This window comes from Ursus arctos, unplaced genomic scaffold (genome assembly GCF_023065955.2).
Source record: "Ursus arctos isolate Adak ecotype North America unplaced genomic scaffold, UrsArc2.0 scaffold_11, whole genome shotgun sequence".
NCBI lineage: Eukaryota > Metazoa > Chordata > Mammalia > Carnivora > Ursidae > Ursus > Ursus arctos.
The window spans coordinates 21,957,929-22,102,107 of NW_026622775.1; positions in this window are offsets into that span (position 1 = coordinate 21,957,929).

Here is a 144,179-nt window from a genome sequence, read left to right on the forward strand (position 1 = left end):
TACCATATGATTTCACTTATATATGGAATCCAAAAAACAAAACAAATGAACAAACAAGACAGACACAGACTCATGAATATAGGGAAAAAACTATTGGCTGCCAGTGGAGGGAGGATGGGTGAAATAGGTGAAGGGGATTAAGACGTACAAACTTTTAGTTACAAATAAGTCACAGAGATGAAGTGTGCAGTGGGGGGAATATAGTTAATAATATTGTAACAACCTTGTATGGTGACAGATGGTGATAGACTTATTGTGGTGATCATTTCAGAATGTATATAAATGTTGAATCACTATGTTTACACCTGAAACTAACATAACATTGTAGGTCAACTATACTTCAATTGAAAGAACCGTTAGGCTACAGAGTTCTGAAGCAGGGTTCTGGGCTTAAATCCTGTCTATGCCCCTCACTAGTGTGACTTTAGGTAAACTGTGTAACCTTTATGTCTCAGGCTCCTCAACTTGAAATTGGAGATAGTATTAGTACCTTCTTATAAGATTGTTGTAAGGATTAAATGACTCACTGTATAGTACTTACAGTAATTTCTGGTCTTTAGTAGGCAATATAAATATTTGGTGTTATCATCATAATCAAGTTTATTATTATTATATTGACCTGAAATCTGACCACCTAGTACTTCCACCCACCATTCTCATTCTGTTTCTAGAGACTCAAAACCAATATTTCCCACATAACAGCCATTCAACTACCTAAGTTGGCTGTATTTCCTCCTCCTTAAGCTGAATATCCTCATTGCTTCAGTATTCCTCAAAAAATTGTTTTCTCTCTCCTTATTAGTGTAGTCACCTGAGTCTGAATGCTTGACCATAATTTGACTTCTCCAAATTCAGTGTCAAGCACTGAATGCTATGCCCTAGGCATAGTCAAACCAGCCTAGAATGGGGCTATTCCCTCTGAGCCAAACATGTTTCGTCCATCACTAAATTTGGGGTTTACATTATCTATTTTGGTAGACAGATCTCATTGTTGAGTTTACTGAAGTTGCAGTTATATAACATTTTTTGCATTATTTTTCCTTCTTGCATGGCTTCCAAGATGTATATATTCCACATTCTAAACTCTCAGAGTTTTAATTTTGGGTAGGTTATTTTACATCAAATAATAAAAATTGCATATATATACATACACAATATATATATATAGCTTAAATTTTAATTTTTTTTAACCTAGATTATCTTTTTTAATTATCAAAACAAACTTGTATGGTAGAAATTTTTGAGGGAACCAGGATAAAGAAAGGCCAGGCAACATTCCCAGGATAAAACAACCAAGAAATGACAGAACCGTCACTATTAACAAAAATCTTATTCTTTACCGTATGACATATCATCTTTCTATAAATAGTTATTATTATGATTCATATGATTAGATATACTTTGGCTAGATTTACTATCCCTTCTGGCTTTATCTCATCAACTTGCCATCAGTGTCCTCATTTTGCATATTATTAAAATGTTGAACTAATTAAGACAGGGTCAATGAGGATTGTCTAGTGGACATTCTTTTAAACATCTCCTTCCAAAGGGGCATGTTCCCATTAATCCTTAGCCTTTGTGATGACCACTGAAGTTGTCTACCTAAAGGTTCTATTCCCTAGCCCTTTTGCTTCATCTTGCCTGCAGAAATATTTTGTGAAATTTTGTGAAATATCTATTGAAATCCAGAAACACTATGTCTTAAAAATTTCTCTGACCTTTGAGAATGGCAACACTGTCAAAAAATAAAATAAAACAAAATAAATCAGTAAGTCTATTCTTACTGAATCTAGCCAGCTTCTTATAATTAAATGTTACAATTTTTAGCCCTCAAAAATATTTTAGTGGTTATCTCAAGAATCATTTCTAGTATTAACCTTAATCTCATCAGTTTATAATGTATAAATCACCTTCTTCACTTTCTTTATGATCTAAACTCATTTTGTCCTTTTCTAGCCATTGAGTTCCTTCCTCATACTCTGTTCGAGTCTTTTAGGATTAACCCCCAAACATCCTGCCAGGCCATCAGCCAGACCAGAAACTATAGAGTTATGTAGGTATCTGACTTAAAGTTTCTTTGACAATGGTTTTTAAAAGTGATTTAGACTCTGAGGTTATTTTGTATGCTGGAGGAGTCAAGAGTAAAATACAACATGAACATTTCATTAACAAAAAAGTGTCTGATTTGTGTTCAGGGTTGTCCTTATTTAGACAAATAAGACTTATTTCTGGATCTCTATGAGTTCCCAATCTGTGGAATCATCAGCTAATATTTGTACTTTCCATTGTACCAAACATGTTAGCATACCTTTCCTCAATTAATTCTGCTTCCTGTGTCATTTTTCCTCTTCTTCCTCCCCCTCTTCCTCCTCCTCTTCTGTCTTTTTTTTTTTTTTTGGCATTACATCTTCCTTTTGTTTTTTCATACTCGACACACCTGAAATTTTCCTTTTTTTTTGTTTTTAGAATTTTCCTTAAATCTAAGTTCATTTCATTATAGTCTATATTAGTTTTTTTTATTGCTTCTGTAACAAAGTATCACAGACTTTTTGGCTTGAAGTAACATCTTATGGTTCTGTAGTTTAGAAGTTCAACACTGACCCCATTGGACTTAGATCAAGGTGTAGACAGCCCTACATTTCTTTTTGGAAGTACTCGTGAAGAATCTTTGTCTTTTCCAGCTTCTTGAAGACACCCATATTCTTTGGCTCCCTTATTTCATCTTCACCATCAACAATGGCAGATTAGTTACTATTCATATTACAACTCTTTGACCTTTCTTCTGTAGCCACATAACATTGTGATGAGAGCTGCGAAAAGTTCTCTGTCTTCATGTGATCAGATTGGGTTCACCTTGATAATCCAGGATAACCCCATCTCAATTTAATGACATCTGCAAAGTTCCTTTTGCCATAAAAGTTTAACCTAATCATGGGTTCCAGGGATTAGGATGTGGACATCTTTGGAAACCATTGATTCATTTTGCCTACTACACAGTTTAACTAGCAGGTCTGCATTCTTGTCTTAGTTATACCATACTTCCTTTAATGTATTTTAAAAATATCTGGTCATATTGAAGAATACCAATTGGGAAGATTTAGTGGTTTATTAAGGTGCTTTCAACTTTTCTTCATAATTAAGCTAACATGTTCTGGCTTAACTGAAATCTTGGTTTTGAGTCTTTTCAACTTTTTTGAAATATCTTTTCATTTAGTATCTCAGGCCATTGTTCTAATATTTTTGAACTATTTGTAGTCTCAGTTGCAGAATTCTCAGAAATTTGTAGCAATAGTAGTTCCCCTATTTCCTATACCTAAAGTTGATCAATCTTGAAAAACAAATTCTCATAGATTCACTCAGATTTTGCTTAAACTAATTGTGGATGCACCATTGCATTTATACATGGTATTCTGAACAGGTATGTGGAATGGTAATATGTGCAGTGGTAAGAAATATGTGTATAATGGAGATACTGTTTGAGTCTCTGTCTTTGCATGCAGTGAAGTCTTGTGAATAGACATTAGGCTATGTGGACAGATTTCTTTTTTTTTTTTTTTAAGATTTTATTTATTTATTTGACAGAGAGAGAGAGACAGCCAGTGAGAGAGAGAACACAAGCAGGGAGAGTGGGAGAGAAAGAAGCAGGCTCCCAGCAGAGCAGGAAGCCCAATGCGGGGCTCAATCCCAGGACCCTGGGATCACGCCCTGAGCCAAAGGCAGACGCTCAACGACTGAGCCCATGTGGGCAGATTTCTAACAGCTCTTGTATCAACCTCAATTAGTTGTCTGCTTATTAAAGGAAATTATGCTATAGGCTTTTTTGTTTCTGTGGAGCCAAATGTTATGTTCACTCTTTTTGTGCAAATGTTGTCGAATTCAATGTCCCCAAATATAATGTGTACATTATTATCTTTTTAAATATACATTGTGATATCTCATATTTCAAAGAAATTTTTCTCTCGAGTCCATTTCCATTTTACCCATCCCTTTATTCTCATTTTCTATACTATCTTGTCATATACCTTAAATTAGCTAGTATCTTTTTATATATTCACATCACATTTTTGCAAGGTAGATAAAAGAAATTGCTCTCAAGTGATGGGATTTTTACTTGCTGTGTTTCAGCTTAAAACATACTTTTCCCCCACAAAAACTAGTTTTTATAAACATTTGCAAAGCTAGCTGCATAAAGGAAATTGCTGACACAACTTAACTGCATCTATAATCGTGCAAATGATATGACTGCATGGGGAGAGCGAAGAAGATAGAAGCAAAAATTGGACTATATTTTCAAGTTAAGCCTCAGTATGAAAAAGGGGACTGATGCCATTTAGTTATAATTTGAAATATTTGGAATATCTCTACTTTGTAGACACTTGGCCAGAGTGCTGCTCCAAATAGAGATAGGTATCTTATGGACCAAATGGAGCTGTGTGTTGTATGCCAGTAGATTAAAGGTCTCTAATGATTTGGAAAGAGACAGAACATGCTGTGGTCTGGAAAAATTCACCTCACTTTCTGTTTCTTTCTTTCTTTCTTTTTTTTTTTTTTTTTAACACAGAGGGAATATTATAGTGCCTTTCTCTATGGTGCCAAAAGAGCTCATTAAAATGTCTGCAAATTATATATATATTTTAGACTGTTGTACAGACTAGTATATCTGCTTTTGTCAGACCTCTTTTCCTCTGTCTTTAGCATAAAATCTGTGAGCATGAACAATTTCTGCAGCTCCAGATATTTATATCTATTTTTGCAATTTCCTTAAGTTAGGATCGTAGTTCATTTGATTAGCTGTTTAAATCGGATATTTTTGTTTACTAAATAAATGCTCCAGTGTATCATATTCCTTTTTCCCCCTATCAGTATATAAGGAAGGCTTTTGTGTTTTGTTGGATCTGTAGTTCTGATCAAACAGAACACCGATTTAAGCCATCTTGCCTGTTTCCACTTGCCACCACTGTGACTTTGAACAAGTCATTTACTGTTTTCAAGCCTCAGTTTTTACGTCTCCAAAATAACGAGGTGAAACCCAAATATCTCTGACCCAACCTAAATTCCAATATCAATATGCTGAGTTTCTGAGATCCTGATAATACGAGTGTAGCTAATACTTACTGATTTTTATTGTGTGCCAAGGTGAGGAAAGTGAGGCACAAGAAAGTTAAGGAACTATTCGTAGGTCACAAAACTTGGAAGTAGCAGAGCTGGGATTTGAATGCAAGAACCTGGCTCCTGAGCTCACTTGCTTAAAATCTGTATCAGGTTCTTGTTTTTGGTAGATGGGCGCACTTCCTGTTGGAGCCATCCTTGGACAAATCATGAAGTACCATCTTGCTTCTACTCCAGGGAACATTTGCCTTTGTATTACTCTGGGTTTCTAAAGCACCTCATGCTGTTTCCTCCTATCCAGAGCTTACCACCCTACTCTGGAACTTTTCCATGTATGGAGGATGTATCCACTTCTTATGTTCCCAGCCTCCACTACTGTGTTCCTTTGGGATTCTGCTTATGTTGAAGAACTAACAAGCAGATTCAAGCAAAGGCAAAACATGTTTAAGGGAGAGATATTTTGGAAGGAAGTATTTTTCTCTAAATCTAAAATTTGAGTAGATGAATGGCTACTTATGTGATTAAGTCCATGACTGACCCACTTCTGGGTACTTTTGACACATGTCAGTAATTTTGAAAAAATTTTCATGTCCTTTTCTGCTGTCCATTAAAATCAGAAATGGATACCAAATGTCTGCCTCTTTTAAAACACCCTGAGATTTCCTGGACTGTTTTAAATTTCTTTTGGGTCTTTGGTGCTGCATTAATATGTCCCTTGAAAACAGAACAGTATGACTTAAACTCATTTCTTAGAATCATAATTAGAAATAAAGCTAAAAACTTAAGACATTTCAATTTGAAGTGACAATGTCTTTGTAAAAAAACAAGAAGGAAATTTTTATTAAAGTGAATTTACTGAACTAAGACTTGAGAGGGGTTATGGTTTTTTTTTTTTAAGTTTTGACGCACTTTGAGTCTCTGAGCCTTGCAAGCTCATTAAAATACAGTATTAATTTTTAAAATCTTGCAAAAGTGTTTGATTTACACCATTCTTGTTTTGCCACATTTATGGCTAGATCATCCTTTAGAGACAATTTTGAACTATTTGAATAAGCCTACTTTGAGATCATGTGTAAACAATTTATTTTTGTGTGATTAGACCATCCAAACTGTTTTCTGTTCCTTTGCTCTTTATTTTTCTAGAGGATTATAGCAGATGCTTTAGACTTCGTGAAAAAGGTCAGGTTGTTCTCTTCTCTCTAATGCCACTAGGAAGAATACAAATGGAAAGCTATTTGTTATACAGTAGACCCCCACTTATCCACAGGGGATATGTTCCAAGAACCCCAGTGGATGCCCGTCACTGTGGATAGTACTAAACCTATATTATATACTATGTTTTTTTCCTATAAGTACATACCTATAGTAAAGTTTTATTTATAAATTAGGCACAGTAAGAGGTTAACAACCACAATAATAAAATAGAAACAATTATAACAATATACTGTAATAGAAGTTATGTGAATGTGCTCTATCTTTTTCAAAATATTTTACTGTTCTCACCCTACTTCTTATGAGATGATAAAATGCCTACATGATGAGATGAAGTGAGGTAAATGATGTAGGTGTTGTGATGTAGTGTTGGGCTACTCTTGCCTTTCTGATAATAGATCAGAGGATCATCTATTTCCTCACTGCAGTTGACTGTGGGTAACTGAAACTGCGGAAAATGAACCTGTGCATAAGGGGGGGGGGATCTACTGCATTATATTTAGACAGCTATGTTTATTAAACACACAAAAATCCAGTTTACTTTGGGGCAGTTATGGATGAAGTAATGATGGTATTACTTAAGCTGTGAAGAGAAAAAGCTCTTGGTCCATAGTAGAAATAAAAAAATGAAGTGCTTCTTTAGTATCTTGTGCTTAACTTTAATCTTGGCACTATTTGCACTACTCACATTGTCCATCTCCTTGTCTATTCCCCCATTACGCCGGGAGGTCTCAAAGACAGGCATGTGTTTACATATGAGAGCATCTACTGCTCTAAGCACAGAGCTTAGGACAACATGAGGTACTCATTCAATGTTTTTTGAATGAATGAGTGAATGAATGGATGAATGAATGCATTTTTGGCCTTTCCAGTTAGTAAGTCACATTTTTGTAACAAACCACAGTTACTACACCATAGGTGGGAAGGTCAAGATATATTCACAGTCTGTGTGTGTATGGGTATAGAAGTAAAGCATGACATCGAGGAAGATGGTGGTATTATAAATGTAATATAATAATATAATAAAAGTATATTATAGACAGGTGGAGAGAACATCTATTTAGGTTGTAATTTTCTAAGAAATCAGAAAATGAAGACATGATTTTATAAATATACTAATGAAGGATTGGTTTAGTTTTTTTTTTTAAAATGACTTTTGAGTATTTTTAGCAATTAAAAAAAAAATCAGTGTTTGAGGACCTATTGTGTCCTTGAGTGGTATAGGTAAGAAATCAATACCAATTAACCCTAAAGATGTGGTTCCAGTGCTTCAGTTGTAGTAAAGATGCTTAGGAAGAAAGGCATCCTGAGTTAGTTGAGAGACTGATACCTCACTAACATCTACATCTTGGAATGTCTATGTCTTTGATTTAACCTAATTTAGTCTCATTGGAGTAAGCCTAACTTAGTCATCTTGGATGACCTTTATACTTCCTAGCAGGAAGTCATTTGTTACAAAGAGAAGGGACAGTTTAGGTAATTTCTGATGTGCTTAATTTATTTTTCTTTCAGAGAAAAGGCATGAAAGACTCATGCCATAAATTTATTTACAAACATATCTAGTATGCTGAGTTCAAGAGTTTGATCTATTTTTCAGAAATATTGCACCTTTTAAAATGCTTTCTTACTATGAAGAAAGGCGCAGTCAATCCAGATCCCAAGTACATAGTCATCATAATTGGTAATGCCACTTGTTTTCCACTGTAAGTGGCAAATTCTTCCCTGGGCCTTCCTCATGGTGGCTGCTGCAGACACAGGGATTGTGCACGTCCACGTGCTCTGTCCCAATAAGCATTGCTAGGAGCTTTGCAAAAGACACAGAGACTGAGGTTGGAAGAAATGACAGTGCCACACCAAGTCCTCTTTTTTTCATGATCTTGTTCCCCTGTGTGCAGAAGACATTCAGTTTATTTTACAAATTTTTATTTAGTTTTTTTTTTTTTTTTTTTTTAATAGAGATAGTCCTTGTTAGTACTAAAAATTCAACGGGACTGACTGCTCTTGTGGAACAAGGAATGGCATGATGATTAATGGGAAACATAATAAATCTTGACAATTCTCTAACAATTTCATGGCAACTTCTGTAGCACGTGCCATCCTTAAAACTTAGTTTGTACTTGTTTAGTTTTGATATGTGTCTTTCTCCACTGCTAAACAATGACCTCTTTGAAGTCAGGGGCCATTTTATCTCTGTATCAGTAGTACTTAGCACAGTGCCCAAAACAATGCCCAATTGATTGAAAGGAGGCCTGAGCTATGATCGGACATGGATATAGTTCCTATTGGCAAATTGCTGAAAATTAAACTTGATTTTTTCTAACACAGTTATCTTTGATTATCTGATTATTGGTGCTAATTGGTATGCAGGGCTGGCAATGATGGATGTTGCACTTTCTGATACAATTTAGATCCCTTTAGGTCATTTTAAAGTGAGGTCTACAAAAATTAAGTTCTTAGCCTGAGCTAGTTCAGACAAACCATTGATTATTGACCAATGATTCTTGGTTACTTTCATGGAAATGTAATTCAGTTTGAGGGGTTTTGCCAAGTAATCTGGCATGTGCTACTCTTTTTCATCTTAATCAATATAGTAAATTCTAGCCCATAGATCATGGCTTCAAGTCTACTTGTTTTCATGCAAGTAAATTCTCTAAGTACTGTGTTTATCCCAATTCTTATAAAATAACCACTGACAACCAGTACAATTCCAACACAAATCTCTCGGCTATTTATCACCTGAATTTTTTAAAGTAGATACTGAACTCTTACTGAGTTTTTCGTAAAGGACAACTTGGATCTCATGCATTTCTTTTGGAGAAAGAAGTATTCATGAAAAAGTGGGTGTAGGAAGATTTCTGCCATTAAAACTTTTAGTAGAAATGACTCAAAATCAGGACACTGAAATATAATACTGTATGAGTTAATTATTCATCTATGGTTTCTCAACACTACTCCTGCTAAACTGTTCTGTTTGTATTAGCGTGGCTCAGATTTTGAATCTACATTTTCTGTGTTCCCATGTCAGCTGACTTGCTGCTATGTTCTATCAATAGGGGATACTGTTTGAAAATCAGAAGGCTAGAAATTGGAGAACTTCCTGCTTTGGACTTCAATGCCATTGCAGTTATTGGCAGTCCCTGGAATTTTCTGGGAGTTTCTGTAGCAGCAGAAGAGGTGAGGTGATTCTGGATAGAAAAAAACCCTTTTTAGCAATTCCTACTCAGGTCCAGGTGGCACATATTTGACAGGCGTGGAACTGACTGCAACAGTATCTCTGAAGTGGAGTAGCAGGTTCAAGCCTAGAAGTGTTAGTGGGTCCTGATTTTCCCTCTCCTTCTCCTTTTTGTCTTCCAACCCTTCCAACTTAACTGATTCCCTCTATTTACTTCCTTCAGTTGGAGACACCTAGAGTGAATTATGTTTTCTTGAGCAAATGCTGTCCTTTAGATTTCTAGTCATTGAACAAAAATTACCAAGTGTCGATGTGTGTAAGTGTGTGCAAAGATGTATCTAATAGCATGACTAAATTTGTGTTTGTTTTTGAGAGTAAATTCCCAAACATACTTTGAATCATATATATTGTAAAAGTAAAGCCCAATGCAATTGTAGTATTTCTTGGTTTTCCCAATGTATGATAATACCTAACTTTTGTCATTGGATTGTGAGCTTTGGGGGATTTGGGAACTGTAGTTTGCTTATTTTTGTATTCCCAGAAATTAACTTAGTGACACAGTGGTATTCTTCTCTCATTTAATGCATTCTCAGACTATGGTCATTTCTTGTATATAAAGAGTAAATCTCCTCTTTACTGAAAATTATTCAGTGTGTCCTCATTGCCCTTAGGATAAAATCCAAGTTCTTTAATGTGGCTCACTTGGAACTTTAAATTTTGATCGTTGTTTACCTTTCCAACTTTATCTCTTGCATCTTGATCAGATTCTCCAATCTTTTTGTTTCCTCTGGACTTAATGACTCACAGCTCTGCTCTAGTCCCACACTGTGTCTCACCTCTGAATGCTGGCATGTAGATGACCTCTTAATTCTGAACACTCCCTTCTATTGTTTCATTCCTATTTTCTGATGTCTTTTCCATATGCATGTTTCTGTTCTCAGCTTAATTATTGTTTTTTCTTCATATTTTCCCAAATCCTCTAGGCTGACTTAGAAACCTTTGTAAATACTTCCAGTGCATCCTCCCCTACCTTTATCATAGTATTTAACATTTTGTGTTACAATTGCCTGCTTGATTGCATCACAGCTTGTTTAATTGGACTTCTTTATGCAGGGATATGGCTAAATTTCTAAACTTGAAGCGAATAGTCATACTTGCTTTGTAAAGGTGCCAGGAATCTGTTTCCACATTTATCATGCTTTCCAAACTTTCTTGTAATCCTCACTCTCATCCCCCACTCTCCCTTCACCAAACTATATCAAGAAGAGTGTAGAAATTCCAGAGGTATTGGATAGAACAGAAAAGTCAATGAGAGATAGTGTGACATAGACTCAGAGGAAATGCTTTGGATTTTTATCTCTTCTTTGGGAGAGAAGTAAAAAAGCAGTCTTGTTCTCTTTAAGCCAATTAAGAGGGTGTGGTGGTTGATTTCATGTGTCAGTTTGGCTGGCTACAGTGCCAGATATGTGTTCAAACGTTATTCTGGGTATATTTGTGAGTTTTGTTTGTTTTTTTGGTTTTGGATGAGATTAACATTTGAATCAGTGGACTTGAATAAAGCAGATTATCCTCTATAATGTGGTGGGCCACACTCTATCAGTTGAAGGCCTGACTAGAAGAAAAGGCTGACCTCCCTGAAGCAAGAGGAAATTCTGTCATCAGACAGCCTTTAGACTTGAACTACAGCATCAACTTTTCTGGGTCTCTAGCCTGTAGGCCTTTTGGAATGGAATTGCAGCATCAGCATTGCTGGCTCTCCAGCCTGCTGGTCTACCCTGCATATTTTTAAACTTGCCAGCCTCCATAATCACCTGAAGCAATTAATGAAGCTATCTGTCTATTGACTGATCTATCAATCAATCAGTCTCCTGTTGGTTCTGGGGAAGCCTAATACAGAGGGATATCAAGGGTTTGAGTGTATTTGTGAGTATGGAAGATTGACATTTCATTTGCTGTCTAAATATTTGCTGAGTTTTACATGTAAACTCACCCCAAAAGCAACAGAGTGGAGCACAGTGAGAGAGTGCTTAGATGAGGATGTCATATAGTTCTTGGAGATTTGGACCATTTATGAACAAAATAACAATGCCTACTGCTTGCCTGGAGCACTGTGAAGGCAGGATATTGTTTGGAGCAACCCACTAAGGCAAGAGGAGGAGGCAGGGCAGCAGTGTTGCAGGGTGAAGTCCTTCCATTTGGTGTGACAAGGATGCATGAGGTTCCTATGGCCCTGTATGCACTGTGAAGAGCCAGGTTTGAGAGCTGTCTTGAAGGTACCCTTCTCAAGCGAGTGAACTGATGGGATAAGGGGATTTAAATGGTAAGAGATGATGTGACATATTGTCAGGGCACAGATTCTCTTGTGGTCCCTCAATCTACACTTGTACAACCAGAATGTCTACCACACAGGATGCCTGTCACACATGAGTAAATTGCAACAGTGTCACATAAGACATTTGTCTTTTCCCCTTTTTACTCTCACAAACTGAATGAGCCAGAAGCACCATGAAGAGAGGGGGAGGAAAATACCTTCCACCCCCATGGTAGGTCCCTTTGCCAAGGTCAAGTCTCTCCCAGTTGTAGGATAGGAGGACAATTGTTTCATATTGAATGCCATGAGTTACCCAACTGTGAAATTAAGGGACACAGTCCACACAAGACTACCCTTGCTTTTGGTACCATTTGCAAATTTTAGTGTTTCTGCAAACCACCCTCAGGTTCAATAATTTGTTGGAGGGACTCACAGAAATATCACTGAAAGATGATATAGTCACAGTTATAGTTTTTCAAAGCTAAGGAATACAGATTAGAATCAGCCAAGAGAAGAGGAAAAGTACCAAAAGTGGAGCTTTTATTGCCCTCTCCCTATGAAGTCATGGATGGTACTACTTATGTGGCATCAGTATGTGACACCAACTTTGGAGGGTCACCTGAGCCTGGTTCAGAATGTTAATTGGGCTCCCATGGATTACCGCTCACATGAATGACCTTTAGTCTCTATCCCTTCTGGAGGCAGAATGGTTATTTTGTGGCCCAAAGCCCCCATCATAAATCACATTGTTGGATGTTCTGGTGATCAAGGCCCCCAGGTAAACAAAGATACTCTTCTTAGAGATCACTTCTCAAACGAGGCAAAGATCACACCTCCCTTTGGTAAGGTTATATTCTTGGCTTCACAGATGTAAATTTGGATTAAGAATTTCTGGTCACCAAACGGGACATGCAGATAAAACATGTTTGAAAGAAGGCATTCTTTGAAAGCAGTTTTTAACATCTACTGAATTCACACCTAATAATCTAGTTATGTATGTATGTGTTCTCAAGTGTAGGTGAGCTCTGTGAAAATGGTGATCTCTTTTTTGTCTCCCCATCCCAGCACAGAGATTATTAGCATAGGCTCTAAAGAAATATTTGTCTAATGAATGAATGAAAATTTATCACAAAACACTAGACCACCACTACAGAGCTATAGTGGTATGATATATGTAGTCCTGATGATCATGATAGAGTTATAAATGGTCAGAGCTTCAGTGATAAAGTCATCAACTTCAGTCTAAACAGAAGGAAGAATTTAATATTCTATTCATTACCTCATTGACCTTATGGAAGTAGCAAAAATATCTAGGAGTTACTCTAGAGAGAGAATGATTTCTTCTAAGTTTCAAATGCAGACTTTGTTTCTCCCATAAAATAATTTATGACCAGAGCCAAGCCAAGCAGTTAATAATAAAGGGTTCATTTCCTGAAAGCTTCAAAGAATGGGTAATAAGGCTATGGAAGGATTCTTTCAGAGTGGTTATAAGCCAGTATATGTGTAGGTGTGGCATGACAAATACATTCCAAAAGTGTATAAAGAGTTCATCATTAGTTTTAATACTGACATATAGGACAACTGTTTGTAAAGTTTAAGCAAATGAGACATTTTATGACTAAGATTCATGAATAATGCCTTTTCTTTTAAGCGAACTTTTGATTTTAGAATAGTTTCAAATTTATAGAAAAGTTGTGAAGATTGTACAGAGAGGTCCTATATACCACACATCCAATTTCCCTTACTATTAAGATCTTAGATCAGTATGGTGCATTGTCACAATTAATGAAGCACTATTGATATATTAGTAATAATTAAAGTCCATACTTTATTCAGATTCCCTTACTTTTTACCTAGTGTCCTTTTTGGGGGCTCCAGGCTATCACATTACGTCTAACCATCATGTCTCCAAAGGCTCTTGTTTCTCAGACTTTCCTTTTTTTTTTTCCTTGATAGTTCTGAAGAGTATAGTTCATTTATTTTGTAGAATGTCCCTCAATTGAGATTTGTCTGATATTTTCTAGGGATTAAACTTGGATATCCACTTTTGGGAGGAAGACCACAGAGCTAAAGTGCATTTTTATCATATCATATAAAGGGTACATGCTATCAACATAGCCAATCACTGTTGACCTTGAACACCTGGCTGAGTTAGTGCTTGTCAGTTTCTCCAGTGTAAAGATACTCTTCTCCCCACCTGCATTTCCATGCTGTACATTTTGGGAGAAAGTCACCATGTGCTGTGTCCACTTAAGGAGTAGGGAATTATGCTTTACCTCTTGAGGGTGAAGTATCTATATTCATGCTATTTTGAATTCATTGAGGCTCTTGGATCTGTGGGCTTCTGGTTTTTATTACATTGTCTCTCCATGACATTAGTTTATCTTTTGATTTATCAATTTCTCTGCACTTCTAAATTATGTTCTATATCCCCTTTGGGAAGTCAGAGAGATTTAATGCCATGCGTTATGGCTCTTCAATTGAGCCCAGAAATGAGGTAAGTAAGTAAATCCTACTTGAATTTATTCAGATTGAACCTGGGCACTGCAGCTGCTCTGCTTCCTGCCAAGAGGGGCAATGATTAGGCCAGGCCAGAACCCAGTTTTAGTTACTCCAGTCTCTATCTTCTGATGTGGTAGTAGAGAGGACTTTCCACTGAACAAGTACCAGAGGGTATAGATTTCAGGTGCGAAGGAGGAAATCTCTGGGCACACATAAATTAGATCTCCTTCAATATTGAGATAGAAAATGATGGAGAAAATCAATCAATGTAAAAACTGTAATAACAAGAAATTTTGTTTCTTTTCCATCTCTTTTAATACCAAGTCTTTCCTAAACTATGGCATTTGTTAGTTATTACATACTTACTGTGTGCCAGGTATAATGTTAAACCTTTTATACATACTATCTCATTTTACTTTTATAACACTGTAACATTATTGCCCCCTTTCTGAAGAGAACGAAATGAAGAATTAGAGGAATAAAGGAATTTGCCCAGAGTTTTATTACAGGGAAGTAATGGAACTAAGAAAAAATTCCAACCTAGCTAGTGGGCCTCCAGGTAGTCTCTATGTCAGAGATCTGAGCAGTGCGTAGTGGTTCTTACAGATGTTGTTCACTTTTTGCAGTTTTCACCTTTGTCCTGGTCCTAGAAGAACCTACCTAGAATGCCTTAAAATAATGTACAGTAAGGTGAAGTTAAGATAATAATATTACTTTACATCATAAGATTGTGATAATTAAATAAACTAATCCAAGAGAAAAGCTTAGTTTATTTCTGGCACATAGTAAGAGCTTAATACCAGTTTGCTATTACAACTATTATTATTATTGACATTATTGTTACTATTAAAGTTGGCCATTCCTTTTATAAAAAAATTCTAACCACAGTATATTGAATGGAAGATAAATAAAGACCATTCAGAAGGATTGATGCTTCTTGCACTCAGTGATGGATATGAGCAAGTTATAGATATTCTAATCCTAATAGAGGACATCATCGTTCCCTCCCTGGTCATTCCTAACTTGCATCAATTTTTTTTCTTGGATTCTGAACCTTTTTGTCTCTGTTTCACAGATTCCTGCCCTCTGACCTTGAGCTTTGTGTCCGTTTTCATCTTAGGACATGGTTTCCGGGCTCTTATTGCTTGAATGAACTTGGTGTGACTCAATCCTTACCCATTTAGCCCATCAGAACTTAACCCTAGTTTCTATTGGGTCTTGCCTTGGGCTTCTTCTCTTGAGGTTTTCTCCTATGCATTCAGTGCACTTAATAATTATGTTTTCCCCTCTGCAATCCTGATACTGGCTCAGGAAGGATCCCTCAGTCACTCCCCAGGCATTTATTATATACCTACCTTTTGACGAGCAGCTTCTAGACTCTGAGACTTGTGCTAAGCTCTTCAGAGGGTCCCTCCTATTTTGCCAAGTGATTAAACCAGTTTTAGGAAAAAATGTAGTTCTTGCAACTAATCTTGAGTTTAAAGCTACAGGAGCCCTGCTGGGTAATCTCTGTAAGCACAAAATTTTTCTAGGAACACAGACCTTGGGCCTCCAGTAGGGCTGTCAAATTTAGCAAATAAAAATTCAAGACTCACAATTAAATTTGAATTTCAGGTAAATGAGAATTTTTAAGTGTAAAATATATCCCAAATATTGCTTGAGACATACAATATTGCTTGAGACATAATTATAAGAAATTATTTGCTGATTATTGGAAATTCAGATTTAACTGGAGTTCTATATATTTTCTGGCAACCTTACTACAGAATGTCATCTCCTGTCACATTTACCACTAGAGACCATTATTTAGGTCTCTGTTACCTGATAGCAGTTTAGAAATACTCATTTGTCCTATAACATTCTTATCTTGATCTTGACTTTCTATCTCCTTAGGGTAAAACTACCCTAGGGTGACCTTACATCTTGTTTTGTGTGGGACAGGCTCACTTTATTTCTGTTGTCGTGACATAATTGCCAACAGTCCTCTTTCATTTTCAGAAGTGTCTTGGTTTGAATGATAAATTATATGATCACCAACAACTCATTCCACTTTTGATTTCCTGCTGACCTATTAGTAAGTAAAATTGCAGCTTTTTTTCCCTCAAAGCTGCACTCGAATTTCTGGAAGTTGCCACCATTTTGATTAACCCTTACTTCACTTCCACAAAGCACCAGGTCACACCATGTTGCTTAAGAAACAGAGACAAATAAGTGACTTCTGAACAACCATTATTACGGTAACTTTCTGTACTTGTTACCATGTGTACAAAGAATGGGAGAACTGAACAAATATTTGACGAATTCCATAAATGTGAGTGATTAACACAGAAAGTCAGGTGAAGAATATGCACGTGCCATTTGTTTGAAATTGTTTAGGTAATTTATGTGTTACTTTGTAAATACATGATGAAGATGATGTCTATATATAGCAACCATTGATCAGGCTACATTTTTAGAGTGTTCAGAAGTAAAATAATTTTCTTGATATTGCCTCAGGTCACTATTTCCATTTCACAATGTCTACTAAACACAATTCTTGTATCAAGCAGTAAAATAGTTAGAGAATAAAGTTACAATTTTATTCCTATTAAGTGTCAAATAACTTGAATGATTTGTTTTCACCCTTGATTTATCCACTTATGTTTTGTATTTAGGTGTATGTATGTTTGAAAGGAGTCTTATAGACTTCCATGCACACTCGTAACAATGTGCTGCTGAGTCTGAATCATCCTTATCTTTCATAAGTGTCATATAAATAGAGTCACAGCCTGTCAGAAACCAAAATAACTAGCTTTATCTTTTAACAATATAATGCATCACAAATGCTACTATTAGTTAACCAAATTTTTTTACATATATTGATTTCATATGAGCCAAAACATGAGTTGTTCAAAGCAGAAAGGAAAAGAGTATCTCTCAGTAAGAATTCATATTATGAGAATATTTATTTCTAAATGTGTCTTTCACTTAAACATTAAAAAGTTATTTAGAACCTACTAGGGGAAAACAAATATGTCATTATATTTCCTTTATGTTAATTCATCCAATATAAATAAACAAAATGCATTATTTTATCTTAGCAACCATGATTGGATTCTATTTTTGGATAGTAAAATAATAGCTGTCCTATTAAATTTAAATCAAAGTTTCTTTTGGGAAGCTTAATTTGAAATATCACTGCTAATTTAATCAGTATTTTAATGACCTCCAAGGAAAACTGTGAATGTATTATGAATATTTAGAAATAATGTAGGTATCTCAAGAAGAAAAATGAAAATAACTAGAAAAAAGCGTAATGTCATAGTTACTTCATTAGTGTGGAGAAGGCATCAGTAAGAAAATTCCAGGTGAACTTAAAATACACATTAAGATCACCTGTCTGGTGACTATTGCATGGAGGATGGATAGGAAGGTTTCAAAGGTAGGAACAGATAGATTAAATTATAAACATTAAATTTGCCCAATATTTTTGTGTATCAGTTATACTTGATAAAACTGCTTGAAAATATTAAAAAACAAGGTTATCACAGTAATTCTAGTGAGACATGATTTTGTCTTGATCCAGAATGATTGTGGAAATGAAGACAGAGGGAATGAATGGTTTAAGAAATATTTTAGAGGTAGAATATGTAAGTGTTGTTGAGTGTTACATAAGGTGGGGAAATGTAGGGAATGCTAAGGAAACAAGAATGACTTCTAGATTTCTGGAATAAGCAACAAAAGGATGCTTATACCATTTGTATAGAAGAGGAGCCTAGAGGAGGAACCCATTTCTGGGAGAAGGAATCAAGAATTTGCTTTTGGACACGGTAAGTTTGCCATATTTCTGATACAGTCAACAGGCTTGTTGGTTGGCCTAAAGATACACATTTGGAAATAATCAGCATACTTATGGTCCTTTACTTCATGAGAATTAACAAGATCACCTCAGGGGACAATACAGAGAGAAGAAAGAGGAAAGAAGAGAGCCAGAGCCAAATTCTGAGGAGGGCAGTATTTATATGTTGTTAGGAACAGAGAGCTGGAGAGAAGAGAAAAAAGTCAGGTGGTTTCCTAGGGAGTACTGTGAGAAGAAAGAAGTCAGGAGGTTGGAGGGTTTCAAAACTTAGAAATCCCTCTGGGAGGTCCTGTGGGGTAAGGATGGGATATGTGAATCCATTGGATTCAGCAATTTGTAGAAACTGATGAGCTTACCGATACCAGAGTTGGTGGACAGGTTTGGCTAGAAGGTAGATTGGAGGGGATGGAGGGTGGATCTGAGGAGAGGAGAAAGGCATTGTGCATGTATAAAACATGGGAATTGCTGTCATGACCGTGCGGCAGAAGCACAGAGAAGGTCGGACAATTCATGGAAGGCTGCACAGCACAGGAGGTGACAGAAGCGCTCCGTGTCAATAAGGTGGACTAGCTTACTGCTTTATGTTCTGAAATATATTCATTTAAAACTCATTTGTATGGAGTTCCAAAATGTGTACTCATTCCGATGTCTTCTTACACTGAAGATACAGAATGTAATGCAACTTTGGGTCACCAAGACCACCTCTTTTTTTTCTTTGGCATGTTTGGGGTCTTAAGAGTGAATGAAGGACACCTAACTCTATCCTAAATGGCTTCAGATGTCTATGCTTTAGGTTTCCTGGGTGTGTATATGTGTGCACACACTCGTGTGTGTGTGTGTGCGCACGCGTATGAGAAAGATGGAGGGGGAATGTAAGCTAGTATTCAAATCTAGGTTTTTCAGCCTCCAAAACCCATACCCTTTTAGGATGCCAGTCCATTTTTTAACTAGTAACTAGATTCATTTACTCAATAAATATTTTTGATTGCCTTCTAAAATAAAACAATCATGACAGCTAACCTCAATAAAATGCTTCCTTATGTGGACAAGTAATATTTTAAGTACTTTACATGTATTATCTCATTTTACCCTCACAGCAATCATAGGAGATTCCATCGTACGAGGGGCAAACTGTGACCCTGGAATGTTTCTATGAGTGTTTAGAGGTTCCACGTGTAGGGAGTGGTAAAATGAAGTTTTCAACCAGGCAAGTTGGCTCTAGGGCTCTTAATTCTGCTCTAGGATATTTCTGAAAAGAAAAATGTGAGAGGCAGAGGGAAAGAGAAACAGAAAGAAAGTTGTTATTTCTGGAGTTTTGTAAGCCGGGAGACATAAACAAAGAGGCTGCAGGGGAGGCAAGTGCCATTTCATCCTTGGCTCTTTAAGCTCTGTCCAGGAGTTTGGATTTTAATCCAAGCAATGGCAGTGCCTTGATGAATTCTGTGCAGTTAGCAATGAGATTTGCCTCTATAATCTGTAGACGGCATTGAGCATAAAAAGTGAGCAGGCTCTGTAGAAGTATAAGGTGCATAAGCTTGTAACAACACTTAGAGATGTAGAGGCTTTTCTTACCCTCATCTTGTTTCTTAGAGTCTTACTGCACAATGTCTTGGTTAAAATGTTAATTATGATTGTAGCCATATTAAGTAAAGCTACAAATTCAAAAGCAGTTCATAAAGATAATCAAGAACTTGGAGTAAAGTAAAAGAAATCCCCACACAGTCAGTTGGAAGTCATATTTTACAAAGTTAAAAAAATTCCTACAGGGTTCTAAATAAATGTTTTATGTGTGTGTTCAAATGCAACTTCTTTGGTGAAATCTTCTTACCTCCCCATTCAGCACTAGTTGCTACGTCCTCTATTTCCCCATAACAATATTTGACCTCTATTTAACCAGTTATTATGCTGTATTATCATTGATATGTTTACATGTGTATCACAGTTTGTTTCAATTTTGTCTAGTGAAGATTTATGTCGCCATTTCAGTGAAGTGGTCACTGCTCCAAGCATCCCCACATCATATGCTAAGTGACTTAGAGGCCTATAATAAACATTGAGTTATTGTAGAGGAGAGACTAAAATATTTTAAGTTTGTTATCTAGCAAGACCCAACTAGAGTATATATGAGAAAACCAAACTCTTTATTAACTTGACTTGATGTACACTTAATATATATATATATATAATGCAGTATTTTAACTTCCTCTTATTTATTGGTCGAATTTTGAAGAATTTCAGAACAAAGGTTCATAAAGACCATATGGTTATAAATAAATGCATATTGAACAGGGAAAATATGTCTTGACCTTTGAAAGAACAAGTCCTTGAATTTTTTTGAAAAGGAGGACAAGCTTTAACATATTTTATCAGATAGATATAGTTGCCGTAAATGGATTGCCAAGTAAGCCCTTCTACCATTAAAAAATTGGCAAGGAAGAAAAATGTGTCTGTACTGTTGATTGTCTTCTACTGGAAGGTGCAATTATATCTCTGACTGTAGGCGAGATGGAAGTTATGACTATCTGCTTATAATGCTCTGTTAGGAAAGGGCTTGTCTACTTATAAAATTAAATCGAAGCATACTTAGTCTTTAGTTCCAAGTCTTGGCATTTCTTTTCAAATGCAGGCCTAGAAAATGTTTATGGTTATGTTACCTGAAGATGGGGATATCTAAATAAGGGGATGATAATTACAGAGTAAATAGAAAAATGGTTTACCGAACAATCTGCCAGTGCTTCTCAAGAGTGATCAGAAAGTAATCCTGAAGACAGACTCAACTTAAGATGTTGTAGAGCAATTATGCCATTGCCACATTTAGTCAGAAACAATTGTACAGACATAAGAAGCTAAGCAGTCAAAATTCCAATTTTTAAATTTCAGTTGTCAGTTGCCTCATAAAGGTATGATTTGTGGGTGCCTGGGTGGCTCAGTAGGTTAAGTGTCTGCCTTCGGCTCAGGTCATGATCTCAGGGTCCTGGGATTGAGTCCTGCATCAGGCTCCCTGCTCAGCAGGCTCCCTCTCTCTCTGCCTCTCCCTGCTGTTCGGGACTCTCTGTCTCTCTCACACAAATAAATATATAAATAATTTTTAAAAAGGTATGGTTTGTGTAAAGTACATATGAACCATCTTTTGTGAATTGGAACTTTGTTTTATATCATGGGTAGGGGAGTTTTTATTTTAGGCAGAATCCTTGAGATTGGAATTTTGGACTTTTATTCAGTCTACATGGCTTTGAATTATAGACATTAATGATATAATTGATTATTTTATGTAATTAATACAAGAGTGACTTTTGATATTATACCCTTAATGCACACTTTTTACATAAATGAGTAAATTTTACTGGTAGCTGGAGCTTAACCTTTAAATTCCCCCGAGTTTATAAATTTTAACAATATTGATGGAAATAAAGTTTACATTAAAACAATTTGTTTTTTCATTTTTAAATAGAGGTCTTGAATATAACAGCTTTATAAATTTTTGGGGGATATTGTTATGAGCATTTACTATTATATGGGGTTATAATACTCAGCAAGATCCATAATATCTTTTTCAACTTTTCAGTCTCCTCATTTGCTGAAATATCATGGGTTAGCCATATTCCCTTGTATCATTGTTTTCCTCTAGGATAATACCATTCCCTTTCTGTCTTAATTTCCTATGTCCACTGAAGTCTAGATACCAGGGACCCAACAATGTGAGAATTTTGTCTTAGGAGAAAAATAGCAATGATGACAGGACTTTTGTCACTCTAGGACTTGATACACTTAGTGTCTCTAGATCCTTTCCCCACTTTCTTCCAGAGGTTCAGGATCTGGAAGTCAGTTTTCTGGATAATCAGAATATTATTAAATAATTAATAATAATTAGATAGGTAAGATTATTGTAAGAACTGTTCTACCCGTCTCATAATTTAAAAAGGCAAGTTACACTTGTGGCTTTACAAGACTGTGGTTTTCACTTTAACATTTCTAGGATATTGATCAGATGCTTGAAAAAGACTGGGAAAAATAATACAGGTTTGGCAAATTGCTATGTGCAGTTTCATAAGCAATGAACAAAAAACATAGGCATTTCACCCATCTTTGGGCAGATGGTGAATGGCAACAGCAGAGATTTCAAATATAGATGTAGCACATATATATTGCAAACAGCTGTAATAGCTAAAATACATGCCAGAAGACTTAATCATTCTGGATTTTTTTCCAATACATGCTAGAGTTCAAAAATAGACTTCTCTTTCCTACAATTGCTATAGAATTCTTTGAAATAGGCAAGTGCATCTATGATATAGGAACTTTGCTGTGTGCTGATTAGGCTGTATTTTCAAGGCTCCTTGACAATTGGTTGATTAGCAAAATTCTCATTAGTTATTTCATGTGCATATTCATGACCGATGTGACTTCTTATTTTTGCTACTGAGTTGGCTGAATCAACTGTTTTGTTATATGTAGACCTTGCCAATACCAAGTATCTGGATGAAAACTAAAAAGCTGAATTAACTGCAAAAACTGAATTAACATACATATTTGTATATCTTTCATTAAGTAGAAAGGGCAGTTAAGATTTTAGGAATATATCTTTTTTTTTTTTTTCACTGATGGAGTTCTTACATTATAGTTTGAAGGTGTTTTTTTTTGTTTTTTAAGTTCTGATTATGTGTGTCTTAGTTGAAATAATTCTTACTTTGTTTGGAATGAAGGGAATAGCAGAGTTCCTCAGCAGAAAAAGTAGTTTATATTACTTAACATATTCTACAAAAAAATGAGCAACAAGCCAAGTCAGTTACCACTTAAGTTCTTAGCCTTCAGATATTGTTTGCTTTCCTGGAGTCTCCTTTGTGACTCATAATGGAAGAGGATTCCTAGTCAGTCAACTGATATCCATCTGATAGTATAGCATGGGAAGGCACATGGGTTGGAGTCCATGGATGTGGGTTAGTCCTGTTTGACATGTGATCTGTGTGAACTTCGCCAAGTATCCTCATCACTGAATTGGGGATGATGACTATTATCTAATTAAGGAAGAATTTTAGCAGATGATGGGTGGCCAAATGAACTTTGTAAACTCTAACATGATATTCACACACTAGCTTATAGATTACTTAGATGATGGGTGTCACCATTGTTTCCCATTTCTCCCAGTTTGCTAATACTTCAAGTAAATAACAAGTCTGGCTAGATAGCACTGACAATCTCTTTTCTTACTGTTGCAGATACTTTTTTTCTTATTCTTCTTCTCACTCCATGACTATTGCTTTTCCCTCCACATGCTTCTTGCCTATTTTACATCCCCTCTCCATACCACAGGTATTGCATGATTAAGTCCAATTTTCATTGTCTCAACAACCTCAAGACTTTAGGAAGTGTTTATGTGGTTCTTCATCATCAAGAACTTAGGGACTCATTTCAGAGTAGATACAAAGATAAAGGGACAAAGATTAGTAAGAATAGATTCTCAATGTTCTACACCCAGCATTTAAAAAAAAAAAGCTTTTATTTATTTATTTATGAGAGAGAGGGAGGGACAGAGGTGGGGAGAGTCAGAGGGGGAGGGGCAGAGGGGGAGGGAAAGGTACAGCCAGACCCGGCTCTGAGCGCTGAGGGCAGAGCCCAATTAGGGGCTGGATCTCATGACCCTGAGATCATGACCTGAGCCAAAACCGAGGGTGGGACACTTAACCGACTGACACCCATGGAACCCTCTACAGCCAGCATTTTGAGGCCTATATTCCGTGTGTCCTATTGACACAAACTGAGTTTTCTGAGGTAATTGTTATTTAAACAACACAGCTTTACTGTGCAGTATTACCTTAGACTGACAAATGACTTAATAATCCAACAGGACAGAACTAAAGGGAATAGTCTGAAAAAATGGAAATCATTAAAAATATATTGGAATTTTAAATATAGAGTCATTTTCCCCATAATGTAGTATGTGTATTATTTAACTATATTATAGAATTTCATGCTATAAACATAGCATTGGGGTAGAACGCAAATCCTATTTAGTTTTATAGGAAATAGACTTGAAAAAACATAAAATCCTACCACATTTTACTCACTTTCAGCTTAAAAAACATAAAATCCAAACCACATCTTACTTAGATTCCAAATAAATACAATAATATTACAGTAAATACAGCTAAGCCTTGCAATTCGTTAAAAAAAACACATTGTTTGCTTAGTATGAATGAATGTGGTGAAATGTGGTATTTGAGGTGTCCTAAAGAAATGGAAGAAAGGACATAATTATGAAGGCAAGATCATGTCACTACAGTTGATACAGATGACTGTTGCTTGTGCCTGCAAATGAGACTAGATGCTGGGTCGTCCCTTTCTGTGGATTATGGTCTATACCCTCAATCTTTTGCAAGCACACTTCAGTCCCCTGTAGAAAAAATGATAACTGTGGTGTATCCATCTCTCATTTCAGTTATGATCACTCTTGTTTTTTATTGTGCACACCATGGATTCCCTTAGGCCTGTTCCTTTGGAGCTGTCATATGCTCTCTCATTTCTTTCAAAAGGTTTTATTAATTTAATTTCTCCTCAATATCTAAGGATTTCCCATATTTATTTATCATATTTGGATTGCTTTATTTAATATTTTTAATTGGAAAAGTGCATAAACTCAAGAGTACAGCATAATATGCCCTCATAGGCCAATGCATAGGGGAAATAGATTAAGAAAGAAGATGAAATGTATGGATGTTTGTGTATTCCTTTAATGCAGGTCACTATATTCAATTGAGCAGTGTTTTTCTCTTTCATTCACTGTTACTTGGAGCAGAAAGCATTGCCACCTTGTGAAAAATCAGTATGAACTAACATGGTTTTCTGTTTTGCTGATTTTATTGTCTTATTTATCCTCAGTATATTAACAAATTCAATCATTGCAAATAAGCATTAAATAAGAAAGAAAAACAGTATGATTTTCTAAAGCATAAGATTCTCCAAGCTAAATGTGAGTGGTTGTATAGGAAGTTTATGCATCATTTAAAGAAGTTTGAAATATTTCATTCGATAATTCACTTATCAATAATTCCCCGTATCATCCTCTGTGGAAGATGAGATACAAATCTTCACTAGGTGAGATGGGGAAGCAAGAAATTACATATGGTTGAGGTTTCTAAGAATATCTGTGCCCTGGTACTCCCTCCCTTTCTGGTAAACTCATGAGAAGGGAGAAAGATATGACCCCAACTACATCTGTGGATACACAAATAATAATGAATCTGTATCCCAGTTTCCACTTAGAAACCTAGGGCCATCATGATATGTGAACAAGGGGGTAGAGTTGTCACAAGACAACTCAAGTGCCCTATCATATCCTGTGACCTTAAATAGTCATGAAAGGACACCTAACTATACATGTGCTCCTGGGAAGGTGGAACGGAGTGAGAGGCAGTAGACCTAAAGTGGATGCCTAGCTGTCATAGGGTTTTAGTGGTGGATGGTAACATGGACCTTATGGCCAGGGAGTAGACAGAGATGCATGTGTTTCAGTGGATGCCCACGTGGGAGAGAGGGATGACAACAGAAGACATCCAGATGAGATAATGTTTATGTTTCACTGGATGCTCTGAAGATAGGCAATGATAGGGGATGAGCTGCCTCCCCCTATTGTTATTTATTCATTCAAAAAACATTTATTTAGTGCCTACTATATTCCAGGCACTGTCCTAGGCACTGTCAGAAAGTGCCTGGATGTACATAAGCCTTCTGATGACATCCTAGAGAGAAAGAATTAACTTTCTGTCATACAGCATACTATATATTACACATATTTATTTCATATTATCTGTGTCCCTTCCACTGGAATATGTGCTCCAAGAGAGTGGGAATTTTTTTTAAGACTTACTTATTTTTCAGAGAGGGAGCACACACGCATAGGGGGAGGGGCAAAGGGAAAGGGTGAAGGAGAAAATCTTAAGCAGACTCCATGCTGAGCATGGAGCCCCATGCAGGGCTTGATCTCATGACCCTGAGATCATGACCTGAGCTGAAACCACGAGTCGGAGGCTCAGTCAACTTAGCCACCCAGGCACCTGGAGAGTGGGAATTTTTAACCATTCCTATTACTTATAACAAAATCTAGCACATAGCAGGTGCCCAGTAAATACTCATTGAAACAAATGACTCAGGAATAATGAGATTATACGAACAGAGACATGAATTATAGAAAAATAAAAATACTTTTTTTTTACATCTGAGTTGATGGCTGGAAATTTACTATCTGCTGTAGAGTGAAATAATACTATTGAGCCATAAAACTACCTTTATGTATCAAAAGTAAACCAGTGTAAGAGGTGTTTCCCACCTCCTGTTGGGAAACAATGTAATCTATTTACTCCAGGAAGATATAACAAAACAATACAACTATCTTTACAAAGTAGACTATGTATTTATCTTATACACACAGAAATCTCTGAAAGTATATCTTTGTTTGGTGGTAGATCGACTTTGGTATCTAGGCCTCTGCTGCCCATTATAATCACTGCTAGCCACTTGAGGCTTTTGAGCACTTTACAGGTATGTAATCCAAATGGAAATATGCTGTGTGTATAAAATATACATGGAATTCCAAAGACTTAATACAAAAGTGTAAACTATCTCAAGTTTTAAAATATGGATTACATTTTGAAATGATAATATGTTGGATATATTGGTTTATAATACTGTTAGAAGTAATTCATCTTTTTTTTTTCTACTAGATAATTTAAAATTGTGTGTGTGGCTTGCATTATATTTCTATTGGGCATTGAAGAATATGGGTCTGGACCATTTTGTTCAGACACATTCTCTAGTCTCATCTCTGCATCTTGGACAAGAATATATTCCTGTTACTTGGCCTGACGCAGTTGCTCCAGTAACTGCCTACCTCCATTTTGACACCTTTTTGTGCTGAGGAATAAAAAACCTATGTGGGTATATCATTTAATTATTCCACATAAACTGAAATTACTTCGGGAGTCTACCATTTGTAAATCACAGTTCAAATAAAAAATTAATTGAATGATTAAGACTCCATTTTAAAACTAGGAATTATATATGTTTATTTTTTAAGTTACTTATTTTCACTTTCACAGACATATGCATTCTCTGTCACTGTATTAAACATAAAATTAGCAATGAACTCACCAAAGACAGGTGCTTGTTTTTCCCTTGGAAATTTTTTTTACAGATGAAACTTCTATTTTAGAGAGAATCATGCATGTGTTGGACATATTATGATTCACGTAGAAGATATTTACTTCCACATTGGCCTCAATGGCAACAGTAAACAAACTGGAATAGGGTATAAAGATAAGACTATAGATACCACAAGACACATAATCCAGACATTTATAAAAAAGAATATTTCTATAACCATTGCAGGCAGGGCAGAAGCTTAATCTCTTGAAGTGGTGAACAGCTCTGTGTCTGATGCTGCATATCCAGCATTAGTTGAAAGGATAATTTTAAGAATTACATGGCTAACACAGACATTTAAAAATTCTATTTAGGTAAAAAGAGTTATGTTCCCCCAGGTCACCTAGACAGGCAGACTACACTAATCAGATCACTTGGATGATTACTGTAATTTCCACATCTTTGAATTTACGTAGTGGAAGTTGTGTAATAGCAGGGTATTTGGAGAATTATCTGGTGTAACATGTTCATTTTAGCAAAGATGCAGTGTAAAGAAGTGAGGTTCAATGTTGCACAATGACTTAATGGAAACCTAGTTTTCTGGTTCTTGGATTATTCCTCAGTAGAATCTGAAGGCAGGAAAAAATTTTCAAATGTCTTCTAATAATCTCCACTGTCCCAAGGACCAAGCCATGTTAGAAAGATTAATTTATTATTCATTCTTATTTTTCTCTTTGGACAGCGATATAATGGTATCTACAATTAGAAACATTCCTGAAAATTATAAAAATTTTAATTTGTAAGCAGCAATGTCTATTCAATGTACCTCCCATTAGCTCATGCCTCCTTTGCAAGCAGTATGGGAACAAAATTGGTTTCACATAGATGTGATAATGTCATTTTTTTTCTGTGCCTATGATGAAACTGCAGAACTCAACAAAGTTTTGAATTCTGGATTTTATTAGCAATGTTCACATAGTTGACTCACTTTTTTTTTGTCTTAACCAATGAACACTTCCTTTGTAATAGAGATTGTTTTTATATTGCTTCATTAATAATTTCTAGTTTTCCTTTAATACACACAGTAACCTTATAATTTTCTTAAATCATTGAAATCACTGGTAATGGCTATTACTAGTCTATTTATCCATTTGTGAACTTTTAAAGTTTTAATCCTTATGATTCTGGGGTGCCTGGGTGGCACAGCGGTTAAACGTCTGCCTTCGGCTCAGGGCGTGATCCCGGCGTTATGGGATCGAGCCCCACATCAGGCTCCTCCGCTATGAGCCTGCTTCTTCCTCTCCCACTCCCCCTGCTTGTGTTCCCTCTCTCTCTGGCTGTCTCTATCTCTGTCGAATAAATAAAATCTTAAAAAAAAATCCTTATGATTCTGACTATTAATATTTTCTTACAGGACTTGCCTTCTGACTTAGTTTTCTATATGGCTTCAGAATTTTCCTTCTTTTTTTTCCTTCCCTTCTCTTGGGAGTCAGTGTATTTGTTGTCATTGTCACTAGAATTAGAAAAAGAAAGGCAAAGACTCTTCTCAATTGGCCTTAATGATTGCTCCTAGAATCAGAGATTTTAGGTTTCGTCCTAGTTACCAAATATATTAAGTGACTATTATGTGCAAGACACTGCTCATGGAAAGATATCAATGTGAATGATGCTATCAAAAACTACAGGTTTATGATGGAAATAACACAATCTGCATTTTCCTTGTAGAGCCTGAAAAACTGTAACTTGTGTTTCTAATCCTTTTTGAAGATATTCAAACAATTTTCTTGGAATCCAAAGTGGATTTACATTTCAGTAGAGTTTTGATTTAAAAGATATCTTATATTTTTTGTACATTAATACTTAAAATTTATTTCACACACACACACACACACACACACACACACACATTCCCTTGCCATACTTTTGAACATTCAATTGGTAAAGAACGCTGATCATGCCAATAATTTACACTAAGAGAAACTATTGTAACTAAATTGTCTTATACTATACAAAACAAGCAAGGATGAATAAAAGAAAGTATAGAAATTTAAGGTAATATTTTAAAATGTATGATTTATATTAAAAAGTCACCACAAAGATTGAACATGCTATTCAGGAATTATTCAGTGCTTTCATCCCAGAAGTAATTTGCTCTTTTTAAGTATGAGAAGACATGAAGACATTTTAATTTGTAACCAGGCTTGAACATGTTTGCTCTTTTTTTCTTTTTTTAAACCACCACTATTCCCTGCAGCTAAAAGATTGAAGATGGGGAGAGTAATTTCTATGATGCCTTTTTTAAAGTGAAGGTTGCATTGAGGGAACTTAGTAACCATGCTTAAATGTGGAGTGGAGTTTTCCATCTCCATCCTGAATTTCCATTTTACCCTTGCTAAATAAAAATCATAATGGTATAGAGTTATCGATACCAAAAGTTAAAATGAGTTTTCTAGTTTGACTTCCAATACACACACACACACACACACACACACACACACAAGTGTAAATATATGTATATATCTGGTATTTATGTAATATGTTATTGAGTGTGTTCTTTGAGATGAAATACTACATAGCATAGGCATTAATTAAATTCTTGGCTAGTGATGTACCGATTTATATAGAGTAAAATGGACAACTAAGACACTAAAATGGATATTTTAATAAAAGTTTTTTTAATAGCAAAAAATAATACATAGCTAAATAGGAATAGTCATAGTATCTGTTTGTAGATTATAATTTATGTTGACTACTCAGGACATTCCGTACTTTTGTACAGCAAGTTTCTCGGAGTCAGTGATTCATCCCTGTGGGGAATATGTTTTAGTTCAGACTTTGATTTGGCAGCTCTGTTCTGGACTCATAATATAACATTTCCCTTCTTCACATCCAGGGCCAAACAAGTAACATGCATTTCCCTGTGGAAAGTAGGCAGGAAGTGTGGAATGTGCAGCCTAGGCTTGCAAAGCTATAAGGTCACTTACTGGTCACAAGGAACTAGAAGCAGTTATTTTTTGAGAGCAGAAAGAAGGAAACCAAAGCCTCCTTAGAAATACAGTGATAAAAATTCAAAATCTAAAGTGGAATATGAGCAATTATCTTTGGAAAAAAGGAATTTTTAAAGTAATAAGGTTAGTGGTATACTAGTGAAATGACATACTAGTATAGGTAAAGACAGGACAAAAAGATATTGAGAAACAAAATAAAAATTAATAAGTATAAGTGGAAGAATCAAGACCAAACCAAAGGAAAGACTATTCCCTAGCGGAACTACAGAGTTTCATTAGGTCTGTATGAATGGAGATAGGATATTTATTTTATAACTCCATATTCATTATATTTAGTTGTATGTAATTATACTAAAGTTAAGTGGCTAAATGTAAAGTGAACTCTACATAGTTTTCATTTCATAAAAGGATTTCAGTCACTACCATATCTTCATAAAATCCTGAATCAAATAGCTCTTTAGGGATGGAGTGGGCCCAAATGACTACAGCAATTCCAACAGATGGCCAGTTAGGTCTGAGTTACTGAGATAACTTATAGCATTTAGTACTGAATCCCATTTATTGTTTTCTTCTAACCTTTATGGAGCCAATCAAATTAAATATTTGACACAGAAGCCCTTAAAGCAAAAACCATTTACTGTATGGCAGCAATCAAAACAGGAAAGGGGAGATAGCCTTTCTGGGATCCAGAAGCACACAGATAACTCTTAGAGCAGAGAAATGTCTTTAGGTTTGATATAAGGAAACAGCAAACAAATTGGAATGAATTTGTCTTTGATTAGTTGTGGTTGCCTGACCAGCGTGGGTTTCCATTGTTATTTTCCAGGAGAAAATATGTAAGAATAGAAAAAGTTCTCATTTTAGTATCAGGGGATGCCCCCCCACCCCTTTGGTTTTCCATGGTTATCCTCAAGCTGCTCAATTCCTCACCTGGGCTCTGTGTATAGAATGAAATAAAGTGTTTAATTGGCCAGTTTATCCACTAAACCCTACATGAAACCCTCTGACTACGTCCCTTTGGATTTTGTTTTTGCTTTATGTTTGTCTGATGAATTTACTTGACCTTTTTCAGGTTGTCCTAACGTGGACACTTGCTTATTCCCCTCCTCCCCAGTATGCAATTTTACCCAAACAGGACTCCTTGAACCTTATTATGTTCAGTAAGGACTTCCAGGTTACCTTTGTCACCTTCTAGCCCACCCAATCTAGGCAGGCCAAAACATGTACATTATTTGATTCCTTAATGTATTTTTTACTAGATAATCCATGCATATTTAATGCAAATTTCAAAAGCCATCTAAATGTGTACACTAAAAAACATAACTTTCTCTCATGCCTATAATCTAATTGCCCATATTTCCCCCACTAGGGCAGTTTCTGCTATAGACTAATATGTCATTGACATGATTTACATGTGTAATTTTCTAGAGAATCTTTCTATCATCTATCTATCTATCTATCTATCTATCTATCTATCTATCTATCATCTATCTATCATCTATCTATCATCATCTATCTATTATCTACCTATGGTAGCATTCTCTACATGCTAGTCTGCAACTTGCTTTTAACTTAAATATGTCTCTGAAATTGTTTATCAGCATATAAAGCCATCTCATTCTTTTAATGAGTACAGTATTCTCTTTTATAGATATGCCTTCAACCAGTTTTCAGCGATGCTTATTTATGTTGCTGCCAATATTTTGCATTACAAATAATGCAGCACTGAACATTTTTGTACATGTGTCTCATGGCTTTTGTATCTCTAGCTGTATAGTCAGTGTATTTACACTAGCTTCTACCTTCTTTTCTCTTCTTCCAGCTTTTGTCATTTATAACATTACCTAAAACTGAATTTATAATACTTAATTCTCTTCCGTAATAATAATCCCTCATTTGTTCTAGTCTTAGTCTTATATTTAAACAGATTTGATGCTCACCATCAGTCCTTTTGCCATTGTTTTTTCACTCAAACTCTAGTGGGCTGATGTTGCTGCTCTAAGTTTCTTCAAGAAGTCATCTTGAGCACTATTCTCTGAGGTATTGTACATTCGTTTCATTTACCCATTACTTTTATATTTGAATAACAGTGTAATGGTGATTAAATTATTGTATCACACTCTGCCTATCTCCTCAAGGACTTAATTGGTGCACTGAATTTTGGCATTGGGTGATGTCACAAAGAAAGGATCAGCCTTACTTTTTTCTGACCCTAACTGACTTGATCTTTTATTTTGAATGCCCAAAGAATTATTCCTTTATTTTGATGTCAAATAAATCTGAGTCTTAGGATCATTCTACATTATTTATTTATTTGCTTGTTTGTTTATTTTTACTTTGACAGGGTGCACTCTTTGAACCTGTAAATTTCTCCTTTTCTTTCAGGAAAATTACCTGAATTTTATTTTTGTGTAATTGTTCATTTTATCATTTAAAATAATTTATTTAGGGAATCTAACTCTTCAAATGTTGTATATCTTTTGCTTTTTCTCCACATGTATCCTTTTTTGTTTTCCTTTTTATTATTTTCTTAATCCTTTGCCTCTTCTCTGTCTTTTACTGTGTTTTTACAGGTAACATCCTTCCTGCTGTTTTCAAAGTGGACTTCATTTCTGTGATAAGCATAGTTTTTGTTCAACCTCTTTTCTAAATTGTGCAAGCTTATATTTTTTCTCTTTAGTTGTCAATCAAAAATATATATGAAGCACTTAACAGATGCTAGGCACTATTCTCAGGGTTAGTGATAGAGAAGTATAAAAGAAGACAAAAATTTCTTCTCTTATAGAGCTTATATTAGAATTGGTTTTTGTATCTCTGCTGTGATTCTATTTTATTTAAGTGACTACTTTATTGAATTAAAAACAAATTCAATCCAACATTTTTATCTGATCCATGCAAAATTATTCTTTCGAGTATAATTTTTCTGCTGTTTTCTGCCTTTATTTTTTAATTTTTGGTAGTGCGATCTTATGCAAATGTCTATTATAGGTCCTCTTATTGCTCATCTTTAAGTAACATTAATTCCTTCTAGATCAGTTATTTACACGATTTTTTGAGGGTGGGGGTAGTGAGAGAGATCTCAGATTCACGTTCTAGTCCAGGGTCCACAAACCAGCTGTAGATCTAATATGGCCCATATTCTTTTTGAATAGCTTGTGAACTAAGAAAGTATTTTACATTTTTAATGGATTGGATGAAGAAGGAGGGGGAGGAGGGGCAGGAGGATGTCACAGAGACTATATGTGGCCCACAAAGCATAAAATATTATCTGGTTCTTTAGAGAAAAAGTTTGGCAATCCCTGTTTCATGCTAACAACAGTTCTTTTTAATGAAACAAAATAATGTGTTAATGAATTTGTTAGCTTTTATTTATTTCAGAAAATTGAGATAGCACTGCAAAGAAGTCCACACCACCAATCTCTCTTCTTTAGCTTGCCTCAGAAACAGTGTCCTTTCTTCAAGTGTGGCCCTGAGTGTGTGTTTGTGTGTATATGTGTGTTGGGGGGGGAGGTTTATCATTTAGCCCTCTATTTCCTGCTTCTAGAGAGAATGCCAAATTGGTCAGGGAAGTATTCTGCTATCAACACATATACCATTTTCATTTATACATATGAAGGGTTGTTGATTTTGCTCACAAGTATGTCACTTGCTTTGGAGGATAGTGCTCTGATGCCTTTCTTTGAGAACTGCAACCGTAGTTGTATTCTCATGAATTGTCCCTAAACTTCCTTTTGATTTTTTCCCTACATTCTGCAGATTTTACTCATATATTGTCATTTGACTTACATATGTTGTTTAGTTCCATCAAAGGTGGACATTGGGTTTCTATTTCTTGTTCTTGTAGTTGTATTTATCTGATTGCTCCAAGGAGAAGAGGAAAACATCTGTTAGTCCCGTATTTGAAAATGAAACATCTATTTTGTTTTAATAAAAATCCTGTATTTTTATTTTGCAATGTGTTGCCAGAAAAGTTTTAGGAATAAAGGTAGTGAGGTAAAATATTAAAGGTGATAGAAATACAAGTGCAAGTTGTCTGTGAATGAACAGTAAATTCTCACCACACTGTCTCATAAATGTCTAACAAGCACACAGAGTCATTGTGATTGCACACCATGGCCAATTCCTCAGAGCCCTGCGTGGTTGGTTAATTAAGCTCCACATCTGACTTAAGCAACCAGAAGGATCGTTTAAGAAATATGTCAAGTTCTTGAATATTCTAAAGATCAGAGATAAAGAGACTTATTCAGTAAATCAGCAATATGTGTGTGTGTGTATATGTGTGTGTGTGTATATATATATATATATATATATATATATATATATATATATAGCACAGTGCTAGATGCCAGTTTATTCTTATACTTAGCATCAGGCAGATCATTACATTCTACTCTACCAAAGGCAAGAGAAAATGGTTTCAACTAGAGATGTCACTGACACAAAATGAATCAGTTAAAATGAGAAGCAAAAAAAGAAAAAGAAAAAAGAAAAAAACCCAACACACACATATCCAGAAAACCTGGCTCTTTGACGTTATGAGGACATGGGAGTAAGTAAGATAGTGAAACTATCCCGACCATTAATTTTTCTCCTCAGGTTCTTGACATGGAGGGAGAAAAATTAGGATAACTAGATGAGTTCATTTGAAAGTGTAAATGAAAAAAAGAATGAGATTAGGTATACTGGAAGTTTGTTTTAGTTGTTCTTCACACATATTAACCTACACAGTGAAGTTAAAATTTTTTAAATTTCAGACTGTGGATCTTATTTGAAATCATCTGGGCTTAGCTTAATTTTCAACATTTTGCAGTTGCAACATGTTTCCAATATAATTAAAAAGTAAGTTTGTTCTGTGTTCTCTCTCCCACCCTCATTTTCACCGAGGACATGAATTCTTTAAAAATTTGCATAGTAACATTTACTTTCTTTTCTGCTCCATGAGGGAATATAATTAACAGGGTGAAAGGCATTGAGATGATGGTTCATAACACACTAATTCATAATAGTGTATTAGCATTCTGATTAAAATAAAATACCTAATGAAAGTAGAGGAAGATTTTATTCTCACCCTTCTCATATGTGTGGTGAGTTCTGAGATTCAGGCAATGCTGCAGCAGAAAGGCTATCGTAAGTGAATGCTGCTTAGGAAGCTATTCAACGGGAGTTTTTAAACAGCTGTTCCCAAGCTTCATTAAGACTCATTATGAGTTGTCATGTAATAGAGAACTTATATTTTTTGATGATCTCTGCATACCAGTAAAGATAAAAGTATGTCTTAAGGCAGAACTAAAAAGAACAGAAGTTGGTACATATTAAAAATAGATTACTAAAATGCCCTAGTTAGCTGGCACAGACCTTAAAAGCTCAGTACAATCATTCAGATTTAAAGGGAAAGATAAAAAGTGACTAAACTCACTGAGCTTTTAATACATCAACTGTTATATTTTAGGAAAAAAACTCTATTCTTTTATATGAAAGGTACCTGGGGGCCCTGGAGATTGATCTGCACCTCTCTTGATGGGAATTCAGAGAGCTGGCATGGTCACACCTGAGAAAGGCATCCCGATGGCTTTTCTACTTGTTACCTTGGCTTCAAGTGCAGGTAAAGTCACATCTTCCCTCCACGCATCACACCCCTGACACCTTGCTCACACCATACAAAGTGAAAGGTTATCTCAATTCTTCGTCAAAGCATGAGGGTCATGGCTGCAGCTAGTTCTGTATCAACAGGGACCTCCAGAATGAATATATAGATAGAATGGACTTGGCAGGATGTATCTGGGGGAGGAGGGAAATTAGAATTGGTTTGAAGTTTTGGAGCTGTTTTCACAGAACAAGCCCACTGTTTTTTACTTAGATTATTAATAAAAGTAACAATGATTTTTAAGGGATGCCTTGAATTATACTGTATGAAAGATAAGAAACACCTGGGATCCATATCAAATATTAATATTGCTCCAGTTTGAGTGGTACTATGAGGATAGTAGAGATGAATGATGGTGGCATGAGCACCCTCAGCCGCTGCTGAGAGCTGCCACCCTTCCAACGACTGCAGTCCCTTCTCACAACAAACAGTGGCCAGGAACAATCTTGTCAGAGATCTCCATGGCTCAGTGTGAGCCACAGCCCCGATGCCCATACCTAGTCACACTCATCCAGACCTCTGTCGGCCTTAGAAGAATTGAGAAAATGCCAAGCAAAGAGTTTTCCTTTTGACTAGTTGTTTGCTTTTGTGAAGAGGAGACAGTGTGTAGCAAGAACACTTCACATTTGCCAGCAGCAAACAGAAGAGCAGATTGCCATGAAGTTCAAGACAACGTGGATCTTCTCAGAGAACATTCTTGCATGCCAGTGAGCCAGATGTGGAAGTGGTTATAGGGAGAGTGCTTTGGGAGCTAACAAATGCAATTCCATATAGTCACAAATGCTGCAGGAAGCGGAGGACGAAGCACACTATCCAACTAAGATTGCAGGGGCAGAGTAAGGGAAAACCGGATGTCTGTGCAGAGAAATATAGGAAAGGTGGAATGTCTCTTTTACTCAAGATTAGTGTGAAAGGGAAAGGAGTTGGTGTTAGGTGGGGAAGAGGGCGGGCTCTCCACAGAAGAGCAAGATGAATATAGGAAGAGTGGGTCATGAGAAGAGAACATTTCCCTGTTCTCGAAATGTGCTCAGATTGTAACCATTCTGGTTTTTTTTTAAATGATTTTTTTATTATATTATGTTAGTCACCATACCGTACATCCCCGGTTTCCGATGTAAGGCTCGATGATTCATTAGTTGTGTATAACACCCAGTGCACCATGCAATACGTGCCCTCCTTACTACCCATCACCGGTCTTCTGTTTTTAAACATTTTTCCAAGGTACCTAATTATCTTTGTCAGTGAGTTAGAAACCAGATTATTAAATAGCTTCAATACTTGATAGTCCTTAAACTAGTGTCCTAATATTGTTGGTCAGTGTGCTAACAATTCGGAGACGTGAGAAAAACTTAAGGAGCATTTATTAGCATTGGTTACCTATTTAAGGTACTGAGTTTTCCAGGTGGGATATGAGCTTCCTGTTGGAAAGTTCTAAGAGCTGTTGAGACTACTCACAGATGAATTTGAAATGGCCAACAGCCATATTATTGTTTAGGATACCCTGTATCTGATCCCAGTGCAGCCAATCTAATGTTCTCCTCCACAACAGGCTTTCTCTCCTTTCTATCCTCTCATCATTATAGAACTTTGGACAGTATCTGCAGTTTCAAAAGAGACTTTTATCTCCATTATTTCACAACCCTGTGAAAAAGATAGGGCCAGAATTACAATCTCCATTTTATAGATGAGGATACAGGTCAAGGAGGTTACAGGAATTGGGCAGGCCGTGCAGCTAGTTAGTGGCTGACCTTGGACTTCAGCACAGGTATCCAGAATTCTAATCTTGAAAGCATGTCCTCTCCATGAGAACATATTGCCACGCACCCAATTATAGAAGAAGAGAGTCCTAAGGAAGAGAAGAACTGTTTTTGGTCAATCTGTTTTCTAGGATTCCTGGGAAGATTTTGAAATCAAGCCCAGACTGATGGTGATTAATTCTTGCCAATCGAGCAGACATATATCAGAAGTTCCTGCAGCTTTTTTTTTTTTGTAGTTTTCTTTTTTCAAAATTATTTCTATTTTAAAGAAATTGCCTGTTAAATATATAGTGCTTTTAATAGTAATGCAAAGTCTGTATAACTGGCTCAATATGTGAAAAGTTGACAGGCAATTTCACTTGGCTGTGTAGACTCTGGTTGTGTGTTGTAATGGATAATACCACCTTAGTGTTTATGCTGCATTTCTCAACGTTCCTAAGGATTTAACAAACTGTGCATGGCTATGTGAACGAACTTCTCTCCCCATGAAAGATGGCAAGCATGCTGTGATGACAGTACCATGCAATCAGTTTTCAGGATGGATCTTCTCTATTCCCAATGCAGCTACTAAAATAAGAATGGGGTAAAACAGAACGGGCTTTGTTAAAGGAAAATGCGACTCAGATGCTAAGAAGTCATGGTCTTTCCTTATATATTTTTGCAAGCTTATCCCTAAAAGTTAACATATAGGGTTTTTGCTGCTTTAAATAAGCAGCAGTTGAAATGACTTGCCTTTGCATATTGTGCCCCTGTTTTCTCTGATGAAAGTGAGCAATTATTTTGCCATGCTTTTCCATGCAACCTTTATTTCTCCACATGACAAGCTCTTTTATTTCTCATGTAATTCAGACTTCCGTTTTGATAATCCTCGATGTCAGAAGGAGATGGGATTCAGATAAATATCATTTAAATAGAGTCAGTCATGAACCATTCACTGGAATACATTTTATTTCCTCTGTATTATTTGACTCACTACCAAAGGTGTAATTTGTTCTCTGTGTTTTCTCTTCAATTTAGTGTATTCTCAGTATTATATGGTATGTTAATTTGAAATATGAGTACCACAGGATATGGCAGGAACCACAGAATTTAATGTGAATGATTTTCAAGTCTTAGGCCCATGAATCAGATCAGCCTTTGCCAAGATGTGTTCAGTGGAACATTAATCCTATAGTGTGAAGCAGGTGGGTGGGGGTGGGCAGAAGGAAGGATACTTGAGAAATGCTATGTGTCTCTCTTTGGAATTTGTAATGCACATTAACATATTAGTTACCTTGAGAATTCTTTTAGTAGGTAATTTTATTTAACTTTGTTTTATCCAATATCTATCAAATTTATTTCATTCAATCACAAAATCTTCATCTGAGGTTCTTTGAGAAAAAAAAAATGTAAAAATCCTTGCATCCTTTCCTCTATGGAGCTCACGTTCCAATGGAGGCCACAAACAATAAAGAAATAAATAAGTAAAGAGTTAAGTCAAATAGTGCAAAATGCTAAGGACATTAAAAAAAGAGAGAGAGAGAGAAAGAGGGTGAAGAAGTGTGGAAAAGTTGAATATTTATTTGACCACAGAGTCTTTATTATACGTAAGCAATACCTATTAAGGCTTGTAGACCTAGTGTTTTCTATAGAAAACTGAGTTGGACCCTCAGTCAGGAAGCCTGGACAGCTACCTCACATTCTAAATTCATATTTTGTGTTTTTTTATAGAAAATAATTTCTTAAGTGCCCTTCATCCCAAATGTATTTTTCTGAAATTGACTATAAAACCTGGGATATGTGAGCTAATGTTTATATAGTACTTTAAAAGTTTTTAAACTAGCTTCACCCTTCAAGGGAATGAAATATGTAGCCAAAAACCAGATGAATAACCACTAGATGTCGGTGTTATCACTGGGTAACTGAGATGATCTTAAATCTGTTTAACAGCCTTGGTTGACCTAGATAATTTACTGCGTAAGTAGATATTTTGAAAAATACCTCCCCAATTTATTAAAATATAACTGCATGACTTTCATAAGCAGTTCCTAGATGATAAAGACAAATACAAATATAGTTTGGAATAAGATTTAAAGAAACGTAAGAATGTAGGCTGATACCTATTAATCAACTAAGTGTTTCATTTTGTGATATTTCTTCAGTGTTAGTTAATATATTCAAGAAACCTCTACTGAGCAACTATTATATGTCAGGTACTTGACTAGATACCAAGAAGGGTAAAATTAATAAGCTAATCTCCCTCAAAACAAGGGTAGTTAACAATACAATGTGATCAGGTCAGTATATTTTTAGAGACACACACAAAGCAGAGGGAGGAGGAGGGAGGTAGAAGAGTGACAACCAGTTCTATAGACAATTCAGTGGCAGTAGGGAGGACTGCTTTGCAGGGGGACACATGTCAGGGCATGAGGGCTTAGGAGGCTTTTGCAGTAGTTCAGGTAAGACTTAAGGAGGTTGGCAAATATTCATACTGATTTCACATAGAAATTAGAAGCCATTAGATAGCAACACCTTTAATTTCCACCATTCGATCTGTAAAACCACCTGCATATTGACTAATTATTCCTCTTTCTTCTTCTTCTTCTTTTTTTTCCTGTGGCATAGGTACCTCTTTTTCTATGTAAGGCTAATTGTGTCCACCTGTCCTCTAGCCCCCATACCTTTCATCTTGACAGTGAGTGTTCTGAACCTTCGTCATCTTCCTCTTTCTCAAGTTCCTTCCCAAGAGAATTTATATATGCTCTATTATTAGCAGCCTTAAAAGACAGCTGATCGACCTACCAATCCACCAATTGGTGAACTTCCACTGTTCCCACAAAACTCTTACAACTGCCACCTTAAAGGACTTGATTACACTGCCACTTACTGACTGCTTGAACAGCCGCAATCTGCCTCTGTCCACACAAACTGCTCCCAACGATGGTTACTTAAGACCTCTGTGTCCCTGAATCCAATGGGTACTTTCATTCTTTGTTTGACAGTTTCAGAGCATCTGCCACCATTGAATGTTTCCTACTATTAGAAACATCATCTTCCCACAACATGATATTTTCCTAGTTTGTCTCTCTAATTATTACCACTATTTGCCAGACGTTTCACTTCTTCTCAAATATTGATTTGATCTAGGTCATCCCCTGTTCTCAATCTCCGTACTTTCTGCAAGTAATGCTTATTTACTTTCATGACTAGCTATTTTTATTTATATGTCAAAGACTTGGTGAAGTCTTTGCTTCCAGCCCAGTTCTCCCTCATTTTTCTCACAGCATCTTCAAGTCCAATATCTTAAAAATTTACATCATTTTTCTCGTAGAAGAAACTTGTTTCTTCACTGATATATTCTTAATTTCTTGTTGTTCAAACCAGAAAGTTTGGCAACATCGTTGATTTTTCCTTCTCCTTCTATGACTAGATCCAATAAATTCACATACACTTCAGTGTATTTATTGAGGGCTTACTTGGTGCCAAGTGCTCGAGATATAGTATCAAGTAAAATATGCAGATCTCTGATTTCTTAGAGACTACAGTTGAATTGGAGAATTGGATGACAAATATGATAATAAGTCATAGATAACAAGTTGTGATAAATATTTCAAAAGGTATGCTGTGAATAAAAGTATTAAGGGTCTAGCATTCAACAAGGTGTTTAGGGAAGTGATATTTAAGCAGATCTCAAGGATGATAATAAGTCAGTTATGTGAAAAGTGGGGAAAGAGTGTTTTAGGTAGAGGGGAAAATGTATGTAAAGGCGTTGAAGTGGGAGAGTTTGCCAGAAGGCCAATATAAAAGCTATATTTGTATTTCTCTCTATTTAAGCCTCTTACTTAGAGTGGCTAAGTGTTTAATGTAGCTAATAAAGCTTTTAGGATTTCCCTGACTTGTCCTAGCCTCCATCTTGCTCTGGCTTTTCAATCATTTTATTCATGGTATAGGAGACTTCTTTTGGTTCCCCCAGAATGTACAGCTCTCTCTCTTTCCCTCCCACAAGTTCTTTCCTTCACTGCTGAGAATAATCTCTTTGCACTCTCTCTTTTATCTGGCTAGTGCAGACTCATTTTTCAGGCCTTCTTAGAAGGGCCTTGCATGACTGGCAGCCCCACTCCCATCTCCTGTTGTGGAATGGTCCCACATAAGCCCCTGTGTTCCTCTATTTTAACTAGTTTTGCTCTTGTTTAATGTCCTTCTTTCATACTAGACTAAAGATTTGATGAGAGGGACCCTGTCTGTATTTTTTTTAATCAAATATCAGTTTTATTTATTTATTTTATTTAAATTCAGTTAGCCAACGTATAGTACATCATTAGTTTCAGATGTAGAGTTCCGTAATTCATCAGTTGCATATAACACCTAGTGCTTATCACATCACATGCCCTCATTAATGGCCATCACCCAAATATCTCATCCCCCCCCACCTCTCCTCCAGCAACCCTCAGTTTGTTTCCTATAGTTAAGAGTCTCTCATGGTCTGTCTCCCTCTCTGATGACTTCCCATTCAGTTTTCCTCCTTTTCCCCATGAGACTCTGTGCTCTTTCTTATATTCCACATATGAGTGAAAATATAATTGTCTTTCTCTGATTGATTTATTTCATTCAGCATAATACCCTCCAGTTCCATTGAAATCGATGTACATGGTAACTATTCATCCTTTCTGACGGCTGAATAGTATTCATATATATATATATATATATATATATATATCTCACAACTTCTTTATCCATTCATCTGTCGATGAACATCTGGGCCCTTTCCATAGTTTGGCTATTATGGACATTGCTGTTTTGTGTTTTTTTTTAATTCTTTATCCTCAGTGCCTAATACAATTCCTGTCCTAAGTGTCCAATAAAAACTTGTTTCATGAAAGAATGATTAAAATGAATTGGATATTGAAAGAGAGGCAGCCATTAGGGCTCAGAGCCAGTTTTCCAATCCCCCAGTAATCACTCACAGTGCTACGCATATTGATGGACAGTTTTATGTGGTGAAGATATTGGAATCAGTTTGAGAAATTTTGGATTTGAGTTTAGGAGTCACAATCTTTATCTGAAATTGTCTCATGAAAAACAAACTCCTTTACCTCTGACGTTCTCCCTCAGCTCTCATGTGATTTCTACTGCTGTTCTTTCAGAAAAACACCTCAAAACAGTGTCTACGGTTTTCTCCACTTCTCTGTGTTCCCTTAACCCACCACTACAACGAGGCTTTTGTCTCTACCACTCAATGGGATCTGCTCTTATCAATGTCTCTAATAGCCTTTCTTTATTTTAGCTAGGGGGCACATAATAGGCACACAAATAAATTCAATCAGAATTCTAACTTAGAATTTAGGCTTATGGTCCAAATTCAGAAAACCTATTCTGTTTCCTTCTCCTCAACTCAAACAAGGCAAAAGACTGAAAGCTTTTCCATAATACTTATCTTGTTCTTCAGATGATATGTTGACTTCTAAGGACAACTGATTATATGATAGAATTATATGGTTCCTCTGCTGAAAATTTAGACTGTTTTTCCATGTCTTTTCCCATGATTTTTCTCTAGGTTACCCTCATTATTCATACTTATTTAGCCAGATGGGCTCATTCCTCTTATTCTCCCAGATCAGGGCTTCCTTAAAGTTTACTTTGCATAAAGAAAGAGAAGTGGCACTGTCAGTACTTTGTTTTCTAAGCCAGTCTGATTCTTACAGAAAAATTCTAAAAGGGTTTACCTCGCTTTTTTAACATCATAACATTTTCAAAACAACATAACATAGCAAAAATTATTTGTAAAGAGTTATGGAGTAATTTCCCAACACCTCTCAACACCATGTGCCAGCTGGTGCTCTCAGGGTGAATGGCTGGGTAATGGCTCAGTTCCCAGGGAGAAGGAAATGAATATCTAAGCAAGTTTTTTGTTTTGTTTTTCAGTGCAATTAAATTCCCTTAAGGCAGACACTTTGTTTCGTTCAGGGCTTTTTCTCTGGGCCTAGGATTGTGCCTTGCCTTTTGTGGATATGCTAAAAATAAATGCATATTGAATTAAATAAGTGAGTAAATGAATAAAAATAAGCAAAATGCGTTCACATAAATAGTTTTCTAGAATGAGCCTTAGATATAATATGTGAGATATGGCTTTTAAAACCGTGGTCAGGATAAGCAAGCCACAGCCTCAGTTCACTCATTCATAAAGTGGAGATAATGATACCTCATATAACTGTTACAAGGGTTAAGTGAACTAACATGAAATAGGTGGCACTAACTGGATACCAACCAGGTAAAAGTTTTTTATCAACCCCTACATCCCCGCCCCTTTGTTCTCTTTGGGTCATTACATTGATTTGGCTCTTTCTAGATAAGTAATCTTGAGAAAATCACACTTCTTTGTCACTCAATTTCTTCCTTTGTTATAAGGGATCATAATATCTGAATGCTTCTTTGAAGATCAAATGGGACTTTGTACAGTAAAAAATTCTGAAGCCTAATAAATATTCTGGAGTTTCTTATTTGGTAAAATTGCTGTATTTCTATTATTGTGGAAATAGCAGTAGTATGGTATGATATGGTAAGTGTTGGTCACACTCTCTTCAATGTTCACCCAGGTTCCTTGAGGAAATCAACTTAATTGGGTATAATCCCAACCTTTTCCCATCTTTGCAAATGAGTCTTTCCTTACTACCCTCATCCATTCTTTCAATAGTCTATGCCAAGAAAAGAGCAGCTCTGACCTAGGTCAAGGTCGGAAAAGAGTACCTCAAGAATACTTAATTATGTAACAATATTAAAGTGTAGAATATCTATTGGGAAGAAAAATGGGATTAAAAATTGCACTGAATGGGAACAATTATTTTCTTGGGCCATTTCTTGTTTGGTACTTCATAGTTTCTTGACCTCAGCACTACTGACCAAAGGGCTGGATAATTCTCTGGTGGAGTTTGGGGGTGTCTTTTGTGTTATAGGATGTTTAGCAACATCCTTGGCCTCTATGCATTAGATGCCCATGGCACCCTTCAGTTGAAACAATCAAAAATGTCTTTAGATATTGACAAATACCCTGTGAGGGATTGGGGGGGTGGTGATGGTGAATAGCCCCCATTTGGGAGCACTGATTTACTGCAAGAATAGGATGGACTAAGGGGAATTGCCCAATTAAAGGGTTTCCTTCCAACCTTAGAAGACAAGGTGATTTAGGCCAGACCTCAGGATAAAATAAGTAAGGGGAGGGCTGTTGGATATTAAGTCATTTTCTCTCACTTCCTCCAGCTTAGGGTCAGTAAATTCAATGTAGGCTTAGGGCAAGGTACTTTAGTTCTTGTTTCCTGAACCTCACACAGTCTACACTTGATATCCTGGTGTGATTATTAATAATGCTCCTTTTTATTCTTAAATGTGTCCTTGTTTGGACAATAAGTTATCTGGTCACCTTAGTTCATGTAGTGACCTCTATACTAGATGCTGGGAATTCAGTGGTAAAAATATACAAAACCTACCTTTTTCCATTGGGGAAAACATTTCAAATGGGGAAGAAGAAAAATAAATGTACTATGTAGATGTGTAGTTATGGATCAGACTTCTCATGACTCTCTCTAATCCATACTTCAGTTAAAGGAGCAAAACCTTCAATTTTATTTTCATTTCATGCATGTGAATCCCCAGGCCCACCCAGGTTTTGCACAGCTTTAAGATGATATGATAGGAGTGGGGCACTATTAAAAATAATGTAAAATTGTGAATAACAATTAGATGAGAAACCTTAAAGCTTAAGCTTTTGTTAGCTTCATAATTAATCCATTTCTGGAGTCCGAGATCATCAGTGCACTGGAGGTCCTCACTAGAGAAAAAGAGTGAGAACTTTCCTGGAGGGTTTGTATCTCCTCCTGCATCCAGTGAAAGGGGTGAGCCAAGCAAGAGAGCAGTGGACCCTGAGACATCACTGACAATTCAAACCACACATTTTTGTATAACATTGAGTATTTATAATTTCTCATGGCTGGGTTATACTAGCCCTACCCCTCAACAATTACCCATAGCATTTTATTGTGGGTCCGCAATTGTATGTCATTTTGTAAGGTAGTCCACAAAAGAAGCTTTGAGGAATAGGTGATGTTTAAAGTGCCATTAATGTTTCTAATGATAGCTGACAGGTAATTAGACTGAAAAATATTCTAACAAAGTGTCTTGAGCAATTAAGACTGTCCAGTCAAAATAAAGGATGCCTCATTTGATAAGAAAAGTGTAGGTTCCATGCAGTTAAACAAGCTGCTCCATTGTAAGAAGATTCAGAAGCTTTTTGTTCTTTTTCTTAAACCCCATAGCTTCAAACTGTGGTCCTATTTGAAATCTGTCAGCTGAAGTTTTAACCATAATACCAGTCTTATCTTTTCAAAAGGATTGGATCAAAGTAGCTTAGTTTTCATCTGAGTATAACAGGGAAAATGGCCTGTGGCTGTCACTCTGTAATGAGAACTTTCCCAAGTGGCCAGCACTAAAGAAATACAGTGATATGTTGACTTCATGTTTATCATCAGGAATTCCAATCTCTAAATGTATATATAAAATCACGATTCTTGAGAGAAGTGATGTTAAGAGTTAGTAGTAATATAATTTACTATTTCACCTATGAAGAGAGCTTAATGAGAACTAAATATTTCTTCAAACTAGGTCAAAATCAAGGGCAGTGACTCATGCCATATATCCTTAAACATCAAAACCTGCTTCAAAGAAGCAATACATCATGGAAATGGACAGTTTAGGTTATGACAGGCTGTACCACTAGATAATAAATTGGGGAAAAGACAAATTAAATTTAGGCATTTGTATGAAGTTCGAATAATGGAATTTTCCTATGAGCTGTAAGTTAATATTTCAGCTACTAAACCAGAATTACAGTCTTTTTTAATATTATTTTTGTTTTATTATCAACAGGGTAAAACAGTAGTTTTTGGTTTGAATATTTACCTAATGAATTATGTGCTTTACTATGCAAGGGAAGTAAGGTTGTTTGTGCTTATCTTTTTTCTGTTCAAAAAATTGGAGAAGATGGGTTTTCATTTTTACCTGGTAGATTATTTTGCTCTGAAGTTTTAGTTAGCTTTTGTTTTTCTCTATCTTCAAATATATCAACATGTGATCTTTTGGAAATATCTTGTACTAGTGCAAGCATCAGTTTTATTATTATATTGTACACATATATCTGAGTAAGAAATGGATCTGAAAATTGAATATGATTAAAATAGCTACTTGTAGGAGTGTCAATCAGTCTGCTTAGGTGGGAAAAGAAAACAGTTTGGAATTAAAAAAAAATTTTAAACTCGTTGTGAGCAAAGCATGCATATATACACCAATTTATGGGCAGAAATTTCTTCTGTATTTACTGGTTGTTTCACAATTCTTCAAAGAATTAAAATATCACATAGTGGTACCAAGTATAGAATATGCATTTGGTTCTATATTTTGATATACATTTTCCTTAAAATAAAAAAAATGAATACAACTCTCTACAAATCTATTATCTACACTGAATTTTGAGGGTTTTGGTATTATTAGGATTACCAGGTGGTTTAGATATGAAAACACATTTTTAAAAATAATATTTTTATTGTAAAAAATTAGAAGAAAGCAACATATTACAAAATAAGGGCATTTGTTAAATAAATTACTCATTATATATAAAACTTCTTGAGACACTTTGGGGTGCCTGAGTGTCTCAGTCAGTTGGAGCATCTGACTCTCGATCTCAGCTCAGGTCTTGATCTCAGGGTCATCAGCTCAAGCCACACACTAGGCTCCACATTGGGTGTTGAGCTTACTTAAAAAGAAAAGTTCTTGAGGCATAGACTGTTAGTTCCTTCCCTATATCTATTCCTTCTTTTCTCTTTGCAACAGAATCCTAGATTCTAAGTGGACACAAACACATGGCTGAAGGGGTTACATCTCTCAGCCTCTTAAAGGTGGTTATGACTAAATTCTTGCCAGTGAGATATAAACCAAGTGTTATGTGGTGGTTCTAGGAAGTGGTTTTAAAAAAGGAGGGGTCATGCCCCTCTTCTGCCCTTTGACCAACTTATTCTCTGGCATATAAATGTGATGATTTGTGTTCTAGGAGCCATCTTGGTTGATAAGGCTGATGACCACATCTCAAAAATGGCAAAGAAGTGAGCTCAAAGGAGCTCCGAGTGTTGAATTTATGGAACTGCTCTACAACCTCAAACTATCAGCCTCTGGAGTATTTTTGTGTTATAGAAATAAACTTATATTTTCCTTGAGCCATTATTATTATTATTTTTAATGTGGCTCAACCTCATCTCAAAAGATACACAATATATTATTTAAATAATGTTTTAAAAAATATTTAATGAAGTGGGAAAATGCCAGTGATATGTTAAGTAAATAAATTAATTTGTTAAGTAACAAACAAATAAACCCATCTGCTGACAGCTTTTATCATTTTTACTTTTTGCTTTATAATCTTCTGTATTTTAAAGACTTTCTAAAATGAATATGTATGAATAACACTTTGAAGAACTGCTTTGGAAGTGAATGGACGGGGAAACACATGTGAAAGACAAGCAGCATTAAGGGTCCACCTTAATGCTTTGTAGTCATTAGTTTAAAGCAGAGCCAGTTGGTGGCATGGTTATGTGTTTTTCCCACGTCACTTTCAATTGCTTGGGTGCAAGCATGAAATAGGCTGAAAATTGGATTTAGCCTGGATTGTGGTTTAGCTAAAGGAACATGAGGAAGAGAGAAATGACCAAGACAATTTGGTGAGAATTTCAGGAAATGAATATAGTGAATGTCTATAGAATTTAAACAGAGAAAGGAGAGAAGGAGGCATATCCAGTGGATGAGATAAAGAGAATCAATGGATTGGAAATCCCAGTTGGATAGAAAGACTGTAGGAGTCAGGATACTAAAGGGAATGAATTGGAAAGATAGGGAATGGTTGCCTCCAGTGTATTCACGGGAGTGAGAGGTTAAATTAGGGTAGAAGACGAGACAATTAGATGAGTTCAAGGAACTGAAAAAAGAACGAAACATACCTTGAAGCTTGATTTTTTCTTTTACAATTTCATCAACTTCTAATTTTAAAAATATACAAGTAGAAATTTTTAAAATATGGCATATGAATTAAAGGGGTAAAGGCTGGACGTTTCTGTTAGTATCTTTAGGGAAAGAAATAGGATTTCTGGACTATTTTTTTTAATTAGAAATGAAAACCTGGGAGTGATATCACTTTAATTAATGCTGAGGTTAGTTTGGTATTTTATAGTGTTAGACCTTATATTCAACTATCCTTAACCTATAAAAATGGCAATTTCTGTTGTTTAACCTAATGGGTGTATAGGTATGCATACAGTTATACACATGTATCAATATGGTGAAACTGCTGAAACAAAGTAAAAAAAAAAACAAGTCTAAGATTTGTTTATAGGAATAGGCTTTATGAAAAAAAAAGCATTATGAGTTTCTTTTTTAAGAGAAGAAAAATTAAGTCAGACTAGGCAAACAAGAAATAGCTTTAATTTTTTAAAAATTTTCCCCAGGGGCGCCTGGGTGGCACAGCGGTTAATCGTCTGCCTTCGGCTCAGGGCGTGATCCCGGCGTTATGGGATCGAGCCCCACATCAGGCTCCTCCGCTATGAGCCTGCTTCTTCCTCTCCCACTCCCCCTGCTTGTGTTCCCTCTCTTGCTGGCTGTCTCTATCTCTGTCAAATAAATAAATAAATAAAATCTTTAAAAAAAATTTTTCCCCAATACTTCTGCACATTATTCAGTGCCCATCACAGTAAGTATACTCTTAATCCCCGTTACCTATTTCACCCGCACCCTCCCCCCACCTCCCCTCTGGTAACCACCAGCTTCTTCTCTATAGTTAAGAGTGTATTTCTTGGTCTCTTTTTTATTTGTTTTGTTGCTTAAATTCCATCTATGAGTGAAATCAAATGGTATTTGTCTTTCTCTAACTGACTCATTTCACTTAGCATAATACCCTTTAGGTACCATCCATGTTGGTTTTCATTCTATATCTTTATAGTCTTCCTCTCTGGGCTCGTTCTCAGCAAACTTATTATCAGAAGCCAGATGTCACTGATATTTTCAATAATCTGGTTATAAAAATAATACATGTACACATCTTTCTTTTCAAAAGATGCGGACAATATAAAAATTTGTATGGTAGAATGTGAAAGTTACCTTTCTTCTCTTCCTTCCTAAACATACAACTGCTTTTCCAAGTTTATGTCTGCAAAATCCTTTTAGTTTCTTTCCTATGCATTGGTCTGTTTCTACCTGTGCATGTAAACACATCTCTCCTCTCCCTCACCTTTTCCCTCCTCTTCTTCTTCTTCCTCCTCTCACATAAATGGGAAAACAATATTTTTTAACTTGAAATTTTCATTTAGTGACATATTTTATAGATATTTCTATGACAACCCATATAAAGCTAATACATTTTAAATGGATGCATTGTATTAGGTGGTATTAACATGTCACAATTTATTCAACTACCTCTTTAGTTATGGATTTCAGATTACTAGAAATAAATGATGAAAATAATAATCCTACCCTCAAGAGATATTGTGAGAGTTGAATAAATTAGTATGTGTAAAACACTTATAGGAGTACCTGGCATCTAGTAAGCACTCAGACTAACAGTGGACAATAACAATCTTCTTTGTCATAGCTGATGGATTAAAATGATAGCATATTGCTCTTTTATTTGATTTCCCTGATTAATAATGATTTTGAATATCTCTCCATGTGCGTATTTTCCATTTTAATTTATTTTCTCTAGCTGTCAGTTTATATCCTTTATAATTACTTCTTATTGATTTGGGTAGTCATATATATTGTGGATATATTTCTTTGAGTATTAAATACATTGAAATATTTGTGGAATACCTGGGGGGCTCAGCTGGTTAAGCATCCACCTCTGGTTCAGGTCATGATCCCAGAGTCCTAGGATGGAGCCTCACATTGGGAATCCTTGCTCAGCAGGGAGTCTGCTTCTCCCTCTCCACCTGCCCCTCCCCCACTGTTCGCGCGCTCTCTCTCAATATAAATAAATAAATATAAATAAATACTGAATACTCAATATAAATAAATAGATAAATACATAAATATAAATATAAATAAATAAAATCTTTTAAAAAGATTTAAAAAAAGATTTTGTTTATTTGACAGAGAGAGAGGGCGAGCGCACTAGCAAGGGGAGTAGCAGGATCATGACCTGAGCCAAAGGCAGGTGCTTAACCAACTGAGCCACCCAGGTGCCCAATAAATAAATAAAATCTTTAAAAAAAGAAATATTTTATCCCAATTTATCATTCAGATTATAATTTTTTAATAATATCTACAGTGAACACCTTTGGTGTACATCCCTTTGGTCCAACTCTGATTTCAGTTGCAGTCATGATAGATAACATCCCACCTCAAGCATGCACCACATCTCTCAGGACCTTGTCTAAAGACCTGAGCTTCCCAGGTAGTATATAATTGCAGACCAAAATCTAAAAGAGTGATAATGTCACCAAAGGCAGCACTAAACCAATGGGCAACAGAACCAGAGAACAAATGCCCAGACTCCTTTCCTTTCACTAGACAATTCTTCTTTTTTTTAAGATTTTATTTATTTATTCGACAGAGATAGAGACAGCCAGTGAGAGAGGGAACACAAGCAGGGGGAGTGGGAGAGGAAGAAGCAGGCTCATAGCGGAGAAGCCTGATGTGAAGCTCGATCCCATAACGCCAGGATCACGCCCTGAGCCGAAGGCAGACGCTTAACCACTGTGCCACCCAGGCGCCCCTAGACAATTCTAGGAGGCATTATATGTGCTTCTCGAATCTTCAACAGTCATTGAGATCCCATTACCACTGTACGTATCTTTGTGCTTTCATTTCTTCATTCCCTTCCTTACTTTCCAAGTACCTCATTCCTGCTTCCTACGCTCATTCCCCAAATAAATTAACTCTCCCCAAGCCTTAGACCTTGCTTGTATGGGGGCCCAAATTAAGACAATTGATATTGGAGTTGGTCCTAGAAACCAGACTGTCAGAATGGGATACTAGAACTGAATCATTCACCTGCTATACAGTGTTTCATTAAGTGGGATGGTAATTCAATAGGATGGTGATGGTGAGATGATGCTTTTGGTAAGTGGGGTAATGGTGATGGATGCAATTTCAAAAACTCTCACTTTTGGTTTATTGGGATGAGTTAAAAGTAGAAGTTGAAGGACTGAACTATGTATTACCACTAGCAGTTGAATGAAATAGGGACAATAGAAGTTATGAGGATTGTGGATTTGCTGGTTTTGTTAACAACCTCAGAATTTTGGAGGATAAAAAAAGAATGATAGACTACCCTCTCTAAGCAGACCCAGATCTTCTGTAGCCAGAGGGAAGACAAGATATGACTTAATTCTGTTGAGGGTAGCAGCACTGCAAAGGAGATTGTCTAAAGATTGTATGTCAGCCTCAATGGGTCAATTATATTAAAACAGAAAACAAATATGAAGGTTTTGAGACCCTGAGATCAGGATAGGGAGAATTGGATGGATGTGCCTGAGAACTCTGAACTCCCATATACCCCTTGAATCCACCTCCAGTCTTTATTCTGCTCCTTCCCCTTTCTAGAGAAGAGTAGCATGCCCTAACCTTTACCATACAAAGATATCATCTGAGGCAGATACTTAAGTTTATGCTTTTTCTTCTCAAGATTCCATCTGTGTGCCCTTGTTGTGTTTACCTAGTAACTAGAGTCACAGTAGAGGCTAGCCTAAAGGAAAGTTTATTCTGACTGCTTCCAATTCCAGGATGAAATGGCTTATTCATTGACAGAATTGTAGGACTTGGCTAATATCCAAAGGCAGGAAACAGCAGAGCATGAATGGAGTGGATTTAAAGTATTGAACCAGACAGAGCTGGGGCTGCAGAATATAAAGGCTGGACAAGGGAGAATTTATTGGCATAGGAACACTCTCCCTCACCAGGACACTTGAAGTCCATTTACATGACTACACTGTAGTATGACTCCTTGAAGCCTAGACAGGATGATGATCTTTAGTAAATGAGTTGTAGATGCAGTAACTGTCTTGTTAGTGTATTGATGAAAGAGTCAGAGAAGAGGGAGGATGGAATATCAGAAATGGATTTTTTATGTGATATTAGAAAACCCATTAGTTCACTGAGAAAGTCCAGAGGGCAGTTTCTTCAATGAAGTAATGAAGAATGAACTTGTGAGGGGAACACTAATATGGTTGAGAAGCTCAGCACTTGCTTTTCTCTAAAGACCAGTGTTGATAGTGGAATATACTGCCAATGGAACTGGGTTGACAGTGGTAGGTTAGTGGTAAATCAGAGGCTAGGAGGACATTCTTAGAAATCAGAGGTGAATGGGATGTAGTTATCATAATGGACAGCAGAATAAGGCAATTAGTTTGCCTTAATCTTCAGGGATCTCTGGCAATGACTGTTAAGCCATTCTTAGGGTGAGAGAGATGGGTAGTCAACTAGCTATTTCTTGACTTGTGTAACTAAAAGTACAGAAATAAAATAAAATAGTAAAATAAAATAAAATAAAATAAAATAAAATAAAATAAAATAAAATAAATAGCTGGGTAAAAGAAATCTATTTGTTATTAGCACAATGGAAACTCCAGTTTCTTACCTTGGTTCGAAAAGTGAGCCAGTTTTCACTCCCAGATGTAATCATTTGGAAAAAGGCCAGGTTCTCTTAAGGAGGATTTCGTAACATCATTTACAGAATATACAAAAAACATTCCCCTTTTATTCTCCAGTGAGACCTAGCAATTACAGGTTAACTATATTCAGGGGGAGGGAAAGATTCCTAGATTTTTGAGGTTTGTGGTATATAGAATTGCAACTGATACTGATATCAAGAAATCCAGAATGCTATCATGCCCTGCTGGTTAAAGGTAATAAGTAGACTCATTGATAGTAAATCCAAAGGAGTCTACAAGCTATCCTATCCCCAGACCCCAGATAAAATTTCAGAGATTAGCACTTCCTTCAGACTTAAACGATAAAACAGTGATGGTTTTAACATAGTCCTGTTTAGTTTACCTCTATGGTTTATACAAAATTGGTTGGATCATAATATCTATAGGTACACTTAGGTACACTACTGTAAGCTTTACCAAATTGCATCAGCAGTGGCTCCTGCTGCACCAGATGTATTTTATTGGAACAGAAACATAACTTCTGGTACTTGATATGTAACTATTGATCTGGTAAATGTGTTCTTTTCAATCTGTATCATTAAAGAGGATCAAGAGCAGTTGTTTTATGGGAAGGACAGCAGTACACATTCACTTTTTTCCTCCAGGGCAGTATTATATCTATGGTTCTCTGCTACAGTGTAGTCTAAAGGGTCCTTGATAATTTTGACGTTCTATAAAATTATCATGGCCACTATATTAATTATATCATGCTAAGCAGACCTGATGGAAAGGAAGTAGCCAGTACCCAGGATGCTCTACTAAAACACATGTTTAAGAGAAGATGGGAGATGAAGCTATTAAGATTCAGGGACTTATAAAATTGATGGAATTTTAGAGAATAGTTAGGGGTTTGTGAAATATCCCCTCAAGATAAAGGATAAAACATTGTACCTTTCAACTCTTAGCAATATGCATAGTGCTTGGCTTGGTACATTGGGGCTTATTTAAATTTGAAGGCAATGTATACCGTACATGGGAATATTCCCTCTAATGGCTATTTGATGATTTGAAAGAATGTCAGTATGCATGTGGTCCAGGGGAAAAGAGGCTTTTTTTTTTTTTAAACCAGGTTTGGCTCTTTATAAACTGTCTTGCTACTGAAGGTGTATGACCCAGCAGATTCATTGCTAGTAGTTGTGGAAAACCCCAGTAGGAGAGCTGCTACACATTACCCTAAGCACATTGAGGAAAGTGATGCCTCCAGCAGCAGCAAACTATTCACCATTTGAAAAACAGCTTCTGGGAGGCTATGAGCCCTTGTAATGACTGCCTGCCTTATCATAATGCATCAAACAACCATGAGACTGGAGCGGCCCAGGAGAAGGGTTTGTTAGATCCACCAAGTCATAAGGTCTGGCAGGTGCATCAGCAGTTCATCGCATGATGTATAGTAGGGATTGGGCCCGAACAGGTTCAAAAGACAGACACGTTGATGTCTCTTTCTCGGCTTGTACCTCATGAAGCATTCCTTTCAGCTGGGAGTAGGGGTGAAATTGGGCCCAGTTTATATGTAGGGTGACTTAATATGTTGGTGTGAGCCAAGTATAAAATACTGATGTCCTATAGCCACACTCCAGGGTAGCTCTAAAAGATTGATGGGAGGAAATTCATCGGGCATAATTGTGAACAGTGTACCTAGTTTTTTACTTTATATGGAGGGAAAAGTGGCTTGAAGTAAGAGTATGTATGGTTTCCCATGTAGCAGTGTGTGGTTTGGCTTGTTTGTCCTAGGCAGGGGCTGGCAAACTACGTCCTGAAAGTCAAACATGGTCCTCTGTCTGTTTTTGTATAGACAGTAAATTAAAAATTATTTCTATATTTTTAAAGAGTTTGAAAAATTTTTATTTTTTATTTTATTTTTATTTTTTTGTAAAGATTTTATTTATTTATGTGACAGAGAGAGCCAGAGAGAGAGGGAACACAAGCAGGGGGAGTGGGAGAGGAAGAAGCCAGCTCCCAGCGGAGGAGCCCAATGTGGGACTCGATCCCAGAACGACGGGATCACGCCCTGAGCCGAAGGCAGACGCTTAACGACTGCGCTACCCAGGTGCCCCTGAAAAATTTTTAAAAGACTAATTGATTTTAAAAGACTAAGATTGATCCTTTCTAATATGGCTTCAGTGACCCACTCTAGGAATTTGTCCCCATAGCTCTGGGCTCTGTGGATTAAATCTTCTGGTTCCCAAACTTCAACCAGGGATACAGTAAGGATTCTATCTTAACTGAAGTTATGGATATCAATAGACAATTGGTAATTTCCCTTGTCAGGGCCTGACAAGAGCCCTAGGATTTAAGACTGGGGACTCGAAAATTGGGTGTAGAGAAAGGAGAAAATTATGACTTGCATTCACCTATAGCTCTTAATACTGTAACTTATTCCACTAACTCTCCTATATGGAGCCTTTTATGAAGACCGGTTAGTCACCAATTTGAAAAGTTGGTGACAGAGTGGTTTTAATGTGGGACGTTAACAGATAAGATGGTGCAGAGGATAGACTATAGTCAATACTTTGTGTGTTGTCATATCCCATTGGTCCACATCTGATTTTAGCCACAGCATGCTAGAGAATTCTGTGCAAATTCAGCCTCACATCACCATAGTACTGTCTTAAATGCAAGTTGTGCTTTTCTCTGCTGCCTTTTGAAGCCTTTGGAACTCAGCGAGTGTGCAGATGAAGCCCAGAAGTGTGGGGCATTTAGTGCTCTGAGGGGGATCCTCAACCAAAGTGTGGCAAGAAACAGTATTTAAGTGCCCACTCTCCTATCTTTTTCATAAAATATTCAGAGACACATTATGGGACCTTGAGACTCTGTTGCCTATCACATCAGCCTCAAAAAATTTCATACCTTTATATTCACTTTTCCTCATTTCCTGTCTGCCTCTGCCTCACTTCTGTTCTCTGTGACCACTTCCAAAATAAATTACCAGCATTGAAATTCTTGACTCAGACTCTCCTTCCCAGTAATTAAAACTAAGATAGTATCATTTGAAATATTGAAGTTTAAAGAATTGTTGTCCACTCAAAACTATTACTCTTTTTCTTTATGATTTCTGTGTGTTGGGTTTTGCTTATGAAGGCCTAACCTACTTTAATATTCTGAAAATATTTGCTTATATTTCCTTTTAGTGCTTTTAAAGTGCATTGTCTATTGATCATTTATTTCTATCTTATGGGATATGAATTTAGTGTTACTGTTTAATAATTATAGTCAACTAACTATCCTATCCATTTTTTTCATAGCTCATTCTCCTTACAAATTGATTTTGAATGTCACTTATATTATATACATAATTCTTACATAAATTTTATTATAGTTTACTGGCATATATTTATATCACTGTGATCATATCAAAATGTTTTAATTATTTATAATATATTTTGATATCTGAGCAAGTTCTGCTTTCAATGCTTTATTTATTTTTCACAATTGTTTCATCTATTTTTGTATACATTCTGTTCAATACAAAATTTACAATCAACATTTCAAATTCCATTAAAAAATCCCTTTGGGTTTTTTTATTGAGATCACTCAGATCACATTGAATTTCTATATTGATTTGTGGATATATAGCATCTTTACTGAACTTTCCCATTCAGGAATTAATCTACTCAGGGCTTCTTTTTGGACCTTAGTACAATGGCAGTCATTTACTTATTTTCTCACTTTACCTGCTTACATTTCTCAAGGTTTATGTGCATTTTATAGTTTCTGGTTCTTTTTATACACTTTGTTAATGGGATCTCCTTTTCTATTGTAGTTTCTAGTCATTGGGGAGTGTGTAGGAGATGTGTTATACAAAGCTATTGGGTTTTGTAAGTTGGTATTTTATCAGGCTATCTTATGGAACTCTCTTATTAGTTTTATTATATATTTTTGTGCATATAGCTAGCTTTTATAGGACTATAATTATATCATTACCTACAGGTGATAGTTCTTTATTTTCTATTTTTACCAATAAGGGACACTCCCCCCCACACTTTATTGGTCATTTTCCTCATTCACTTTTTAAAAAACATTTCCAATATGGACTAAGCAAATTTTGAGTCCATATGGAGATAAAACCTATGTTCAAGGAGATTGAAAACCAGAGCTAATATATCAAAATAGGAATCCTAAACCAGAAAGCCAGTTGGAGAAGAGCGAGTAGTCAGAGAGTGACCAGAATCAGGTCCCACAGCACTTGGTAAGAATTAGCAAGAGTCAAAATTAAGGAGCAGAAAATTCAAGTCAAGATTCAGGAATGCTGAATATAAATAAGAGTGCTAAATACTAAGGGTATATTTTCTGACATGGCAGTATAGTCAAAGAAACTCTGGGTAAAGTGATATCAGCCCCATTAAATATGAAACCAGAGAATAGTTTCCAACACCCTTGACAGAATGAGAAATGTATTGGGTAAATCCAGCTGCATAGAAAATTAAAAGCAAGAACTGATGAATAGAGGACAATCAACGAAAAACTATTGTATTGAGCAGATGGCTCACTAGTCTGTAATAAGTAGAGTGAGAATAATAAAATTGTTTGTATTTAGTATTAACAAGAATTTGGCTATAATGGAAAATGATCTGAAATAGAAAATAGTAGAGAAAAATGAGGAACATACACAGATAAAACATCGTGTTTTATTTTATTGGAAAAATGAGTTGTAAATGAAATATTAGTAAAAATAAAAAGGAAATGACTGAAAAATATTGAAATTGTAGAATGGTAAAATTGCAGATATAATTTAATGAGAATGAAATTCTAGAGAAAAGTTTATGACATTTATACATTAAACACTGATTCATTATCATTAACTCTGATATGATAAAGACCACCATGGAAAATTATGATTCATCCATTATTTTAAAGTTTTGGAGAAAAAGTTTTATTTGTGCATCAAATATGCAATATGGATTAGTATGTAATTATTGCCAGGAGAAAAAAATGTAGGGTCAATTGTAACAAATAAGTGAAATTCTAATGTTGACATTTAACATTGTTTTCTTTGGCTTACTCAAGAAAATCTGTAGTCCATATACTTGAGTGTAGAAAGGAATTCATTCATTTATCAGGAAGCATTAAAATATTTAGTGCTTTAAGGTTAGAGCCAGGGCCAAAATTAATGAACAATTTGCAAGTTTATAGCAGTTGTAGCAAGATTTAAATATCTATTCAAAAGACAGAATTAAATGATCAACACCTATGAATAAGTAGCTTTTGTACAACATAGTAATTGCCAGAATTCTCATGTATTGGGAAATAACTGTGTCTAATTTTGACAAAGTGACATATACATAATTGGTCATGCATTACAATTCACTTCTCTAAGAATTTGTCTACAGGGAAGATGGTAAAGGCTTCTCTCTTCCCTGTCAGATACATTATAAAATTATAGTAGCTTTATCATTATTGGTGCAGAAATGATTTTTTTTTTTAAATCTTACTGGAAGTTTTATCAGTATGGAGAAGGATGCTTTTTTTTTTTTTTTTTTTTTTTTTTGGTACAGATAGAGATGAAATTTGTGAGGCAAAAGCCCAGGATTTAAAAAAACAAAAACAAACTCAGTATAATTAACATACAGTGTTATGTTAGTTTCATGTATAGAATATAGTGATTCAACAATTCTATACATTACTCAGTGCTCATGATGATTAATGTGCTCTTAATCCCTTTCATCTGTTTGATCCATTCCCCCACCGTCCCCTTCCCCTACGGTAACCATCAGTTTGTTCTCTGTATTTAAAAATCTGTTTTTTTATTTGTCCCTTTTTTCTTTGTATTCTTCATTCATTTGTTTCTTAAATTCCACATATGAGTGATATCATATGGTATTTGTCTTTCGCTGACCGATTTCACTTAGCATTATACCCTCTAAATCCATCCATGTTGTTGCAAGTGGCAAGGTTTCATTCTTATTTATGACTAATATTTCATTGTATATAAACACCACATCTTTCAAAAGCCCAGGATTCCATTAAATAGAAGGATCTCATGTTTTCTGCTAATCACTTAGTTCCTAGTAGTGAAGGAATGAAAGAGTACTTTCTGCTCTAGAACTGGATCAGAGCCCCGAGGTATGGAAATTTCGGGATATAAAGTACATTCTGAAACATCCCAGCTTCTCTCAGTGAATATATAAAGTCATACCTTGATTTATCATGTTTCACTTTATTGCACTAAACCAAATATTGAGGTTTTCTTTTTTTTTGTTTTTTGTTTGTTTCTGTTTCTTTTTTTTTTTCTTTTTCTTTTCTTCTTTTCTTTTTTTTTTTTTACAAATTGAAGGTTTGTGCCAACCTTGGGTCCCACAAGTCTACTGGTGCCATTTTTCCAACAGGATTTGCTTGCTTCATGTCTGTGTCACATTTTGGTAATTCTCATAATATTTCGAACTTTTAAAGTATTATTGTATTTGTTATGGTGATCTGTGACTAGTGATTTTTGATTTTACTTTTTAATTATTTTGGGCACCATGGCTAAGCCCATGTAAGATGGTAAACTTAATCAATAAATGTCGTATGTTCTGAATGTTCCACTGACCGGCTGTTTCCCCACAACTCTCCCTCTCCTTGGGTCTTTCTGTTTTCCAGGACATAGAAATATTGAAATAAAGCCAATTAATAACCCCACAGTGGCCTCTAAGTGCTTAAGTGAAAGGAAGAGTCACAGGTCTTTCACTTTAAATCAAAAGCTAGAAATGATTAAAATTATTGAGGAAGGTGTGTCAAAAGCCAAGAAAGGCTGAAAGCTGGGCCTCTTGTGTCAAATGGTAAGTCAAGTTGTGAATGCAAAGGTAAAGTTTTTGAAGAAAATTAAAAGTGCTACTCCAGTGAATACACAAATAATAAGAAAATAAAACAGCCTTGTTGCTGATATGGAGAAAACTTTGGTTGTCTGGATAGAGGATCAAACCAGCAACAGCATTCCATTAAACCACAGCCTAATCCAGAACAAGGCCCTCAATCTCTTCAATTCTATGAAGGCTGAGAGGGGAGGAAGCTGCAGAAGTAACGTCTGAAGCCAGCAGAGGTTGGTTCATGAGATTTAAGGTAAGAAGCTATCTCCATAACATAAAAGTCCGAGGTAAAGCAGCAAGTGCTAAGGTAGAAGCTGCAGAAAATTACCCAGAAGATCAAACTAAGACAATAAAAGTAACTAAACAACAGATTTTCCATGCAGATTAAACAGCCCTCTAAGATGCCATCTAGGACTTTCATAGCTAGAGAGGAGAAGTCAATACATGGCATCAAACAGGGCAGGCTGACTCTCTTCTTGGGGGCTAATGCAGCTGTTGACTTAAGTTGAAGCCAGGACTCATTTACCATTCCAGAAATCCCAAGGCCCTTAAGAATTATGTTAAATCTACTCTGCCTGTGCTCTATCAATGGAACAACAAAGCCTGGCTAATAGCACATCTGTTGACAACATGATTTACTGAATATTTCAAGCCCACTGTTGAGACCTGCTGCTCCAAAAAAAAAAAAAAAAAAAAAAAAGGATTCCTTTCAAAATATGACTGCTCATTGACAATTCACCTGGTCACTCAAGAGCTCTGATGGAGATATGTAAATAAGATTAATGTTGTCTTCATGCCTGCTAACATGACATCCATTATGCAGCCCATGGATCAAGGAGTAATTTCAACTTTCAAGTCTTATTTAAGAAAGACATTTTGTAAGGCTACAGCTGTCAGGGATAGTGATTCCTCTAATGGATATGGACGAAGTAAACTGAAAACCTCCTGGAAGGTTCACTATTTCAGACGCCATGAAGAATATTTGTGATTCATGGGAAGAGATGAAAGTATTAAGTCACAAGAGTTTGGAAGAAGTGGAATCAAGCCCTCATGGATGACTTTGAGGAGTTCAAGACTTTGGTGGAGGAAGTAACTTCAGATGTGAAAATAGTGAAGGAACCAGAAGTAGAAGTGGAATCTGAAGATGGGACTGAATTGTCATAATCTCATGAAAAACCTTTAATGGATGAGGAGTTGTTTCTTATGGATGAGCAAAGAAAGAGGTTTCTTGAGACAGGATTCTGTTCCTGGTGAAGATGCTGTGAAGACTGTTGAAATGACAACAGAGGACATACAATATTACATCAACTTAGTTTGTAAAGCAGCAGCAGAGTTTGAAAGGATGGACTCCAATTTTGAAAGTTCTACTGTGAATAAAATGCTATCACACAGCCTCACATGCTATAGAGAAATTGCTCATGAAAGGAAGTCAATCCAATGAAGCTAACTTCATTATTATCTTATTTTTAAAAATTGCTGCAGCCACCCCAGACTCAGCAACTACCACCCTGATTAGTCAGTAACCATCAACATAGAGGCAAGACCCACCAGCAGCAAAAAGATTATGAGTCACTGAATGCTGAGATGATGGTTAGCATTTTTTTTTAAAGATTTTATTTATTTATTTGACAGAGACAGAGACAGCCAGCGAGAGAGGGAACACAAGCAAGGGGAGTGGGAGAGGAAGAAGCAGGCTCATAGCAGAGGAGCCTGATGTGGGGCTCGATCCCAGAACGCCGTGATCACGCCCTGAGCCGAAGGCAGACGCTTAACCGCTGTGCCACCCAGGCGCCCCAATGGTTAGCATTTTTTAGCATAAAGTACTTTTAAATAAGGTATATACATTTTTTTTAGACATCATGCTATTGACTTAGTAGATTTAATAGACTCTAGTATAATATAAACATAACTTTCATATGTACTGAGAAACCAAAAAATTTATTCGATCCACATTATTGCTCTATTTGCTTTATTGTGGTGGTCTGGAAGGGAACCTGTAGTATATCTGAGGTATAAATTTGACAGATTTTTACCCACCACAAACACAAACATGTTCAGTAGTCAGATATGTAAGGAATCTCATGACAAAAAAAAAGAAAATAATAAGCACGTAATTGAAAAAGGCAAGTCATAACAACACGATGTTAACCAAACTTCTCTGCAAGTTTTAGCAATATTTCATCAAAACTATCTATGACAAAGTGAAAATGCAGTGCTTTCCTTTTTGGTAGTATGGGAATAGTCAGTAAGTGATGACACTGCAAGTCAATGGCAGAAGCAGAATTAGAAATAAGCCATTCATTCATATGCTCTGTATATAAACAAAACAAAGATAATGAAAAATCGTGTATTCTTCCATAGCCCTATAGTTACATTCCTAAGAAACTACATGTTATCAAAGTTATGTTATAAAATTTTTAGTGAGAAAAAAGGATTGTGAGTTAAAGAATTTAAAATTTGAAATATAACTGTTTAGCTTTCAAGTGTTAAGTATTTTCTGTGCTAAGTGTATTTTGTTATTATTAGTTACAAATAACATTGTGGTTGATCAATACTGACCAAAAAGTTAACTTAAACATCACTAGGAAAATCCTGACAATAACTCTAATGAGGTTTTTGCTCAAAAGTAATGGGTATTTTATCTCATACCAATGAGGATGGGTAAAATAAAAAATGAAAACAATAGAAAACAGAAAACAACATGTGTTGGTGAGGATGTGGAGAGGTCAGAACACTTGTGCACTATTGACAGGTGTGAAAAATGGTGCAGATGCTATGGAAAGCAGTATGACATTTCCTTGAAAAAAAATTTAAAATAGATTTACCATGTGATATAGCATGCCACTTCTAGGTGGGTCCCAAAAGAATTGAAAGCAGGGACTTAAAGAGATATTTATATACCTATGTTCATAGCAGCATTATTCACAATAACCAATAGGTAGAAGCAACCCAAGTGTTCATTGCCAGATGAACGAAAAAAAACCAAATGTGGCATATACATACAATTAAATATTATTCAACCTTAAAAAGGAAGTAAATTCTGACACATGCCACAGCATGGATGAAGCTTGAGGACATTAAGCTAGGTGAAATAAGCTAGTCACAAAAGAACAAATAACATGTAATTCCACTTATGTAAGGTACCTAGAATAGTCAAATTCATAGAGACAGAAAGTAGAGTGATGATTCCAGGGGCCAGGGGAAGGGGGAATAGGGAGCTATTTAATGGGCACAGAGTTTCAGTTTTGCAAGATGAGGAGTTCTAGAGTTTGGTTGTACAACAATGTAAATATAATTAATACTACTGAAGTGTACATTTAAAAATTATTACAATGGTAAATTTTATGTTAAGTGTATTCACAACAATTAAAAATTTTTAAAAATGTAATGGGCTGCTACAATTACTGCTAGCACAAGCATAAAGACATCATTACATATTTATTATTATTACAGCACAGTCCACTCATCAAAGGTAGCCCAAAAAGATGAATTTAAAGTTTGATCACTCAGCCTCTGAAAGTGGTTGTGTGTGACTAAGCCAGACTCTTCTCCTATTTGGTTCGTGGACATTCTCAATTACCTGGTAATGACTAATAGTGGTCTCTGTAAAACAAATTCCACTTCAGAATTAATCTATTTTGTTAGGGTCAATTTGTATTATAAAAGCCACCCACTAATAGGAAAATATTTTGGCTGAAGTAATTTTGTATTTTGGTTTCATTTCAATGATAATTAAAATGTTTATAAAGGATATTTTGGTATGTGAATGGCTATTTTGTAAGCAAATACTACACTTTCATTTCAGTCCTGGCATTTGCTTTTATGTTTATGATTACACTGGGACCCAGAGGTTACCTGGTGTGACAGCATTTTTGCTTTCATATATTAGGGGATGTATTGGCTGCCACTAAGTTGATATACCCTAAAATTAAAAAGTGAATATTCTATATCTGTGATTGTATTCGTATATAATTATATTTAAGAGTTATTTGGAAACTTTACTTTTTGCAGTAATTTATAATTGGCAGTCCTTTTCATAGGCTGTTGCTTTATTTTTAAATTATTCAGTCAATTCAGACTTTGATTTAATACCACAAAAATAGCATAGTGTAACAGAGTAACTGTAACCTGCTATTGAGAAGAGAGGCAAATTTGATCTAAGAATGATGTATTTGAGCCAGAGGAAGTCCGAAGGGCTCCGCAAAGAATTTTATAAGAGAAGGTTTCGCATAGTTTGAATAATGAAGAGCAGTGGAACAATAAGTAGAGAAGTTATGCTTCTCAGAACTCGGAAAACCTTTGCCTTAGCATTTAGAACCATATTTGCATTGCATGAATTCTGTTTTTGTAGGTACTAACTTGTGTAATGGCAGTAAGTGCAGTAGTACGTTCCCATTGAAGAACTTTTGAGATGCTATCTAAAAGTTTTGTTTTCGGAATTTTCACGGTGTGCATTTTATTTTACATTCTCAGAGGAATTCATCATGATGTAATATTAATTTATAAAAGAAGCTTATTATTTAGTTTTGGCAAAACAATATTGTTCAAAATATTAAACTAGCACTATTAATGTAAAATTTATTAGATGTATTCTTGTGTTTTTATTTACTTTCATGTTTTTATTTATGAGCTATAAACACTAGAAGCGTATTGTTGGCTTTATGTTTATATTCATATTGGAAATTTTATGACAAAAAATAACAAGTTAATACTGGCAACTTAACAGAATTTTTATCTTTAAAGGCTGCATGCATTTGTACATGAAATAGAATACACTGGGATATTCTAATCCTTAATACTTAGTGTTGGAGAATATTGTCCCTATGTCTTTTGTGTTTTTGGAATATAGAGTTACTTTGTTTTGGGAATCACAGTGAACTGATGCATTTAGAATGATGTTGTATGATTCTTAGAAGAAAGACTCAAGAAGTTATAAAATATGAAAGTAAACATATGCAATTACATATATAGAAAAGACTACTAGGATTTCAGCCAATCAATACATGATTTTAAAAATTCATCTATGACAAAATGCATAAAGTATTTGGTAAAGTACTTCTTTGCATTATGAAGTGACATGCTGAGAGCATCAATAGTATACTCATTTTTTTTTATCTTGCATTTAAATTATTTGGAGTTTTCTTCCAACTATTAGCCATCTTAAAAACCTTGGAATGGGCTTAACAATTTTGAAGAGATCTAGATTGTACAATAGTTCTTCAGTTTTTGCAGTGAAAAATAAAAGATTGAGGTCAAAGGGTAAAGGACAGTATGGCTTAGACTTTAAATGGAAAGAGAACAGAGACAAAGAGAAAATGATCTGGCATTATGTGCTCACATCAATCGCAGTAATTAGGCTTTGCAGTATCATTAGATATGATAACAATAATTTATAGCCTTTCATGATATTTCACATGCTAGGCATACAAAAGCACATGATAGCAGGACCCCTAATATTTCTCATTGTTATTTTTTTCTAAGGAAATAATGACATTCAATTGTCATGAATTGGGGAGATACACAACACAAATTTGGACTCTTATCTCTAAAGGAGAAATGATGGAGTGTTTTACGCCTTGTAACCAGCTGCAAAATGTACGGTAGCAGTAAAATGCTAACAAGATATTGAGGTGAATATCTCTAAGAATAAAGTATTTAAATTTATAAAAGTTAATTTGGCATTACATTAAACATCGAGTTAATGTTCCTACCAGCCTAAGAACTGAACTATAACATATTATGCCATGCTGTTAAATTGAACCAAGATATTCCAGGTTTTGGTTGTGGAAAATCAGTCGTTAATCAGTTTGAATTTTCTAAAGCTGTCATTGGTATAAAGAAAAACCCCTGCATGAACACTTTGGAAATGCAGTCTCCATAACAGGAAATGAGAAATGTCTTAAATAGTTAAATATTGAATTTAAATCAATATGATGGTCAGCCTTAATGGAAAACTATGTTTATTTTCTCTCTTGAACATTAAATTAAATTGAAGATCTAATTTTTAGTTAGTTTTCAAGGCATATTTACAGAGGGCATTATAATAATTAAATTAGAATTTTTCCTTGAATTGGAGCTCTGAGTCTTCAAGTGCCCAAATTAATCATAGTGAAAAGGCAATTCCATTTTTAAACTTGATTTTTGAATTCAAATGTTCACATAGTTATATTCTTTAGTGTAGTGCTATGAAATTTTGAAAACTTATCAGATGCCAGTTTTTGAGGAATTGCTTTAGAGAAAATTGACTCACTAATATCAAAGGACATGAAACAAGGGTGCAGGGTCTTGCCCAGCTCACAAGATTTAAATGTATTGTAAAAGTTACAAAAGGTAATATACCTAGTTTTATCTTCCTTTACAGATACCTAGAATGCAACTGCCTAGGGTTATGCTCAGGTGAGGTTTTTGTTCACCCTCTCCTATGGTTTTCATTGTCTGGCTATACTCCTAATTCAGATTATCTTCTCTTAAAGTTCAAGCCAGAAAGTTAGTATAGAAGCAGAAGAGCTGCTCAAATCACCTGATTCTTAAAATAATGTAAACACTACTGTTAGTCACATTTCAAGGTTTCTCTCTGTTTATATTGATAACTTCTCTGAAAATTTGTGATTAAGTGCCATAAAGTCCCCTTCTCCCAGTTGCTAACTGAACCAACAATTAGACTCTTCATTCAAAGTAAAGCTTTAACTTCACCAAATTAGTCATGAACAGGTCTAGTATGTCTGTTAGAGCCTTTTGAATGAGGATTATAACCCCAAGAGCAGCATGAGCACCTGCTAAATAAAGAGATAGACTTGAAAAATAAAATGAAACCAGAAATACACTTCCTGTATCTATCTGATTGGGGCTTCTAGATTTTGCAAAACAAAATTCTTACTCCTCGAATAGCCTTTACTTCACCCAACAGAATATTTCATCCCCACTTCTGATGCTGTGTAATCTGATACATTTCAGCTGCTTCCTGAACCTCAGATACTGAGCATATAAGATGAATACTACCATAAATTATCTCTTCTTGCTCCCATGTAAACCTTTTAATATTTACTCATTAAACTATAATTTGGGGCGGGGGTAGCCAATGTAGTACTGGGAGTGTTGATATTAATCTGGATTCCAGTGATGGCTGTCATGATGGACAGACTAAATGAAGGTATTTGAGAGGAAAGTCAGCAGGGATGCCAGAGGTGAGGGAGAGGCCCCTGTTCTGTCCTGTGGAAGGCCAGTGCCATTTAGTGAGATAGACATTTAGTGGGAGGACACAGAGGGAGAATAGAAGAGTGGGAATAATGGGAAGAGGAAGAAGAGGATGAGTTCAAATTTAGCCTACTGGGTTTGAGTTGCCTCTGCTACATTCAAGTGGAGATTTCATAGTGTAATATACAGGATTTTAAGAAAGGGGTCTTGGCCAGAGGAATAGATTTGGGATTCAAGAGTATAGAAAGGAACTGAGGTCCCAAATGTGGGAGAGATTGACCATGTATAGTGTGTGGTTAGGAAAAAAAATCCAAAGAACACCGCCATTAAAATAATGGGTAGAGGCAGGAAAACATCACAAAAGAACTGACGAGAAGAGGCCTGTGAGGCATGTTATCCACCAGCTACAGGGGAAGCACTGTCCAAACTCAAAGCCTTTCACAATCAGCTTCATCTTCACTTTCTGGACTTTTTACCTATTCACTCTTCACTTCAGTAGGAAAAACTGTTGTTTTCCTCACATGACATGCACATTTGTCTTTCTTTTTTTCTTTTTCTTGGCAGTAAAAACAAGAACAACAGGGGCACCTGGGTGGTGCAGTCGTTAAGCGTCTGCCTTCAGCTCAGGGCATGATCCCGGCGTTCTGGGATCGAGCCCCACATCAGGCTCCTCCGCTATGAGCCTGCTTCTTCCTCTCCCACTCCCCCTGCTTGTGTTCCCTCTCTCGCTGGCTGTCTCTCTCTGTCAAATAAATAAATAAAATCTTAAAAAAAAAAAACCAAGAACAACGACAACCACATATAACATGAGATCTACCCTCTTTTTATTTTTTTATTTTTATTTTCATTTTTTTATTATGTTATGTTAGTCACCATACAGTATATCCTTAGTTTTTGATGTAGTGTTTCATGATTCATTATTTGGGTATAACACCCAGTGCCCCATGCAATATGTGCCCTTCTTAATACCCATCACCGGCCTATCCCAATCCCCCACCCCCTTCCCCTCTAAAGCCCTCAGTTTGTTTCCCAGAGTCCACAGTCTCTCGTGGTTCATTCCCCCTTTTTAAGTGTATGGTACAGTATCAGTAACTGTATGAACATTGTTGTACAGCAGATCTCTGGGATTTTTTACCTTGTATGACTGAAACTCTGTACTCTGTGTTGAATAGCAATGTCCCATTTTCCCCTCTCAGTAGCCCCTGGCAACCACCAGTGGTCTACCTTCAGTCCTTTATATACCCTATATTAATGGATTCATGCGGCAAATGTCATATGCTACCTATGCAACAAATATATTGTAGCATATGACTATCTCTTCTTTTTAAAGACTGACTACTATTCCATTTTATTTCCATTTCTATATCCATTCATCTGTTGATGGACATTTAGGTTGCTTCTACTTTTGGGCTATTGTGAATAACCCTGCAATGAACATAGGAGTGCAAGTATTTCCTTGAGATCCTGTTTTCAATTCAATTTGCTGGGTCATAGTAGTTCTATTTTTAATTTTTTGAGAAACCTTCATACTGTTTTCTGCAGTGAAAACATTTTATATTCCCAGCAAAATTGCCCAAGGATTCCAATTTCTGCATATTTTTTTAACACTTGTTATTTTCTGGGGTTTTTATTTGTTTGTTTTGGTTTGTTTTTATTTCTAGAATGGCCACCCTAACAGCTATGAGGTGATATATATTGTGGTTTTGATTTTCATGTCCCTGATGATTAGAGACATTGAGCATCTTTTCATACACCTATTGGCCATTTGTATGTCTTCCTTAGAGAAAATGTCTTTTGTCCACTTTTTAATTGGGTTATTTGTTTTGCTTTTTGTTTTGTTTTGTTTTGTTTGCTATTGAGTTATAAGAGTTCTTTATGCATGTTGTAAATTAACCCTTTATCAGATAATATGACTTGCAAATATTCTCTCCTGTTCCATAACTTACCTTCTCACTCCATTGTTTGTCTCCACTGCCCATACGGAAGGTTTTTTAGTTTGCTGTAGTCTTATTTATCTGTTTTCTTTTTGTTGGCTGTGGTGGTTGGTTTTGTTTTTTTGTTTTTTTGTTTTTCATTTTTTGTTTTTTTGTTTTTTTTAAATTATTACAGAGAGAGAAAGCATGAATGGGTTAGGGGCAGAGGGAGAGGGAGAGAGAGAGAATCTTATGGAGGTTCCATGCCCAACATGGAGCCCAATGTAGGGCTCCATCTCAGGACACTGGGGTCATGACCTGAGCTGAAATCAAGAGTCAGGCACTTAACAGACTGAGCCACCCAGGTACCCTTGTTGCCTGTGTTTTTGATGTCATATCCAAGAAATCATTGCCAAGATCAATGTTATGAAACTTTACCTCTGTTTTCTTCTAGAAGTTTTATAGTTTCAAGTCTTACACCTAAGTCTTTTATCTATTTTGAGTTGATTCTTGTGTATGGAGTAAGATAAGGGATCAATTCTATTCTTTTGCAAGTGTGTATCTAGTTTTTCCATACCATTTATTAAAAAGACTATTCTTTCCCAGTGGGTAATCTTGGCATTCTTATCAAAGATCATTTGGTAATTTATGTGTCCATTTATTTTGGGGCTCTCTATTCAGTTCCATTGGTCTATATTCTTTATGCCATTACCATACTGTTTTGATTAATGTAGCTTTTGAAGTCAGGAAGTATATAGACTCCAGCTTTGTACTACCGTCTCAAGATTATTTTGGCTATTTGAGATCCTTGAGGTTCTATATGAATTTACGATTGTCTTTTTCTGTTTCTGCAAAAAGTGCCACTGGGATTTTGATAGATTACTCTGTCACTTTGTGTAGTATGGACATTTCAATAATATTAAATGTTCCAATCGATGAACATGTGATCTTTCCATTCATTTGTGTCTTCTTTGATTTCTCTCAGCAGTGTAGTAAGTTTAGTAAGTAAACTTTAGTAAGTTTATTCCCAAGTGTTTTATTCTTTTTGATGCTATTATAAATAGGATTGTTTCCCTAATTTTCTTTTCAGATTATTTATTAATAACCGGTACCACTTTTACCTTACTAAAAGAAGAGATTCTACAGTTTAATGACTTAAGAAAATTCTTTCCTTTCAAGACTTTAAACCATAGATGGCACAGTGAGGATTAGGCAACTTTACTAGATATGAAAGCAATGTAGATTGCTTTAACATTATTGCTAAATTACCTTTAAAGTATTTACCATTAAAAACACCATGAAGTCTAAATGGGGTCTGGATCCAATTCCATTGTGGAGGGGGTTTCCCACACCAACAAGCAATTCTTGGGGCACCAGCAGGGTATCTGAAAATTGAACTCAGTTCTGACATTATCTACCTGAAGATAGCATCAGATTCCTTATTTTAAGGGTACAGTCCTACAAAACTGTCCCCCACTTCAGATGCCAGGTGAAAGCTCAGGTTGTTACCTCTCCTTCTGACTAACTAGCTACAGATTGGCAGTTCCCACAAACTTTTCCTTGGAATTCAGATGCCAGTCACAAGTCCAGATTGTTACTGTACTTCTGAGCAACTAACTATAAATCAAAGGTTTCCACGTTCTCCTAGGGTTTGATTAATTTGCTAGAATAGCTTATAGAACTCAGAGAAACATTTTATTTACTAGATTACTATTTTATTATAAAAAGATATAATTCAGGAACAGCTAGATGGAAGAAAGGCATAAAGTAAGGTATGGGGAAAGGGGTATGGAGCTTCCATGCCTTCTCTAGGCACACCTCCTTCCTTGAATCTCCATATGTTCACCAACCTGGAAGCTCTTTGAATCCTGTCCTTTCGGGTTTTCATGGGGGCTTCATTACATAAGCATAGATGATTAAATCATTGGCTGTTGGTGATGGATTCAATATCCAACACCTCTCTCCCTGGAGATTGGGGGTGGGACTGAAAAGTTCATCTTCTAATCACTAGGTGGCTACACTGGTAACCAGCCCCTCATTAACATAACAAAAGACACATTTCTCACTCTTCTCTCTTAGGCAACTCCAAGGGTTTTGTTTTATTTTTTTTTAAATAATATTTTTTTATTATATTATGTTAGTCACCATACAGTACATCCCTGGTTTTTGATGTAAAGTTCCATGATTCATTAGTTGCATATAACACCCAGTGCACCATGCAATACATGCCCTCCTTACTACCCATCACCAGCCTATCCCATTCCCCCACCCTCCTCCCCTCTGAAGCCCTCAGTTTGTTTCCCAGGGTCCATAATCTCTCATGCTTCATTCCCTCTTCTGATTACACCCACTTTCTTTATCCCTTTCTTCTCCTACTGATCTTCCTACTTCTTATGTTCCATAAATGAGTGAAACCATATGATAATTGTCTTTCTCTGCTTGACTTATTTCACTTAGCATTATCTCCTCCAGTGCCATCCATGTTGCAGCAAATGTTGAGAAATCATTCTTTTTAATAGCTGAGTAATATTCCATTGTATATATGGACCATAACTACTTCTTTTTTTTTTAAAGATTTTATTTATTTGACAGAGATAGAGACAGCCAGTGAGAGAGGGAACACAAGCAGGGGGAGTGGGAGAGGAAGAAGCAGGCTTATAGCAGAAAAGCCTGATGTGGGGCTCGATCCCAGATTGCCGGGATCACGCCCTGAGCTGAAGGCAGACGCTTAACTGCTGTGCCACCCAGGCGCCCCTGGACCATAACTTCTTAATCCAGTCATCTGTTGAAGGGCATCTCGGCTCCTTCCATGATTTAGCTATTGTGGACAATGCTGCTATGAACATTGGGGTGCATATGGCCCTTCTCTTTGCTACATCTGTATCTTTGGGGTAAATACTCAGTAGTGCAATGGCTAGATCATAGGGGAGCTCAATTTTTAACTTGGAAAGTGGCTGTACTAACTTGCATTCCCACCAACAATGTAGGAGGGATCCCCTTTCTCCACATCCTCTCCAACAATTGTTGTTTCTTGCTTTGTCAATTTTTGCCATTCTAACTGGCATAAGGTGGTATCTCAGTGTGGTTTTGATTTGAATTTCCCTGATGGCTAATGATTTTGAACATTTTTTCATGTGTCTGTTAGCCATTTGTATGTCTTCATTGGAAAAGTGTCTGTTCATATCTTCTGCCCATTTTATGATTTGTTTATTTGTTTCTTGTGTATTGAGTTTGAGAAGTTCTTTGTAGATCTTGGATACCAGTCTTTTATCTGTAGTGTCATTTGCAAATATATTCTCCCATTCTGTGGGCTGCCTCTTAGTTTTTTTGACTGTTTCCTTGGCTGTGCAGAAGCTTTTTATCTTGATGAAGTCCCACAAGTTCATTTTATCTTTTCTTTCTCTTGCCTTTGGAGATGTGTCATGAAAAAAGTTGCTGTGGCTGATGTCGTAGAGGTTGCTGCCTATGCTCTCCTCTATGATTTTGATGGATTCCTGTCTCACATCGAGGTCTTTCATCCATTTGGAGTTTATCTTTGTGTATGGTGTGAGAGAGTGGTCAAGTTTCATTCTTTTGTATGTAGCTGTCCAATTTCCCCAGCACCATTTATTGAAGAGACTGTTTTTTTTTTCCACTGGATGTTTTTTCCTGCTTTATCAAAGATTAGTTGCCCAAAGAGCCGAGGGTCCATTTCTGGGTTCTCTCTTCTGTTCCATTGGCCTATGTGTCTGTTTTTGTGCCAGTACCATGCTGTCTTTGTGATCACAGCTTTGTAGTACAGCTTGAAATCTGGCAATGTGATGCCCCCAGCTTTGTTTTTCCTTTTCAACAATTCGTTGGCGATTCGGGGCCTTTTCTGGTTCCACACAAATTTAAGGGCTGCTTGTTCCAGTTCTTTGAAAGATGTCATTGGTATTTTGATCGGGATAGCATTGAAAGTGTAGATTGCTCTGGGTATCATGGACATTTTAACTATGTTAATTCTTCTGATCCATGAGCATGGAATATTTTTCCATCTTTTTGTGTTTTCTTCAATGTCTTTCAAGAGTGATTTGTAGTTTCTAGAATATAGATCCTTTACGTCTCTGGTTAAGTTAATTCTGAGATAACGTATGATTTTGGTGCTATTGTAAATGGAATGGATTCTCTAATTTCTCTTTCTTCAGTCTCATTGTTCGTGTATAGAAATGCAACTGATTTCTGAGCATTGATTTTGTATCCCGCCACATTACTGAATTGCTCTATAACTTCTAGTAGTTTGGGGGTGGATTCTTTTGGGTTTTCCATATAGAGTCCAAGGGTTTTGGGACCTGTGAACCAGAAACTGTGGATGAAGACCAAATATATATAAGAAATATATTTTTCTTGTGTGAATGACCAAATTTATGTTTATAAATCACAATATTACAAGGTCACTTAGATGGATTGGATTACATAAGACTCCCAGAAACCAGAAATTGTCTCAGGAAAGAGGATCAATGTGTTTATGACAATTTCCATGATTGAGTAAATTTGGTTTATACCAATGAAAGTGAGGAGACCATGAAAGAGAGAGAGAGAGAAAGCTATCTTAAAAGACATATGATAGTAAATGTTTTCCCAGTTGGAATCTTAGTGACTTTGAGGTGATTGTTAAGAGACAAGTGTGAACCAAGAAATTGAATAACTTAAAAGAAATGGATAAATTCCTAGAAACATACAACCGACCATGACAGAATCACGAAGAAGTAGAAAATCTGAACTGACCTATAGCAGTGAGGACATTGAACCAATAATCAAAAACCTCCCAGCAAAGAAAAGGCTAGGGCCAGATGGTTTTACTGTAAAATTCTACCAAACACTTAAATAAGATTTAACACCAATTCTTCTGACATTCTTACATTTATTGAAAAGGAAGGAATACTTCCAAACTCATTTGTGGTGCAAGGATGGCTCAACACAGGAATATCAATCAACATGATGCAACACATTAGTGAAATGGACAAAAGCACATGACCTGTCTCATTAGACGCTGAAAAACCATTTGACAAAATTCAGCATAACAAACATTTTAATTTTTAATTTTAAATATCTTAAATGTTCGGCAACAAATTTTCCAGAATATCTGAGTATCATCAACCTGTAACACTGACCTCATTTTCAGTTCTTAATAGTCTGAGCATCTCTGAGTGTCCAAGGCCTTTGCAACATCCTCAGTTGTAAAACAGAAATAATGAGATCTACATCATGGTGTTCTTATGACTCTCAAGACAGTCAGTATGTGTAAGGACTTAGCTTGACATGTATTAGGGGCTCAAGATATGGTAGATAATAATAATGATGATTATTTGCTTTGTTATCTTAAAACTTCAAGATTCTCAATGAATTTATAGATTTGAATGCAGAATTCAAATACAATTAATATGCAGGATCAATAATAGTAATCCATTCACTATCAGAAACACAGTGGAAATTTCATATAACTTGGATAGTTGAGGCATTAACATTTTTAAAAGTTTTTTCTTACCAGCTAAAGATTTATAATTTTTTCTCTATTGACTTTCCTTGGTTAGGTTTTAAATAAATTCTTTCTTCAATAAATTCCAGGCATATGATTAAAACGAGTGCTACTGAAAAAGTATGTAGAGATGAAGACATAGACGCATACTCAAAAAGTTAGTATTCCTATCTGAAGTTATCTTCCAAGGGAGAGAAAAAGAAACCATTTAGATATTTCTGTATTATTTCCTTTCCAACCTGGCAGCTTGCATTATTTGTAGATATTTCTACACAATGATAAGTTCTTATGCGATAGAAGTGAGAAGAAAATTAAAAAAAAAAGAAAATTGTTTAGGAAGCAACAAACTATTCAAGTGTGTTTGTTTTCAATTCCATGTAATCTAGACTGTGTTTGTGTAATGTTTCTTAATTGTGTATTTTTCTCCATTGTTATTAGTAAGGAGTCTCACCATTACTCAGGCTGTATGAATTAGTACACACGGTCATGGTGGGTTGACTCTTCCTTAGGTTATTTATTATAAGATGGTGTGTTTGCTACACTGACTATTTAAATTGAAAAATTATATTTCCAAAACATGCGAGGCAATTTAACAAAAAAAAGAAAAACCTTCTTTAAAAAATTTACCACCAATTTAGATTCCAAGCATATCTCAAAAAATGTCTGTTAGACAAAATTTTTATTGGATGTGAGAGCTGATGAACCTGCCTCTGTAGCTAGGATGCTAAAATTAGAAAAAATGGAAGTCAGTTTGCCTTGATGGCTTTGAACTCATAAGCCATTTAGTAAAGAAGAATACTTTTTGATAAGGAGCATTTAACTTGTATGGTTTTATAATTACTGATGTAAATTAGGAGAAAAGGAAGAGAATGTACTGCTCAGACTTCATTCTAACTCTATGGTCCCCAGCCTTTCCTGGAAGAGATTGCTTATGAAAACATGTATTTGTCCTGGTGAATGTTGTATTATAACAGTTGAACACAAGCCTCACGCACTTGATTGTTAACTAACCTGAAGAAATGCCTCTGTGATTCCAACTGTAATCACTGGAATATGGAGCAAAATGAATTATAGCCAATTCAAGATGAGCCATAAGAAAAAGCTATTTATGTAGAAGAAGTGGTTTGCTGTGGCTTAGGGTGTGATACAGGCTCTCACATGTGGTAGAGGAGGCTATCCCCGGTCCCATCTAAAGAAAATGGAATAAAGTCCTGTAATCTGGGTGTATCAGCCATGTCCCTGTACAAAACAAACCAAGTCAGACTCAAACCAGCTTGCTAGGTAGTTTTATGCTTTTACTTTTTTAAGCCACAAATAATATGCATTATTCCAAAAAAAGAAGATAGGGAGAAGGTTTTTTACCTATTATGCTGATATGCCTGAGAACAAGTTTTTGCCTAGCAAATCACTTCTACATTTAGCAAATGCATGACAGTTGGAAAGATTCTTCTTCTATTTACTTGTTATTTTTATGCCACTTTCCTTCTTCACTGGACACACACACACACACACACACACACACACACATACAGTAGCAATAACTTCTAAGCTTAAAAATGTATGTGGGGGGGATGCGCGTGGGTGGCTCAGTTGGTTAAGCCTCTGCCTTTGGCTCAGGTCATGATCTCAGAGTCCTGGGATAGAGCCCCCTCTCGGGCTTCCTTCTCAGCAGGAAGTCTGCTTCTTCCTCTCCCTCTGACCCTCCCCCCTGCATGCTCTCTCTCTCTCTCTCTTGCTCTCTCTCTCAAATAAATAAATAAAATCATTATATATATATAATATATATAATGGTAGAGAAATGGTATATCCAGGGCATCACAAGTATTGCTAGCCTAGAAGCTTCTTGACATTGTTTAGAAGAATTATAAATAAGAGAATGTGCCTGTAGCATGGAAGGGGGCTGATTGTGAGCAGCAAGCATATCTATATATTATCAAATCATTTAAAATGCTGTGGAAGTTTTGAGATTCTCTCTGTGACCCTTCCATAGTCTGTGAGGTTCGCTTGGATTCTTCTTAGAACTCAGCTGAGATTTAGCGGCTTGGCCCACGTGTCTCTGTCCTCTGATGAATGAAACATGAAGTGGTGATGAAAGAGAAAACAGTATTTTCTTACTTAAAAGTTCTATAAATTGGAAAGTTTTTTCCACCATGTGGTTTTTTAAAGATCAAATAGGACTACTGTCTTCCTGTTTGGAAGAGTTTGTTGGTGTCACAGTGCTCTTTAAATAAACTTAAATTCCTTACTATCTACTACAAAGCCAGTTTCTTGTTCTGGTCATCAGCATCATCTGTTGTGGATTTCCTCCTCACATATTATCCTTCATATGCAAGGCCATTGTATTAGTCATTCTGGACTGTCATAACACAATACCATAGCCTGGGTAATTTAAACAATAGGAATTTATTTTCTCACAGTTCTGGACACTGGAAGTATTTGGGTAACCAAATTCATGGTGATGTTGGTGAAAGCTCTATTCTTGGCTTGCAGATGGCTACTTTCTCACCGTGTTCTCACAAGGTAGAGAGAAAGAGAAAAAGAAATCTCTTCTTTTTTTTTTTTTTTTTTTAAAGGCCACAGTCTTTGGGGATTAGGGCTCCACCCTTATGAACTCATTTAATCTAAATTACTTCCTGAAGACCCCATCTCCAGATACAATTGCACTGGGGCCTAGGACTTCAACACATGAATTTTAGGGGGCTGTGATTCAGTCCACAGCATTGCAACCCCAGTCTTCCCAAATGCATGTCCTTATCACAAGCAAAATATATGTATTGCACTCTACCAGCCCCTAAAGTCTTAGCTCATTCTGGTATCAATTCTGAAGTCTAAAGTCTGAAGTCTCATCTAAGTATTTTAGTCATTCCTTGCTCAGTGGGGAGCCTGCTTCCCCCTCTGCCTGCCACTCACCCTGCTTGTGCTCTCTCTCTCTCTGACAAATAAATAAATAAATCTTTAATTATCTTAGCCAGACATGGATGAGACTTGAGGTATGATTCATCCTGAGGCAAGATTCCTCTCTACCTATGAACCTGTGAAACCAGACAAGTTATCATTTTTTTTAGTATAGTTGACATACAATATTACATAAGTTTTAGGTGTACAATATAGCATTTTGACAAGTGTATACATTATGCTATGTTTACCCACAAGTAGAGCTACCATCTGTCTCATTACATCACTATTACAATATCACTGACTATATTACTTATGCTCTGCTTTTTATTCCTGTAACTTACTCATTCCATAACCAGAGGCCTGTATCTCCCTGCTCCCTTCACCACTTTTGCCCAGCCCCCTGCCCCTCTCCCCTGTGGCAACTATCAATTTGTTCTCTGTGTTTATAATTCTGATTCTGCTTTTTTGTTTATTCGTTGTTTTTTTTTTTTTTTTTTAGATTTCATTTATGAGTGGAACCATATATTTGTCTTTCTCAGTCTGACTTATTACACTCAGCCTAAAACCTAGGTCCATCCATATTGTCTCAAATGGTACAATCTCATCCTTTTTTATGGCTGTGTGATATTCCATTGTGTATATATACTACATTTTCCTAATCCATTTGTCTACCGATGGACACTTAAGTTGCTTCTTTGTCATAGCTATTGTAAATGATGCTGCAATAAACATAGGGCTGCATAGATATTTTCAAGTTAGTGTTTTTGTTTTCCTTAGGTAAATGCTCAGTAGTGGAATTATTGGATCATATGGTATTTTAAAACTTAGAGGAGCTTCCATGCTGTTTTCCAGAGTGGCTATACCAATTTACATTCCCACCAATAGTGCACAAGGGTTCTTTTTTTTCTACATTCTTGTGCATACTTGTTTCTTGTATTCTTGATTTTGGCCATTCTAACAGTCATGAGGTGATATCTCATTGTGTTTTTTATTTGCTTTTCTCTGATGATTAGTGATGTTGAGCATCTTTCCATGTGTCTGTTGGCCATCTGAATGTCTTCTTCGGAAAAACGTCTGTTTAAGTTCTCTGTCCATTTTTAAATCAGATTGTTTGTTTTTTTGGTGTTGGGTTGTATGAGTTCTTTATATATTTTGAATCTTAACCTCTTACTGGATATATCATTTGCGAATACTTTCTCCCATTCAGTAGGTTGTCTTTTGTTTTGTTGATGGTTTCCTTTGCTGTGCAAAACCTTTTTATTTTGACATAGTCCCAGTAGCTTATTTTCACTTTTGTTTCCCTTGCTTTAGGAGGTGTATCTAGAAGAATGTTGCTGATGTCAGAGACATTACTGCCTGTGTTCTCTTCTAGGATTTTTATGATTTCAGGTCTCACATTTAGGTCTTTCATCCATTTTGAGTTTATTTTTGTGTATGGTGTTAGGAAGCAGTCCAGATTTATTCTTTTACATGTAGCTGTTCAGTTCCATTATATCTTAAGCCTTGAGAATAATCCTCTTTGAAGTTCTGCCTCTGGCCCACTGGGATGGTAGCATCCCCTTCCTTGTTCTGCAGGGTGTATTTACCACTGTAGCTATTTGCAAGGGCCCCACCACTTCAGTTGTCTGCAAGGTCAGCCCCACTGCTTCAGGGGCAGGGTCATCCTGGCTTGGACACCTGAGATGGGGCCCCATCCTTTATGATTTAGGAAGAGGAAACAACTTTGCTTCTTGAGCCTATGGTGGGAGTGGCAGTCCTGACCACCTCTGAATTGCCTTTAGAATCATTTTTCACTTTCCTTGAAGAACAGCATATGCTTTAAACAACTGAAATTTACTTTTTTTTTTTTTACAGTTCTGGAGGCTGGAAACCTGAGATTAGGGAGCTAGCATGGTTAGAATCTTGGTGAGAGCCCTCTTCCTGGCTTGCAAATAGCCTCCTTCTCCCGATGTCCTCATGTAGCAGACAGAGATCTCGTTCTCTTCCTTAATTTATAAGGCCATAAATCTTATGAGATTAGGGTCCCACTGTTATAATCTCATTTAACCTTGACTACCTCCTAAAGGCTGTATTTCCAGATACAGTCACATTGGGAGTGAGGGCTTCAACACAGAAATTTTGGGAGGACACAGTTCAGCCCATAGCAGCCTTCTTTAAGATCCTCACTTTGGGATTTCAGCATCTACTTTTTTTTCTTCTGCTTAAAACACTAGTTTCCCTGTGCTTTGCACAGCTGACTCCTCATTGTTCGGGGTTTATGTGTCTCTTTCCTCTTCTGACAACTTGTCCCTGGCCCCTCAGTCTAAAGAACATCACGGGCTACCCATTAGTCATTCTCTGTGAATTCACTGTGTGTTTTCTTCAGAGCACTCATCATAGTAATATTTGTTTCCTGTTTGCTTCAGTTTTAGTTTTCTCTTTCCCCTATTATAAGGGAAGAAACTTCATTCACCATTATTATGTTTGGCATCATGTTTGGCACATAATTTGCTTCAATAAATTTTTATTAAAGTTATTAATGAATGATTTAAAAAAACTTGAGTACATATTTCACTTTGCAATATGTTAGAGTAAACTTTCAATAGAACCTGTTGGATACCATGTTGCTAATGGTCTTTCTGTTAGGGTGAATCACCTGGAGAAGTAAGTGAAAACATGCTAGGTGCCAGAAAGTAAGAGTTCCTAGATTCCTTCAGATCTGGATTAGCCTTATCACTGGGGAGAGCGCCTATGTATATTTAGCTTTATCTTTTTTTTTTTTTTTTTAGTTCTTCGTGAAGGTTTTACTTTATTTTTATTTTTTAAATTTTAAATAATTTTTTAAATTGGAATATAGTTGACACACCAAGTTATGTTAGTTTCAGGTGTACAACATAGTGATTGAACTTCTCTATCCATTATACTGTGCTCATTACAAGTGTACTACCATCTATCACCATACAGTGCTATCACTGCCTATATTCCCTATCCTGTGCCGTTTATTCCCATGACTTATTCATTTCATAACTGGAAGCCTGTATCTCCCACTCCCCTTTACCCATTTTGCCCATTCCTCCACCCCCCACTCTGACAACCGTTAGTTTGTTCTTTATATTTATAGTTCTGATTCTGCTTTTTGATGATTTATTCATTTGTTCTTTTCAGATTCCACATATGAATGAAATCTTATGGTATTTATCTTTCTCAGTCTGACTCATTTTACTTAGTATAATACCTTCTAGGTCCATCCATATTGTCACAAAGGGGAGGATCATCCTTTTTAATGACTATGATATTCCATCGTGTGTGTATGTTATGTGTGCATGCATACATGCATATGTATATATATATGTGTGTATATATATATATATATATATATATATATATGCACACACACACACCCCACATCATCTTTATCCATTATCTTTTAAGTATACAACTACATTAGTAAAATTTAGTTTGCAGCTGAAGATAATTAGGACACCTGCCCAAGCTACTTAACTTTGTAATAGGAAATGGCTTACTGGAAATTTGATAGTGGAATAATGGTTGTCCATCTTGATTCTTGATTTGATATTTCAAAATTGCTGACTAAAGAGTCTTTGTCCATCAAGATGTGTTCAGTTGAAGAAACTGTGTCTTAAATCATAAACTGTTTCATTGTTTACATAATAACAGAAGCATGAGGTCTCATGGTTTTGGCCTCATTTTACAATAGCATAATCATGAGCAACTCTGTGTTTTTGCGTCATCTATTTTAAATATGTTGTCTTTTTACTTTTGTCTTTGTCACTGTTTGGTCACAAGATAGCTGTCATAGCTTCTGGGATCAAATCTGTGTTTAAGGAAAGAAGAAAGAGATGATACCAACAGTTTTCTTCTTATATGTGTTTTCAGATAAAGTGAGGATAAAAAGACTTTCACTAAAACTTTACAGAAGATTTTCACTTAAGTTGTAATGACTGGCCTGGGTCACATCACCGTATTAGCTACAAAACTTGAAAAAGACAGGAAGATATGAACAAAATAAAATTTATCTTGAAAGGCTAAAACAAATAAGGATTCAGCTCCTAGAGAGGACTACCTCCTCTGAGAAAAAGGCTTTTTCCCCTATTGATCACAAAATTGGGGTTCTGATGAGAAGGAAGCAGGGAAGAGATAATGAAGGGTTCTTTACCAGCTAAGAACCCTGTCATTTCATAGATTAAGAAAAAATAGTAGCAATTATTCAAGACTAAAAGAAAATAATTTTTTTTTTTTTTTGGTAAAAAATTGAAGAACAAATGGTTCACAGTTAACATACAGATGGGCATTTTGGGAGAGTGACCATTGAGTGGGAAACTTTAGCAGGACTGGACAGCCAAATAATTCAAAGATATTTGTATTATTTTAATTTATTTCTAACCTTAAATACATTTAGAATTCATTTTATGTCACATGCAGTCACTGTTTGCATTTGAATTGAGATCTTAATATTCTATTTTGCATACATACCACATTTTGTTAACTATTAATTATGTTGGACACATGGGTTGCTTCCACCTGTTGACTGTTGTGAGTACTGCTGCTATGAATGTGGGTATACAAATTTCCCTTTGAGTCTCTGCTTTCAATTCTTTTGACTATATACCCAGAAATAAAATTGCTGGATTAAATGGTAATTCTGTTTTCATTTTTTTTTCTTATTTCCAGTAAGGATTCACTAGAGAAACAAATATTGAATACCCTATTATTTAAAATAATTTTAATGAGTTCAGGGTAAATATTCTATCTTTAATTTTTTGAGGAATTGTTGTACTGTTTTTCATAGCATCTGTACCATTGTACCTTACCACCAAGAGTGCTGAAGGGTTCCAGTTTCTCTACATCCTCAACAACATGTTAATCTCTGTTTTTTTTTTTTTAATTAGTTTTATTTTACTTTTTCTTGTTGCCATCCTAGTGGGTATGAGGTGGTATCTTATTGTGATTTTGATTTGCATGTTTATGATGTTTAGCAATGTTAAGCATCTTTTCAGGTGTTTATTAGAGATTTATATATTTTCTTTGGAGATAGCTTTTATGTATAACTTTTCAAGTCTTTTGCCCATTTTTAAATTGAATTGTTTGCTTTTTTGTAATTGAGTTATAAGAATTCTTGATATAATCTTAATATTAAACAATTATCAGATACATGATTAATTAATATTTTCTCTCATTCTTTGGGTTGCCTTTTGGCTTTATTTGTTGTGTCCTCTGATGCATAGAAAATTTCAGTTTTGATATAGTCCAGTTTTGGTTTTTTTTTTCTTTTGTTATCTGTGCTTTGATGTCATGTCTGAGAAATCATTGCCAAATCTATTATCATAAAACTTCCCCCTATGTTTTCTTCTAAGAGTTTCATAGTTTAGCTCCTAGGTTTAGGTCTGTGATGCATTTTGAGCTATTTTTTGTATATAAGGCAAAGGTCCAACTTCATTCTTTTGCATGTGGACTTGAGTACACATTTTTTAATACCTGGTAAATAAAATAGAAAGTACATAGAAAGCATTTTTTAAAGATTTATTTGTTTGAGAAAGAGAGAGAGAGAGCACATGCAAGTGGGGGGAGGGGCCAAGGGAGAGAATCTTCAGGCAGATCCCCTGCTGAGCACAGAGCCTAATGCAGAACTTGATCCCATGATCCATGAAAGCATGACCTGAACCCAAACCAAGAGCCAGATGCTCAACTGACTGAGCCACCCAAGCACCCCCATAGAAAGCATCTTGACTGTAGTTGGAAATACGGTGGTTGTCTTCACACTTGTATGATTGCCTGAGTTGTAAGTTGAACTAACAACTTCTTTGTGAAATATGATTTTTATTTGAAAAAATGACTGACAGGAAGATTTTCATTATTCAGACTAAGGTATTGGCAGAAATTTTTTTGAAAACATATGAAGTGATCTTGCCACTTGAATGTAGAAAATTGTAGCAGCAATTTTTTGTCAATGGTAAAATTAAAAATTTGATGTGAAAATAAGAACTTTTGGGAAATTTAAATATCTGTCATCTGTGAATGTGACAGCGTTTCAGCTCAACTTTTCTGGTGAGATTAGTAGTGATAGTAACAAATGTGGTTTTATGATCTTGTGCTATGAAATATGTTAACACTTGGAAGATCTCCCTAACTCAATAAAGCAGTATTTTCCAAATGACCAACATTTATATAGTGTTACAAAATCATCCATGAATAAAAGACCCATTTAAAGTGCAAATTAGACCAATAGATTTTAATGTAGCAAAATACAAAAACTCAGCAATAGAGGTTCAGATTCCGCATTGCAATTAATCTTTAAGAACTAACATTTGTTGAGTTTTGGTTTAATATCAAAGAACTATAATTATCTTTAAAGACCAACAAAATGCTTCTCCCATTTATAACTACATTACCTACATGAAGCTGGATTTTCATCACATGCTTAAATAACATATTATAGCAGTTTGAGAGCAAAAGTAGGTATGAGAATTTAGCCATATTGCATTAAGTAACACATTAAAGAGACAAAATTAAAACGATGACAGTGAGGTGTCAATGCTTCCATGCCCTCTAGTGGACAGAGATAGGAAATATGTATGTGTGTACAGTACCCTAACAGATAGAAATATCTGACCAGTGTGCATCTATAATATTTCTATTTGTGTCAGTACTATTGTCTGAATATCTGTGTCCCTCAAAATTCACATGTTAGAATCCTAACAGCCAATGGGGTAGTGTTAGTTAGAAGGTGGAGCCTTGGGGAAGTCATAAAAATGGATTAGGTCATGAAAATGGCTTAGGTCATGAAAATGGAGCCCTTGTGAGTGTAATTAATGGCTCTAAAAAAAAGAGCCCACAGAGTCCCTAGCCCTTCTGTTTTGTGAAGATGTACAAAGTCTGTGGCCCAGAAAAGGCCTTCACCAAACCACGCTGGCACTCTGATCTTGGACTTCCATCCCCTAGAACTATGAGAAATAAATTTCTGCTGTTTATTAAGATACCCAGTCATTGACTTTTTTGTTACAGTAGCCTGAATGGACTAAGACAGTAATATGTGTGTATTATAAAATCATGAGTTATATTAATGCTTACTATTCTACCCCATACCTTAGAGCTCTTTCCAGCTTTCACTCTTCCCAGGTTTATAAATATCTTCTCTGCTAATGAGAACCTTGACTCCTTTTATCCTCAATACTTTTATTTATTTGCTGAGTGTAACCTATCTCTCAACCACACTGGCTATATTCTTTCTATAACCTTGTCTGCCATGCAAGTTCAATGGAAACTCAAAGAGTTTTCCCTCTGGTGAGAGAAATAGGCAATAAACAAACAAAGAAAGTAAAGTTTCAGATAGTTACAAGTATGGTGAAAACAAGAGAATGTAATAAAAAGTAGAAATTTTGTATAGGTGATTAGTGAAGCCTTTTCTGGGGGATGGGTTTGGTCTAGAACCCCAGTTTTGAGAAGGGACCAGCTTTATGAATACTGGGGGTCCTATCAGTAGGGAGGTGTTCTTAGTGAAGGAATGAAATTAACAAAAAAGATTGAGGCAGAAAGTTTAGTGCTTATATCAGTGAGGAAGAAAACTTGACTAAGTAGCTTAATCAAACCTAGGTTTACTTTTTGACATGACATGAAGATTGGAGTAGAAAGATTTTGGTTTACTTATTTTGGTGGCCTAATATTACCAGAACCACATCTCTGGGATTCTCTTGAGCAGTGGTACTTTGGACTGGCTTGGTAGAGTCAATTGTTAAATTTTCAGAAATTTGTGGACTGGCTGTGAAACAGGAATTATTATTATTTTTAAGACTTTACTTATTTGACAGAGAGAGACAGAGATAGTGACAGAGAGCACAGGTTGGGAGGAGAGGGAGAAGTAGGTACCCCACTAAGCAGGGAGCCCGACGAGGGGCAGGGGTGGGGGGGAGAGCTTGATCCCAGAGACTCCAGGATCATGACCTGAGCCATAGACAGGTGCTTAACCGACTGAACCATCCAGGCACCCTGAAACAGGAAGTACTAAAAATTAAATTTTACAAACAATGAAATTATTTTTAAAAGGTAACACATATTCAAAACTCATCCCTTCCTAATTATTTCACTATATTTCACTATTATCAGTGCATTTAAGGTTATTTATAACTATCGTAACAGTGTGGCGGAAATACTGTATAATGGTGTGCTTGTTGCACGTATTTTCTCAACTTGTTGTTAAGTGACCTTGCGTTGTTGGCTCTAAATAGAATAAGGTGGTGGTACACCAAGGAAATCAGCAAATGCTACACAAAGGCTCCCTCCACCCCACCTCCCCAAGGAAATAATGGTAAAATAATGCAGATGGAGAGGTAAGACACGTGTGATTAGAAAGTAGATGATTTTTTGTAACCTATCTTCCCACTTAATGTGTGATGGATCTTTTATGTTGTTAATTATTCTTCTACAACACAATTTCTAAGACTTCAGAGTATTCCATTATTGAATTCTTTCCCTGAAGGAAATTCAATTAATGGCTTGGAATATCTTAATATTATTTAGTGTTCATTGTTTGCACTCATGGTCAACAAACTAGACCATGTTTACTTGTATTTCACAAGAAAAAGAAAGAGACAGGAGACAATCTGGTTAAATGTAGAAATTGGAAGTATTGTCAGGGGAAAACTTACCATTTTCACGTTTTGATTTATATTTCACTTGGTGAAATATAAGGAAAAAATTAAGAAATAAAAGACAATTTTGACACCTTAGCCTTAAGCTTCTGCACTAAAATAAGAGGAAAATAATGTTCATATATCAAGGGAAATAGGTTACAAGCTGAAGCATGCAAACCTCTTCACACAATCGAATGTACTGCCAAAAAGGAATTAATGGTATTCTACTTATTTTCATTGAAATAAGGTTAGAGACTCCAGCTCTGGTAAAAATTTAGCAACTGAATGCCCAATTGAATTAATTGAACTTCCCCAGGAAGGAGAATTCTAGTTATTGCTTTTCTATTTTTCCAAACTTGTTGCTATTAAATTACAATAGGCACTTAAAGCCTGTGAAAGCATTGGCTATGGCAGTAGAGTTCCCCAGGCTGCTCCATTCCCAGAAGAACTTCCTGTGAGGAAAAGTCTCTGATTTAGCTACATTTAAAGTTGGAGACTCCATCAATTTTAGAGCTTTTAGTTTCCAAAGAAGAATAAAAATAAAGAAAGGTTTTAACGTGGAAAATATGAAGCCTTTTTTGTTTCAGAGTATATTTTCCCCTTTCCCTGTAAGATTCATTTAAGAATTGAGTGCTGTCAAACCTGTCAGGGGAGCAAAGATGATTTGTAGCCTAAAAGAAGACTGAACTCAGAAATCAAAATGAAAGGAAATGTGCTAATCTCTTTCCATTGAAGAAGAGAGCAATTTAAATTAAGGAAATAGCACCCCCCCACACCCCGACTTTTCAATGAGATGTCAAAGTAGGGCAGATTCTTTGTATCAGACAGAAAATGTGCTGGAGTCAAGATTTTCTTCCCTGTTGTCACCAACAAGTAGCCTGAAATAAATACTCTATTTTAAAAAGAAATTTGACTGATAGCTCCTGTTTGCCTTTCAAATTATCATTTCATTTTTATTTCCTATAGTTCAGCATTTTCATTCAGACAGCTATATTTCTGGTCAGAAAGGGAAACTGAAAGTGGAATCATATAGTAAAAGAATGATAGAGAAAGTTCTCCTGTATGTATCATTCCAAATGCCAGAATTACAGATGATGTGTTAACCTGTGACATGCTATTGTGTTCTTACATTTTTTTTGATAAGTCAGGAATTCGAAGAATGATAAAAGTGTAAAAAGCATAGATATTGTTTCCTGAGAGAGCCTTTTTCCATCTAACGTTGCACTGCAAAGAACATTAGGAACCCCAGAAGCTGCTGCCTTTTTGAAAAGCATCTTGACATTTCTCTTAAAAGGAGAAGATTGGCTACATTTTGAATTCCTTACATGACTTCTCCAAATAATTTATTGGGTGCTTATAATGTGTCAGTTATTCTTCTAAGCTCTTTATTAGCATTGTCTCGTTTAATTTTCACAATAACCTTATGGGGTAGTAATATTATCTCCCTTTTATAGATGACAAGATTGGGGCTTGAAGAGATTTAGTAATGCTGCATAGCCAATAAGTAGTGGGATTACAGGAGAGCGCAGTCTTTTAACCATTACGATTGTTTCCTAACACAAAACGTATGGGTGAAATGAGAATAAAAACCGCCAGCTGTATCACAGTAAATAGAACATTTCTTTTGACCCTTCACCTTCTGAGTCCTTTGTTCATAACTTGGTTTGGAGAGGCAGAGGTGCGGATGGGTGGAGCCAGGGATCCCTGCTGTGGGCATATGTGTTCCAGGGGCAGATTAGACAAAATGCAAAGCTGATGTACAAAGGAAAACGAGGAGAACTAGGAAAAATAAGAAACTGAATGATTTTTGATGGCCATAGCATTTAAAAACTACCCACAGACAATTTTCAAAATGCCTGTATCCTGGAGGTATCTTTTGTGGATGCTGGTATCTAAATATTTCAAAACCATTCATTATTCATTTCTAGATTCCAAAAACCCTACCATAGAAATCCTTCTGTTAAGAAGTGAGATGACTCCAGCTAGTCTGGACTTCGTATAACCTTAAAAGTTATGTATTTTGAACTTTTTTTTTTTAAGATTTTATTTACTTGAGACAGAGCATGAGCAGGGGGAAGAGCAGAAGGAGAGGGAGAAGCAGGCTTCCCACTGATCAGGGAGCCCGATGTGGGGCTCTATCCCAGGACCCTGAGATCATGACCTGAGCCGAAGGCAGACACTTAACCGACTGAGCCACCCAGGCACCCGCATTTTGAACTGGTTTAATGAGAGTCAAACATAACCCATATTCTTAAGGATGTTTTGCGTGCCAGAGTATATTCATAGAAATAAATCCTTAAATTCTAAAACAAACTAAAGATCTACCACCTTTCTGATTAGGAAGAATGGGCCATAAAAGCAAATCAGGATAGGATGACCTGAGGATATGGATATAGAACATAGCAGATGAATCAAAAGTTCTGACCTGACTGGAGATTGTTGTTGTAAAAGTAGACATGGTAATTTTTTGGGAAACATCCTCTGGCAGTATATTAATCAGGCGTTTGATAGCATCTTGCACTACAAAATACTGCCATGTTGTTTTATTTTTTGTTGAATGGTCTAAGTTTTTAAATATTTAATCTGTTCTATCTCTTACATTTATATATGAATTTCCTCACAGGAGCTAAAGGTTTCTTTACCAATGTAAGCAGTAAAATGAAAGATTACTCATATTTACTGTGGGAACTATGCTAGAAGTGGAATTATTTATACATACAAATTAGGTTAAAGACACCCAAAAAGCAAAACTCACAGTTGAAAAACACACTGTTTTATTGCTTAATTAGATGATTCACAATAGGTATCAGGCTTCTAAAGGAATAATGGAGTTTTCGAAGGAAAAGAATGATGAAGAAATAAGACAGAAGTTTACCAGAAGGAAATGGGGGTATTGGTTCTCTTAGCCCATGTAGTGACTTCTCTTTACTTGGATAGATGCAGTTAGTAAGAGAATTTCAGTGATGTGGAACCCCCCTGTTGGATATGTTCTGGGGTCTTGTGTCTCATGAGGCCAGGAAGTGGATAAGTAACTATTTTATGAAATCAGTCATGAAATAGTTATGAACATTCAGAAAAAAATGGACTCAAATGTCCACCAAAATGTACAAAAAGTAGTATTTTTTTTACTGTTAATCTTTGTGGAAATTTTATTTTTTTCAACTCTGAGCACTATACTTTCAGTAACTCTGCAATATCATAGTTTTCTACTTTTTGCAGTTTCTAGAAAAATTCTCTACTATTTTAAAAGATTTTGTTTATTTATTTGACACAGAGAGAGAGTGAGAGAGAGAGGGCACAAGCAGGGGGAGCAGCAGAGGGAGAGGGAGAAACAGGCTCTCCACTGAGCAGGAAGCCCAAAGTGGGCCTCAATTCCAGGACCCTGGGATCATGACCTGAGCCGAAGGCTGACGCTTAACTGACTGAGCCACCCAGGTGCCCGTCCAGAAAAATTCTTTAATTGTTGGATGCATCTATTCACTTGCATGTAGCCACAGATTACAAAAATTTAATAGAGATATATGAAATATGAAATACAAAAAAAGTTTTACATAAGCAAAAAACTGAAATTTGCAAATCCCTCAATTTAAAAAATTTAAAAATCCATATTTTTAAAGTGGAGATTTTGAGTAAATTGTAAACTGTGTTTATGCTTTTGCCACATGGCAGAAATATTTTCAAACTGTTTATGCATACCAAGATGTCTGTGAGTGTCTTCACTATTTACAGTTTTTAAAGCAAAACTATTATAATTTTAGAGTATTTTGAAAATATGCTATATACCAAAGTCATAAAAGACCTCATTCAATGATGATATTGGCCTAAGTACTGACATTTTTTTCTCTGAAAAATCAATAATTTTAGAATAAAAAAAGACATGATGAAGTACTATTATTTTGGATATATTATTTGTTAATATGTTGTACTTTAATAATATAGTTAAAAGCAAAAATATCTATAATGTCTGCAGATTTGTCATCCTTTAAACAATCTCCCTACTTTATATTTATTCTATTGGGAAACTGTTTAGGGGTTAGTTAATGAATATAAATGATCATTCAGATAAAATACAGCTGATCTCAATGTATTTAAATCAGTGACTGATACTGTAATGTATAGAACTCTGGGCATTCATGTTAAGATAAACGTAGTTATAATCTAAGTTAAAATCCTGAAGTTTCATTAAAACTATATTTAAAATGATCCAAAACCCTTATTTCACTGTGATGAGATTAAAGGCACACGCAATCCCTAGGAGGGTAAATGGGACAACCATAGTTGAATTCTGTCACCCATAATCCATTCCAGGCTTAGGCTGGCCCCTTTCTCACCTGAAACACATGGTCAAGTGCAAAAGAGTGGATTTCTGCTAGGAAAGGGAAACAGGACATGGGTGAACAAGAAACTATGTCTGTTGGAAAAAGCATGAGAAAGAGAAGAAAAGTATATGTGCTATTGGGGTTGTAAAGAAATTGCCTCATTACTACCAGAGCTTTTCTCTCTCATACATGTGCGTGCACACACACACACATGCACACGCACTTGCACACAGCTTATGCTTGTTGTCTATATTCACAAAAAGAGATTTTTTTCACATTCCTTAAGTAGGTGTATACATCCATCGTTCTCTGCAAACACATTGAGATGACCAAGTTTGGGATTTATTCAACAGTGGACTAGCTGTGCTGGGTCGGCTTTACCAGCGTAAGGGAGCTCTTGTCCTTTAATGGTGCTATGCCTTTGCCAACTCTAAGCAGCTGCATAAAGATCTCATTTTATCTTCCAGTGTTAGAATTGCTAGGGTCTCGACACCAAAATATTAACTATTTGGGTTTTTTCCAACTTTATCCTTAGTGTTCCTCAGACTGAATATAAAGATAGATTACATCTGAGGAAAATATCTCACTTTGCTACTGCATTCATCTATTCTGATAAGCCCTCACTGGATGTGTTTCACTCCAATCCACTGTTAAAATAGTATCAATTTTATTTCATGCTTCACATACCTGACTTTATTTTATAGGTGGAGTTTTCTCTAGAATGGTTGAACTACTCTTTGGAGTCATACAGGGTAAAATTCCAGACGATGCTGTCCTGTGTGCTTGTGCCTCCATTAGAGACAATCATGCCGAGCCATAATTTGGACTAACATTGTTGGCTTGATGACATGCAGGTCTACTTTTTCATCCTAACAGACCTGGAAGAAGGGAGAGGAGAAACAATTTTTGGTTTGATGAGGTACCTAGCTGACACTTAGGCCTGGATTTCTAAAACGTCCTGAAGCTAAATTCAGAAGAAATGGAGTTGATTTTTGGTAGGTCCCCGCTGCCTTTTGAATGGCACTTTACCTGCCACTATTGGTTTTGATAGGGCTATTATATAACCTGTTATTATTAAGTTCTGTAACCTTGGGCTGTCAGTGATTGTGAAGTTTTTCTCGATAACTGGTTCAGATGCTTTTTACTATTTTGGTTCTGGGGCAGACTCGGGATAATACTATTCATAAGGTTCTGCTTTATCAATTTGGACTAATTGCTTTGAATTGCAATTAAAATTTATTTGGACATGAGAGAGGCTTGTGCATTCCTAAATGTCCAGTTAAGGCCATTTATTAATGGTTAAAATGTCATAGGATGCCAAGAGCAAACAAGAAGAAGATGAATACCTCCTCTCCTGGTAACATTTTCTTCACCTTCCTGTCCTATCATATAGATTAATGTGTTGTTTTGGGAAAGAGCTGAAATTGGATAATACTCTGAAAGGCTGAGTTGAGGATAAAAGGGTTTCTTGGAACCCATATGTCTTCATAAAAAATGTTGACTTTTGAGACAGGCTGAGGTGTAGCATTGTCTGTTTTGCGGATGGCTCATAGGCTGCAAGAGGACTATAAAATCTCCAAGGTTACTCCAATCCAGATTGATCTTTGCTTTCATTTAAGTTGCCCTAGAATCACAACTACACAGGTGGTGGTGACAGAGGAATCACAATGTGATATGGAAAATAGAGTTGAAGCAAAAACCAGTTTAGCTACAAATTAAAGCAAGTAATATAAATACTGAGCAGAAAATGTCTACAGTTTCTCTTGTCTTGTTAGTGAAGAGCTTGGAAATGAGATAGATCTTAATGAAGTTTGTTACAACTGAATTATAAAGTGACAGTGAGATAGAAAAGTTGGCAACACGTGTAATGGCAAGATATTCTGGATTAAATGGAGAAAGTCAAGTGGGAATAACAACAAATGAAGGAACAAAGAAGGTGAAAGCTGGCCTGGGTGAACCTCCGGGGGGAAATTGTACTTCCTTTTTGTGCTGTAAAATTTCAAAGAATAAGTAGAATAAATGTTCAGGGCTGAAGCATACAACTCTAAAAAGGGTCTTTGGCTAAAAGTGACTGGATGGTTACTTATCATTTTAGAAAGCATGAGAAGTAAAACTATTTCAATCAGAGTTCTATATGTTGAGGGATAAAGGAGGATTGACCAAAATAAGGACATTTTGATGGAGGGAGGAAAATGCTAAAGTCAAAACTAGTCTGTAAGATGTATAGGACAGTTCATTGAGGGTCTAATAGTGTTAGTATAGCACTGTTTGTATGTATGAGTCAGTTGAGATGCCTTTAGCTACAAGTAATATAAAAACCAATTTCAACTGACTTTTAAAAAAATTTTTTTTATTATATCATGCTACTCACCATACAGTACATCCCTGGTTTCTAATGTAAAGTTCGATGATTCATTAGTTGCTATACGTGCTCTCCTTACTACCTATCACCAGTCTATCCCATTCCTCCACCTCCCTCCCCTCTGAAGCCCTGTTTGTTTCTCATAGTCCATAGTCTCTCATGCTTCATTCCCCCTTCTGATTACTCCCCCTTTCTTTATCCCTTTCTTCCCCTACCGATCTTCCTAGTTCTTATGTTCCATAGATGAGAGAAATCATATGATAATTGTCTTTCTCTGCTTGACTTATTTCATTTAGCATTATCTCCTCCAGTGCCATCCATGTTGCAGCAAATGTTGAGAACTCGTTCTTTCTGATAGCTGAGTAATATTCCATTGTATATATGGACCACATCTTCTTAATCCATTTGTCTGTTGAAGGGCATCTCGGTTCCTTCCACGCTTTGGCTATTGTGGACAATGCTGCTATGAACATTGGGGTGCATATGGCCCTTCTCTTCACTACGTCTGTATCTTTGGGATAAATACCCGTAGTGCAATGGCTGGCTCATAGGGTAGCTCAATTTTTAACTTTTTAAGGGACCTCCACACTGTTTCCCAGAGTGGCTGTACCAACTTGCATTCCCACCAACAATGTAGGAGGGATCCCCTTTCTCTACATCCTCTCCAGCAATTGTTGTTTCTTGCCTTGTCAACTGACTTTTAATATTAGAGCCTTTATTGTCTCACAAAATATGGTAGTCCAGTGTTAGGTCTTCCTAATTGTCTTAGTGACATAAGTCAGTTTCACCTCTTAGATGTTCTTAAATCTTTAAGAGAGAGGCAAGATGGATTTAGTGAATCTAGCTTTATATTCATGCATAGCACAGCCCACAAGAAAAACAAAACAAAACAAATCAAAACTATTATCTCCTGAGATCAAGGCATGGTATCTAAGAAGTCTCCAGAAAATAAAAACAAAAACAAAGACAAAAACAAACAACTTCCTTTCAGGTCTTATTGAACACCATTGTACCACATAAGCACCCAAAACGGGTGCAGGATGAGATTAATACATAATCAGTCAGATCCACCCTAGAGCTGAATCCCCCGGACTCACAGGTGACAGACAATAAATAAACAAGTTTGTAGTAATTTGGAGCATTAGGATTCTATTGTGGTAAGAGACAGCTCTAAAATCTCCGGAACTTAAAGCAACAGGTGTTTCTCACTTGCTATCTCCGTAACATTTTGGTGTCCTCACTGAGAGTCAGGCTAAAGGAGCATCCAGAAGAGTCTATAGTGAACTACTTTGGCTTATGTTATTTTAAACCAAATTTAAAACATTTCCATCAAAACTTCTTGACCTTTTGCACTCTATGTTTCCCTCTACTCTCTGTCCTGGGCAACAAACTGATTTGTTTGTATTACTATAGATTAATTTGATTTTTCTTAAATTTTATATAAATGAAATAGAAATTTTTCTATTTGACTTTGAGTAATTTTCTGCTTTTGCCTATTTTGAATAAAGCTGTTATGAACATTTATGTACAAGACTTTGTATGGACATGTGCTTTCTTTTCTCTTACACAAATATTACATAAATATTATAATTTTGTTTTAAACATTCATATGTATCTAAAGGAAATTAGGAGTAAAAATACTTTTATGCTTACTCAGATATTTATGACACTTTTCATTTCTTCTTGATGATCTAAGTTTCCCTCAGGTATTATTTAACTTTAGCATAAAGATTATCCTGAAATATGTTTCTTTTTCTTTCTTTCTTTCTTTCTTTCTTTCTTTCTTTCTTTCTTTCTTTCTGTGAAGTTTTGTTAGTGATAAGTCTTAATTTTATTTTACTGGGAGATATATTTATTTATCTTTGATTCATTAAGGAGATTTTTGATGGTTATGGATTTCTGGGGTTTCAGATTTAAGATTTTATTCCACTGCTTTCTAGTTTCCCTAGTTAATGATGAGAGTCCGTAATAATTCACATCTTTGATTCCCTGAATATGAAGTGCTGATTTTCTTTGACTGCTTTCATGATTTTTTTTCTATCTTTGTTTTTCAGTAGTTTTGACTATAAAGAGCTGAGGTTTGGTTTCCTTTGTATGTACATGGTTTGGACTTTAATAGATAAATTTATATTTTTCACCAAATTTGGGGAATTTTCCACCATTATTTGCTCAATTGTATTTTCCATTTTCACTTTTTTTTCTTCTCTCTTTCTGTTACTGAAACTACGCCCTTGTCAGACTTTGTAAATTCTGTCCCTAGGTCCCCGAAGTTCTGTTTTATTTTTATTTTTTCTATTTCTTAATTGTATATTTCCTGATGATCTATATTCACGTTGGGGTATTTTCCCCCCTCTGACATCTCTGTTTTATTCTTAAGCTCATCTATTTATTTTTTAATTTTTAATTTTAGATCCTATATTTTTAGTTATAGAATTTGGTCTATTTTTATATTTTCTGTTTATCACTGAAAATCTCTTTCTATTCATTAAAAGTACATATTCCTTCACCCTATTGGATATAGTGGTCATAGTTATAATAGCTGTTTTAAAGATTTTGTATGATGATGACCTTGGATTATGTCCAGGTTGGTCTCTATTGGTTTTGTTTTTTCTAAAGAATAGATTAAATTTTTTTCTTCATATTTAAAATGATTTGTAAAATTGTTTCTTTAAAATTGTAGCTGCGATGCTATGGAGACACTGGATTCTGTTATATTGCTTCAAAAATGTGATTTTTTCATCAGAAGATAATTTTCCTGTATTCAATCAGAAAAGTCCGTTTTGTTTTTTAAAATTTAGGAGACCTCAAATTTTAGTTTCATATTTTAGATTCACATATAAGTCGAATTGAATTTTGCTGATTACTCATAGATCAAAGATTAGACAAAGGCTTGGATGAAGTTTATTCTTAGAACCTAGAATCACCCTTATTTGCTTCTCTTTGCTGGATTTCCCTTTTACTTCTCATTGGTAATGGTTGCTCTAGGCTCTGTCCTCTGGATTTTCAGGCCAGAAACATTTTGGGTTTTCTCTCAGGAGTTTGGCTTCCATTTGTTTTATCATGACTGGTATACCCCCAGTGTAAAGCCATTAAATGGGGACCTACCAAGCTATAGTCCTTTCTTCTTCTTCTTTTCTTTTTTATTATGTTATGTTAGTCATTATATAGTACATCATTAGGTTTTGATGTAGTGTTCCATGATTTATTGTTTGCATATAACACCCAGTGCTCCATGCAATACGTGCCCTCCTTAATGCCCATCTCCAGGCTAACCCATCACCCCACCCCCTCCCCTCTGACACCCTCGATTTGTTTCCCCAGAGTCCATGGTCACTCATGGTTCATCTCCCTCTCTGATTTCCCCCCCTTCATTTTCCCCTTCCTTCTCCTAATGTCCTCCATGCTATTCCTTATGTTCCACATGTAAGTGAAACCATATGATAATTGCCTTTCTCTGCTTGACTTATTTCACTTAGCATAATCTCCTCCAGTTCCATCCATGTCGATGCAAATGGTAGGTATTCATCCTTTCTGATGGCTGAGTTCTTTTGAGTTTTGACTTTTAAAGAATTTGTCTGCTTTGGCCCACCTGGGTGGCTCAGTCGGTTAATCTTCTGCCTTGGGCTCAGGTCATGACCTCAGCGTCCTGGAATCAAGTCTGGATTCGGGCTTCTTCTTCTTCTTCTTCTTCTTTTTTAATAATTTTTACTTTGTTATATTAGTCACCATACAATACATCCCCAGTTTTTGATGCAATGTTCCATGATTCATTATTTGCATATAACACCCAGTGCACCATGCAATATGTGCCCTCCTTAATACCCATCAGCAGTGAGTCTGTTTCTCCCTCTCCCTCTGTCCCTCTGCCTGCTCACTCTCTCTCTCTCTCAAATAAACAAAATCTTAAAAAAAATTGTCTGCTTTATTCCATTCTCTAGAGCTTTTAGTTGTTTTTTCTTTTAGTATTTAATCCAGACTTTATAGTTGTTATCTATCTATCTATCTATCTATCTATCTATCTATCTATCTATCAACTTTTAGGACCTTACTCCACCATACCAGAGTAAGAAATCTGCTCTGGCTTTTGAAATTTCTGCTTGAAAGTAGCACACGTGATTTCTACTGCTATTTCTTTGATTAAATGAAGCCATATGGCATGCATATCTCCAAGAGGGCTGTAATTCTACAATATGTCCATAGATGAGGGACTCTGAATATTTGTAAATAGTCTTGAAGACTAGAGACTACCACATCTCAGAATTATGGAAAGGAGAAGAGGAATGTACACTAAACTACTACTCAAGAAATCCACTTTTTGATATGTCCTACAAAATGGTAGATGAACTGATTTCAAGGTATATTGGCAAAACATTAAATGAGATGGTCAAGGATATTTTAATCTTCATGTGTGAAATTTCAATTTTGTACAAATAGAACATATTCATGTCTGTTTGTATAGTAAGATCATAAATTTTTAAAAAGATGAATTTGACTACTTGGAGGAAAGATCAAAAGACAAATGACTGGCAGCAGAGACCACATATATATACTATGTCTTTCTTAGATCATTTGATTAGCAATGTGTTCTTATTCTTTAGGCTGCTAGTGCAGGAAATAGTTGATAAACAAGGGAAAGAATAATATCAAGTGATTATGATAATTGTTATAAAATAAATTTTTATTGCTGCAGACATTCTAAAGGCCTTTATTTAGAAGATACTCCAGAGAATTTAACTAAGATATACTGCAGATGTAATTTAGAAATTATTAGTATAATTAAGTATAAAGGCCAAAGTTTAATTGCCTAGTAGTTATTAAATAAGTATTTGGGTCTCCAAAAATAATATAAATATTATTCAGTAATTTATAAAATATATAACCTAATACTTAAACCTTAATAAATATTTATAACCTAATAAATATTTATACCTTAATAAGATATCATATGCAAAATCTATAATTAGAAATATAAATGTCATTATCAGGTAAGACAAATTTGGTTCATTAGTCTTGTATATATTTCACTAATATAACTCTCTATCAAGTAGAAAAAAAATCAGTAAACTTACAAAATACCAGGTTTGTCCATATTAAATAAAAGGCAACTAGGTCTTTTTCATAAGAAGATATTGATCTTATGTAATTTCTAATATTTTTCATTAAAATGGCAATGACCTTTATTTCACCTAAAATGAAAATTATGTCTGTTCAAATACATAAATTTAGTCTGTATAGTTTCCCAACTTCAACATATGTGTCTACTTCACTAATTTTGAATGACAAATTCATTACATAAATTAAATCTCAGGCCGAAATTTTTCTTTTCTGTTTTAAAGATTTTATTTATTTATTTGACAGAGAGAGAGACAGCTATCGAGAGGGGGAACACAAGCAGGGAGAGTGGGAGAGGAAGAAGCAGGCTTCCCGCTGAGCGAGGAGCCCAATGTGGGGCTCCATACCAGGGACCAACGCGGGGTTTGATCCCAGGGAGCAATGGGGGCCTCTATCCCAGGGACCTGGGATCATGCCCTGAGCCGAAGGCAGACGCTTAACAACTGAGCCACCCAGGCACCCCAGAGGCTGAAGTTTTTCTGAACTGAGGTATTCAAAATATATCAATCATGTGGGTGTGACATAGGATCTCATTGTTTATTATTTGCTTTTCCTTGATGTCCAGTGAGATTGTCTATCTTTTCATACATTTTTTGGTAAATGGAGCTATATGAATTATCTGGTCTCATCTTCTGTCCATTTTTCTGTTGAATTGGTTGTTGCTTAATGATTTGTAGGGATTCTTTGTATAGTCTGGATATTAATAATATGTCAGCTATCTCTTTCGTTATTAGTTTCATCCACTGTGGCATATCATTTTACTTTATGCTCTTTGATAAACTCTATCATTTTATTGTATTCAATTTAATTCAGTATATTTACCTCCATAGATTGTTTTTCTATGCCTTATTAATGAAATTCTTTAACGATTTTCTTCTATAACTTTTCCTAAATTTCTAAAAGGTTTCTTTCTCATTTGGTGTTTAGTACACACAGGATTTATTTTTTTTGTGAGCTTTGAGTAAAAGATCTATTGTTTTTTCTTTGGATAATCAACTGTGTAAGTGACATTTCTTGAATCTGTCTATCCTTACTTGTCCCCTAACTTGGGATAGTACTTCAGATATATACCAAGTATTTATATATCTTCCATACATGTTTTGGGATATATTATTTTATCTTTTTTAATTCTTGGAAAAGATTTTGAAGGGAAATGTACCTCCTGGTATTTACACTTTCGTGAAATACTCTCCCCTTGAAGGTGAGATGTATTTAATACCTTCTAGTAAGTAGAATGCAGCAGAGGTTATTAGGTTATTTAAAAAAAGTCAGTGCCTTCTCTCTTGGGCACTCTTTCTCACTCTCTCTTAGACCCCTCACTCAAGGAGAAGTAATCTGTATGTTGTGAGCAGCCTTTTGGAGATGCCCTAGGGAGACGCCACTGTGCTGAGTGGGATCACTTTTTAAAAACAATTTTATTTTGGAAGAAGGATCTTGATTTTAGGCACCAAAAGAAATGGACTTTGTTAGTCAATTTTTATTTTTTTGTCTGCTCAAAGTCCCAACCTATGTTCAGGGACATTCCATGCCTCGTGGGTTTAGTCAGAATCAGTGAAGTGTTCTTACTATAAAACTAAAAACAAAAAACAAAAAACCCAAACCAAAAACATGCCATTCTACCCTCCTCCCAGGGAGGCATAGATATGTAACCTAGATGCAACAAATCGGATGAAGTCATTTTGGATTGTGAAGTAGGAACTACTGTACAGAACAACAAAAAAATTAAAAACATACAAACAAAACACTAACCAACCAACCAACCAACCAAACAGACAAAACCAGAGACTGCAGAGGTTGCTTTCATGTCACAGTGGATTTTGTGGCCCTTCTAGTGTCTGGTACCTGCAGGGGCAGAGTTGTGGGCAGAATTGCAGACAGAAGCATTCCTCAGGCCTGTGTTGGAGGTGTAAGCCATGATACTCAGTGCTAGTGGCAGTGATGTCCTCACTAGGCCACTTCTGTGCCATCCTTTAGGGTGTTATTTCTCTTTGCCTCTAAGCCTAGTTCTCACCTCATATCCTTTAAAAATTTCTCTATCCTCTTTTTTTTTTCTTTCTTCCTTTTTTTGAATCAATAACAAACTAACAGAAAAGTCTTTAAAAATGTCAGAATTTATTTTTCCTGTACAATTTGAAGAAATAGGCATTTTCTAAATAACACCAAGCTATAAAACTAACATTGAGATATCACTAGTGTATACTCTTATGCCCCATTTAAGTTTCACCCATTGTCCCGATCTTTTGCAGAAAAAAAAACCCATCCAGAATCACACGCTGCATTTCTTTGACATTTCTCTTCTCTTGCCTTCAATCTGGAATAGTTCCTCAGTCTTTTCTTGACTTTTATGACTTTGACACTTTTCAATTAACTAGTTGTTTTCCAGAAATTTCCCTCAATATTGCTTTGTCTGTTTTCTTGACTAGATTCAGGTTATATATATTTCTCAGGATATCATGTCAGCGATATCTTGAGAATATACATACATGTGTTTTTGCATTCCACCCTATTTTGTGGTATATAATTTCAGTGTGTTCTATTACTGGTGAGGTTAACTTTGATCACTTGAGTAAGGTGTTCAAATGTCTGCTAGGTATTATGAAGTTATTCTTTTACCTTTTGAAAAGAGTAAGTACCTAATGGAGAAGTCTTTTGGAACTTTGTGAATATCCCTTTTTTTTTTGATACTTTGAACTTTTCTTTTTATTCATTTATTAAATTTAATATGGACATATGGATTCCTATTTTATTTGATGAGTTTTAAGCCTTTACTTTTATTCACTTTGCCACTCAAGCTATCTCTGATTTAGCCAGTGGGAGCCTTCTCATTAATGATGGGATATGATTCCCTTATTATTTAAACATTTCCTTCCCTTCTGGCATAAGAAGGTAGTTCAACCTCATCAGGTACTTCTCCAACTTGGAATTAGCCCTTTCTTCAATGAGTCCTTATTCCCTTTTGTGAAAGCAGTATTTAGACACCAATATTTGGGAACTAGATGTCTTCATTGCTATTGTCATTTGGATAACAGGTGGTGAGAAATCTGTTTCTCATTATTCTCCATATATTAATTTAAAAAATCAATCTCTCTATATTTAACCAATCTTTTGTCCCTGCCACCACAACCTAGTTCCTGACCACAGTGCACAGCATATACCTCCTCACTATGCTTGAATTCCAACATTTCATCCTGAGCTGTCCCCTTGTGTAGATGCCCTCTACACCTTACTTTGTCTCTAAAACCATAAACTGGAATACCTGCTCCCACATGAACTCCCTTCTCTTCCTACTCAGGCTCTAAACCCACATTGGGTTAACTCTGATATCCTCTACCACTCCTGCATGACCACTGTTCTCATCTCACTGACACTTTGATAACTCACACAGGTCACCCCTTGTAGTGCAGCCCTCCTTACCCTGCTCATGCCAGAACTCCACCCTTCCTTCACACAGGTGCTCTCTTCACCCTGCTTAGATTACAGACCCCACTCTGCCCGTCTCCTGAGCCAAGGCCCATCTCACCCCACTTTGACAATCTGCTTTAGGCTCTTACTCAGTTCCAAGGAATGATTTTTGGAATGAACAAGTTGCTCTGAGACAGAATGAAAAAGAGCAAGCTACCTCCTAGGACTTTACCCAGAATAGGTAACAGGTCTTTGTTTTCTAATCAGCTAAATTTTTCTAGAATTCTTATTATTTTTTCCCACCTAGTAGAGAGAGATACGACAATGATTGAGTCCTCCTCTTGGAGCATGCATATACTCTCTTTTTATATATAACAAAAATACTTTTTTTTTACACCTATAATCTTTTTACATAAAGATGATTTGGCCTAGTGATAAAGAATACGAACTTCGGAGCCTTGAGTCTGACTGCCTGGGTTTGAATCTATACTCTGTCGTTGGTAGTTGTGGGACCTAGCAAGTAACTTAACCTCTCACTGTGACTTGGAATCCTTGTGTGGAATGGGGATGATCACAGAATTGAAAGGAAGCTTAAATGGCAATATGAGTAAAGCACTCAGATGAGTACGTAGCACATGATGAGTTCTCTCTCAGTATTATAACAAAATTTACATATGTATTTTACGTAGACATCCATTACTATACTTTGCTCTGCACATTTATACACACAATGATACTTCTTAAAAGATTAACTAAAAATCAATACAAATTAAAGTTCTAATATTTTATTCCTACATGTTGGAGACCATCTTGCATAAGCCCTGGGGTGAGTGTCATTTGCAATCAGTGATCTAGAGTAGCAGTTTATAGGAATCTAGTGAGATCCCCACTAATGGATTCTGGGAATTGAATAGGAGCAGGTTAAAAATGCGCACAGGAGCTCTCCACCGCCAGTATCGAGGAGGGCCTGGACCTGGATTAGTTTCTTTTATGCTAATATATTTCCTATCACGAGAGGGACAAATTCTCAGGCTTGGCTCATTTGGGGCATATAGATGGATGTAAGAGGAGGGCCTGGCAAGAATAAGGAGTAAAGAAGTGGAAAGGAGGAAACTTTCTGGTAAGAGAAACTCAGTTGGCAGATCTGACCTCCCATGTGGCAGAGATTTTGAAGTGATGGCTCATGACTTATCTCATTGAACACTCATGGAAATCCTGTGAGATTGGTTTTATTTTTCCTATGTATGTGGGTGAGGAAGTTTAAACATTTTTCCAAGGTGGCACATCTCATAGAAATCTGTGCGAAAGTTGTGATTTGAACTCAACTTTCCTAATTCCTAGTCTACTGATGTGGTATCTTCATCACATCTAACACTAACTTCCCTATGTTGTTTGATTGCATTAGAGTAATAATCTCTCTCTCTCTCTCTCTAACCACACACACACACACACACACACACCCCATAATGATTTTATTTTGAGGCAAACAACCTGAGCTGTTAATGGAAAATAGTATTAGAAACAGATTTAAATTACGTTTGCTTAATGTATCATCTCTCACAAACCTGTGAATTCTTTTGGTTTCAAATGATAGTCACTTGCTTACGGAAAAGGTTGATCAGGTAGGAGGAAATATGTTCTTCTTCTATATTTTATATTGCTATTCTTTTATATTCCAAGATTACTATGGTGATTATTAATTTTTCAGTCAAGTACAATTGTTATTCATGTTTCTCCTTTGTATGTCAAAGTGCATTGCTAATTTATAAGCATCAAACCACTATAATCTGTTTTTCTACCTATGTGGTGTCAATAAGATTTCATTCCTGGCCTTGCAAATGGAAAGCACAGCTTCACTAATTGGTTGGATGAAACGGCAGCTGCACTACCTCAGGTATTTGGTCAATCTCTTTTCATTCCACTGAAGGTCAGGAATGTGTACACACATGCAAATGTGTTTGTCACAGTGAGAAAATAGGTTAAAGTGATGCAGTCGTTAGAAATGGTGAATATTGACAGTTTAATAAAAAGTTACTAGCAAATATTCATATCACCTTTAAACAATAGCCATATTAACTGGATTTAGAACAGTGATTAATGTCTTCACAACCTATTTCATCATCTTTAATATAATTGCTCATGGAAGAAATGAGAATTTTAGAGGAGAAAAGCTATGTGCATCTCTAGTACCTATATGGACATGTGCCAAATTCAATTTTTATTTTCATCTCCTTTAACTTGATTTACTTAGTTGACTTTTAAGTTGACATACAATCTTAATGTTTACCTGAAACTAATCAATGATAACCTCACTGAATATTTGTAGCTAAGAAACAACCATAGTGGAAGGGATTATTGATTCTCAATATTCATGTTGCTTTAACCATTTTATTTATTAATGTGGAAATTTCTAAAGTGATTGTGCAGTGCTATGTGTTTGCTTTCTTTGGAGATTTAGTGCTGCATATTTCAACACATTAGTTCACATACTAGAAATCACAACTCTTTTATAACAGATGGCTCAGCATCTTGACTCCTGTAATGACCAAGCTTCACATTTCAGAGACTGTGCTCCTTGTTGCTTCTTCACTCAGTCCTTCTGATGCGCCTCCCCAAGTATACAGTGCTATACATAGTGCAAGGGACAGAGAGAAAATTCCTTCCTGAGCCCTGCAGGCAATCAGTTTATACCCTGAAGCATGAAATTTGATTATTCTTATTATCTGAACCTCCATACCTGATATAGTTGTTAGTGCTCACAAAATCAACCAGGCCTTTGTAAACATTCGGTTCTAGGATTGGACTCAGCAGCCTCTAGTTACAGCAAATTTCATAGACTGTATTTATCCCTTGCAAGATGACATTACATATTTTAGGATTTTATGAACTGGCATTTAGAGATGGCCACTGTTTCTTTTTTAAAAATTAAGCATAGAACTAAAAAAAACAGTTCTAGATAACATTTCAGATGAAATTTCAGAAAGTCTCTGAAACTTAATGCAAGGCAAAGATATTTTTGCCTGATTTAACAGGCAGAGTCATTTCTTCTTTTTTTCTGCCTACCTGCCAAAGCTGATCTACCAAACACCTCCATATTTTCAAACCATCAAACTACATTCACACATGAGCTCTCTCTTCCACTCCAGCTAAATGCATTGCCAATGACCTGCATGTTGCTAAATCAAATGATCCGTGTTATGTTCTCATCCTATCTGACCACTCAGCAGCACTCAGCACAGCTATTTACACCATCCAGTTTGGAACACTGCCCTTCCTCTCTTGATTTCCTCCGTGTGGCATCGTCCTGATTTTCCTATCGCCTTTCTGCCTATTCATTCCCTGTTTCCTTTTCTTACCTGATACATAATTTAAACATTGTAGCAGTTCCTGAAGTAGTACCAGATCTATGTATATTTTGCTAGTAAATTGTCCCCAGAAGTAATCCCATCTCTATGTTGATGACTCTTGAATTTTTAAAGCCAGCCCAAGTCTTTTACCTGGCTCTAAAATTGTGTTTGTGTACTTGATATCTTCACATCCAGATGTATTTTAGGTTTTAAAATTTAATAGATCCAAAACTTAATTCTTGATTTCTACCCCCAGACCTCTATTCCAACACCTATTCTATCCCCAAGATTTCCCTATCTTGAGGGATAATATGAGGTTTACTATGTGCCTGATATAGTACTAAAAATATCGAAGTCCTAGGAAATAAAAATGAATAACATGGGCATCATCCTTCCCCTCAGAAACTAATGTTCTAAAAGGGAGATAGACAAAAGAAAACATAGGAAAATAAAATAGATATAATTCATAATAATTTCTGTGAAAGAAAAATTAGAGAATTGAGGTAATAGGTAACTTCTATTGAATACTATAGAAATGGGAAAGGCTTCTTCACTCCTAATTGTTTTTTCTACTGTGTAACTCCTGGCCTCTTCTTACCCTCCGTCACTCCTTTTAGGAGCAATTGTTGAGTTCAGTCAGAGCGTGCATAGAACAACTCCTTTTCCCTCCTTCCTCTCGGAAGTGTAATTGATTGTGCAGAGTAAATGCTCATGTCGTAATCTAGGTCCTGTTTAGAATCTAGGAGAAAACCTGTAGTTATCTAACCACTTCCTCAAAGAGAGGTTCTACTTGTTTATAGAAAGCATGTTCTCTCAATAGCTCATTTCCTTCCCATTAATTTTGAAGGTGTCCCTCCTGCTCTTCTATATGATAAACTGATCCTTTGGGGGCTTGGGAAGGCTTTCAGATTTTTGACTATGACCTCAAAGACCTCACCATCTAGAACAGGGGTTGGCAAACTATGTTTTATGGCTTAAACTTGGCTATAGTCTGTTTTCATTTCTTAAAGATTATACAAAAAACATAGATGAATAGGCAACAGAGACTGTATGTGCCTTGCAAAGCCTACAATATTTACAATCTGTTCCTTTACAAAAAAAGTTTGCTGACTCCTTAAAATCTTAAAAAAAAAAAAATGGTGGGGGCACCTGGGTGGCTCAGTTGGTTAAGCGTCTGACTTTGGCTCAGGTCATGATTTCAAGGTCCTGGGATCAAACCCTGTGTTGGGCTCTGCATGCAGTGGAGAGTCTGCTTGTCACACTCCCGCTCCCTTTGTCCCTCCCCCAGCTCATGCTCTTTCTCTCAAATAAATAAATAAAATCTTAAAAAAAAAAAAAAACAACTTTGTGCACAGCAAAGGAAATAGTCAACAAAACCAAAAGACAACTGACAGAATGGGAGAAGATATTTGCAAATGTCTTATTAGATAAAAGGCTAGTATCCAAAATCTATAAAGAACTTATCAAACTCTACACCCAAAGAACAAATAATCCAATCAAGAAATGGGCAGAAGACATGAAGAGACATTTCTGCAAAGAAGACATCCAAATGGCCAATAGACGCATGAAAAAGTAGTCAACGTCACTCAGCATCAGGGAAATGCAAATCAAAACCATAATGAGATACCACTGCACACCAGTAAAAATGGCTAAAATTACCAAGTCAGGAGATGACAGATGTTGACGAGGATGTGGAGAAAGGGGAACCATTTTACACTGTTGGTGAGAATGCAAGCTGGTGCAGCTACTCTGGAAAACATTATGGAAGTTCCTCAAAATGTTGAAAATAGCTACCTTATGACCCAGCAATTGCACTACTGGGTATTTACCCCAAAGATACAAATGTAGTGATTCAAAGGGGCACCTGAACCCCCACATTTATAGCAGCATCATCCACAATAGCCAAGCTATGGAAAGAGCCCAGATGTCCACTGACAGATGAATGGATAAAGAAGATGTGGTATATATATACAATGGAATATTACACAGCCATCAAAAACTGAGATCTTGCCATTTGCAATGACGTGGATGGTACTAGAGGGTATTATTCTAAGTGAAATAAGTCATTCAGAGAAAGACAATTATCATATGATCTCACTGATATGCGGAATTTAAGAAACAAGGCAGAGGATCATAGGGAAGAGAGGGAAAAAATGAAACAAGACGAAACCAGAGAGGGAGACAAACCATAAGAGACTCAATCTTAGGAAACAAACTGAGGGTTGTTGGGGGGGTGGGGGGGTGGCTGGGTGATGGACATTGGAGTATGTGTTGTGGTGAGCGCTCTGTGTTGTGTAAAACTGATGAATCACAGATCTGTACCCCTGAAACAAATAATTCATTATATGTTAATAATAATAAAAAAACAGCCAGTAAGTTGAAAATAAAAGTATGGAAGTAGATATACCACATACACACACACACACACACATACACACAAGTTTGCTGACTGCTAATCTAGAACATGGAGCCAAGAATCTTGAGAAGTAAACAGGTAATAAAAATTTAGGACAATAAAATACATATGGATAAATTCAGACTTCTGCTGAAGCCAAGGTGGGTGAATTTGAACATTGGTGGTGTTTTATTAAACATAAACCATGCTGATTTTTGACATTGACAATTTTTAGAGACTTCTATTGGCTAATGTAGCTAGTTTTCACAGATATGTGAAAGAGCTTTTACCTCTTGAAATAAGATCGGATGAGCCTTAGACTACATAGCATGTTATGTTTGAAGGTCACACAGTTTATAATTTTTTTGTTTGTTTTTCATTTTTGTTTTTGTTTGCACACAGAGATAGTTATTATATAAAAGGAGAGAGATGGTCCTTATCAAAGATTCAGGACACAAAAAAAATGCTTGGTCCTCAGTGAAGGAGTAGGGCTCAATAACAGCCCTGGGTAAGAAAGTGTTTACCCAAATGCCACAAAAGTAGAGAGTTCATCTTTAGTGAAAGCATGTACCTCTGAAAAGCTGCAGGCCACAGGTAATTTCATGGAAGGCCTTGGTGGAGGCATGGCAGCCTTTGGCTTTGGCAAACAGGCTCAGTGCAAGCTGATGGCCCTGGGGGTGGCGCTTTATTAGACATGACTGCTGAGAATATGGGCAGGGCTGCTGAAGCTTGACCTACATGCATATTTTAGTTGGAGGTGGACCTCAAAAACAGCTGAGAGGGCTCTGGAGGCCTTAGGAAGCAAGCATATCAGAAACAAAGATTCAACTCTAAGGAAAAGAGATTCTTAAACTTCCGGGGCATCTACATCCTACCAGAGTGTGAGGGTCTACCCTTAAATTGTTAGTTCCAGGCCTAGGTAGATGCTATAGATAAGTTGCTTTATATATTGTTGTTTTGTCTTTTTGGCCTGCCTTCATAGCTAAGAGACAGATCTGTGAAGAGATTGATTTTGAACTTATGTCACTTTTCCAAATTTCAAAAAGCATGTATTCTCACTTTGGCTTTAGATTTGTTAACTACATATGAGAGAGAAGCCTTCTGAATGGAGCAGATTCCATAGGTCTAAGCAATTCTATTGTGAGTGGCAATAGGATTGGTGCAGTAACGTTGAATTGAAGATGTTTGCTCATAGGAGATTGCAGGGGTTATGTCATAAGACAGAAGACCTATTCAGTTTAATAATGGGGAATCCTAAAATAGTCCTAAGGGGAAATGGAAATTAAGATGCCTGGAATTAATTGAATGAAAAAGTAAGATCTGATGACTGCGGCTGCCATCACTGTAAATTTCTAAACTGTGGAAGAATGAAGACATTATGTCTTAATTGCACCCTCCCCCACCACACGCACTTTGGAAGAAAGAGTTTGAATAGATGTGTATTTCCCAACTTTGGTAGAGACATAGTGTCAAAATTAACCTTCTGTGACAATGTCTCCACAATTTGAGCGCAAATTCCTAGGTCATGGATTCTGGACAACTGCATACCAGTGAAGCTGAAACCAAGATATTCTGTGTGTGTGTGTGTGTGTGTGTGTGTGTGTGTGTGTGTGTGCGTGTGTGTGTCCCTCTTTCTTACTTAGGTAGCACTGGGTTTCTGATAATTTTTGGCAATACTATGCCCTGAGATCCCCAAGAATATAATTCCACTTGGGATAACTGTCCTAGGACTTAGGAATTCTCTTGTTTTCTCTATTTGGTGGCTATGGAATTGCCTTAACTTCATTAGGAGTCTTAAGGGAATCTTGGCTCTAAAATAATTTGACTTCTGAGGTCTTCCCCTAATCTCAAGGAAGCCCAGCTCTCCACAGGCATCAATTCCTCTCTGTCAGAGACTGAGCAGAACAAGAAACTGGGAAGCATGAATTTTGTATTTTATTCTTTTAAATTTTAGACACAAAAATAAGAGAATTTGATTTGGAATGTTTATTCCAGATACGTTTTCCATTTCTTTTTCTCTGCTGGGTGACAGGCTATTCTCCCCACCCAAGATCTCTTTTATTACTCTAACTCCCCCTTGGGGTAAGTGGCTTGATATGTGAATTCAGTGATATTTTGAACACACCCGTTTTTTAAGGAATTTGTTCAGTGGCTATCTCTATGGGTTGAAGGGTTTGCTCAGTGGCTATCTCCATATCTAGGTTAGTTTTCTGTTCCCCACTCCTATTTTCCAGCTTCAGCTCTTTTTTTCTTTCCATTTTTTTTCTCCCTATGATTTCTCTTACTTTCTGTGAGCCTAGAATGGATTAAAATATGTTTTATCCATATTTTATACTGCATGAATACATCATGGTATTTTATCAACTATACTACTGCAAACAAAAGCCTCTCCAATGTATTCCTGACAATTCCAGTAAAGAAACATTTTTTTAAACATAATTCTGAGTCTTTAACTCTTCTTTTAAAAAATTCTGTAATGATACTTCAATACTCTTAAAAAAAAAAAAAAAAAAAAGTCCGTACTCCTTAATGGACCATGTAAAAGCTGTTCTCTGTTTCTTGAAACTCAACCTTTGCATTTTCCCTGCAACCATCAAGTTCTGGCTACAATGGCTTCGTTTTAATGGTTCAGGCACTTTCTGGTTCCTTCTGGTCATTCAGGTCTGGGCTTACAAGGCACTCTTACAATGCCTTCCCTGAGCACCATAATCTGTATAGGTCCTCTCACTGTGTGTTTGCTTCAGAGCACTTGGAAAATTTGCAATTATATGTTACATTTACATTTACTTTATTAATATTAGTCTTGTCCACTCAATTGCAAGTTCCTTGAGGGAAGTACTCAGTTTATTTTTATTTTTAATAATCATTACTCAGTATATGACTTGGCAAATAGAATTCAATAAATTTAGTAAATTTTGTTGAATGAATGAATGAACATGTACAAAATAAAAATTTCTGACTTACTGCAAAAAATTTTTCCAAGATTCAAACTAAAAACAAAATCTGAGAACCAAGTGTATCTTGGTTCAAAATTTTTGTAAAGAGGAATGAGTAGCTTTTAAATTGTTTAATAATGATAATTACCAACAGGTTTTGTTAGGTTTCTGTTTTATTTTGTTGCACTTCTGAGTCATATGTGAAATGAATTGGTATAGTTTCTGATTCCAAGGGGATCAGTAAATGATGACTGATGACACTGTGGAGTGTATAATAAAAGTTTTAATACAGAGTTATTTCTGTTCCACTCTTATGTAAGCATGTGTTGTAATGATGCAATGATTAGTTTTTCGTCTTCTTCTCTAGTTCCTCTTTTTGTTTTTAAGATTTTATTTATTAATTTAAGAGAGAGAGAGAAAGAGCATGAGCAGGGCAGAGTGGAGCAGAGAGAGAGGGAGAAGCACTCTGAGCAGGTGCTGGGCTCAATCCCGGGACCCTGGGATCATGACCTGAGCCAAAAGCAGACGCTTAACTGACTGAACCACCGCGGCGCCCCTGTAGTTCCTCTTTCTTACATAAGACATTCCAGCACTCTTGTCTGAGTACAAATTTCCCTAGGACATGAAAATACATGTAGGCTCAACCAAGTTTTTACAATTCAGAATGATTCCTAAAAAGGAGGGACAAGAACAGGAATGGAGAAGAAACGTTTAAAAATAGAATTACATGTAGTATATCTGATTATGCTGAGCCTTCATCGGAGCTGGTGAAAAATGCTCTTTACTAAGAACGCTAACATTGTGAGAAACCACTTAAATCCGAGCATGAGTTAGTGCATATTTTCAATGGAAATCTGTTCGCAGTCAGAATCCGAGACTTTTCTTTGACAATATGAGATAACCTTATATTCATCCAACCGCCAGTTTCAAGGGCTCTCATGCAGCCTAATCCCCAATGCATTTAAATCAATTTCAAACCTTTCACAATTTTCCATGATTTAATTAAACAAAACAGCCTGACTGTATCAAGAAGTTACTTTTCTCTAAGTCTTCAGCATATCAGTAAAATCAGTGAGTATTTAGATTTCTTTGGACACCTTTTTAGGGAACTTCCTGGATAGTAAATGAGCTGCCAGGTTTTTCTGTCATCTAGTTCCTCAGAATTGCACTATTAATTTATCAAAGAAATTCTGGCTGTCCAAATAATATCTTTCCAAAAAACATTAGCTTCACTATTTATTAAATTACGATCTTTTGACTCACTTCCTTTTAGATGTTTTACCTTAGTGGTCCTCAGATATTTGTTTCTCACATACCACTTAAAGGAATTGTTAAAAAAAAAAAGTATATATATATATGTGTGTGTGTGTGTGTGTGTGTATATATATTTCTCCTACATTTTATAAGTTAATAACTAAAATGCTTTATAACTCTAAGTAATTTCAAAATATATAGTTTCTGGCACAATTTACATATTTAAATTTTTAAGTAAAATGGTTAAATTATTCATTTAAGTATCTCCAATGGAATCTAAATATCATAGTGATTTTTTCCCTTTTTTTCAAAGGTTTTATTTAAATTCCAGTTAGTTAACATGCAGTGTAATATTAGTTTCAGGTGTACAATTTAGTGTTTCAACACTTCCGTACATCGCCCAGTGCACATCACAGTAAGTGTTCTCCTTAATCCCCGTCAGGTATTTAATCCATCACCCTGTTCCCCTCCATTCTGGTAACCATCAATTTGTTCTTTATAGTTAAGAGTCTGTTCCTTGTTTTTCCTCTCTTCCCCGCCATGTTTGTTTTGTTTCTTAAATTCCACATATGAGTAAATATCATAGTGATTTGATATCACATCATCTATGTAAAAATGCATGAATAAGCTCTTCTTATATAATCAAACATTTCCGTCATTCCTTTTTTTACCCCTATTTTCCTTCCATTTCACTTAAAATTTGTCCTAATGTATAAACTGTTAATGCTTACACAAGATTTATTTATCACCATTAAACTTCTTGGCAACAAAAATAAAAAATAAAAAATCCTATGTAGATAACTTATACAAATGCAAATACATGCATATAAAATTTTATTTCTGGTGACTATAGGATTTAAATATTAATAATTCTGGATTTATTGATCATTATAATTATTTTAAAAGAATCACTCAAAATAACATAAACTATTAAAATCTTGGTACATATAATTTAAAACATGAAACAACATTAGAAATACACTTCTTAATGAAACAACAATTATTTTTAAAATAAATGTGATTTATAACTAGAATAAGACAGAGGATAGGATCAATTCTCATGCTATTTTCACATTTCTACAAGTAAACACTAAGAAATTTTGGTCACATAAAAATAGAAATGCAAAGAATTTTTCAGGAATAATCTCAATTCTTTGAATTATTTTTGTGTTGCATACCAATGTCACCTAAAGACCTATCATCAAAAAAGTGTTTTATGATTATTTAACAACTTGATTAGGTCTTCATATTTTTTGTCAGAAAAGAAAGAATTGGAAAAAATAATCAGATTTGCAGAATGCTTTTTTACTCTTATACTTTTCTTACTCCTATCAAATGATTTAATTATACCTGTTACTTTTTCACTTAGAGGCATATATTCAGAAAACAGAAATATTATTAATTTAAATATGCTTTTGTCTATGTAATATTTTGAGTGAAATGCTATTATATTACCATATTTGTTGAATAAATTTGTGAAAACCTTGGAACTTCAGATTTGGCTTCTTCAATTTTTGGAAAATGTCTGTCATGAAACTTAATTGGCAAAGCCAGTTCTCATTGTCAGGTCAATCAGCCAAATCAGTCTTATTTCCTGTCAGAAAAAGCCTGACTCTATTTTTCAATTCAATAAATATGTTAATACATTTTGTTATGACAACCATTTTACTTCTGAATTCAAAGATAGTTAAAGAATGGATCCGTTACATAAGTTTGCTTCCTAAATGAAATAAAGCATGTCATCTTCAATATTTCTTACTGGTAATAATTTCTTTGCTAGCATGGAACTCAACATCAAAAGCATTGCAGTTTTTGACAACACTAAAGGGAAGGGGAGGTGAGGTCACTCCATGAAGTTTTTTTTAATTATCTCCACTACTATTCTTTAATATAGCTGAATTCAGAGCACTCTAACACAGTGCTTTGCAGATGACAAGGAAAGACAAAGAGCACTAGTGAAGTTTATGATGTGTTTATTAAAAGAAACTTAAGGATTGGCACCAATATTTTAATTGTCCTTTTGTTTGGCACTTCAAAGGACTTACACTCAGGAGCAAAGCACCATAACATGGATGTAAAATGAAAGAAGGACAATGGGGAAAGGGTGGTAGCAATGGGGTGATAGTAAGAAGTGAACAACTGGCTCTCTAAGAAAAAAGTATGTTTATATACATATACAAATTATTACAGATTTTACTGATATAAACAATGTACAGCATACAATTTGCAGGGAATAATGAAACGTACAGTAGTCCTCACTATAAATTCCATATAGGAAATTGATTCTTACGGGATGCTTTTGTTGATTTTTGGCAAACTCCTGTATCCATCGCCAATCCTCCATTGCATTTGATGGATGAACATAATTCTGACATGAATGTTGATTGATAATTTGTTTACAATGGCAAGAAAGATGAAAGTGAAACAACAGGAACATGTCAGAATTTGACTTGTTTGTCAATGATGTGAGTGATTTCTTAGCTGAATCGGATCATAGTTTTCAATTCCTGGAAAAATATTTCCTCAATTTTTTTGTACTATGCACAATATAATGGACACTTTTAAATTTTATCTGAATTCTAAACATTTTCTCTGTCACTTTCTAAAGTGTAGCTAATCAATAAACAATAAGCCAAACTCCTTTGCAGTGTTTGTTGATTTACTTAGTGATTTCAAACTACCAAGGGGATGTATCTACTACCTAGAATATAAATCTATATATATTTGAAAAGGTAGAATATCTATCTAGCATCTATCTATCTATCTATCTATCTATCTATCTATCTATCATCTATCATGTCAAAAGTCAACAGTAAAATCTAAACAGTCAAATTAGACAATGGGAAAAGGCATAAACAAATATTTTATGGAAGAGGACTATGCAGATTGCAAACAAGCATGTGAAAAGATATTCAATATTATTAGCCATAAGGGAAATGCAAATTAAGACCACGATGACCATACACCTATCAAAATGACTAAAAAAAATGACAACATCAAATGCTGATAAGCATGCAGAAAAATCTTATCACTTATACATTGCTGGTGGGAATGTAAAATGGTATAGTCTTGGAAACAATTTGTTAGTTTCTTACAAAGCTAACCAGGCAGTTACTGTATGACTCAACAATTTTATTCCTGGAAATTTATCCCAGATAAATGAAAACTTATGTTCATATAAAAATCTGTACACAGATGTATTTAGCAGCTTTATTCATAATAATCAGAACTGGAATTAGCCCAGATGTCCAATAGTAAATAGTAGTACATATATACCATGCTCAGAAAAAAAAAAAAAAGGCAATCGTGAAAGGTCAGATGCTGTATGATTCAATTTATTTAACATTTTGAAATGACAAAATTTTATAAATGGAGGAGAGATTAGTAGTTTGCCAGGGTTAGGGACCAGAGATGGAGTGGGGTGAGGGAAGGGGATGAATGGGGTTATAAAAGGTCAACAGGATGGATTCTTGTAGTGATAGAACTGTTGAGTATCTTGACTATGGTCACAGATACACAAACCTATGCATATGATAAAATTATATAAACACATACACAAATGAGTATAAGCAAAATGGGAAATCTGAATAATATTGGTGGCTTCTATCAATGTCAGTATCCTGGTTATGATATTACTCTGTAGATTTACAAATACTACTATTGGTGGAAACTAAGTAAAGTGTACATAAGATCTATTATTTCTTACAACTGCATGTAAATATGCAATATGCTCAATGAAAATCTTATTTTTTAAAAAGATTTATTTATTTACTTGAGAGAGAGAGAACGAGAGAGAGCATGTGTGCAAGTGGGGAGAGGAGAAAAGGGAGAGGGAAAGAGAGAGAGAAGGAGACTCCCCACTGATGCTGGGCTCCATCTAGTGTCCCTGAGATCATGGCCTGAGCCAAAACCAAAAGTCAGATGCTTAACTGGCTGAGCCACCCAGGCGCCCCATGAATGAAAATTTTAATTAAAAAATCATTATGATTTAGTAGCAACCAGGATTGCATGTATAATTAAAGATTAGAAAAACTGTTAATGTAATTCACTATATTAAAAGCTTAATGGGGAAGGATTCCGAGACCTTTTCAAATATACAAAATTTTTATATATTTCAAATACTAAGTTCTTATTAAAATAAATAAGTAAAACTGAAGAACAAAACTACCTCTTGGTAAGTTAAAGACAGAAAAAAGTCTTAACTTGATAATCAAATATATATGCAGTTATTAACAGCCAGTATCTTATATACTATAATGAAATACTAGAAACATACTCACTGAAGCAGACAACAACACTCAAAACCACTGCTTCTCCTCAATGTTATTCTAGAGAGCCTATCCAATGCTAAGAAAATAAACATTAATAGGATTTAAAAATAATGAAAATAAGACACTAAGCTATTCTTATTTGCTAAGGGAAAATAATATTCAACACCCTCAACTGAAGTATATTAGACTTAATAAAAGATAGGTGGTCAGAGTATAGATAAACTTACAAAAATCCATAACTTAATGAATTAACCAATCAGGAAATATAAAAAGAAAAAGAATACTACATCTAGAATAACAGTAAAAACTAAAGCCTTGAAAAATAAACTTAACAAGAAGTGGGCAAGACCTCTAAGAATCAAACCTATTGAAAGACATAAAAAGGACCTGAATTAATGAGAAGATACTCTATGCTCTTGGTTGGAGTGAAGTTCTGAATTGAGGAGACATCACCAACTAATTGGATGGGAAGACCAAATATTTTTTTTAAAAAATCAATTTCTCCCATTTAAGCTACTTATTCAGTGCATATTCTCTTAAAAACCTCAAAAGGACCTTATCTGGAATTTGAGTCTACAATTCTTCAGAAGAAAACTTGAGCCAAAAAGATTTTGAAAACAATACTAATGACAAACTTATTCTACAAATTTTCAAATATTCTCTCAATATTGTCCTACACCTTACATTCAAGGGATAGATAATTTCTATATTTTCGAAACTGCTTTGGAACACAGAGATGTATGGAAATCTCAATTCATTCATGAGAGTTGCGTAGCTCTAACACTGGATAGCGTGCAAAAGCAATAAAGACACAGTAAATAAATGATAGTAATACTGACTCCTGAGGACTCACGTTGATTACTGAAGCAGAATCGACCTGAGAAGCGGATCCATGTTTATGTGGGTTTTAATGATTAATCATCATGGCAATTTAAACTAGAAAGAGCGCTGTTGCAAAATGCACTTGATGTAAGTTGTATCCTCTACTTCATACCATACATTAAAAAATGTCTATGCAGTTATAGATAGTTATGTGTATAGAAATTTAGAAGTAAAAAAAATATATAGAATGATATTTTTACAAACTTGGGGAGAGGAAGAACTTTCTAATTAAATATCAAGGAAAATACTGAAAAAGTTGTCTATATAAAAGCTTTAAATGTCTCTAAATAAACAATGTCAAAATACGAAAGGCAAGTGTTTCTGGAAGAATTACCATTTGCTGTATATATTCCAGACAAAGGACTTTTTTGTATTGCTGTTAAAAGTTTTCCAATGCGTTATTTGTTAAATGAAAAAAAGCATTTGTTAAAATAACATAGTGACAGCATTGACTACATAAAAATTATACATTCTTTCTATAAAATATACTAAACTACAAAATGGTTATATATATATGCACACATACGTCTATTAGAGATGGTGATAAAGGGGCCTTCACTTTTTCTGTACATAGTTCTGTATTTTTTTCATTATTATAAGAAAGTATCCACGTCTTACTTTAGGAATTAAAAAAAAAAACAAGTTAAAAATCTGACAGGATGAAATCATTACTATCAAGATTACTTCACTTCCAGCCTCTCAGCTAAGGCACTGAGGCTTTCACCTGCGAGTGGCATGCTGAACAGCATCTGGAATTAACATTGGTTAAGGCAGGTTGTTTCAATAATTTCCGTTCACCTATAGTACTTCCAATATCCACTTGTCTTGGATGAGCCCTGGGAGTCCTTGTGCTTGTTGAGTTCCTACTTGCTGGTAATCCCTTTTTCAAATAATTTTTCTAGCACCTTTTACTTTGGTAGCTTCTGTCTTTGGTGGTTCAGTTCCCTCTGAGCACGGACCCCTGCCCCTAGGGCTAGCGTGCTCCAGCATCATTTCTGTCTGCCCTCAGAGTGGGACATAGGTGAGATTTGCTTTATTCCCAGTTGCTTTCATCATCGTGAGTGAATTAAATACCAGTCTCAGGTTCCATCTGCTACAGGAACTCCCTCTGCTTTGCTGCATTTGTTTGATGAAATTGAGCCACCACCCAAAGGAAACTCAGGGTTGCTAGAACCTTTTAGCCAAGCCACTGCCTGGCTATTGGGTTGACAGCCAAACTCAAAGCCTCAGCAGTTTCTGTCGCCCTGCTTCTCTGTAGTCCCAAGCCTCTTCCTCTTCTCTACCAGTCAAGTCCTGGCTATTCTTCATTTGCCCCTCAATTTTCCCTTCATCCACTTCCCTTTTTGCTCTGTGTCCTGAGAAGCTGACCTCTATAGACTGTGTCAGTACTGTGATCATCAGAGCACTGGAGGAAAGAAAGCTTGGGGTATTTATTCCCTTCTGGTTTCTCCCCACAAAGCCAAAATTCCTTTCAAAAGATTCTCTCCTATAGCTACAAGACTCACAGGCTTCTGGCAACTGCTCCCTCCCTTTATCCTTTAAATAGTAACTATTGCTTGCACAGGATTTTTAACTATTCCTGTAAGTTTTCTTTAATGTTGCCCATGCCTTTATTAATAGATTCCTTACTGAAAGTTTCTTCAGCCACTGTTTGAGTGAGCTGCCTGTGTACTGCCAGGGCTCTGATACAAGCCCTGTTAATGTCGCTGGTAAGGCACAAGCCTAAAAGCTTCCCTGTTATGGCACTTAAAGTAACAGGATCACGGTCCTTTGACTTTGATTTTTAAAATCTCTCTCTGGTTAAGGACAAATTCATAAAGTAAGCAATGCAACAATTCTTCTCTAATCATCACAACTGCAGAAATACTAAAGATATCTGATGGTTCTTTAGCCCCTGGTTAAAGAAACATGGTATTTTAGGATTAGTATCCACGGTGATAAAGTAGGTTTTAAATCTGATGATTTATACCTATAAACCAGTGTTAACAATTGTGAATTTAGAAAACTCTCTTATGTTCATGCTGCATCTACCCAGCATATTTGCTTTTTCTTTTTAATTATTTTATTTCCTACTAAGTGCTAGGCCACGTTATTTTTGTGTCTTCTTTCATTTGATCACAATTTCTTCTTGGTTAATCGCAGCACTTTGTCTATTGTATTTTTCAATTGACTATTTCTTTGATAATTTGATTAAAAGGCAAAGGCATGTGTAAGGTAAGTAAAGCTGTGGTTCAGTGTAAGTGATTTGTAAATTTTTTGGTAGTGTACATTTATTTAGCAAATATTTATTGAGCTTTTATTATGTGTAGAACATGTTTTAGGGACAGGGTTTTCATGTAGCAAAAATTCATGGTGCACTACAGCCAAAGTAGTTTTTATAGCAGAAATCAGAAACACAAATGCAAAACATGTCTTTTTTAAGAGTTCCTATCCATTGTTTTTTAATGCATAACAAAGAACCCTTCTATTATACTGTTTCTATGGAAAAAATGCATTCTAAGTATTAACCAACTTTTAAGTGGATGCTTGGCTTTCAATCTGTTTAAATTGAAAACTGTTTCTATATGACCCCTTTTAACATTTAGAAGAAGATGCTCTGAAGGCTTATAAATCTAGGTTAACAATCAGAACTATAAAAGAGGTAATTTAATCCTTGCTTTAAATCATTTTTGGCATTTCTCTTTCCTTGCAAATGATAAGGAAAAACAAATGAAGTCTTAGAAATTAATTAAATATAGACCATTATAACAAACAAGGTTTAACCACTGCCCTAAATTTCAAATCAGAAATAAATAATTATATGAATGGCACTCATCTGAGACTGAAGTAAAACAACAATGGGATGGGTGCTTATCGACTTTTTTTGGGGAGCTGAGGGGCCTCAGTAGGTGATGGTAAGTCTGCTATGAGTGATGATGTCACACGTTATTATGTCAGGAGGAGATCATCAGTTCCCAGAAATGCTGACCATCTGTCTTGAAATATGTTCAGCATATCACTCATAACACAAAATCTTCTTTCCAGGCTCCTTAATTTGGCGGCTGTATCCATTTTTAAGTTTAGCTTGGTAAAGGATTTCTGTTCTTGTAAGATGAGTCATTTATCAAATCCTAGTACAGCTTTTGTCAGAAAATTTTAAATGTAATTCTTAACATATAATAATCATGCTTTTTATATTTAGTTCTTTTTATTGTTCAATGCTTTCTTCACCTTTATCATTCTATTTTAAACTAGGAATAATTTGAGATTTTTTTTTGCATCTAGTCTATCCACTGTCCTTTTCAAAGACATTAGAAGACAGACAGTATAGTTTTGATACTTTATTTCTAGAGTGATCTAATGGATCTTTTTCCAACTCTAAAAACTTCATATTCCAAAAGGGTATGTGGTGTACTTGTATTTGTTCTGCCCATTTCCAACATTTATCACTGTAGTTTAGAAGCCTTGCCTTTATCCTGCTGAGGGTGTATGTGCTGCTTCTTGAAAAGTTGTCAAGCTGATTACTCTTATTTTTAGATCTAAAGTGTGTTTGATTCTATTTATTTCACCGCCCCCCAGCGTATAGATTGGCCAAAGTTTTTTCAGCCAGACTTTATGCATGGTGTTTTCCGTTTCTGTATTTACGTTAATGCTAGAAAATATCTCCTGTGCATAAAAATACTTGCACTGTAGGTAAGACTATACCTGTGAACTATACTTCAAAATTCTTGGGGCATTATTTACAATGAATCAATAATTTTAGAAATCTGTTCAGGTTGTCTCTAGCGATAAATTGTTGTGTTAGTTGATTCTTAGATTGTTGGTGAACATTTATTTGTTTCTAATAGGCACCTATAAATCTTAGAAGATACATTCTGTTGAATAGCTTGTACATTTGATTTGCAGATTTGGGTCGCAAAGTATAACTTAAACTTAGAAAAATAAAACAATCGATAGAGGAATTTATTTTCTGCATACGTCTCAGGTACTAGAAAATATTTTTACCATGAGGACTTTTAGTTATTTAAAAATGCCCTTAAAGTAAAAAAAATTATGAAAATCGTTGAGTTTGGGGTCAGCATGTTTTCTTCTAGTTAAATGCTCTGATTTTAGAAAGTAAAGCTGTGAAGAGACAATCAGCATTATTTACTTTCTTCTTTCCTTATATTTTTCAGCTTGAAAAGGTTCATAATATTTGTTCTTTTCTGCACCACAATTCCTATTTTTTGGTCTAAGTTCCACATGTAAATGGATTTACTGCCACTATTCTTTTTGCCATGCCTTCTGGATCCCTGACCTCTCTGAGTCATCTTGTGGTCAGCGGCATGTCACTGTTGAGTACTATCAAGAAGGGCTCGTGAATTTTATATAGAGAATATATATATATACCCCCCATTTTTATAATTAAATGACAACTTAGCTAGGTATACTTTTCTTTGATAATAGTGTCCTTACCTTGGAACTTCATAAACACTACTTTAGTTTTTACTGGGATGACATGTTACTGAGGAAATCTAAGGAAATCTAAGACTGACCTCGTTTCCCCCTTATAGGTAATTTTTTTTAATTGGATAGAGAAGGACTTTTTTCTTTATTTTTAAATCTCTATAATTTAATTGTGATTATTTCTATTCAGGCACTCTAAGTCAAAATTTCCAAATAAAATCTTTCTTTCAGTTTGCAGATTTGTCTTTATACATGTTATTATCACTTTCCTATATATTATACCTAAGAATGCTTTCTGTTCTTTTGTTCATTCATTTGGAATCTCTACTAACGGAACACACGTTACCTTTATGCTGTTTCTTCCTTACTCATCCTTCTTTTTTTTTTTTAAGATTTTATTTATTTATTTGATAGAAAGAGAGCAGGAAATCACAAGCAGGGAGAGTGGCAGAGGGAGAAGGAGAAGCCGGTTCCCCACTGAGCAGGGAGCCTGATGCGGGGCTCGATCCCAGGACCCTGGGATCCTGACCTGAGCCGAAGGTAGTCGCTTAACCAGCTGAGCCACTCAGACGCCCCACTTCCTTACTCATCCTTCTTATCCATCAGCATAGCTCTGCTTTTTAAAATCCCATTGATTCTATCTCTGTGTTCATTTGATTACCTCAAGCCCTTTATACATCAATTGTATTTGATTTTAGCCATGTCTGTTGTGATTCCTGCTTATTATATCAGAAATTTATTTTTCTCACTTATAAGTGTTTGCTTATTATATTAGAAATTGTGTCTTTTAGTTATCAATTTATTTTCTTAGTTTTGCCATACTCTTTTGCTTTGTATTTTGTTGTTATATCATCTTTGAGCTATATCATGTTTCCTCTTACCTTTAGAAACATGATTGAATTGCTTTACTAAGGTCTTTTATAGTACAAAACATTGGTAGGAAATCAGCCAGTGCTCCCTGCATTATGTGTTCTACTAGAATTATTTTATTTGTATCATTTTCACACCAGATCCTGTTGTTCTGTGTAGTAAAAGCTAATTCTCTTTGATATTTGATGTCCTTTGACATAAGTGACTGTATCTTTCTGCGACTATTCACTCTCTCCCTGGCTCCATGAGAGGAGAATAATTTCCTGCCTTGTTGATTTTGAACTTCACTATGTGACATTGATTTTGTACCTTACGTTCCATGGCCAATGGAATGTGAGCAAAGATGTCATGAACCGAGGCTTTAAGTGTGCTTGCATGATGACTCATCCTCCTGAACTCTCACCTTCTGCTATGACAAGAACGTGCTCTGGGCAGTTGCCAGTCCCAGAATGAGGAGATATGTGGAGCAGATTTAAATTCAGTCCCCATTCTTGAGCCAGTCCAAGACTCTGATAGCTAAGCCCAGGAATATCACAGACATTTCTCAGACTTATGAGTGAGAAAAATAAATGTTTTTTGTACGAATTCAGATTATATTGTTTGCTGAGGTTTATGAGGTTGCTTGTTATTTGCCTTTACTGCTACAGAATTTGATTAATACATCTCACCACTTTATTTGGAAATACTTTGTTTTTTCCTTTCAAATTGATTGTTTTCGAGGTAATTTTTCTAAGGGTTCAGATTAGGAAAGTTGGAAAGGGGATTGTTTAGTTAAGGCTCAGACAGACCTAGGAAAAAGACTTATGTTCTACTCTTTCCGGAGAGCCTATGAAATGCCCTGTACCGGGGAGATATTCTCCTTCTGTGGCTCTGACAACTTCTCCATTTTAGCCTAGTACCACGGAGGATGGTAATTCTTGGTGGCCCTTCCTACTGAGCTATGACCTTGAGGTGGTCTTGCCTTGATATTTAGGGGCTTTTACTTCTGAAAGTTTCCTCTTACCTTTCCCAGGGCTGCTTAAGCACTGCTTAATCTGCTTGTCCTCAAATGGGAAGATATCAATCTAAATTCTTGGACTATTCCTGAGACACACCTTCTTTCCTTGTCAACAGCTCTGTGGAGAGAGAGTTAAAAGCCAAACCATGTCACTGCTTCTAGATACACCTGGCTGTTTGGTCTTGGCATTTGTTTCTCCTCATGCTTATGAAATGAGCCACTTGGTTGCCTCAGAAGAATTTTTGTCAGTTTATATTTATTGTTTATTCATTTGTTTATTTAATGTATGTCCCTCTTATTAGGCAATGGGGTTGGAAACTTCTTGATCCTGCTTTATTCTACAATCCTAACCTGGAATTCATTTATATATTATGTAGAAATGCCATATGGAAGACTTAGATTGTATTTTTGTGTAAGAAGTTCATTGCCTATTTAACAAAAATCTAGCTGAGAAAAAATATGTTCTAATGTATATCACAATACATTTTGGATCAATTTGCAATAAAATCCTTTTAGTACTACAAAAAAATCTAGAGGACATCAGCTCTCTATAAATGTAAAAGCATTAAATATTGGCACTTAGATGGACAGATGAAAACATGAAAAAAATGCCATAGTTTTGGTGTTTTTTAATGTCATACAATAGATTTTATATATTGAAAGTCAATAAAATGACATCTGTGTTTAACATTTGTTACCAGTATATTACTCTAGGCCTAAAAATTATGTTTAAATTTGCTCATGCCACTTTGTTTATATCAGTCCGCTAATGAATACTTCCTTATACCGGCTAACTTCTGGTATTGTAACAAAATATGTTATTCTTGCTTGATTTAAACCTGATCCAATGTATTAAGAAGGCGTGCTAGTGCATGACCTAGGAGTTTTCAAATACTCCATTAGGAATGAACGTAAGTATTTTTTATATTTAGTGCATCAGCAAATAGAGAAAATGGCTTAGCAGAAGCATCTTTCATCTAAAACTGGTAAAGGGATCTGTATCAATATTTGCTGGAATTAGACTATAGTGGATTAGGTTATGCATTATGCAATGATAATATTTATTTTAGAAATTGGTCTTCTTTGCAAAGTAGAGCTTTAATGGGGAGTAAGAGAGGAAGAAGTGATTATAATTCATATCAATTTTACCAGTTCTCTTGTATTATCCCAAAGCATTTATACCTTTTTTAAAAAAAAAAAAAGCCTCAAAATTTATTCAGCAAAATGCAGGCAATCAAACCAAATGAAAATGATCTGAGTAGCAAGTTATCTTGCTTATAATGTGGAATAGAAGCAAATAAGCATGAATAGAGGAAAGCCACCTCTTCTGTTGGCTGGCATAGGGTCATTTAGTATTTAAATCAACTTTAATTACTGGCAAGCTGAATTGTTCATTAATGGTTTGCCTGTAGCAACAGAAATAGCACATTTAACAATGTGAAACTACCGTAGCACAGCATCATCTTCAGTCAGGAATATTGCCTGGAAGTGCAATTTAGCTTGATTTACCCAAGATCATTTATTAAGTCAGTGACAACAAAGGTTTTAAATTCTTAGCTTTTGAGTTTCTTTTCATTGCTTCTGTTTTCTGAACTATGCTGTCTTCAAAAGTGTGAAACTGAATAAAGGAAACCAAATTCAAAATGGAGTTGGGAGGCCAGAAGGGGGAGCTCTCATCCCCTACCATTGGTCATCAACTGTAGAAGCAAACAGAAGAGGTACCTTGCATTCCCAACAGGAAGAAGCCTACTTTACTACTCCAGCAGGAGGGAAGAGGAATTTCTCCTTGGCCAGGAACAAGCTCAGCCAATATGAAAATACCACAACTAGGCCAATAGCCCTGAACTCTTACTTTCTTCCTTCAATGGACTTTAATTCAAAGTGGCCTCTCCCAACTTCTTCCTTTTCTCTATAAAGTAACTTTCCTCTCCTTTGATCTCCAGATTTGCCTACGATTTGCCATAGCTTGCATCTCCTGAATTGCAATTCCTCTGCTATTGCCAAATAAACCTATTTAGCTGGGAAAATAATTGGCTATTTTACTTTTACCGTTCAAAAAGATATTAATTTATCATACATTTTTGTGATTTCTTAATTAGCAATGGGGAAGGTGTACATTTGTTATAATCCTGGAGTTGTTTACTAGGATTGGTAGAGCCCAAATATTGTAAGCAAATTCTTCACGTTAGCTGGCTTTCTAGGGTGTATTCTGATTCATGTTTTGAATTGGGTTCATATATATTCCTTTCAGTCAAATAGGGAACACTATATGAATTATTCTAGAGCATTTGGAAAAATTTTAAATTATTTAGGTGTCTGATACAAAGAATTAGAAGTGTATGTTTTATTTCAAGACTTTCTATACACAATATTTGATCCAAGTTCAAGGGATAACTCAGGAGTAAAAATAAATCTCCTCTTAAAAGCTGACCTCTCTCTTCTTAACAGACAGTCTTGAGGGGTGCTCACAGAGTGGCGCTGTCACGGCACTGGGTTAACTGTGACATTTTGAAATGATTGTGGTTGTAGAACTTCCTGCAGGCAGTTGCTGCTTGCTTTGTTAAATTGCACACATTTTTCAGTCAAACATTTTCCTGGCTGCATCAAAGGTGTTGAGTAACTGTGTTAACCTTGGTGTGTTTTGGCAATAGGAGATCAAGTAAAAGTCAATAAATGTCTCCCACAGCCCTGATAAACTCCAAGGGCACAAACAGAGGTGTTTATGAGCTGTAGGGGACAATTTGGTCAAGTATACGTTTTCCTTCAAATTGCTTATTGCCATTTTAGCGTTAGCAGAACATATTTTAAGTCACTTCTTTGACAGAACATATTGGTTGGCTTTGCGTAGGCTTCTGTGTTTTTATGAGACAGATGGCAATTACCCATTTTTGTGCACTGTTATCTTTTAGCTTTAAGTATCACATTTACTAGGGAGCTGGACTTCACTCTAATTTTTTTTTTCCATTTTGAGCAGTCCTACCTTATAACATATCTTTACAAAGAAATGTTAAGATGGGCGCCTATGAAATTATAACATCAAGTGGTGTAAGAGGGAAAAGACTTTTTAAAAATGGATTCATTTGTAATGGAGCTGCTTCCTTTGATTGTTTCCATTTCTCGTCTGCCTTGGGATTATTTTAGAAGGATAGTCATGGTTATTACAAATGCAGGTATATCCTAACTAGAATAAATCCTCCATGCTATTTTTTTAGCTTTTCAGAAGTAAAAAAAAAAAAATTAACAAATATAAACTTAGGATTTTACTTATATTCATGGCACTCTTCTGAAAAAATATGCTCATACAGAAGTTATAAAGAATATAAGCATATTAACGTCTCTAATATTTTGAAATTTAAATATTAGTGAAAGTAATACCGATTAGAAATAAAAGTTAAGGGGTGTCTGGCTGCTCAGTCAGTAGAGTATATGACTTGATCTCAGGGTCGTGAGTTTGAGCCCCATATTGGGAGTAGAGGTTACTTAAAAAAAAAAAAAAACTTTAAAAAAAAAGAAATAAAAGTTAAAATCTGTGATCTTTGAAGTGAATATTCAAGCCAGCATAATTTAAATGAAATAAAATATAAGGAGCTAAGTATTTCATGATTCATCTCTTTCTCTCAAGTTCTTGTAAAACATAGAAAAAAATGATTTTGTTTAAATTTTGGGATCAGTTTTTGTACTTTGGTTATAGAGACTGACATGTAGTAAGTAATAATTATTTGGAGAAAATAAAAGGGAAATTATTTAATTTATTGAAATAGACTTAAAGTAAAGCAAATTTTTTCCATGTACTTAGTAACTCTGAATATATTTAAATTGTTCTCAGGATTTCTGATAGGTGGAGCTTACAATACAATCTGATATCCTTTTTCTTAAATGTAGCACGTTTGTAATAATGAAGCTTGCATGACTATTTGATGAAATGACCATTTCTTTAGAAATGATAGCATAGGTTGTGCAGTCCCGTTTCTAAACAAGATTATATCTAGCTAGCCTGGACTGCAGACAATCTTTATTCTAGAATTCGTAGCCTCTATTAGTGCCCTGATCAATTTCCTAAGAAACTTCGCAAGTGCTCCCTTGAATCTAGCTCAGAACTGTTACAGCTCTGAGTTATTCTACGACCACTGCCCCTACTTTAAGTCCCAGTCACTTTCTGACCTGGTTCATTATCTTTTGATTGTCATAGTATTGCTGAAACTGTTTCACTAAGGCTACAAGTCACTTCCCATTTGACCAAACTAATGGCTTCTTCCTGATTCTTACCCTCCTATGCCCTTGTACCCTGTGAGGCTATTGACAACCTCTTCTTTCTCTTCCCTCTTCCTTTGGCCTCAGTGACACTGGTTTTCCTGCTGGGACTGCCCTTTTTAGTCTCCTCCAGGGAGATCTCATCCACTGCCATGTTTCAACTCTCACTATACTCTGTTGATTGCAGAATTTTTATCTCTATCATTGCTATCTCTCTTGAATTTCAGATCTTTAGTTCCAATGTTTAGTTGATGGATATGGGCTCATGAATGTCCAGCAGGCATCTTGAAGATTACATGTTATCATGCCTAATTTGCCATTTCACTACTCTTCACTTTTGCTTCAGGCATTCATGATTCCCTTTCCCCAACATTCAACCTGGAGGGCACAAAGCTCTTTTTATCTCCTCTCTTTCCCCGAACAGTACTACCAACAATCAATCAGTCATCACGTCTATCAGAAATGTTTTTCAAGTGTGGTTCAATTCTGACTTTTCCTTTCCATTACTTCTGCAATTATCCGTTCCCTCTTGCTTGTTATCACTGCTGGACAATTTGTCTTTCTGCTTCTTATATTTCTTCTACTCTAAACTCTATAATGACTCCAAAATTTTAATCTTTCTAACGGTCCCAATCAGATCACTTTCCTGACCAAAAACTTTGGCCACTCGTTTTCAAGATATACATGCTCCTTCTTCCTGTATTTGGGGCCTGACACAATCTATCTTTACACATCTAGCTCGGGTTGTCTTGCACCACCTCTCCCCAAGCTCCGTGTCTCATCCCCAGCTTTTACAAACATGTTGTGTTTTAAACATTTCACTCACAAAATTTTGTTTAAAGTGGTATATATTTAGTTAGTTTATTGAGAAGTCACAACTCACTGGGATATAAATATGTAACAGCTTTATAGCTTTATTTTTTTTCCCCAGTCAAGATTTCAATTTTTTTCTACCAAACCATCTTTGCTTCAGAAGTGTCACCTCTTTTAATGACATTGGTTGGTATCTAAAACATGAGTTAATTTCAGTTTTAAAATAGTCTTATTTCATTTTAAGACTCCATCCTGGTGCGCTATTTTTTCATCCTCTTAATATAAGATAGAGCCCGGCTTAGGAGAAATTTTTGGCCTCTCTTTGTTTGGCTCAGTATCTGTAAGATGCTGGTATTAGGTGATGGCTTTAGCCCACTCCATCAGTAGGGTCTCAGAAGAGCTTTTTATGCCTCCACAGTTTGTTAAAGGTTGGGACAGATTTTCTGATTGACTTCCAGGTGCTAGCATCATCATCATACATTTTTCTGATATGTGAGGCTTCTTCTTTCACTACTCTGGTGATCTCAAAAGGATCTGCCCTCCAGAGCCAATTCTTGGGCTTGTGGACATCTGTGGGAACTAGGATTTCAAGGGAGAATGGCCTGGCCCACTCATAGATTAGCAGTCTTACCCTGTACCACTTCTTTATATTTATTTCTTCTCCTTCTTGGGTAGGAGAAGGAGATTGGCAGGTAGCCCAGATGTTCCCTATATGGTTAATAAGGAAACAAAATACCTGTATCCATTTCTTATGTGTCCAGATGAAGATTGGCAAGGACACTGACATGCCAATGTTCATAAGTTACAACTCCTTTCTCTAGCCCTTTGATGGCTTCTTTTTATGAATACTACTTCCCTAAAAGGAGACCTCATCTTTTCTAATCCTGCACTGTCTGTTAATGGTAGCCACTAGCTACATGTGGCTATTAATTACTTGAAATCTAACTGATTTAATTGATATGTACTATAAGTATACAACACACATCAGATTTCAAAGACAGGATAAAAAATATATATATATAAAATTCTCAGTTTCAACATATTATATATTGAAAATATTTTGAATATATTATTTTTAGGTACTATGATATTAAAATTAATTAAGTGTGTTTATTTTTACCTTTATCAATGTGACTATGAGAAAATTTTAGATTATATAGGTGGTTTGCATTATATTTCTATTGGATAATGCTGATATAGGGGACAGGAAATGTCAAACTCTACAGGAAGCTACTATGATAATTTAGATATACTATGATAATTTAGAATGTGGATACCTAGTATCTTTTGTTTTTAGCTTTTGATCTTTACTTACAAATCAGAGACCACAGGAATAATACCAACAGTAGCAAAGAAATTTGTTCTTTTGAAAAATATATTGAAAAGTTTTCCTCTGTTTACACCATTAGTCCTGAAAAAGTGGGTCAAGGATTGATTTGATCTGTATATTGGGTCAACTGTTTATACCACCTAGGTTATAGTATTAGATGACAGCCAAGGAGATATTTTTGAATTGAAATCTTAATGAACATTGAAATGAACAGGAAAATATAAACCATAATGAAAATCAACCAATGTTAAGGCTAGAAATTAATATATTACTAGGAAGTTTTGTGATAAATTTTGACGATATGGTACACGTTGTTTTCATCATGTTTGTTAGTGTTACCAAAATATCGCATTTATTTCTCTAAAGTAATCTTAAAATATATTCTATCCTGCAATTAAATCTGACTTCAAGTTGAGCACAACTTATTGCACTAAAAAACATTGTTTAAATCTATTTTTGTGAACAAGGTGATAGGTTATATTGCTAAATGAAATGCACGTTTTCTTTTTTTTAAGTTAAAATGAAAACATTCTAAACATTTATAAATATGTTATCGTTAACTACAGAATTATATGAATTTATTTCTTTTTAGAAAGCCATAGAGAATTGTATAGAAACAGCAAACTCTTATCAAGGTAACCTCTATATCCTTATTATAGTCATTATGAAATATTTAAACACTTACTTAAAATGAAGTTGTCCTTTTCCTTCTGCCTAGTTGTCATATCTTCTTGGTGAAAGAACTGTCTAAAAATATTCTCCTTCCCTATCTAATTGAATGTATATGAGAGTATGTCATAATTGGTATTCTGATTGCACTCAGATTCCTCATCATACCCATTTTTGTTTCAATACTGTCATTATCATAGTTTCACATTATCATACTTAAAGCACTTATGATATATGCAGAAAAAGTTGTAAAAGATGAGAGTTGTAATTGTAGGTCTTAGGAAAAAATACACATGAGGGTTTCTGAGAAGGACATTTAACAATGAAATAATAAAAATAGAAATCACTGATAATCATAAATGACAATCTAAACAAGAAATGTAAAATGATTTTTTCAAATCCAAAATGGAGAAATTTAAAATTTTAATATTATTGGTTTAATCTATGTTATCTATCTTACACTAGTGGAAAGCTCTTATGTTTTTAAATCTCAACTAGGTTTCGGATAGGAAACATAAAAAATAAGAAAAGGTTTAGGTTTCATTTTTTGTTTTTGTCCTGAAGGATTTATACTATAATAGACAATTCTTTGAAAGAATAAAGCATATGATTGAGAAAGCTCTGTCGCTCCTTTGCAGCTGCTATTTTGAGTTGCTAACTGCTGACCACAACACATTGTTCAACATTGTCATTTCTATTTAAAATGAAAATTTCTAGGAAAGCTAAAATCATTTAAAAATGTATGTAATTTAGAAAGTAAGTACATAGATTTTATTCACAATAATGTACATATATACATCACATTTATACACGCATAAATATATATGAATATTTTTCAAAACAAAAATTAGATTTTGATCAATTCTTTTTTTATAATAATTTTTATTATGTTATGTTTTTGATGTAGTGTTCCATGATTCATTATTTGCATACAACACCCAGTGCACCATGTAATATGTGTCCTCCTTAATACCCATCACCAGCCTATCCCAAAGATTTTGATCAGTTCTTAAAAATAGTCCAAAATTGTTCATAAGCCAAAGTACCATAGGCTAAGGGAAATTAAGCATTTGTTTTAATTTGGATAAGCAGAATAAAATTTTCTGGTATAGAATCAGAGACTAAACTACAGAAAAAAATAAATGAAATTACATGGCCTCTTAATATCTGTAAGAGGGCCATAAAAAATCAGGAAGACAAAAAGCTTATGAAAACCTCTGAGTTTTTCAGACATCTGAGACTAAGAGCTCTGTGATTATTACATGCCATCTTTAACTTTTACCAAGTAAATACCCTGATTGTTTTTTTATGTCCTCGATCAACCTAAATGTCTTAAAATGGTACCTCATCTTGAGGCTCATTAAATAGTGAAAAAATTATAATTTATGATGTAATTAAGTGTTCTTTCAGAAAAATCTCTAAAATGGGATAAAATACTTATTTGGGAGAAATAGTGAGTGGTGTTTCTTCAAGATAGCTGATTTATTAGGTTTTATACTTAATTCTATTCTTTGCTTCAACAATTTTGTGTCTCAGGTTGACAGTCCTTTGAAAGTGGTTGACAAAGATGTGACTACTGTTTATGTGTACCTAGATTGGAGAGGAGGCAGTTATAGATTGGATATCAGAATTCTATTTGTAAGGACAAGATTTGATATTAATCCTTCATAGTTAAAAAACAAACAAACCTGACTTCTCACTGTATTAGCACAAATTGCAGATTCCCTGGTGGCAGCAGCTCAAGGAACAGACCTCTAGAATTTGTATTTTAAAATGCTCCCCAGGTGAAACTAATGTAGCCAGTTAAAAGCAGTCCTCAATGCATGCTGGGACATCAGTCCTAGAAGTGCTTTACATTCTAGCCTTATTTTAAAAAATGGTGAATGAGCAATTTATATACCTAAAATTTTGCTTTCTCTCTTGGCATCTATGGAGTATATTTTAATATTATTTAACATTATCTTAGTTGGTGACTTCAAAAGCTGATGTTAATATTTTAGTTTTAGTGTTTATGTATTCGGTGATATTCTCATACTTGATAGAATATACCTTCTTGTTTCTGGAATGCTTTGAAATCAACCAGGTTAATTTAGGTACTTAAAATTATTTACAAGCAAATGATAGTTTCTGTATTTAAAGAGATATCATCAATTCTAATTTGTAAATATTTATAACCCCTTTCCTCTTCTCTGTCTCCACTGCTATTTCCTAGATAATTCCAACAATCTCCCGAGAAACCCCTTGCCTCCAGTGTTTAATTATTTATTATAGTTGATACACAAAGTATCTTTCTAGGAGATGTTGGGGAGAGGGAACTGATCCCTTTTACTGAGTAAAAGATCCAGCCTTTATAGCATGGCACTAAAAACCTTAAAAATGCCTTCTCATACCAGAAAGAGCTTTCTCCTTACTCTCAATTGCATTATATTGTGGTCATTAATTTGCATGTATTATGGGAACCAGAATTGAGTATCCCTCTAATAGAATTACTTTAAGTCTTAGGTAAAATACAAGTTAAAGACAAGAATTTTATCAACTTCATGATGTCCACTATGCTTTGTGATTATACAGCATCATGGTCTAAGTCTGGTTTGAAGAAGTTGATTTCACAAAAATTTCATTTGTTACAATGTCGCAAGACAAACTCCATTCTCCTCCCAGTTTCACACTTCCTCCTCATTGTAACTGATCCAATTAATTGCCAGGGAGACAAGTGAATCTATTACTGCTTGAATGGCCCTTAATATTATCATCTTGCTTGACATTCCCTTAACTTTCAGGCAGATTAACTTTTGATAATTTGAAGACATTGAAATACCTATTTTGCATATGGTTCAGGAAAAGTTACCTCTTGTTTTACATTAGAGGGGACGAAACACTATGGAAGATTAAAATGAAGACTGTAGCTGAGATATAAAAAAAAATAGAGGTCTTAAAAAAAGAAAGCAAGCTATTGTGCAAACACAAAGTCCTTTAGGTAGAGGTAAGACTGGAAAGGTTTTTTTTTCCATCTACATGCCCTACAATTCTGTTTAAATCCTAGGACTATGTATGATTTATATCATGTTAAAGAGGTAAAATTAGGTTCTCATTGACTATTCCTAAATGTATAATTCCTAAAAGATAGCAGTCCAGCTTTTCATGAATAAATGTTTGTTGAATGAATATAATCCTAAAAAAAGAAAAAAATTCCAATTTTAATCTTATCTATTTATTACCAACTACTTGACTTATTACATAATATTGTATGATCATATTCCTCAATTTATATCAGAAATCACTGAAGGAGATTAAAAGGCTGCAGCCTTTCAAAAATGATTTAGGACTTTTGTTTTCAATAGTTGTGAAATGAGTAGTTTGGACCAATTCTTTCAGTAACAATATAGATTCTGACAAAATTTGCCAGATATCTTGAAATCGTGTAAGTTGTGAGAAAATAGTGAAAAGTTTAATAAAATAAAATTGGAAGCTTGGCAAGTGTGACTAACATAAAAGAGGAAGGAAGGAGGACAATATTAGGAACACAAAAGGGGGAAATAAATATAGATATAGAGTAGATTTAAAATATTAGGATATAACATATCAATTCACACCAATACATTTGAAAACTGAGAACAGAGTAAATATTTGTAGGAAAGTAAAAATAACAAAATTTGAGAATTGAAATAGATTTATAACTATAGAAGAAACAAAATGGTCCCTAAATTTTTAAAAAATTATTTATCACATGATCTTAATATGGCAGAATCCACCTCACAATTCAAGTCTGAGCTCAAGTATCATTAGATAAAGAAATTTCATCTGGCTGTATTTTCTAATTTTGTACTATCCCTGTTGTCAAGTCTTTCCTCATTGAGTCAAATGATTTTCTTCATAGCCCTTGACATTATCTGAAGTTATATTAACTTTTTTTTGGCAGTGGGGATTCCAGCTTTTTAAAAAAATTTTAATTTGTTTCATTACTTGTATATCATGTCTTCTCTACTACAAATAGTGCCATGAAAGCAAGGACTGCATCAGTCTTATCCATTCCTTTATCACTAGGATTTTTATCCCCAGAATATACTCTGGCACATTATAAGAATTCAATAAATATTTTTTGAATGAATTTCAATTAAAGTAGGAAATAAAATGAGTATCTTTGATAAAATTACCATGGTACAACATTAGAGTGGAGATTCTAGCCAATGAAATAACACAAAGAACAATAGTGGATAGAAGTGTCGGGAAAGATGAGTTAAAAATCATTATTTGCATATGTCATTATTGTCAGCTAAGAAAAAAACTTAAAGAATTAATCCACAGCTTTTGAACCCAGTGAGGGAGTTTGTCAAGATGAGCCCAGTAAGAGAGTTTGTCAAGACAAATCAACACACATACAAAATCAGTTTTTCTTGTATAGTAACAATAATAAATTAAGAAATACCATGAAAAAGCATGGCATTTTCCATAGCAACAAATATTCTAAAGTACCTAAGAGTAAGCCTAATAAGAAATGTACAAGAATTTTATGGAAAAAACTGAAAACTCTTACTGATAGCTGTAAAAGTTCTAAGTAAATGTAGAGGTATTCTATCATCACAGATAGAATGACTCGCTATTTTAAAGACTGCACGTGAATCTGTATGATCAATTCAATTCCAAAAGAAGTCAGAGCAGTATTAATAACAGGACTCGAAAACTGATTCTAAAGTTAATGTCAATAATAAATATGCAACAGTAGCCAAAATAACAAACAGATATACTTGGTGGTTGGTAAGCATGCCCTACTAAAACTGTGTAATTGTAATGCTTTTGATGCAACCCCACACATATATGAGTCTGGAAATAACTCATCAAAATATGGAGATTGAGTAAATAACGAAGATAGATTTTTAAATGAATGAAAAAAGACAGATTACTTCTACATCGTATTAAGATTGCCATCCAGTATATAAAAAGCACTTGTGCAGGAAATTAAGGAAATTACCAATTATGAAATTTTTACTCACCCAATAGAAAATTATTGAAAAATATAACAAAATAGATAAAGAGATGATTACAAAGGACAAAATGTGAAATTTAGCACGCTTTATGCAATAATCAAGGAAACACAAATTGAAACAGTAAGATACTATTCTTCTGTTTGATCTTTACTGCTTTGGGCGTAATTTCCTACTGTTTTGTGGTTTGGAGTTTTAGATAGCTCCTTGTTTCACTGAAGTTCAATATGCATTTCTGTTTCTTTTTTTTTTTTTTTTTAAGATTTTATTTATTTATTCGACAGAGATAGAGACAGCCAGCGAGAGAGGGAACACAAGCAGGGGGAGTGGGAGAGGAAGAAGCAGGCTCATAGCGGAGGAGCCTGATGTGGGGCTCGATCCCAGAACGCCGGGATCACGCCTACGCCCTGAGCCGAAGGAAGACGCTTAACCGCTGTGCCACCCAGGCACCCCTGCATTTCTGTTTCTAATTCTCCTTGTAGGTTTGAGATTTCCACCATTTTAAATTGGGAAGTCAGCACATTATTCTTGGGCTTTTAAAGTTGATAATTAAATATTAATGAAGAATTCAAGTATTAAAGAAAAAACAAAAAGCTGATTTATGGTTCAAGAATTATGTTCAGGTAAAGAATTGATTTAAGATTTGGAGTCTTAATTTGAAAGTATGCTGGACCATAAATACAAAATTAGTTGCAGTTTCATTTGTGCAATTCCTAAAAAAGTTGTTTCTCTAGAATTATAAAGAACTTTTAGATCATATTAAGTTATCATCTAGAAAAAGAATCCATTTATAATAAAATTAGCTTAGTATTTCAACAAAGAAAACTGTTTTAGCAACAGTGTGAAGTTTATCTTTAGAGCTTATTAATTATCAGTCTTACTACATTTTAAGTCAGATATTTTGCACATACTTGACACTAGGTTTCATCTACAGTCTCAAAGAATACACAGAAACCTATTATAGCTGTGTCAGAATATCCATAGAAAGTTAACTTTCCTTTTAGTAGCAACAGGAAGCAAAGCAAACTAATGGTAATTAAGGTGTCAGGTGGTAATTGCATTTGCCTCCAAATAAACCATCAAGTCCCAATAAATAATTAAAACAAGCAGTCTTTCTCAAAATGCAGTAGTTAGGGAGCCGTGATTAAAAATTTCTAGGAGTCATTATTGGATTATTTTTCATTGTTGTAAAAAACACAGAACGTGGCGTGTACCCTTTTTAAATGATTAAATGTACAGTACAATATTGTAGACCAAATGCATGCTGCTGTACAGCAGGTCTCCGGAACTTGTTCATTTTGCATGATTGCAATTCTACACCAGTTGAACAGCAACTCCCCATTTTTCCCTCTCTTCAGCCCCTGGTAACCACCATTCTATTTTTTGCTTCTAAGAGTTTGGTACTTTAGATATATCATTTAAGTACAATCATGGGATATTTCTATCTTCTGTGACCAACTTATGAAATTTAGCATAATGTCATTATAGTTCGTCCATGTTGTCACATATAACAGGATTTCCTTTATTTTTAGGCTGACAAATATTCCATTGTGTGTATAAACTACATTTTCTTTATTCAGTCACCCAGCATTGGACATTTAGGTTGTTTTCACCTCTTAGCTATTGTGAATAATGCTGTAATTAATGTGGGAAGTACAAATATCTCTTTAAGATCCAGATTTCAATTCTTTTGAGTAATACCTAGAATTGGAAATGCTGGATCATATGGTAGATCTATTTTTAATTTTTTGAGGAACCTTCATACTGTTTTCCATAGTGGCTCCCCAGCTTTCCTTTCTTTCTAACAGTGCCTAAGTGTCTCAATTTCTCTTCATCCTCACCAACACTTACTATTTTCTGGTTTTATTTGTTTTTTATTTAATGGCCATCCTAGCAGGTGTGATGTAATATCTCATTGTGGTTTTGATTCATACTTACCTAATGATTAATGAAGTTGAGCATCTTTTATATACTTGTTATCCGTTTGAATGTCTTCTTTTGGAGAAATGACTATTCAAGTTCTTTGCCCATTTTTAAATTGGGCTATCTTTTGTTTTGCTTTGTTTTTTGCTAAAGAGTTGTAGGAGTCCTTTATACATTTTGGATCTTAACTGCTTATCAGATAGATACATGATTTGCAAATATTTTCTCCCATGTCTTAGTTACCTTTCATTCTATTGATTGTTTCCTTTGCTGTGCAGAAGCTTTTTAGTTTAATGTAATTCCAATTGTCCTTTTGCTTCCGTTGCCTGTACTTTTAGTGTCATGCCCCAAAAGTCATTTCCAAGACCCATCTTACTAAGATTTTCCCCTCTGTTTCCTTCTATGAGTTTTACACATTCAGGTTTTGTGTTTAAGTCTTTAGTAGATTTTGAGTTTATTTTATGTTTGGGGGGACATAAGCATCCACATTCATTATTTTGTATGTGAATATCCAGTTTCCCCAGCACCATTTGTTGAAGAGATTATTCTTTTCCCATTGTGTAGTCTTATTACCTTGTGTGGTTCCATATAAATTTTAGAATTATTTTTTCTATTTCTGCAAAAAATGCTATTGGGATTTTGATAGGAATTACACTGAATCTATGGATCACATTGTAGGTTAAATTGTATTACTTTCATGACATTTTAACAATATTAAATCTTTCAGTCCATGATAGTGAATGTCTCTCCATTTTTTGTGTAATCTTTAATTTCTTTCAGCAATGTTTGATAGTTTTCAGTGTACAAATCTTTTGTCTCCTTGGTTAAGTTTATTCCTAAGTATTTTATTCTTTTTGATGTCATTGTAGATAGGATTGTCTTCTTAAATTTCCTTTTCAGATTGGTTGTTCTTAGTGTATAGAAATGCAAATCAAGTTTTACATTTTTATTTTATATTCTCTAACCTTGCTGAATTCAATTATTCTAGTAGTTTTTAAATTTTTTTGTGGAATCTTAAGGTTTTCCACATATACAATTATGTCGTCTGTTAAAAAAAAAGTAATTTACTTCTTCCTTTTCAATTTGGATGCCTTATTATTATCATTATTATTGTTTTTTTTTTTTTTTTTTTGGCCTAATTGCTCTAGCTAGATATCCAGAACTATGTTGAATAAAAGTGGTGAGGGTGGGCATCTTTGCCTTGTTCTTGATCTTAGGGGAAACACTTTCACCATTGTGTATGATTTTAGCTTTGGGCTTTTCATATGTGGCTTTTATTATGTTGAGGTAATTACCTTCTATTCCTAGTTTGTTGTTTTTATCATGAAAGGGTGTTGAATTTTGCCAAATGATTTTTTTCTGCATTTAATTGAGATGATTATGTGATTTTATCTTTCATTCTGTAGTGTGGTATGTCGCACTGATTGATTTTCATATGTTGAAGCATCCCTGAATCCCAAGAGATAAGTCCCATTTTGTCATGGTGTGTGACCCTTCCAATGTGCTGCTGGATTTGGTTTTTGTTATTGTTTTGTTGATGAGTTTTGCATCTATCTGTCAGGGATATTGGCCTAGAGTTTTCTTTTCTTGTAGTATTTTTTCCTAGCTTTGGTATCAGGATAATGTCCTTACAAAATGAGTTTGAAGTGCTCTTTCTTTTTCAATATTTTGGACCAGTTTGAGAAGGATTGGCATTAGTTCTTTAAATGTTTGCTAGAAGGCCCTAGTAGAGCATCCTGTCCTAGGTTTTTCCTTGTTGGAACGTTTGTTTACTGATTCAATCTTCTTACTAGTTATAGGTCAGTTCAGATTTTGTTTTTCCTCACAATTCAGTCTTGCTAGGTTGTATGTTTCTAGGAAATTATCTATTTCTTCAAGGCTGTCCAAATTGTTGGTGAGTAATTGCTCATGATACTCTCTTATGATCTTTTTCATTTTTGTGGTATCAGCTGTAATTTCTTTTTCACTTATGATTTTGAGTGTTCTCTCTTTTTTCTTGGTCTAGCTAAATGTTTATCAGTTTTGTTAATATTTTTTATGAAACTAACTCAGGTTGATTTTTTTCTGTTTTTCTATTCTTCATTCCTTTTATTTCTCCTCTAATCTGTATATTTTTCTTTCTTCAGATAATTTTAACCTTAGTTCATTCTTCTTTTTCTATTTTTTTGAGATGTAAATTTAGGTTGTTTATTTAAGATCTTTCTTCTTTCCTAATGTAGGTATTTACTTGAACTTCCTTCTTATGTAGATTTCTTTCCCAGTACTGCTTTGGTTACATAGCATAAGATTTGGCATGTTGTGTTTTCAATTTCATTTGTCTCAATGTTTTCTAATTTTCCCTTTGATTTCTTCTTTGACCTTTTGGGGGCCAAGCAAAATGAGCTAGAGAGGAAGTAGACTAGACCAATGATACAGAGTGTATGTGTGTGTGTGTGTGTGTGTGTGTGTGTGTGTGGACTCAAGAGGTGCAGTGAACCATGTTACATTGATTCCACTGTGCATTGGTAAGTGGAAATCAACCCTCCATAGCCTATTCAACATAAATGATTACTAAACAGAAAATTATCTAATCCAACTGCAGTAAATCTCCCCAATACACACATTACTCACATGCTTATTCTTTTGGAATGGTGAGAAACATTTACACTGTGCCTTAATCTCTATAAAGGTGCTTGCAAAGTTTCTTGAAGGTGTGAATGCTCTCTCTTGCTTATGATATTACCATTAAGCATTTGATCCAGTATATGGGATTTTCATTCCACTTAATGGGCAATCAATCAATCAACCAACCAACCAACCAATCAGGGTTATCGTATTGGCTTGGGTGATTCATTTTGAATATCAAAGGGATATTGAATTGTTAATAATACAGCAGAAATAATACTCTTTGGAACACAAGTGATTCTCTGGGGTACTTTGTGTTAACTTTCATGTTCTACAAGATAGGAAACATCATAACCCAAAAGCAGCAAAACTATTAAAGATTTGTATCCTTCATGAATACAGGTTTGACTTACTTCACAAGGTGAAGAATCCCAATCAGCTGAAGGGTTGGTTCGGGGCCAAGGGACTGTAAAATGTATACAGAAAGATAAGTCATAAATATGAACTATGTGACCCATTATGAAGCTGTTACCTGAAGCAGTTTTGCATATTTTACTTCCTTTTTGTCCCCTCTCTCATTTTTACTATTTTTATTTAATGATGTTCATAGCTTTTAGTTTTCAGAATATTCAAATGTAAATGTTGCTGAATTTGAGGACTAATTAACATTGCCAAAGGATGGACACTATGACTATCAGTCATAGAAATGGATACAATGATTATTAGAACTTTTGTCTCCCATTTTTAGGGAGAAGGTGAGACTGACCTTGATTGTGTGAAAGATAGTTGCATCTTTTACAGCAAAGTATTATTTTATTGTAGTTGTACTGAAGGTCAAATATGTGAGGAAGAGTTTATAAATGCTGTTTATAAATGCTGAGAGTTTAAAAAAACTAAAGGAGTTGATTGACTCAGTTATTAAGCTATCATTCCTCAGCCCCAAACACTTCCTGCCGAACTTTGCTCTGTGATATGGGGCTAAGACTCTTCAAACTACGTTTTGTCATTGCTAGCTTTCTCTTAGATTCTTAGAATAAAGGAAGTTGGAAGGTAGCAAAAGGGGGAAGTAAATTACTACTTCCTATTTAATTGTGCCTATCAGTATGTTCCATCAATTGATTTTTATCAAAGACAACAGAAATTGATCCCAGCAGTAGTTGCTTGCAATTTCTGCCTTTTCTGGCACTTCCAAGAGCCTTCCACATCCTTCCACTTCTGAAATTCCAACCACAATTAGGCTAGCTTCTCTTCAGGCTGAATCCTGACTCGCTAAGTCTCTCCTCAAAGTACCTGAGATAACCCCTGCCATTGGACAGCCCTTGTTCCTTAGAGATGTAGGTCTCAATTCTGGGATGCCCTTCTTCAAAGCTCTGGAATTACTAACAGAAACTTGGTAATGCTTTCCCCTCAAAGGTCTGAATTCAGCTCCATGAGACCCATTCTCCAAACTTCTAAGTTTGAATAGCCTTAACTTCTTCCCTTTGTCTCTCAGCCATAAGGAAAGCAGCTGTTTCCTGCACATATTATCTAAACCTTACCTCAGTGTTTCTTGCTCTTTTAGTCCTAAATACCCATTTGTTTACCCATTAATCCATTACCCATTAACACATTATCTCTGTTAAACAAGTAGATTTTTTTTCCTTCAATGGCACTGCTTCTTACAATCAGTTACTAAGAAGTATATGTTCAGTCTTCTACTATGTGTGCAGATCTATTTTCCTTTCAATTCTGTCATTTTTAATATTGACCCAATGTAATTTTGTACATATACATTTAGAATTATTGTTTACATTTTTAATTTTTTTCCAGTGGGCATATGTTTCATTCATTATTATATTTTCTCTCTACAAAATTCCATGCATATTTTATTCTTTAAAATGAACTGCTGTTAGGTTCTTACATCATAATGTCAAAATATAAATTTTAGAAAAAAAGCACAGTACATTTGGTACTATATAGTCAAAGTTGTTATAAAGTAAGGGCAGCAAATGTTGAGAACTCGTTCTTTCTGATAGCTGAGTAATATTCCATTGTATACATGGACCACAGCTTCTTAATCCAGTCATCTGTTGAAGGGCATCTCGGTTCCTTCCACGATTTAACATTTGCTGCAACCTGGATGACACTGGAGGAGATAATGCTAAGTGAAATAAGTCAAGCAGAGAAAGACAATTATCATATGATTTCTCTCATCTATGGAACATAAGAACTAGGAAGATCGGTAGGGGAAGAAAGGGATTAAGAAAGGGGCGGTAATCAGAAAGGGGAATGAAGCATGAGAGACTATGGACTCTGAGAAACAAACTGAGGGCTTCAGAGGGGAGGCGGGTGGGGGAATGGGATAGACTGGTGATGGGTAGTAAGGAGGGCACGTATTGCATGGTGCACTGGGTGTTATACGCAATTAATGAATCATCGAACTTTGCATCAGAAACCAGGGATGTACTGTATGGTAACTAACATAATGTAATAAAAAAAAACATTAAAAAAATAAAGTAAGGGCATACATTCTTATGAATGGTTAGAACATTTTCAGGTAAAACTTCAAAGAGCTTTTAATATGTGGTCAATTCTCCATTCTTTCAGCTGAACGATGGTAGAGGACTTAAGGTTGGTGTATTTACTTTGCACTGAGAATGCTCTAAGATACATATTATGTATTGGATTCATCCTTTTAGTGTCTATTTGTTGTGCGGTAGTAGAACAGGAGCATTCATCAAAGCCTACTATAAACTTTTTAATTAATGGATCACTGCATTCATTGAGACTAATTATTCTATAATTGAGCTACCCTATTTATTATTGTTGTATTATTTATATTTTTCTATTCTCCTGCTTTCAACCATTCTGTATCTTTATATATAAGGACTTTAAAAATTTTGTTATTTTCTCTCATTTCTATTAGTGTCAAGAAAAAAAGGAGGCTACCAGTCTTCCATCTTGAAATCAAATTCCAACTGAATTTATTTTAATACAGCTTCCCCCCCACATAATTAATGATTATGATTCTATAGTTCTTGGAAGAAAATTTAATTGCATTGCATACCACTTTTATTTTGTAATTTATTGTTTTGTAACTTTGTAATTTATTTTTAGTTAAACACTGTAGTTATGGATAAATAAACCTTTTAATGAGCGATTCTTCTAAACAAAATCTCTGAAGCAATAGTATTTTTTATCCTGAAAATAAATTATGTTTTTGTTTCAGGAAAAAAGGGAAAATAAGCAACCTAGCGCCTAGGAATTGGATTATTCTCATGAAAGATTCTTATGTGAGGTTCACGGATCAAGAATTCCATCTGTTACTTTATAAACCGAACGAACAGAAAGGTGAATGTTTAAAATTATTTTTTCAACAATAAAAATTTAAGTTTAGATATGAACATTACATTCTATTTCATTTTTATGTTTTAGTGATTGTATATTTCCTTTGTAAACTTAAATTACACATTAAAAATTGGCAATGACATTCTATTTTTAAAACAATAACGCTTTTCCTTTTAAAGATAGAATATAAGCGTTTCTATCAGTTAGATAATTGGATTTTAGTTTCTACCTCTAGGGATGGGATTTTTTTTTTTTCAAATTTTACGTAGAGAAGAGTACAGCTCCATGAAAAGTGATAACAAAAATAATAGTGCAGTGCTGGTTGGGAGGAAGCATTTTCTTTTTCAGAAATCAATAGGAAAAGAGAGTGATCCTATTTTTCACCTGAGGCAAATCACCATTACAGAACAGAAGAGTGCTCAGCTAGTAGGGGCAGCAGTGACTCATATTTCCATCAGCCTCTATTCAAGGTTAGGAGCAATACCCAATATTGGGGAGAAGCTAATTATATTAATTCTGTGGGAAAGTGACAGGATGACTGAGAGCAATCTGAGTGCTCCAAGCCTTTCCCTTTATCCTCTGTTTTCAGCGTTGCCCAGTCTGCTCTCTTTAGCATCTCACTCACATACTTAATTCCTGGTGTGTGATACCTGTTTCCTTTTGGTCCTCTTGTTTCTGCTGCAGTGTGACTTTTTGGCTTGTTCTATGACCTATGAGTGCAGCAGGAAAGAGACGTAATGGCTTTGACGATGCGGCAGTAAATGGATACTCCCTTTGGAAACTCAACTTGCTTCATTTAGACCCAAACATGCCAGGCAGATGCAGATGATCAGTTCAGAGCATATGATACAAGTGAATATCTTTCTCTTTTATGTTCTGTTTTTAATGTAATAGCAAACTAACATCTGTTGTTCTGAGCATTGCAAATCTGTTCTTTTCTATGTAAAGGTTTGCTGAGCATTGATATTTTACTAAGAATAGGATGTGTGTGGCAATTAGACTACACCACATTTTTATGTCAAATTCAAACGTTCTTTGGAAAGGTCATTGTGTGTGTGTGACCTACCGAGCTGTATTACTGTGATAGATGTAGTTACAAAGTAAGACTGTTTAACTGATAATGTTCTGGGGAGTGGGTAAAGCAATAGAGAAGAGAAGAAAGGTGATTCGTTTTAAAGGGATAATCCTGTGTTGTCAATAACATCTCACACATTCTTTGAGTCTGGTCTTTATAGAGCACTTTTGTTTCAGATAAGAAGTGCTACTCAACACTTTACTAATGGCTATCTGCTGTGGTACAGTTTAGGGTATGTGTGAGCCTTACTAGCTTTCAAGATAAACGCATAAATTAAAAGTAATAGTATTAGGATCTTTCTCTGAACCATAGAATCATGGG